The sequence below is a fragment of the Limanda limanda genome, chromosome 16 (genome assembly GCF_963576545.1).
Source record: "Limanda limanda chromosome 16, fLimLim1.1, whole genome shotgun sequence".
Classification (NCBI taxonomy): Eukaryota; Metazoa; Chordata; class Actinopteri; order Pleuronectiformes; family Pleuronectidae; genus Limanda; species Limanda limanda.
In genome coordinates, this window is record NC_083651.1 from 15,153,501 (window position 1) to 15,297,679 (window position 144,179).

At 40.4% G+C, this 144,179-nt stretch overlaps 3 protein-coding genes across 4 annotated transcripts; 1 reads left to right on the forward strand and 2 right to left on the reverse strand.

Annotated features, from left to right (window-relative positions):
* Window positions 1-25,236: 25,236 nt before the first annotated feature.
* LOC133021912 (glypican-6-like) lies at window positions 25,237-104,284 on the forward strand. The gene is made up of 9 exons (XM_061088918.1): window positions 25,237-25,387; window positions 44,968-45,126; window positions 54,867-55,258; window positions 60,735-60,900; window positions 76,681-76,811; window positions 77,472-77,615; window positions 101,719-101,855; window positions 102,890-103,065; window positions 104,076-104,284. The coding sequence occupies exons 1-9, from the start codon at window positions 25,237-25,239 to the stop codon at window positions 104,282-104,284; spliced, it is 1,665 nt and encodes a 554-aa protein (XP_060944901.1).
* Window positions 104,285-106,895: 2,611 nt separating this feature from the next.
* Window positions 106,896-110,965, reverse strand: dct (dopachrome tautomerase). 2 transcript variants are annotated; one of them, XM_061088684.1, is made up of 8 exons: window positions 110,677-110,965; window positions 110,279-110,578; window positions 109,807-109,907; window positions 108,937-109,103; window positions 108,623-108,802; window positions 108,397-108,532; window positions 107,879-108,077; window positions 106,896-107,065 (listed from the first exon to the last, which is right to left on the reverse strand). In XM_061088684.1, exons 1-8 carry the CDS (start codon window positions 110,963-110,965, stop codon window positions 106,896-106,898), a joined length of 1,542 nt encoding a protein of 513 aa, XP_060944667.1. The 2 variants fall into 2 exon arrangements, with proteins under 2 accessions (XP_060944667.1, XP_060944666.1); XM_061088683.1 differs by having other exon boundaries at window positions 106,896-107,071.
* Window positions 110,966-135,035: 24,070 nt separating this feature from the next.
* On the reverse strand, window positions 135,036-135,779 carry sox21b (SRY-box transcription factor 21b). The gene has a single exon (XM_061088809.1). It carries the CDS (start codon window positions 135,777-135,779, stop codon window positions 135,036-135,038), a length of 744 nt encoding a protein of 247 aa, XP_060944792.1.
* Window positions 135,780-144,179: the final 8,400 nt, after the last annotated feature.

Sequence of the window (144,179 nt, forward strand, 5' to 3'; positions counted from 1 at the left end):
GGGTTGGGGGGAAATATCTGAGTCGAAAATCAAACCTTATTGTTTCTTTTTAAACCAGTAATATGATATTTTCCTGTAAGTATTTTTAATAAGATAAGTTTTTGTTGCTAAGAGTCTTGCTAAACCACAGATTGTATTTAAAGATGGATGACATGCCAGCGTCTCAAAAAGTGGACCCAAAGCGTTTTGATCATTCCCTGCTGGCTGGCTGAAGTTCAGGTCATAAATCCTGAAAAAGTGGACAAGACAAGGACAAAACTAAAAAGTCAAAGTACGTGGCAAATAAAAACTTCTCAAAATATTTTAATATCATTTTAGGTATTTCTTATTACACGGTGGGCGATCATAATAATTTCATATGAATCCTTTTAAAGCCCCTACAAGGATTTTTTAACTTCTCATTAAACGGTCTTATTTTAATATTGCTGCTTCTTTATGACCTACAACAGTGCCTAATGAGACAATTATTGGTAGTCGGGACGGATTAGATGTGAGGTCAGAGCAAGGATTCACACAGTCAGGTTGGACATTTTTATGTTTAGGTGGAGGGAGAGGAAACAGAAGCAGGAGAAGCGAGCCGGGCTACACGCTAGGCTAAAGGCTAACCAGTACACCCCAGCGGCCCCGGGTCTGTTCATCGCTATGCGTATAATGGTGTGGTCTGATATTCCAGCCAGCTTTAAGCCCCTATACATTGAGTGACTTGGTATTGTCTCAGGAGGTACATCAGTTCTAATATTGTAAGAAGATTGTCCTTACTGGCCAGTGGGTTCATATTTTATGAGTCTTTACTTTTATGAATATTTTGACTGTTTTCATCTTTGGAAGCCAATAATAATAATATTATAGCCTAGTTTTTCATTAACAGTAGTATGACAATTGTATATATTTGTACATTAGTTATATAACCAATGTGAATATGTTAGATGAAGTCACCATATATATTGATCTCTCACATCATGAGACCAACAAAGAGCAGCACAGCTGGAGGTTCAACAGTCATATATCACGGCCGACATTGTGAAATCCAGCCCCTCAAACCCCTTGTTACCTCACTACAGCAGTGGTAAACATGCAAAGCATTGAATTTTAACTGCAAGGAAATGGCCATGCACAGCGTTTTTTTTATGGTATTTTGCCACCAGACTGGGTTTTGTGGGAGAAATCTGCTGGATCACTGTGTAATACAAAACAGGAAGTGGGCTGTTCCCAGAGCAAATACAGCAAATGTTTTCAGAAGGTTTCTGAACAGCAGATGGTGGATGAAGAGGAAGCCAACACAGAAATCATTTCAATGTATTTCCTCCTTAGAAAAAGAGAAATAGTACTTTGAAGTGAAGATCCTAATTAAAAAACGAACGGTTTCTCGTTGTAATAAACATACTTTTGTTTACATATTTCAATTACGAGAAAAGATTACACGTATCTCAAATGCTGTCTCTTATTTATACAGCTTTATTAACACAAGATCACTGCAGTATATTACATTCTCTGTTTGCTGAATGAGCTGAAAGCATATTCACACTTGATAACAATAGCCCCTAACACCTCCTCACAAGCGGTGTCACGCAATTGTCACCTCGCTCTTTATCCTCAGACACTAGTCGTGGCCGACGACAATATTATAATGTGAGATGAATGACAGGAGACTGTGGAACCGTATCTGCAACACATTTTAAGAGGAATGTGCAATTTATTTACAGACACAGAGAAGAAAAGATGGCAGTTAAATCTTTTCAGCTCAATCTCATGTGTTATAATGGCAACATGAAGCATTGGCTTAGCCTTATCTCACTTAAGGCATTTCTCCGGGAGAGTTAGGCAGGGCTTTCTTTTCACTTCTGAGAAAAACTCATATCCCCTCAAAGGACATATTCTCCCCTTTCTATGTCTTCCGCTTAAAGAAAATCCTCCATTTGATGTTAAATCTTTCACGTTGTGCATTCATTGACGATAATCTAAATTTCAGGATGTCACGGTGACAGCAGATCGACTCCAGGGATGCTCCATCGATTGTGTTGACTGTTGCGATAGTTGAATTGGCAGAACTCTACCCGCTCATAGAGGTTCCTTTATTCCAGTCTCTCCATGGCTCACCAGCGCTGAGCACCGCCTGACAAGGCTTTGGAGGAGAGCTGTGGCGTCATCTGTCATCTGAGGTAACACATATTGATGGTTGTTTTTTTTTGTTGCCGCATCATCAATTAGGGGTATTGCTGATTGGCCGCCTTAGTAAGCGTTGACAGGTTTCACCACATGCACAATGAATCCGGTTTACAAAAGGAGAGCAGAGAGCAATGACTATGGAAGCTGTGAAGTTTGGGCGAAAAAAAGTGGTGGCTGGCAAACGAAGAGAAGTTATTTTCTAAATACGTCTGTTTGGAAGATGCAGGTTGCAGCTTTGTTACCGGAACTGTAAAATGTACCTAAAGTAAGTAAGCCGCAGTCAGTCCACAGATCCCCGAAGCTTCTGCAGCAGACAGAGCTGTTCACCCGCTCATTCAAAGCTCAGTTTAGTTTGACTCAGAACCTCGTACTAGAGAATCAGTTGTAGGCACCCTTAGGTGCCGGTCGCCTGTTTAATAAAATATCAAGTATCACATATCCGAACGGCACAAATTCAACACTGCTCCTCCTTGGGCCCTTGACAATACGCAGATATCGAAACTTCAGACAATCATTGCAGAATTTCAACTTTGACTCCGTTCCATTTAGCCGTTGTATGGTAGCGATATTATTTTAAACAAGCATAAGAAGAGCTTGAGAGCCTTTTGAAACCTTTCTGCACACTAGATATGAAACCTCTCATGCACAAGTCTCTGGGAAAAGAAAACCCGGTGACGGGAGAGTTTTATTAACAGCTCGAATGACACATTGATTTTCTCTTGAGGAGGCCAACTGAGAAGAGAGGAGGACGTGAGCCTCCTAGCAGTGTCTCATTAATTAATGAATTGTCTCAAAGGGGGAAGGAAGAGGTCTTGTAACACTTCCTCCAATGTACGGTTGTGGGCAGTGTGGGTGAGAAGCAGAACACATCTATAAAACCGCTGCCTGTTTGTCAGATGCAGTCAAGTTACATTTTGATCATGTGCAACACTCAAGCCATTTGACTCTATATGTCAAACTATACATATATCTGGTTGTGGGATGTAACAAAGTAAACTTACTTGGTGCCTGTATTTAAGCATTATTTCATGAATATGTACTTTTTGCTTAAGTAGATTTTATTTTTAGGTACATTTCACTGTTACTCCACATATATCATCAAGTATCTGCACTTTCTACTAAGTAATACGTTTCTACAATGCATCGCTTTACCCCTAAAATGGATTCAATGAATGACAATGTAAATGTTTTCTGTAGCATCATCTGCCGCATTCTTTACTTATATGACAGAATGTTGTTCCTACAACATGGAATAAGCTGACTGGACGATATCACAAACAGTAGCATAGAACTGCCGAGTATTTAAAGGCACAAGTCTATGGTTCTGGGAGAAAAGCTGTTTTTGACATTGAATGATTTGGTGGATAAGGATCTGTAGCGCCCCTTAGAGGATGAGAGGTGATAAGCAGTAAGGGAGGGGTCAGAGAGTATTATTTTGTGCCCTTGTGATTGTGCGTTTGTGGCATCGTGATTCAACAGATGGAGGCGGCTGCCAAGGATCTATGGTAATTTGTTGACGATGCGTTGTAGTTTTTTTCAGGTGATTGACTGCTGAGGCTGCTGCACCAAACTCGCAAGGAACAGGTTGTTTCGGGAGAAACATTCTTTGATTGACTTTTTGGATAATGATGTCTGTGTTGAAGTTCCTTTCTTCCTTACTGTTCATTGATGGGAGAGCCTAATGTATTGGTTCTGGGTATTATTCTTGTATTACACAGAATATACTAGACACAGTTAAAAATGTAGTTGACCATTGCATTTGGAATAGACTACAATCTACAGGCAGTCTTACTTTTAATTCATATTTTTAGGGCCCGATCACTGACAGGCACTGACAGACAGTGAGGCCCTATCGAAATTGTAAGGATTTTTTTTTTTTTTCAGGCAAATTAATTGGCTTTTTGAGGGCTTTAATTTTAAAGTATATTTTTAAGAAATCCTACTTTTACTCAAGTAGAAAAGTAATCTGGTTCTTTCAGTTTTACCTGAAAAAAGTTTCCCCTGGGTGTATCTCATCCTCTCTGCCTGCAAATGTAAACTGGTTCATCCCATGTTGTAAAATGCAAAAACAATTATTTTCATGTATCAACCCTCCTATGATGAGCTCAAACTGTCACAGATGTTTGTGAGTTCTACACGTGAGCATTTGTAAGAATCCCCCTTCATAATTTGCGGTGGAAAGATGCATTTACAGTCCCTCTGTGGACAATGAATCATATAATTTGTCATCACAGAGTGATTCCCCACTGAGACGAGATTACTACGTCTCCTAATTACTCAGGACGAATTAGCATAATATTCCCGGCTCCATCCAAATTTACAACGTGATGCTGCGAGCAATTATCTGTCACCAACTTCAGTCGGGAGAATTGATGGTTTGACCTCAGTCGTCTGAAAATCACACTTGACACTCGTGCTCCTGCAGGCAATGTCAAATGAGACAGCTGGGGCTAACTCTGGATGACGCACGTCACCGACCGCTGCTAAAGATGTGCCATTTGTCAGAAATAAACTAATATTTCCTCGCAGCAGCAGCAGCAGCAGCAGCAGCAGCAGCAGCAGCCCTCTGTTCCGCTACATTTCATAATGACTGCGAGGCACTTCTGAACATATGCTCCACTGGAGAGGTGTCCTGTGGTACACGCACACACAACCGGGGCTCTGACATGCCCTTTGTCCGAAATGTGCCAAAAAAACAAAAAAAAAAATGTCTGTGTGCTAATGTGATCCAAGCACTTCTCATAAAGTGTCCTCAAGATTTACTTTATGTGGACAGTTTTGACATGAAACTTGGCAGAGCTGCCAGAGTGAATTGCGATAGGAATTAAGTGACTTGCCCCCCCCCCCCACCGGAGACGCAGCCATCGCAGTGAACAGGGCCTGTAAAGTTTATCATTCATGACCAGCCTCACCGGCTCAATCCTTCCCATTTTGTTTTATAACATAATGGAAAATACATTGCGCTCTTTACACAATGGACAACACCGCTTAATTGCCCGTCAGTGTTGAGTTGAATTGCTTTATTGCTGTATGCACGAACTCCGTTGTAAGAGAACAGAGGAAAATCAAAGAAGTCCCACTATAGAAGTGCGTGGGATTACAGCAGGCTCGAGGACTTTATTGATTAATTAGTGGGTGGTTTGAACTCATGGAATAAACCTGCATTGGTGCATCTGTAGCACTGTGTTCCAGGGTGACTCTTCTTCATTAGAAAACAAATAGATTTTATTAGAGTAAAGGAGATTTAATCATTTGATAAAAGCTGCTCGTTCAACAGATATGTATATTTAGCCCTTTGTAAGAACCGTACGCAGTTATTCAGCCAATCAGAAAGTTGTAACATCTCTTAGCAGTCTTGTCTGTTCTTTGACAAACCAAGACCTTAACCTCCGTCATGCCAGTATGAAAACACACGCTTTGAATTAATGAGCTGTATCCTCAGTGGCAGGGTCATCGTGGTGGTGAAGCAAGTTCACATCATCTCCCTGTAACTGAGCAATAGGCTCCATCAAGGCTGCGGGGGGGGGGGGGGGGGGGTTAAGGAACTTTATCGGACAAAAGAGAGAGGAAAAGTCTTAGAAACACACTGATGGATAAGCAGTGTAAGGGAAATGTAACCTTTTGATCATACACAATGTATTCATGGCCATTTCCCCTATGATTGATCATGATTGAATCTTATGCAATGTAACCTTGATCGTGCACACTGTTATCATGTTCATTTCCCCTAAGTATCGATCATGTTGGATCCTGTAGAATGTCAATGAATCTGGGCCTGATTGCCTAAACTGAGGCACTGTTGCCCACCTAGATCCTGACATTTGGCTTAAGACACAACCTCAACCAGAGGGGGGCGGGGGAGCGAGCCAAAGGTATAAAGAGAAAGAACAGCTTTCCATCGGTGTGCACATTACAAACCAACCTGTGTATGGTGCACCTTGCTCTGAGCATTAAAGTGTGACAACACTGTAAGAGATGTGTCTTGTTCCTCGTTGTCGGATTGCAAAAAAATTGCCACGACAGCAGACAAACGACACATGCAGGTAGGAAGCACACAGAGACACAATCAGATGATCTGACAGTGACAGGAGCAAGTGGATGGTGTAAGAACCAGGAGCTAGATGACAGACATGAGGAACATGTTGTGACGGCTCTGGAGACACCAGGTAGGTCTATAAATGTAGAGAGAAATGTGATTTTAGCCTATGGCAAATATATTGGTAATCCAAGCTATACAACAACAGCCTTATAACAAATAATAAAAAAAACATACTTTATAGTGCCTTTCAAAACCAGAGTTACAATGTTCTTGACATATATGTTCTTGACATATATGTGCAAGGATAGCAGATCATAGAGAAGCTCGCACTAGGTCCCTTCCAGCCAAACAACACATATTCTCATTTTTGTGCTATAATCTAGAAACAGTCATGAACACTCTGTAACAGTCATTCAACCACTCAACTTTCCTCAAAGTAAGGATATTATGGGTAAGGTTATTTCTGCCTTGTGGCACAAAATGACCTTAATAGATGCTGATCCCCAAAGCTTCAATCTCACTTTACATAACGGCCAAGCATGATAATGGTAGAATTTTTCATCAGGACATGGGCTACATGGCTTTCTCATTAGATCCCTGCTCCGCTGCATTGATTCTCTTCTTTAATTAGCTGGTTTACCGGCCCGACTTATTTATTTCAATTACAGGCCACTGTAAACTGCAAGAAGTCTGTCGATTGCTGACGCGATGCCTTGGCTACATACAGAGGTCGATTAATGCACCATTTGTTTTTTTTAATTCCATTATCTTCTTGCCCTTTTGTCTTTGATTGCACCAGAATTGATTTTACCTGCAGTATGAAATGATCCCACTCTTTCCCTTGCCGGTTGCGTCCAGGAACAACTCATTGGCAAAGGAATGGTTGCTGCTCGGATGATGTCAGCTTTTAAAAAGCGATACCACAGAACCTTGACCTTAAAGTTTTAATTACCTAAATGATTTGTTACAGTTGCCTAAAAAGCTATTTCAATCAGAGTTTTAAGCCATTTTCAGACCCAATTCATATGCACGCAAAATTGGGTCTTTTTGGGACCTTTTCAGGAGTTTGTCTTTCACATATGAAGAATGCAGCACGGGATTATCGGGTTAGACGCCTTCATATCAACATGAGGCAGGACATGATGTGTCATTTCTCCTACAGATATCCCAGGCCCTCAACACCGAAAGCTTGCGACTATCGCTGTCATTCCAAGTTCACAACTTTTTCGGCGTCTTCTACTTGTATAATACTTCGTTTTCGTCCTCGGATATTTGATTTGCGTGTGTAAGAAATGTGATCGGCACGGCTGTATTCTCTAATAGAGTCCCAAGACATTTCACTGGGGGGCTGATAGAAAAAGGTAAATGAAAATGTCCAGGGGAACTGACTCTGACATTTGTGTTCTCACACACAGCCCCTCTGATTTCAGGATAATACCCAGACTTCAGTGCATGTCTGAAAGCAGCTTTATAGAGAAACAGATGAGCAGGAGGAATAGATGTTGGCGCTCAGACTCCTGACAGGAAGTAGATCACCATGGAAGTGGTCCTTTGAATTAAGTCACTCAGAAACAAAGGAGACCCCCCCCCGCCCTGGAGCCTGGACACTAGTGGTGAAGACAAATGAAGCATAAAGTAGGGACGTCTCATGAAGGGCTTCTGGTTGGAGGGCTTGATGGGAGACGATCATGCATCTGGAGTTGAGGGGAGCGACGGTGGAGCTAGCACCAGGAGAGAGAGAGAGAGAGAGAGAGAGAGAGAGAGAGAGAGAGAGAGAGAGAGAGAGAGAGAGAGAGAGAGAGCATTTTGAACTCTGACAGAGTACAGGTGAATCTCTCAAAGCGTCAGGTTGTGGCTGGATGGAAATCAGAATGAGCTGGTGAAGCTTAGAGATCATATGTGATGAAATGTGCATGTGATTTGCTTGTGACTAAGGTGATTTGATCGTAATCACGGGCCAGAGTTGCCATTAATATCTCCTTTGCGTTTAAACTATAACACTGCGGCAATCGCTTTCAAGGGCTTTGCCGTTGCCACTTTCCAATCCCTGCTGACCCCAGCTCGGTGAATGGATATGGGGAGTGATGAGGTCAGAATCGATACAATCAATCACTCTGCACACAGATAAACTTGTTCCTTGTAATTTCTGAAATACTTAAATATACTATACATACTTTAGTTGCCAGCAGCTCAAGCTGTAGATGCAGATTTAAATATTTTAGCAAGAATTTATCACCATCGAACAAGTTCCTGATTCAGAAGTGAAACATCAGCCGAGTAAATTCATTTTCTGTGAAGACGGATAAATATTCCCTTCATTTTCTATGTAATTAGCGTATCGGACCATGAAGGAGCTCAGAGCGTTGAGGCCGACACTGTTTCAAACTAGTCAAGTGTATCAAGAATTCCTTAAGGTTCCCCTCCCCCCCACATCCAACTTTCAGTCATTCAAAGAGGTTGTTTTTTTCATTTTTGTTACGAGCAGTTTGATGTTTGAAATTGAATGTATTCTTGATGAGGGAATCTGGGAATTGGCCGCCTGTCAGATCAGCACTATTATCTGCCTTTTAGGTCTGAAGCAAATTAGACTCGGGGTCCCCAAGGTGCCTGGACCCTTGCATGCTGGCGTTTGGATTCTCAGATGTCATTTCCTTGATTGAAATTCACTTTAATCAGAAGGAGATTCGCATCCCCTCTGGACTCGTTCACAGCTTTTTGATTTGTTTTTTCGGGGTGTGTCAGATAACACATTTTGCACCTGTAACCAAGAGATGTTCAACTGTATCAGTTAAATACTCTACGACGTGTTATTAATTCAGTTATTAATCCGGTGCAGGAACACACACAAAATCAGATGATTATTTCGTTGTTGCACTCAACCTTGATACACTTCGAGCCCCGGGCTGATGCAGACGCACTTTGATGTTGCAACATGAAGAGATTATGACAGAAACATGAAACTGAGATCAAATATATGTGTAAAATATTAGTTAATTGATAGCCGCATTTGAAAAATAGATGTGCACAATTTAACAAGGCAACATTTTCTTCTATGAAATGGGAACACCACACAAAATGAATAAAATCCAGCTTGGATGCATACTTGGATAAACACTGGTCTTTGAAACAGGTTTGTGTTGACAGCGTTTATCTTGAGCACTGTGCCACAACAGTTTGGTGCAGTTCCCAGGTTAGAGCAATGTATGCAAAATCATATGTGAAATATGAGTAACTATCAATATTAAAATTTTCTGCAGAGGCCGTTGTTGAGCCACAGAAAGAAAGGTAATGATCTGTTTTTACATTTATAGCAGAGGAAGGGGAATAAGTCCTGCTGAGGATTTTCAAATCTCAACAGATTTCAAAGATCCTGGGAAACAACAAACATAATGATTGATGTAACTTCTTTTTTAAATTTTAATCGTCAGAAAACACACGAGAAGTAGGACAACACACTTTGTGTTTAAATGAGACTGGACTCTTGAATTAATCTGTGTGATCAAACACGACTTCTGAATAAAAACAAACATGGAAGTTGTCCGTCTAGTCATGCTTGTTTGTGTAATGGTTTTCACTGAAAAGTCTGATAAAAGAAAAAACCAGCTCTCATACTGTTTCCTGATTCTACAACTTGTCCGGTTGGTGACACTTTCCAGTCAGCTCGCTCTCACTCTGGCTTTTGTGGGTTTCTGCTCACAAGGCCAATGATTCATTTCATATCACACGAGCCTCCCTCTTTTCAAATCGAAATGTTAACATCAAAAATGTTTGATATATCAATTCAGTCTTTGACATTACGATTTTGTCTGTAAACTTTTCATGTTACAGGATTATTTGCTCAGATAATCTGTTTACATCAGTTCCAAATTGCCGGCGCCCCCATGATTGTTAGTAAAGGTTAATCAGACCCAAATCAGCCTGATTATCCCAAAGTGGGCAGACAACATCAATAATTATACGTCAGATGAGAAAACCTTCTGTTTTATTCGACGTAAACACTAAAAAAAGTGTCTTATCCTACTAGAATGTATCAAATTAAAACTACATATGATCAACAGACACAAACAGGTTTTAATGTGTTTGTTTACATCATTTAGTTTAATTCAAACAAGTCGTGGGAGTTTAATTGGTCATCAACACTATCAAGTGCCCAAAATGTCAATGTTTAACCTGGATTGTTGGTCTCTATCGGATTTATGTGATTTTTATTTTTGTTTTGAAAACTATCTCTTGGACCCCAGAGACCAAAATAACCTCCATCCCCTTCATGCACTCACACATGCGCTCGCCTAACAACACAAACACACTTTGTCCTGTCTCTTTTCTCAAAAACATGCCTGTGCACCGAGTGGCACCAGTGAAACGCTCAGACATTTCCATACGGCACAGTTTGCATCGTGGTGCTCCTTCTCTGTTCCCATCCATCTCGTCTCGTAACACGTCAGGTGTGTTGTGTCGTGCTGATTCCCACAGGAAATTTGACTTGCAGTATATTTTCTCAACATCTTGCTGGCGCCTGAATAGTCCAAATCATTATGGTTTCTGGCAGACTCGGAGCTGGGGAGGGGGGGGGGGGGGGTTTAGCCGCAGAGGAGGCGAGCGGTGTCGGGATTTGGTTTGTTTGTCCCAGCTGTGTTGTTTACAACCCCCCCCCCCACCCGTGCTCTGGTGTGCTCAGCCCAGCACAGCAGACCGCAGACAGCATGAAAGGCGTCGGACGTCTGGAGCTTTATCTCCTCTCTCGCTCATCTGCAGGCTCTGTGTGTCCAACCACTGGAGAGTGATTGACCACTAGCCTTAGATTGAAATTGATTGCTATAACAATGAGAGGGCAGTTGGTATTCTGGCAGGGGCGTTGGAACAGTGTCAAAGGAGGGGATACTGCTGTCACTGGAACAACTGGGCTCTATATGAACGCATTGTCTCGTAGTCAGATTCCTAAGACCGGAGAAGGCCTTTGATTCGAGAGATACTGTGTGTCTAATTGGGTTGTATTGATCCTTGCCGCTGCAGCTCATGACAGCACTGCCATGATGAATATCAGTCCACTGCACTGAATCAAAAACACTGCAGTAACCGCATTTTGTTGCTTGGAGTTAAGTTGAGTCGACTGTTTGGAGCCAACGTGGACACATCGAGAAATTGATGAAACTTCAGGGGAAGAAATAAAATGATTAACAGGCTGTTTTTGTTTCACAGTTTTTAGAAGATTTTCAACCAGTTCAGTTTGTTGTTTCAGCTAAATCCCAAATGAGGGGGAAAAAATCAATGCAATATATTTCTTTAATATTTTAATAAAAAAAACTGCAAAAAAGTATACTATATCAAAGAAAATAATTTAAAACTCCTTGATATGCCCTTTTCTATCATTAACATGACTTAACATGAAAAAATAAGTGCAATGTCTTTTTTATTTTGTTAAAATATTTTAAGAACTATTAAAAATAATATTTTCTCATGAAAAGCAATGATGAATGCAACAATGAGTGTATTTTCATGCAGATATAACTTAACATCATTTTTAGTCACTAAATTCAGAAACAATAATAATGTTAATAGGAAGGTTATGAACCAACTGTACCTGAATGTTATTGATCTGCACCTTCGAATCAACATGATCTGATCAGTGATCAAATTGTGTTATTGCATCAATCAGTTCATGTGGGGTACTTAAAGAAAAAGGAGGGGGTCTTTTAAAGTTTAACAGAGAGTTTTTTCAATTTAAAATATAATATGATATTTTTGTGAAATGCCATAACGGAAAAATAACAATAACTTTATGTTTAGTTTGAGTCTATGTTCCGTTTAACTAACATGTATCTTCTGTTTGTACGGATTTAAATCACTTGTTGTATACTTTAAACAAATATTGCAGGTGAAGGAGTATGAATGAAAAAAGATTCACAATCCTGATCCTGCCCTGAATCCTTAGTTTTCAGTTACCAGCCATCACTTTACTTTGTGTGGCTTTAATTGCTGCTGCTCTGAGCCTCTGACATTAACCAGCACGGAGCCCAGTGCACGCCTCAGAATATTCATCTGACATTTAGAACAAAGCGCCCGAGCGGTATACAAATGCATGACATGTTTTGGATCATTTATGAAAGTTTCATGGATCCATAGCATTGACGCTGACACAGGCTTTATCTAAGAGTATCTGCCACTGATTCATTAGACGCCCTGGGAGGAGGGAAGGGGCAGCGCTTGAAGGATTGTGCTGCATATTAAACCGGCCTCGCTGAACATCAGTAGAATGAAGAAATCCCATGAAGATTCAAATGCAGATAAAAAAAAAAGAAGAAAAGTCACTGGTTGAAAAGGACTGATTTTGAACTCGCTGCAATCACAGGGAATGGAGGGGAGCATGAATAGCAAGCAGGGATATAAATAAGGTACAATACACTGTATGGGTGGGGGATTTCATTCATGGATTTTTGTTGCTTTATCTGCAATATTTTGAAACACCTGTTCATGTCCTTCTGGATTCGGTTAGTGTCTGACTTAGTATCTTACATGTAAAAGTGATTATGGACTAATTATGAAGAATGAAGTCATTTACGCAGCGTTGAATTTAATTATTGACGCGTTTTATTCGCCAGGTGTCGTATTTTTGCTAAATCTACCGCAACATAATTGACAGTTCTTGATTACAGCCGGCTAAGTAATTGCACTTGAATTAAACACTATAAAAAAGTCCGGACTAGACTGTGGCCAGCCGAGGCCTTCAGACTCCAGATAAATCATTGAAATGGTCGGGTTTAATGACACCACACTTATCTTTATGTGCTAATCTACTGGGCTTTATTGCTTTACCAGGCCTGTTTGCTGGTGTTTGCAGGTTCCCTCAGGTGGGATTCCTCTGCTTGCGGTGGTCCACATTCAGATTAGACTGCAAGTCCACTGTTACCGTAGTTTTCCTAATTAATTTTCAGTGGGCCCGGGGGAGGCAGGAGCTCGGGGTTTGCTTTTGCACAAGGTCAGAAATGATCATGATTATAAGCTGTGAATTTTTAACTCCGCCAGCGAGGTTGGGGTTCCGCCCCCCCGTTTGTTTGTTTGTCAGCAGGATTCCGCGAAAACTACTGTATGTATTTCCACAAACTTAGTGGGAGGAATCAATATGGGCAAAGAAAGAACACATTCAATTTTTGCTATGAATGCAGACATAGGGGGGATCCAAGAGTTCTTTATACTTTTCTTGACATTGCAAGATGGGGCATTTTTGGAAATTTTTATAGATCTCTAAGATGGATCTTCATGAAGAAACTCACATTGAGGAGACTGATATCTGCCACTGTGTCCAATTTGGTGCAGTTTGATTGTATTTAAGGGAACTCTTGGTCCTTGATGAAGGCATTCGCTCAACTGACGCAACCTTTGGACTTTAAAGTTAAGTTCAGACTAAAATAGCAGGTGTGAAATGTATCTGGTACCATGGTCCAGACCAACGGACCAAAAGAGGTGGTCCTGGTCTGGATCAAACTGAACCTTGGTTTGGATCGTTTGCAGACTTTCAGACCAGTTGCAGGAAGTTGAGACAGCATTAAACAAGAGAAGAAGAAAAACAGCTGGAGGTGTCTCGCAGGATTTGTTGCAGTCTTCGCCTATGATGATGTAATGTTTCAGAGACGAGGAAGTTTTTTTGTCAAATTCAAACTAGTGTCTTGAGTACCTGGTAGTGATACTATAACAATATTACAGCAGGATTCACAAAATGGACCAGGTTCTTATTCTCCATTTACATTAAAAGACGACTACCTGCCGTATTCACAACACTTTGACGTTAGACGTCTGTGATGCCCGTTTTCAAACCAATCGATGTCAAATACAAATAGATGATGACAGGACGTATGTATGTCAAACACAGTCGGAAAAATTATAATGTGAAGCCAAAATAATCAAGTATAAATGACATGAAGATTGGTTCAGACTTTCCGGTGTGAAAAGGCCCCGAGTGCCTTTCTGGTTGTAACTGTGTTCCTTTCAATCGTTTCTGAGAAACCAGTAAACATTGTGGTTTGGCTGACACAGGGCTATACATGCTCCAGTCGACTGTGGCGCAGACAGGATTTATCATGCGGGAAATTTGTTTTGTTGTTTGCTGTATTTGCATACTGTAACTGTTGATCATTCTTCATTATATAATGGATTCATTTCTCATAGTCAGCCCAAGACGTGCCCCAAAGACGTGTTTGTTTCTAATGCAGTGAGCAATTGCTGAGATGATGATGAATGAGTAATGAAAATGTATTCAGTCTTCCCTTGCCTAAGGGCCTTGTGGAGCACGTGTGGGACCTCAGTGGCCGTACTTTACTGGATCCTCATTGGTGAAGCACAGCAAGAAAGGAGCTCTACTACATCACACAATGTTTTTATTCTGTACCTGCAGGTTATTGTTGTTACAAATTTAATGTTTAATTAGTGTCATGAGGAGTTTAAAGTATAAAATTATAAATGTCTTTACACTGCAAAATTATTATACATGTACCAATTTGTTCATGAAGTTAAATGAAGAAATATGCTATGCACTTAAAGTATCAAAATGGTGCCATTGAGGAAGTTCTTTCTAATTCCTGTCATGAAGTTGATGAAAGGTTTTGAGAGATGAATGAATCTGCATGATCGAAATACTTTAAACCTCTTATCAAAGAAAACATATACGCTAATACCAACATGTCCATATAACCCACACACTAGCTGTGTAGGCTAAGGGCCTTTTTAGCAAGATACTTGATTTTCAATGTAGTTTCCTCATAATGATCACAAGATGAAAGATTCACATTACCACAAAGCCCAGAAGGAATGAAGAATATACATCATCAAGGTTCATGTAACTTCAGATTTCTTCCACGTAAATAGGCTTTTCACGTTTTAATGAATGTATACGATAACAATCTTTATACAATAATCTGAACATTCTGGGAGTGAGCTCATAAACATCACAGTGTTGATGCATGATTATGGCAGATTATTGCTCTGCACGGTAAAATCTGCAATAAGGAAACCCTCAGTTCATTAAGCTGATTTAATTGGAATCTCTGGATCTGATTTCAGGTGACAGCAATAATGTCTGTTGCTTAATGTCATGTGTTTAATGTAACACAATTACAGAGTAAACTAATATAATATAATATAATTTTATATAATATGATATAATATAAATGTATATAATATAATATGATATAATATAATGTTTAATTATAATTATTTTAAACTTTATAATTAGCAGAGCACAATCATTTAGCGTTAAGATTGACAAGATACACATTCATTGCTTATGCTTTTTGTTTGTGGACATTTGGTCCTGCAATTAAATGTCATTACCAATTAAATATCACATTTTAACAGTTTATTCTGTATTTAAAATCATACAGTCAGAAAATATATCAAAAGGTAAAGTAATTCCCTAAAATTATAAGAAAAATGGCCCCAGTGACTCCTTTATGATTGTCCATGTTATTACATTGTTAATCCTAATGACTCCTACCAGATACTATCTAGTTATCATAGACTTTCTTGCCCTTTCGTCATTTACACCCTCTGAAAGTTTCACCTCTTACATGTCAGTGAACACTTGAGTTCATTTTCATTCTTGAGACTTTTACCAGCGACGCATGAACTGAAACCGCTTTCATCTTTAACTCCTCAGATGACAATTCAGCTGCTGTCGTCCCCCCCCTCTTCAAACGACACTTCCACTGCTTTCAGCCGTTCCACATTGACTACAGACATTTCCACTGTTTTCATTTCTCGCTCTTCAAGTGTTCAAACGTGTTCACAACTTCTCACAGCACTTACACATAAATCGACACATTTATACTGAAACGTGTTCATTTTTATTTTCATGCTGTTTGAGCTTTAAGCCTTTTTTTTTTAGCATTTTGATCGAACCTCTCTGACTGTTTCACTATTTGATCATTTTAAAATCTTTACACAGCAAAGTCTCAATATATTTCTAAACTGCATGTGTGATATAGATAGAGTGACACTTCCTAGAGTACCTACCTCCACCAAGGCCCAACAGTCCCCTTGTGAAACCAGATTGTTCTTCTTATCTGGATTCCTGGATCTGGCCGTTCATCTGGGATGCACCGAAATCTGTTCAGTTGTTTTTGTGTAAAATTTATTACAAACACACAAACCAATCAACAGACAAAAAATGTTGACTATTTTCAGAATTTTTTTCTTTTCTAGCTCAAGCTCCTCTTCCACTGGACAAAAAATCACCAATACCCACAATCATCTGGCTTTTGTCTGCAATGACATTCACTCACGGGTCAAATGACAACCAGGTGAATGTGATCATTTCTTTTTCTTTAGTTTAGCAGTCTAGAAGCTGACACTGCATCTTTCCAGACGCAATGTTGTAACGTGAGTTGAACTTCCAGGCGTTGGCCACTAGTTATTAATGTTGGTATTACATGGTAACATGTGTTATGGTGCAAGATGACAGACTCGCTAGACATGAGGTGAAAAAGCTTCTCAGTTTCCAGTGCGATCTTGACATTTAACATGACTCAAAATGGGGAAAAAAGAGAATAGAACAAAAAAATGCATATTGCAACAAATTTTGGTTTCAAAGAGTGTTTTGTTTGTTTTCTCCTTATAACGTGCCATGCGTTATTGATGTTGACAAGCTTCATTTTCTTCTATTTGGGACATGTGGGACGTTGAGAATAAGACGTGGTTGAACAGGTTCTTTCTTCATTCTCCTCCTGAAATTGCAGCCTTATTATGGTGAAAGGGTTTGTGAGACTCATGGCTCTGTAACCAAAGTCAAAGTGGTCTCAGGTGGAGGTCCACACAGAAAGCAATTCAAGAAGCCCCTCTCCAGGACTAAAAGACCCTTGTGTCCACTTCCAGGGCGGGCGCGGGCGCGGAGCACACAGTCAAGGGTTTGGTAACCCCTTTAGTTCAAGACCTGTCTAATTATTTTTGACTGATTATTTACCGCTGGAGTGTCTGTCTTTTCTTTTCTCCCTCGCAGCTCTGCTGAGTCACGGAGGCTAGTTTCACTGAGAGTGGATTAAGAGTTGCTGTCCTCTGAGCAGCTGTTCCGTGCAGCAGGAACTGTTATGTCTCCCCACAGCTCCAGACTGCTCAGGGAAATTCGAACGAGGACACATCTGCCGAAGCCACAGACTGATAGAGACTATGTGTCTCTCAGGACGGATTTCAATTTTTCAATGAACGACACAACCAACAACGCGACTAAAAATCTACACACATCAAATAGGCTGAAGGAATTTTCCAGAGAAAGGAAATGCAAACATAGAAACGTTTTTTTTGTTTTGTGTGTGTGTGCTTGATTCCCAGTTTCCACGGTTCTGATTCCCTCAGTGAGGGTGGAAGTGAGTTTTGAAGTTCACCACAAAAAACAATTGAAAGAAAATGATTTTCTAACAGACTGTTCTGACGAACTCGGTTTGAAGTTGGTTTGCGATGAGTTTTTTTCCACTGGTGGTTCAGAGTCAAACTGAAAAAGTAGATTTCTGCTTCTAAAATACTTCGTTGAAATTTGCTCTTTAATATACTGTGGATGAAGATTTAAGAGGTTGGTGGATTTCATTACAATATATTAAAACCTTTTGCTTGGAGATAATTAATGTTTTAACTTGTGATAACGTGTTTAATGTCAAGGTTTATTGCTCAGTTCTCTCCTCTCTCTCATCACTCATGAATCATCTCAGTGAAACCAAAATACCTCCTGAAAAACATTTATATCAAGAGAGACCTGAAGTTTGTTTTAAACTTTAACATTTGCATGAATCATTTTTTAAAAGAGGGACAAGTGGGAATCACAGCCGTTTCAAAATTGACCCAAGGCCAGGGAGCATGGTTTGCAAATGGTGATTCACCTGTGATCAGGACTGACTCTCTGGACGGTGAAGTTTATCAATGCAGATGATCTGATAAGAAAATTAGACGAGCAATTTAACAAGATAATGACATTGAAGGCAAAAGTATATGACTCATACATTGCTTCCAGTGACACATTCCTTTTAAGATTCTTGAGCTGCAGTAAATCATGAATTAACATTCAAAATATAATATAGAATGTCAATATAGCTTTATACAGGACCATATCACAATAGTCAGTGTTATTCATACATTTTATCAGCAAAAGCTAAATTTAACTATTGAAGGAATATATATCCCCTTCTATTAAAGTCAGTGTGATAAAGAAATAAACTGGACAAAGTGATGAGAGACCTTCAGGAAGATGAAACATTTCAGAATAAATCATATATTTTGTCTTTTTTCTGCAAAAGACAATTTTTTTTCTACATGTTCTATTCTGCTGCATCCATGAAATGTATAGCTAAAAAAGTGATTTATATGTAGAGTGGTTGGTCTGTATCTGTAGCTCTGTGAGATGAACATTAAAAACCGAACAGAAACTTTAAGTTTTAGAAATATAATTTAAAATGGGAGCCTTCAGACGTTTAGTCATACAATCCACATGACAGGAATCCAGGATTACCAATAAGTCACCATGCAAACATCTTAACTGGACTAATGCAGTGATTTCATTCCTTTCACTGATAGTTGTATGTGAACATTATCTTGAGGTAAATAACCAAAGGGGGGGGGGGGGGGGGTTAAGAGTTTGGCTGTTTACTTTGTTTATTAAATGGCTAAACTGTGGCGAGGATTAGAACACAGATTATAAAGAAAAGGATTTAAGAATAGAGTAATACTGAAGGCAATGAGTGACTTATATAGTAATAAAAATGTTCAACAGCTCCCTTGGCCATAGATACACCAAAGCCTTCAGCACTCAGTTGGACTTATAGTCAGTGAGTGAAGCGAGCCAGCTTTTGACCGCTGTGCCAAGTTGAGCACACACAGAGCGAATCTTGTAACTTTTTTGTGTTCTGATGGAAACAACTTGAATTGAGTCACCCCCTCTGAAGATTCATTTCGTGTCAGGCTCATTGCCAATACACAGACTGTAACAGTGGCGGGGATTGGGATTACTGGACAGAGAGAGGATCACAGCATCAGGAAGCTTTAATATTGTAGTATCATATGCATATTATTGGCTTGAACCATCGGGGGACACAAACACTGTGATTGGCAGTCGTTATATTAAGAGTGGAAAACAGAGACGGTATAGATTGTGTCCTTGGTAGAAACCATAGACTGTAGGTAAGGATAGAGAAAGTGACTGCTTCCCAAAATTGAAGCCAAAGCATTTCGGTTACCCCCTGGTGGCTGGCTGCAGTGTAACTCAGAATCCCCACCTCCTCTATGTTTGTAGATGGCACTAAAAATTCATAGTACACATCATAAACATTTTTCTCAAAGATGGTTGATAACACGGCTCCGTCCCCCCTGAGAGATACATAGACTCTGGCTACAAAGTCCCAAGATGACAGCGTTTGTATATATTTTGACTTCATATCTGCATACTGGGAAAAATGTTACAGTTAGTGTAAAGTTACATAATCAGCCATCACACCCAATGAACATCTCCCTAAATATTTGTTAATGTTACATAAACATAACACACATATACGTTTACTTAATGTGGTGTAGAAAACAACCCCTGCATTAGATGCAAAACACACACATGTTTAAACTATCCTCATGGTGAATGCTATAATTACCTCTATTTATTTAATTTAATCAGATCCGAGAGCATATTTATATCCTGTAAATGAACTATCAGCTGATCTGATGTTAAGATTTTGACTGTGTTCAAATACAAACCTGCAACATTGGACATTTTTATTCACAAGGCTTTGACCAACTGGTATATAGCATGACATTCGTATGTGACACACTGATCAAAATTTTGAGTTTAACCTGCCTCCTCTGTGGAGCAACTAGGGTTGCAAAATTCCGGGAATATTCAAAGTTGGAAACTTTCCATGGGAATTAACGGGAATTAACGGGAATATACGGGAATTAACGGGAATATACGGGAATTAACGGGAATAAACTGGAAATGTTGTGGGTAATTTATACTAACTGTATTTACCTTATGTACCATCATATACAGACATAAATATAAACATTTTGTTTTGTCATAGGCTGATTTGAGCCCTGAGGAAACTTTGGGCACTTGACTATATGCTTCTGCATCGTTGTGTCATTCTTAACATAGGTCTTTGCACAGTATTTGCTAATGTACACAGCCTTTCCTTCTACATTGGATGAGGTGAAATGTCTCCACACATGAGATAGTGCACGTGGCATTGTTCTGTAGAATAAGATGAGAAAAAGTTTGTAAAAAAACACTAATGCAATGCCAGAGATATAAATAGTTAGCCAAACTATTGCAATTGTCTGTAAACATATTTTACAACTGATGGATAAATTAATGGAAATAGGCTAGATGAACAGATGAACAATCCTCAATCAGCATGCTAATATATTTTCCCCAGTAATATCATTGAAACTTACCTGACTAGTCCTGCACACTACAGCAGGCCTCAATAGCCCTGCTGTAGAGTGCAGGATGCTGGGAATTATCTGTGCATGTGATGGAAGAATGCACAGTGGAGGGTTGAAATTCAACGTGCACCGTGTGCTGCATTCCATACATCTTTAAAATAGAGTTTTGAATGATGTTTTTATTGCTCAGCGTTTAATTTGCGTAGTGTTTTTTTATTTCAAAATTCCCAAAATTCCCGAGCTAAACTTCCCATGGAAAGTTTCCGGAAATTTACCGGAAACTTTCCGCCCCTTTGCAACCCTAGGAGCAACACAGGCAGAGCTGCACAGATACTACACAGCCAATATGAAAAACTCTATGCCAGACATGCATGGCAGGGGATCATGCTGCTGTTGAACCTTTGATTCAAGAGTAATATCACACTGCAGAACAACAAACAGTGTTTTCACTCCAGCAAAGACAATAATGGAGTCGAAGGGATTACATCTGATTATATCTACACGTATTGAGGATTTGTAGAATAAATACTTCACATGTATATCGTGTCAGGTACCATGAGTAAAGTTGTCCCCATACAATGAGAGAGATAGCCCTATTCAGATTCTTGGCATTAAGTCAAGCATGCTCTGTGCTTGCCATATATAAATATATATAACATGAGATCCATAAAAGCATGTGCTTTACACTGCTTCACTGTTTATCATATCCATGGACACTGTGGAACAACAACAGGAGTTTTGAGTCAGTGTTATTTGCAGATGATTCTGGTTTCATTAGATCATGGCATCAGCTCAGCGTGTCTCCACGCCTCCAATTCTAACACCTTGGTTGCTGCCTAGAATAAACATGGATTTTCTCAGCCATATGAGAAGTGAGCGGGAGCAGCTGCCCCAACTATAGACCCGCCGTAGGTATAGTATATAGGAGTGAAATCAAAGCCCATGAGTATGCCAGCCTGGGAGAACGCATTTACTCATATTCAAATATTCAGCAATTGTCTTGTTCTGTTGTCATGACTCCAGGGAAATTAGGCTTGAAAGTTTGTGAAGTTGTGAGAACTTTCTCGCTATCAATTTTTACCGCCAATCCTACACTCGATTTAATAATTTTCTTTTCCTCCACTTCAAAACCTTTCTTTTCCACTCTGAACTTAGAGATGATCGACCTCTGAATTAATTGATTGTGGTTCGTTTTATTATTCTTCTCCAGCCACTTGGATATGAGAAGTGAATTTAAATAAAATGTGTTCAATTCTATAATAATTGCAATTATAGTTCAGTTGACAAAACCACACAATGCTATTAAGCATGAGGTAAAAGGGCAGCTTTAACTTTATTGACTTGCCCTATCTCCTAAAATGAGAGAAAGTGGGGAGAAATCCTGGATGGAGTTATTCATCCTTTTCGTGGAAATCCCTCCAGTATTTTTGTGTTGCTAAAAAACAGACAAAATGCTCCTCGTGGGGGAAATTCAGCCTTTCATGAAAGTGTGCAAGTCAAATGCCAAAAATAAAACACTGTACATCAACATAACCTATAACCTGGTGCTTCTCCTCATCGTCATCAGTTGTCATAGTTTAAACAACAGCACCATTATCACTGTTGTTTTGGTGACGGACATCACCTATAAACACAAGATTTGACCGATAACCAAAAGAATGAGATTGTACCCGAGGAGAAGGAAGTCTTGCAGGTTGGTTGGTCTCATTCTGTGCTTTAATGAAAATGTCTGTTGCCTCAGAGGATCTCGATGCAGCGGTCACATTTTCCATATCCGAAGAAACCAGGTGAGGCGGCTCAGGTGCTCAGGACGCGGCGCTCTCCAGGGTGCTGATCACATAGCTGTCAGTTGCAAGTGAGCTGTTCCAGGTGCTCAGTGTGGTTCCTATGTCACAATGTCTGACGAGAAGTCACAAGAAAACGACTCAGCCCCTGAATTTGCCTGTTAATGTGGTTCTGGTATATGTTCTGTGTTACATCTCCTAGTTGCTGAGGAGCTTCGGTCCTTCAACTGATCCCAGGAAGAGCTGGAGGAAGCTGCTGAAGGAAAAAAATAACAAAACATATCACAAATGGAATGCACATATAGCACTGAAGGCAACGCATATACCCACACACACACACACATATACACAGAAACCATTCATGGAGTCCTTCACAGTCTTGTTACTCAACTTGACAGCGATCTTGGCCGCAGAATTTCCCATTAAATGCATTTTTCATTGTATTAACATTTTTCATTTGGCTGAAACTGTCCCTAGAGTTTCAGAGTTGGTTATACGTTAATTAACTGTGACATGTCCAGGTCAAGAAGTCTCCCTATATAAGTGGAGCTGAGGGATCCCTCAGACTAACCGCTGCTTCTGTCATCCTATAATTAGATGTCCTATTTTAGACACTACATTTGTTCTTCAGATTATGGCAACAATAGAGTTTTAGCAGGTTTTCTGTCTGTAAGTGCATCATGGACAAGAGCATAAAGCAGCAAGACATGACATCTGAGACATGAAGACACGTGTATATTTGTGTGTGTTCTCCATAGACTGCAGGCTATAAGAAGATGGTTATCATGAGAGCTCCCGAAAAGTGAAGCCAAAGTCTCTCATTTGCCCCCTGGTGGTAGGCTGCAATGTAGGCCACAAACCCTGCCTCCTCCATGTTAGTTGGAAGTGTCTGTTTAATACATGTCTCTTCAAGGATAGTTTCTGTCATTTAAGGTAGTTGTTAACACATACTATGTCCAAATGTAAATTTTTCAAGTAAGTTGGTTTTAATTAGTTATTTGAATCTATAATAGACCCTTAATCCAAACAACGTCATCAGTGCAAGATGACAGTGTTTGTATACGGGATAGTGGAAACTCTATTCATCATTCATCTATTACAGACAAGTCTAGTTCTGATTTAAAATAATAAAGACTAACAAGTTTTTTAATTTGTCATTACCAACCCAAGGGAGATAAAATCAGGGACATATTGAGCATTAAATCAATGTATTTTATATAATTTATCTCCTGAAATTATACATGTGACCCCATGAACTGGAAGTTGAGACTTTTTCACAACAGAAAAGTAGAATCTATCTCTTAACCTGATCTTGAGGATTTACACATCTAATCCAAAATCGTGCAGGGCAGCATCCTTCCTGCACTGAAGGAAGCTGTCACTTTAAAGTGCCTTTCGAAATGTGGCATCATACCAATAGGAATTCATTGCAGCCCATGTTAATCCACTGCTGATCTACCCGAGGATCAGGCTGTTCCAAAATCAATAAAACCATGAATGCTTGCCTTCTGGTCCTCGTCGAATCCTTTAGATCCTCGAGTTAATACTATTTGATTCTGTGCTTCTGGTGTTTTGCTTTGGTGACGCATGAATGTGAGAAAAAAAAACTGCCAACAGCTACATTGTCTGAATGCTAAAGAATCACCACCAATTGAACATTATCATAATAAAAGCCAAATAATGGTTGAAGAAGGTGATTCACAAATTAGAATGACACTCAGTAGAGCATATACCTCCACCAAGGCCCAGCAGTCCCCTCATGAAACTACATGTAAATTCACCAGACCTAGATTTGTATATGTATCTGCACCAAATTGCACACACCAATAGATATCTGTCCCATAAACAGGACTTTTTTCATCAAGATCCATGAATTATGGCCCCTGATTCAGACAAATTCTAGACTTGCACTACCATGAAATCAATAAATAAAACACAAAATACTAAAGAAAATTTAAAATGTAAATCCTGAAGCCACGTTATAAATCTACAATTTGTGTAAGCCTGATATAGCTAACAAACTGACAAATGCAGGTGGAAACATAACCTCTTAGGTAGCAATAAAACTGGCACTTTTTTAATATTATTAGAAAAATAGTAAATTACACCCATTGGGGTTTATAGTGAAAGGTATTTTGCTATATAACTGTTGTATATCCCCAAACACTCCAGCTTTCAAAGATTTACCGGGGAGTCTAAAGCAACACTGTCTGATGCTGTTTGTACCTTAACTGGTGAAACTTCCCAAACATCAGGAAACATCTTCTCTCCTCTCTTGATATTTTTATTACATCCCATGGTCCACGCTCCCCTGGACCCCTATATGATTTTTCGGGTTTGCTTCCCAACACATCCCCGGTGGTAGGTGCCGACTTGCAGCCCCCTCCCCACACCCCACCCACTTGAATGGACGAGGCTGGATTCCACTCCATATTTTGTATTCCGCCAGTGCATCTGATCCGAACGCACACTGGCTCTCCACAGCATTTCCACTCCAGCGCAGCAGAGACCAGGAGGCTCCGTGCGCTCCGCGAAGTTGGAGTCCACGCGTCCTGAGGGAGAATTGCGCAGCGCCTGGATTCATGTGGCTCCTCGACCCTCTCGGATCTCTAGTCTGCGGCGCCGGGGGGACTTGGATTCACCACTCTCGGCTGCAGTAGCTTTCTTGTTTGAGGAGAGGTGGGAAATGTTCTCACTCGTATAGTTTAGTTGGGGAAAGGCTTCATCAAGTGTATCCCCTGCGGATCTGCTGCTGCTGCTGCTGCATTTGGAGTTTCACCAGCAAGCGGGACCCTTGCTGCGGAGAACCGGACACATTGAGGGATCTGTTGCCCGAAGTGAACAATGCTCAGGCTGGAGACCATCCTGTGCACTTTCTCTGTGCTCTATGTGGCGGCGAGGGCAGATTTGAAAGCGCGGAATTGCAGCGAGGTGAGGGAGGCGTGCGTCGGGAAAGGCTTCAGCTTCGCACATGTTCCTCTCCAGGAGATCCCAGGTAAGGCTGCTCGGGTCAACACCTTCCTACTGCAGCGTTTCTGCATTTTTATTTGAAGTGTGCATGGAGGAGGTGCGATGCTTTTTGATCCCGCTGCAACTCATTGAAGATGCAAAAAAAAAGGAAAATGATAGAACCGCTTTTATGGTGCACGAGCGTCCTGAATCCACCACCTGTCACTCTCTGAAGTAGCCCTGAGTCACCGGGAGAAGTTTTTAAACCGCACACAAGGGATGAGCTCAGATGTCAAATTGTCCTAGTTGACCTGACAGGGTGGTGACCAACATCTGGAGCGGGCTCCTGCGCCCTACACTGACAGGACAGGACAGGACGCACAGCACTATAGTTAAAGGGATAGTTCACCTGAAAATGAAAATTCACTCGTTTTCTGCCAACCATAATGCCTATAAAGGGGTGGGTGAAATGTTTGAGTCCACAAATCACTTTTGGAGTTTTCAGGGGTAAACAGCGCTGCTGCCAAATCCGATAAAAGTGAAATAACGGGTGATCAATTCTTCAAATTTAAGAAAACTGGAAATGACTCCATCTAAGCCCCCGACATTCAAATCCGATTTGAAAGGGCATCATGTTTTTTCCCTGTTGCTTTTTTTGTCTGAAGAAGTGGTCACCATTTACTTCAATTGTATTGGATTTGGCTGCATTGCTGTTCACCCCTGGGACTCCAAAAGTATTTCTGGACTCAAACACTTTACCCAACCCTCTATCCCAGTAGGGGGGCACATAGATGAGGAGTTTATTTTCATTTTTGGGTGAACTATTACTTTAATGTTAGGCTTGGTGATTGCAGCCTATAATGAGGTCTGGATTGGTCGTAGCACATTGAGTCTGGTTCCTCTAGCGGTTTTGTCCTTTTCTCTCCACAATCAATGCTTGTTCGTTGTGGGAACCTTTGGATTCCTCTATATTATTGTAAATTGTCGACCCTACTGTGTAAAGTGCCTTGAGTTAATGCAGTTACTATTAGGTTCTATACTAGATAAAGTAGAATTTAATTAATACCAGCCAGCATCGACACTCCATGTGAAACCAGCTGTGTTGGGATGAGTGTCCAGCAGAGGTCCCTGACAGCACTAACCAAGCAGAGATAATGAAACGGTCAACTCGGCAGATTAACTCTGATTCCTGCGAGAATGAGGTGAGAAGGTGAAGTGGAACTGCTGGCTCCGGCAACGCTCCAGTCCATAACCATGAATCACCTGTTGTACTTAATTTCAGCCGCCGCCCTGTACTAGGCGGTTATCTCATTTCATTCCTAATTGACTAAATGACACATTCCAGCCTGTATGGACAGTCCCAGGTATCAAACAGACAGAGATCGTAAGAGGTTATAATTCAGATTGAATGATTTTAAATTGGATTCTCTGCTGAATGTAAGAACCTGGAAAATTAAGCAGCAGTCTTAGAAACACTATGTTCAAAAGTATACTTGATAATTCATATTGTATCACTTGTAACTATATGAATAGTAGTATACTGTGAACCCCAAATATATATCCCCAAATAAATTCTTATGGTACATGATATGAATTTATACATTTCTGTGATTTACAGGATGCTCTTTAGTGGCACTCTTAGCACAGTTGTTATTTATGTGAATATATGTCTTCACCCAAAGGACAGTCAAATGATTTTGTTTCCTATTAACCCAGGCAAGGTTTCATGGTCATCATTGTTAGGCTTCAGGGCCAAAGACCCTTTGTGTAGAATCACGGAATCTGGCACGAGTGGAAAAAAGCTGCGTATGTGACAATGGGCACACCTGCTCAGAGATGGGTTGAATAACATCCTGATTAAATCCTTTGGATCCGGATCCCTGACATCACAACTAATCTCCCAAATGAGTGAAACATGCAATCTCTTCTCATCTCCACATGATGTCACCCTGAATAGACGTCTTTTGATCCGCTCTTTGAATGAGTCCTAAAACCTTATGCACGTCTGCCGGAGAGACAACACATTAGCAGCACCTCAGCAAAATTCCAATGGTGATGGGCATGTCCTTCAGGCAGCAGACAGACTGCCTTTCACTCATGCAAACAACATCAGGGTTGAGCCAAGGCTTGACTGAAGTAAAAGTGGAAATGCTTAATTTTCTAATCAAAAATCTGACAATACGTGTTACAAGTAAAGGAGGGAGAAATGCACGACATGTTCTCTTTGGAGATCTTCATCCTTCACTTTGTAAACTGTTGAAATTCATAACATTTATCTCACTGATGGTACTTTGCTTTGGCATATTGACAAACTGGTAGTTTCTTGGTATTAATAGTTCATTTTTATGGAAAATCCAGCAAGTGTACTCCGCATTAAAAGTTTTAAAGTATTATTTTAATATTATTCTATGTAATTAATGTGTAGTTAAAGGCTCTATGAAGTACATTGAAGATTTGGGTGTTTTACTGACAGATTACCCAATATCATAACAAAAGTGCACACGTTTTCGTGACCTTCATTGTAATTTCATTTCATATCACTGGTGTGTAATATGAGCTATTAGGAGGTGGCACTGAATGGGTTAAGAGCCCCCCTGTGGCAGATGGTGAGCATGTTCATTCTTGACATTAGTTTGGAGATAATATTCCAGTACTTGTAGATTAGTGGGCTCTCATGGGACTCGGTGGAGAGCGGCTCTTAAAGCTTCCCGTATAGCTTATTGTTCCTGTCAGCCTTACAGCTGCCATCACACTCTATTAACTCACTAATGATTTGAGAAAAAATGTCAGCCTTGATGTAAGTGCTACACCTGCTGTATATAAATGATGCCTTCACTGACCCAGCATGACGTACTGTACATTTGACAGCTCTTTGCTGCTTGGTTTCTTGAAATCCGCATTAGCTGATATAGGCAGATCCTTCAACGTGAAGCTGTGGTGACAGATGTGTGAGCTCTGGCTTCTTTTGATGTGAGATTCAACATAGAGACCGTGCTTTATGTATGAAGTTTGAATCTTTATCATGTTTATGTTAATAAATACGTTTGTTTTCATTCCGCCTTTTTTCGATATGAGAACCTCATCTTGCCAAAATCAATTGTGTTTTTAAAGGTTCAATTATAGCGATTATGATGGTAGAATAACAGCAGGATATATTTTTTCACAGCACCACTTGAAATGCTCAGCCACAGCTACCGTGTGTTTTTGTGTGCGGATACAAGCAAAAAGCCTCAAATTGCACGTTTTTGGCTGCTGTTGGTGTTTGGTCAAACAGAAGGAACCAGGTCAGGTGGAATAACAGCAGTGGTTATTCAGTGTTAAGTCAGTGTTATTGACTGAAATGTTGCTATTATCTAAAGTCTAAAGGCTCGGATGATACAGAGGATTCCACAAGACTCGGCCTCTGCCTCTGCCTGCTGACCGGGGCAGACTGGAGGCTGTCAGCAGCAACACGGTGAAGGCATTTCTGAAACATGGGAGCATGAGCATCAGATTTCTCTAAAAGTCTTTGGAGTGATCACACATCTTTAAATGTCCAGAGTATCTCCCTCTCCACAGCACACTGTACTTTATTCTGATTTAATTACTGCCAAATTCGCACATTTTTTGCATTTTAAATCCTTAAAATGTTGCCTTTAGAAACCAATTTAAAAACCAGTACCTCATCGCTCTGGTTAAAAAACAAGACCTGCTCTCAGTCGTGCTCTCACCGTCTCAATTTCCAGTGGAATACCCAACGTCTGAGACAAGATGGGAAGATGTGGAAAGTGAGTCACACGGCTGACTGCAGGTTTCAGTGGAACTTCTTAACACGTCGTACTCTGTCACCTACTCATCTGGCGTCCGGCGCTGTTTACTCCCAGCCTGGAGATGGAGAGATGGGGGGAAAAGAAATAACGTTGCTGATATTTGATGTGATCCTTGGCTGCTTGCACAATGAGGCAAAACGGTCTCTGCCGAAGCGTGTAATGTGCACAGGTTCTCCGCTGTCGTGTAATGGGATGTAGGGGATTAAATGGGGCTAAATGGGAGTGCCTGTGTGAGGGAGCGGCCAGGTGACTTTGTTAGCCCCTGCAGCATACGTCAGTATTGCTGTGATGTATTGTCAGATTATTGTGACCTTCCTGTCAGTCACACATGGAGATACAGCAGGTCCGCACGGGACTAGAGTCCTGCAGGATCACAGCTGTTGCTTGTGGGTTTATGCTGTTACATTCCCCCCCTTTAAACATCCTACTATTCCTGATAAAACAGCAGATAATGGATCTTTTGGGATTGGAAGCCGTTGATTGAGTTTGTGTGAAGGAGCAGGATTTGAGGCTGCATTCTCCCACAGAAACAGTAACACAATGTGTATGTGTCCCACGGAGAAGCAGAGGGGGATACTATCAGAAAAGAAAGAAGCCAAACAACCGCATGTCTTGTCCCAGAGCAGAGGGGGATTTCTCAAACGCTGCCTCCATCGCCGTGTCATCAATCATGCTCATGAATGCCAAAATGGCCACATGATGGGCCGTCTCTGCGGGTGTTCCCTCTGAGAGCTGTAGGAAACATTTTGTCCTGCTTGTGTTTCCGCGTCGCAGCCTTTGGAAGCAGAGCGACGCAGCTCTCACAGCACATCAAGAAGCTCATGCAGAGGAACGTTTGATTAATCTCATTACATTCGTTCACTGTTGTCTTTCGTCGTAAGTTGATGAGATACAAATTTCCCCCGTTGTGGGACTTCTAAGGATTATGTAATCTTACAATTTGCTTTAGCACTGATTGAATTTGTGATGTCGTGTGGAAGGCAGAGATGCATTTAATAATACATCCAACTAGTCAAACATCCAGGACTTGAGAACTTTTTTTCTTAGTTAGTTGAATTATAAATTAAGGTTTTGCTTTACTTTTCTGTCTTATTTGAATTGGTCAGATCTTCACAGGATAACGGCATATATTTGTAATTAGAGAACATTGGAATCCAAATCTTAAAGAGGGTTTATTCAGTTTCTAGGCTATGGTCCATGATCTCAAACTACTGACATCACTCAAATTTATTGATTGTAAAATTAAGGATACTTCTTTCATTCTTTACTGGCGACCAGTCCAGGGTGTATCTCACCTTTTTGCCAAATGTCAACTGTTACACTCCAGCCTCTCCGCAACCCTCATATGATAAGAAGTGGAGATGGACGGATGTTGTTTTCTGGTTATGTTTTCATCATTTGTTTCTTTATTAGTTAGCAAGCTTACGTAAAGCCTACCCAGCCGATTTCCATGAAGTTTACTGGAGGGGTGGGACATGTCCGAGGGAAGAACACTTTATATTTCCGAGCGGATCCGAATAAAAGGGGCAGATCCATGAGTTTTCAGAACAGAAAAGGTTCTTGTGTGTGAGAGAGAACTGCATTGCATGCTTCTTGTGCCTTTGTGTAGAGCTGGAGCTGAAACAATGAGTTCTATCTGTCTGCGTGGATGGTAAAAACCTTATGGGCAATAGCGATGTTCACTGTTAGACAATGTATCAACAAAGCAAGTCTGATATCTCAAGTCTGATATCTCTAATGTTGTTATGAAAAGTGTTAATATTTTTGTTCTGTTCATTATAAAACATTGGCACAGATTTTGCATCATTAGCTTATATTCACAGTATCTTCATCACTATCAGGGACGCCACGATACATTTCCTAATATAAGCATTTTTATTTGAATGCAATACTGACACGCACCGCCCTTGTGTTTGCTCCTATGAAGCCATGCAAAGTTTTTCAGACAAAATTATTTTTACTCTACAACTCTGAAACCTCCAGTAAATGGAATATTATTCTTTTGCGGCTCCCAAGAGGAAGATATCCTCAGGTCGGTGAATTTTGAGTTTAGAAGGAGGAAAAAGACTTAAAGGTTACTGTCTTTTTCCAAACACCGAAATAACTTTCTGGATAATATTTCTAAATCCTAATCCTGTCTGTGACCTAAGTCTTCTGTTTATTTTGGTTGTGGCCTTCAGCGGAGTTCGTGTCCAACTTTCTGTTGCTCACAACCCTGGTCGCTGATATATGAATGCAGCCTACACATTTCAAAGCTTGAAGGGATTTGAGTTGTGAGCTGGGCAGTTGTTAACACGGCCACTAAACAGTGCATGTGATCTAAAATCAGTATTCAGATAGTTTCACATGAATTTCCCCTGTATAGTAACAAAGCTTATTTCTTCACTTGCAACATGTAATGTTTGAATATATTAAAATGTAAACGCATGCAAGAGAGTCTGGGCTATTAAAGATACTATAAGCCTAATGTGCCATGTTTATACTGTTGATAAGCAGCAGTTGTCATATAGATTACTGATGGAGAGATGGTGCGAACACAGCCTCGGAGAATGAATATGTGTCAAACTCATTCGAGATAAATCTACTGTGAAAAACAAGGAAATAGATTGAAGGTGTTCTCCCGAGACGCTGTGGCGGGAGCTGTTTAATGGTTTCAGAATCATTTGAAATGTGAAGGAATGAGCGCTCGTGCTGTCAACAAGAGCTTGAATGGATGTTATTTTGATCTTGTCAACAACTGCCCAATTAAACTTTCACCTGGAGCGTCTGAGAATTTATAAACACATTTCCACTATTCATTCATCCTATTTTTATGCCTCCGCGCCAGAGACAGCCGTGGCCGGAGGCATCGTGTGTTTTCATTTTTTTTTTCCGTTCGTACGTCCTGTTCTCGTTAACACAATATCTCAGGGACGCCTTGAGAGAATTTCCTCATCTATGGCGACTGAAGAATAAACTGATTTGAATTTAGTGGTTAAAGGTCAATGTCGTGGCAATCTCCAATATTCTTTTTTGCAATAACATAATAATGTGCTTAATATGTTACTTGCAATAGTTTAATGGGTTAAAATGATGAAGTTATATCATTTTGTATCCAAAAAGGTCAAAGGTCAACTTCACTTTGACATCATGACAACACTTTTCTCGTGTAACGTTATAACTCAGGAACAGAAGGAGAGATTTGGACCCTTTTTAAATCATTTGGTCAGATACTTAAATGGAGACACTAATCTTTTGTGCTCCTTCAAGAAATGCAGAGTGCTTTACATTCAATGTAGATGAAAATAAAGACTTATATAAATTATGTGCAACCCAGTAGAAAATGCTTGAGAATCATCCATGATTTCAGCCCCAGTTTTGCTTCCTATTCCTCATCAGTGTAGAATGAAGGCATATTTAGCTTCAGCTCCCTCTCATAGGTTACCTCTTACAGTAAAATAATCTATTCTAATCAAATTCCACTGATACAGTCGACGACAATACGCTCCCATACTCTCAGGCTCAAAATGTAATCTTCTCATTTTGAAGTGGAAGATAGTTGAGACGTGTTACCTCAGAATCCCAGATCATAAAATGCCAGCAGGTGTGTGAGTGTGTGACTATCAGACGACTGCAGTCATTGTTCAGACATTAGTGGCACATGTCTCTTACTTGTTATCTGACTACAAATAATTATTTCGATATATTATTTATTTGTTAGAATTGTCTACACTTCTTCCAGGAGTTGACATCTTTTCCATCCACGAATCATCAGTGACATTTCAGAAAACAATCCCCAGGTTCCGATGTGTGTCTCGTCATTGACGTGAGAATCAGATGTTAGGCTTCTGGCTGTGACATATAGCTGGTACTTTTCCCCAACACCTCATCTGCCTGTCAAAAACCTAGCCATCATGAAATAAAGCCCCCTCGAATGCCTTGTTGCCGGCGTTGGATCTATCTTTAGCCACACGTCTGCCACTCCCTGTCTTGTTGACAACGTCTGACTAGACCTGATGTGCAACTGGAGAGGATGTCTGCCTTCACACTGCTCCTGAGGATGATTCAGTGCGCTGCGTTCCGGCGAGCCGCCGTGGGGAGCTCTGCGTCGTGCAGTGGAGTCGAGTCCTCCTCCTCGCGGGGAAGCCGACGAGACGGCACTTGCGCGGTAACAAGGTATCAGAACTAATAAAGGCCGGTGTTGGCAAACTAAGCTGTAAGTGCTGAGTGAAAAGTAACGATCAGTGGGGGTTTAGAGGCTGCTCCCTCCAGGTCTCCAAACAGCCGCCAGCTGCTACCTGTAGTGTGGACCTCTGCCATGCTCTACTTAGCAAGGTGACGCAGGAGAGAGTGGCTTGCCTGCTCGGGTCCAATTCTCCGGGGGGGTCTAGGCATGCTGCCCGCGCGGATCGAATATCCACACTGATCTTCTCATGCGTTCACAAGGCTTTTTATTACATACTTCTGACTAAATATCAAAGCCACATAATGCTGATTATGCTGTGCCTGTCATCTGTAAATGTGCTGCACATGGTGTTAAGGAAATCCATACATTAATCTCTGCTGTAATGATTTTAGTGCAGGAGGGTATGACACATGAATATTCCATAGTTATTAGCTCCATACTCACAACAAGGTCACACATTATTGGACATTTTGGTTGTTTATTTGTGTTCTCTGTAAATAATTATGCAAGGTTAAATCGTTAAAACGAGTGTATTGTTTGAAGAAAAGTTCCGAATCATTACTAAATCATGTCATGCGAGAGAGCCAATAAAACCTAAGGGAATAGCCAAAGTTGTCCTATTGACATTATGGACATATTGACAAGTATATTAACCTTAACTCATGCGTCAAGAGACACACGCAAGAAAACATTCAACCTTAATAGTCCAAACTTTCAAAATAATCCGTTTATGATGATATAAAACAAAGAAAAGGACCAAATCCTCATATTCCACAAGCTGGAGGCAGAAAATCATTGTTCGCTTTTGCTTTTTGATTGAAATTGGCTGAAACTATTAATCAGTCATCAGAGTTGTTAATTTTTTTGTAGACCGAGGGGAATGATTAATTTAAGCTCCAGTGAATTGCCAACACCTTTAACTTGTATGGTCACCTCCTCTGCACTCGATTACCCAGCGTTTCCGTCTTCCAACCCGGAGGAGTCAGTATCCGTTGCAGAAACGTTTTTTTTATGTGAAGCTGAGTTTTGTGAACGACAACAATTTCTTCAAAAGCTGCTTTAAAATTCTTCCTCCGTATAGTCACAGAGGGCAGTTATGCATTTATATTACTTTCCTTCAAACAGTTTTTATTTCATGGTACTCTAAGAAATATTCCACTATGAAGTTCCATACCGTTGAGTCAACACTCGGCTGTTTTATCATGCACACAGCCCTGCATACGGCATGTTGCAGCGGAATATCTTGACATATCTACAGAAAAATACTGACACAGTTGCAGGGAGTATGAAACTGTTCCAACATCTTTATTCCTGTCCTTTTTTCCTTCACGCCGACTCTCCTGAGGATGAAACCATCATACCATTGTACTGTGCTGCTTTTATTGTCGACTGTTTTATGTCGGTGAGATTTCATTTCCTCTTGAACCTGTCCTCGTTCACCCAAGGACATACACTCCTCTGTATGTGCATCCTCCAGTTATTTAAAAACAGGAGCTTTCATTAGGACTTCTTACATGACCCAAAATGTGATAGGAATACTGTCATTCATTCGTGATTGATGCAGGTTATATAACCTGAGAGAGAAACCTGGCTAGTCTGTACACAAAGGCCTCCAGAGACATTATTAAAAAGTGTAAGGGCTGTGCAGACTATGCAGATTTATAGAATCATGCTATTGTTCACATGCTATGAATTTTATTATTGTATGGTTCCTGAGGATATGATCAGCCTTTTGCAGGAGGCATTCTCCAGAAAGTCTAATCATCCATCAGTCAGGGGGCGGAGTGTCACACACACTGAGCGGTGAAACAGAAATAGTGAATGTCCCCCATATAATCTATGTACATTAGCTGTGTTGAATGTCTGACAGCATATGGCATTTAACTGAATGTAATAAGTGTGTGTGAGCAACGCATGACGGCTGCGCTGATGATCTGCTGCGTGCTGTGGGCATCTGTTGTTCACACAGGAAGTGTCTCTACCTGAGTGGCTTCCTGGGGCTTCTGGTGTGACTACTGTGTTTCCTCAGATATAAATACTTAGCTATATACTCAACTAAATTCCTGGACACTACAGTATGAAGCTGTAATAATAATAAAGACCTTGTCAAAACAAATTAATGGATTCAGTCCTTTACATTGAAGCGGGTACAGGAAGTGTGTTGCAAATATTAATGTTGTTACAAATTGGACAGATAAACATTGAGAATGGTTAAAATGGTTTTACATGCATATGGGTTAATAAATAAGGACATTTCCAAAATTGGCATTAATAAACAATGATAAATGAAATCGATAATATAAACGAGAGCATTTGGTGGGAAAGAAGTGGGCGGATACTTGGACCCACTTTACTTCTCGGAGGAGAGAAAGGGTGCTGTGATGTAACACACTTTCAAGACAAACACTTTCTTCTGACTTTCTTATTGATCACTACGATACTGTTGACATGTACTGAGTTTTGGATTATTAAAATTGGCCCAAAATATGAAGGAATTGATACATTCTTACTAAAAACATGGTCCAATCGAGACTGTCCTGTAAATACAAATCAACAGGGTGCAGGAGCTACAGTAACATTTTACCATCAAACGATCTCTTTTGGTCATAGTAACAGTAGCAAAAGAGGAAGTCAGGTGATGTGATATAAAGAGTGACATAGTTTACATTATAGGATAACGTTCACACAGGAGAATGCTGTTTGTTTGCAGTGTGAAACCAATACCTTCTTTTATCCACCCAACCATAATCCTGTTTTTATTATCTGGACCGTGACAATGAAAGTCACCTCATCATAAGGAAGTATTTATTTTGATCCATACCACAGTCCTTGCCTCGTATGAAAGGGTTTAGGTCGTTCAGACTGGAGGACCTGTTGGGCTGTAAGATCAGAACTGGGAGCTGCTATCAAGCCCCTGATATTCAGAGCACTTTGCAGCTGTCTCATGCTGATGAAGTGACGAGACAGGGAAGATGAAACTCCACCGACATTAGTAATGCTGATCTCATTAGGACGGAATATGGCTTCAGGTCTGAATGCATAAAAAGTTTGTCGGGGGGAAGCACAGGGACACAGCAGATGGCAGAGCACATATGCTGCAGGTCTCTGACCAGGTGCACTGATGAATACTTCTGAGAGTTGGTCCCCCTTTGCTGGTAACCACAGGAACTCTGACTCTTTATTCTAGAAACTGAGGTATATGTCACAATGATGGCATAAATACTGTATCTTCATATGAGAACATATAAAGGAAATTGAACATTTATTAAGTTGTTTATTCATTTATTTAAAGGGATATGAAAGGGAAAGTATTTGTTTTTTGCCTCCACCTGATGTTGTCACTTTGCTTTACCCGTGCACCGCTGCAAGAATGAACCGAACACCATTGATGCACTGACATTTTGACTCTTAGGCAAGGAGAAGGCTGTGCAAGTGTGACATCGCTAAAAATGTAAATATTTTTATACTGCTATTAGCGAGTTATGGATGGGTCGGCAGGGTGGTGCAGTTGTTAGCACTGTCGCCTCGCAGCAGTTAGATTCTGGGTTATGGGTCCTGTGGGTCATTTCACGCCATGTAACTCCTCTAATGATTAACATTAGCCCCTGACTCAAAGTAAAATTAAATCACACGTGGGAGCAAATGACAAACGAAAGCTTATAATGCAGAGTCATGTCCAATAAAATGACCTGTAAAGTTGCACGCTATGCACATGCCCTATACTGTTTATCATGTAGGAACATCAAGAAACCTCATTTTGAAAACCATTTTCAAATTTTTCTCGTTGCAGATGAAATATTAAGCATTTAAAAACACTAAAAAATCTCATCTCAGCAGGCAGGAAGAAGAGAAGAGCTTCTGATAAGAGCGCTTCATTTGCCAGGATAATGACATATCTGAGTTGACTGACACTCCATTTGATTACAGACACGGGACTGACGTGAAGTGATTGCAATCTATTGTTATTATTAAATTGCAGCGTGTTTGGATGAATCTCTTTCATTACAACCCATATTTACAGGGTTAAATTTGGATTTTCTGCTTGCAAGTGTCGCTTGTTTCCTTGTTTGTGTATTAATATGAGGAGCATCTGCTGTTGTGAATCCATGTTTAACATGATCTGAGGCCCGTGAAGCGAAGTTATGCATCATCGTGTTAGTGCTGCACGAACGGAGGGACTGGGATTGTTCGGCGGACGAGTCTCCTTGTGTCACCTTCAGCGTGCTGGGGTTACTGAATAACTCCCTTTCAGCGTGAAGTGTAGCTTGCTCGGGATCACAGACAGTTCGGGAAAAAAACTAAAAAAAGCAAACAAAAACTCCATCCGCACAAGACTTGGCTTGGTGCAGACCAAACAAGTGAGGAAACATCCCAAAGCTCTGCTAAGACATTTACTTGAAGAATACTTTTGTTTTCACAAGTGCTTCCCGAAAAAAAAGAGAAAACATAGCAACTCTCAAGGGTCTCCGCTCACATCGACCTATTTTTCTGTTTGAAAGATGGGACAAGTGGTGATAGACAAGCCGATAAAAGCTTCAAGCTATGGGAAACTTCAACCTAGGGTACATATCTAAATCTGAAGTGCTGTGATGTTGCAGTAAAATAAGTGTATAATGATTTCATGATAAGCTTCTATGTGTGTGTGAAAGAAGGAGAGAAGCACTATTTAGAAACGTCAACAGGCTGTTTAATGTTTCACCTTTACAGCTCTGACGTAGAAAACTGTATTTGTCACAAAGTCTGGTGGGCTGCTGTATCTGTGCCAGTTCACAGCTTGTTTGTAGAAAGAGGCTGAGTTCCATAGAAATTATAATAATGGAATTGTATTCTGCCAATAATGTCTGGCGGGCGGACTTGAGTCCAACACCATCTTCTGCTCCTCGTACTACAGCAGATTTTATTTTCCTATCTTTTTTCCCAGGGCTGTGAAACCAGCAATCCAAATGCTCATTGTCTCCATTCTAAAAGTCTGACTTATGACTTAAAGCTATGTTTTTATTGCTGGAAACATTCTGTATGAATCAATGGCAGAGAACCAGATTGTGCTGCAGGACTGCTCTGAGAACTTTCCGATCTATATGCTCTATAAATACCTGCAGTGGGAAGGAAATCATATCTCCAACTCCAGGAATGTTGCACCAAAATATCATGTTAATTGATAAATTAAAAGTCTAAAAAGGACCAGATCCATGTTATTTATTTTGTTGACTTGTGTACCTGCATTATTCAGAGAAATCCTCTGTTTAATAGAAGGGAACAGGAAGTTCCATTTAGGTTACTTTGTCCGTTTCTGCTGTATCTTCCAGGGCAAACGACGTATGACGAAGGAAAACACACTACTAGTTAGTTAGGTGTGTTTTCCTTCCTTGTTTGTATTTGTCACTCATAAAGGATCATGATTATTCTTTGCAATTTGCTCGGTAGCATCAATACAGCTTTAATATGTTGCTTCATCTGTGGAGGTGAATTGCACCTGGGTCGAGTGAGGACAACTTTCATCTGCAGCTCCCGTGATCCCACGTTGCTTCACGATGACATCATACTTTTCCCCCAGTTATTGTTTTGATTGACACACAGTCTTAAGTCCTATATGTTGCTTCACCCACAATCTCTTCCAAGCAGGGGTTTTGTTGCTCTATATATTGCATCACCCACTTCCCTGCTAGCACAACACATGTTGCAGGTTGCATAACAATAAAATGTAACATGAGGTTGTAAGAGACATAGACGACCCATGGGCTTGTCTCAATGTAACATGGCATGTATAAGTGTTATAGGAAGATAAAAGAAGACTCAGTTGAAGTGTGTGTACTCAGAGGAACTGACGTGTAGGTGGAAGTATAATTAGTGAAAAGAGTTGACAGGTAATTGTGTTTTGTGTTTCGTGAGCTGCAGTCTAATGAGAGGAGTCTGCATCCATCGCATTGTGTTAACCAAGAAGAGCTGAGATCAGAAGTGTATTTGGTATAGTGGCTGAAGCAGGTTACTACAGCATCTGTGTTCATCCCACTGGCCCCTAAAGCATTTTTGTCTAGAAAAGGAACAGCAGTAAAATGCTGCCAAGTTTGATCCAATCTCTCCAATCACACACGGAAAGTCCAGAAAAGTTGTTTAACTGATCCATGTATGTGTGTGGGCAGGCAGCAGTGTGCCATTGTTGGTTTCAGTTTTGATGTTGTTGACAATGGATTATCGGAAATATCACCAAAATAATTTTTATTCTGTAAAAAAATAACAAAGAAAGATCTTGATGTGACACTAGCATGAGTGTTTCTGTTGAAAAACTAAGTCTGTTCCTGTCTGCTGCTAATGGTCTGTAGCTGTCTGTGCTGGTTTGACCTTGGCTCAGAAGGCCGTTGCTCTTTGCTTGGTGAAGTCCCTTGATATCCGTTTCCTCTATGTTGATGTACGACATGCTTATTTTTGAGTGATTTTTTTTGCTCTGTTGAGACGACTGGAGCCGGAGCAGGGCTGTTGTGTCAAGATGGATTATTTTTCTGTTCTTGATATATCTGATGAAAAGGCTGCACTCAACGTTTGGAGCCCGGGGACTTCCTAGTAACATCTGCTTCTGAAGACAGCTTGTGATGTTATGAAGTGCCCACATCCATATTTTTTACAATTTTGTAATTTTTTGTGTCTCAGTGCCAGCGACTGCAACTGGACAAGAGCATTTTGTTTCTGGGATGTTGGTCAGTCCTTATGTACGTGCATTGGTCCGCATGTCTGTCACATTGAGAGAATTTCTTCAAATTTGCTTCAAACATTCAGTTGCACACAAGGACGAACTCTGTTTTTACCTTGTGAACGTGATAGCTCAGGATCACCTCTGGGGAATCCTTTCAAATTTGATACAATTGCTTATTCAGACTTAGAGATGGTCACTGTGACCTATCCAAACATGTTTTTGGTTTTGTGAACACAACATCTCAGGAACAGCTGGAAAAATGTCTTCAAATTTGGTCCAAACCTTCAACTCAAAAATGCTATCTTATAAGGTTTTGGTGGTCAAAGGTCAAAGGTCATGGTCATAGTGACCCTACCACCTTGAGATAATTCTTTCAAATGTTTCCTTGGGCTCACAAATTAACTGAATGATCAAAGATATAGATCATGGGCACCTCATATTGGTCTGGAAAACAATGGATTCAGACTGAAACTGCACTGGTTGAAGGAGGCTTCCATCATTTGTTTAAATATGTGGTAAAAATATCAAATATATCACCTGCTTTTTAGATTCTGCAGGCCTGATGAGTTGTGCTGGAATTGTGAGTCTCATATGTCTTATTCAACAAAATATCTGCAATGGGAGGGGTCCATCTGAACGCTTCAGTGACATATTAACACTGAATTCCCTCCTCACTCCTCAAAGATCAAAGCCTTTTTATTGGTGCATACCCCAGATTATACTTTGTGTTAATGTTTCTATATTTTGACAGTAGCTGTTCTGTTTTCTCTCTGTTTTCACACAATGTTCCTGTTCACCAGAACCATGAAAATGCACATTTTCACAGAAATTAACCATAAACCCTAATAAATTAATTGAATTTACTCATAACGAAGTAAAAGAACCTTGTCTAAGGATTTGTAGTTTGTGTGCTGTTTATTTGATTGATTTTTAATGGAAATAATGACCCATGGTAAAAATACTGATACATTTCAAATTTCAAATTTCATACTTCATAAGATGGGTATTTGAAATAGATGCTTTGTCTTTACAGCCCTCACACACAAAGATGTTCCCTCGCAAAACGCTATTTTTACAGAGTTAATCTGCTGCTGAGAAATAAGATTAATGTTCAGTTCATGGAGGGAAAGAAAACATTAGCTGCACTGCTTTTTATTTTACAGCACCTGTTCTATAGCCACCAAAAGCATTTATGATATAAATTTCGAACCTAATTGAAATGAAATTATCATTACTACACAATGGGTTTCCATTCTGTTTTAATAATCAATATTAAGCATGATAAAGGGCAAACATAAATCACCTGATTCTCTTTTATAGTAAGATCATTTCCTGCTAAACAAAATAGTGTTTTTTCAAAAAGTACCATACCTCTAATTTAATTAAATTAGAGGTACTGGGATTACCAGCGTAACAAAATAATCTCATCTCAAGGCTTTCAACCACATCTCCCAGTCTTCATCAGTGAATGGGACACATTTTATCTATAGGTCATGTGATGATGTAACGAGCGGAGGCCCTTTCATTCCCTGACGATGACTCTGGGATGCACTGGAGAGGAGACATGTAGTTGATAATACTTTGTCACACGCTGTCGTCACCATCCTGTGTGTGTTTCTTGATCTGCTTTGATCTGCAGACTCCAGGCGGCACATGCTCCCTTCGTTCTCTAAAGTCACCAGAAGTGCAACAGACTGCGACTGTTAATGATGAATTTGTAAACAGTTGGGAGCTTAGTCATACCCAAAGAAGTAGGCTGATAATTCATATCTGCCTTTTTGAGTATGCATATTTATCTCAAGCTCCTTTCACATGTTTTCCTGTGATTGAATTGACCATTCACATTAAAGGGACTCTTACCTTTGTTGCATTTTTACACTTTTTTTGGATAAGGTTAAATTGGTATTAATAAGGTAATGACACTCTAAAATGCAAGACAGACCCACCAGGAGTAAAAACAAACAATTATTTCACTCTCATAATATTTAGTGAAAACTTCAACCAATAAAATTCTTCGGACCGAAGGACCTTATTGGCCGACAGACCTGTCTGTTTGCTGCATGGACATGCAGGTTTTCTGTCTGCTTCTTGTGGCGCATTCGGGCCCGCGTCATCAAGGCATGTGAATGTAAATGTAAATAACTTACCGAATCCATTGCTTTGGTAAACAAAAACTCACGTGCGTGCGCGGAGGCAGTAGGTTTAAAGTCTGCTTGTAAATAAAGTTTCTTCAAAAAAACACCGCGGATTGGAACGAGGGGGTGGGGCATTGGAGGAAGGCGGGTTGATTTGAATGTGCTGTAATTCTCAAATGCAACAAAGGTAAGAGTCCCTTTAAGGCAACAACAGCGGCATTCAGACGAGGTCACAGCATACATTTATGGGTATATTGAGTAAAGAGACCTACAGTTCTGCCTTTTTATAACGCAAACCCAATCTTCATTTCTTTGGACTGTGGGCGGAAGCCTTAGTACCTGGAGAAAACCCACACAGACTAGTGGAGAACATGCAACTCCACACACCAACACACAGGAAGTGGTTGAGATGTGCTTGTTCCCCAGAAAGCTGTTGAATCCTGTTTATTGAAAATTCCCTCCGGCTACATCCAATTCCTACGTTTCTCGAAAAATGGCTTAATCAAACTAAAACAATCTCTGTCCACACGAGCGTTTTTTGGCTTTGTATCCATTTGAATCCTGATCCATACACGTGCACATGCCGGTAGAAACAGGAAGCATTTAGTTGTTAGTTTCAAAATTGTCGCAGATTGCTTGAATAATAGCTCATCTCCCATGCAAGCAGCTAATCATAAAATGCAGAATTTAACGGCACAGCAGCTGTTAACTGTCAACAGGGTCAACTAGGCTTGTAATTGATTGTCCATATTCTTCACTGGTTGCTGAGGCTGATGCCCGTTGTTTTCTTACGGAAGGGTGTGTGCTGATGAATCAGCGAAAGCTTCGTTATGACTGAAAAGACTCAATCAGGAAGCGGTTGTCAGTGACTACGTCCAGAATAAAATACTGCAGAGTTTTACTGGCTCTAAATCTCAGGAGTAGCGTGGACACCAGACAAATCCAGAGCTTAGTTGATGTATTTTTAAAATGAAAGGTCGTATGGATGTAACCTCAGCCATTTTTGTATATTTTAGTTTGTAAAGAAGTTCCTATTTATTAATATTTACACTTATTTTGAATTATTTGTGTGTTGGACTTATTTCTTCAAATCTTTCAACATTTCCTTATTTTTTTTCACATTTATCTGCAAATCTGATCTTGTGCTATTGTTCCCTCCCTCAGTGAACTAGGCTGTTATTGTTTACTGCTGCATCGGTCTGGTGCTGCATGCGGTGAGGATTTTACAGCTGCCACCTGCATGCAGCTGTTTTCCTGATTGGAAACTCATGCTCATCATTGATGATGTACATCAAATTTGCATTTGGGAAACTGAAATCTGATTCGAGAGTACAATGTGCGTGTGGGAGACACAACTGAAAAGTGGACGAAATGCACTGACACAGTTTAAATACGTGTTTCAAAGGTGATTTCTGAAAATCCGTCAGTTAATGCTGAATACTGTTTGATGTCTTCACTGTCTTGACGACGTGATAATCATTTCTACGCTGCGATTGTTTTTCCATTTCATTTCTTGTTTTGCTCGCCCTCCCACAGTGATGTTGGGTGTAAGACATAAATCCTGCTGCAGAATGAGTCTGCGTCATCTGTGGGGCTTTTAAAAAAAGACTGCTCGGCAAGATGGAACGATGAAGATCATTAAGTTTTGATTCACTGAAATATTTTCCCAGTGTCATCAATAATGTAATAAGCAAGAGAATTTGTTTCAAGAATATGCTGTGTGTTTTTCTTTATCAATTTGAAAACTGAGGCTGATTATTGTCAGACCAAATTAGAAAGACAACCATAGTTTGATGCATGATGTGATGAAAACTGTGTCAGATGTGATACCCTTATCAAGTCCCCTCGATATTATCCCTCAAAACACAGTGGAGATTCTGTTTTCTCATCATTAATAGTTCTCTATCTTCAAATATGATCTTTTCTAAGGCTGCACCTGTTCCACTGTTGCAGAGGAGACCTGAGCTAGAGTTCGCAGACTTAAAACAATCAATTTCTAAATTTAGAAATCCTTTAAAAAAAAGGTAGTGCTATGGATTAACTTCTACAAAAGCAACAATATTTATTTGGGGTTTGTAAACTTCATAGCATTGATGCGGCTCTGCTCAGAATGACCTATGATAGGTACATGTTCTGTGTTATTATTGCAGTTACTTGATATTCTATGTAGCTTTGTGTCTGATCGACCTCAGTGTGACCCTTCAATGCGATCGACTGCCTCATTGAACGATTTGGGCTAAAATATGCATTTTTTTGCACATCACACCACTGTTGGCTTCCTGACTCTGACTTCAAGTCTCCTCAGAGTTCAATTAAAAACACTAAGGCTTTGTTTGTACCACACATCTGCTTGTTTGAGTCTAACTGTTCCACACTGGAGGTTCAAATAAAGGAATTTTGTTTGGGTTATATTAGATTTTTTTCTGAGGAGCCTTCCACTTATAGCTCAGGTCTGCTGACAACTTTAAATCTGATTTTCATACTCACCTATACAGCGGTTTCATCCTCTATACTTTTAAAATGTACTTATTTCAACATGGATCATGGGAAAACAGATCAATAATGATCAATCAACTCAGATGATCGAATCAGTAGTTTTAAGCATCTAACCTGCTGTAGTGAGAGGTTTTAGTTCGACTTTGAATTTCTGAACATTTAATATTGATGGAAGTAACTTAATCCAACTTTAACTATTGATTTAGTGAAGTGGTGTACTAATTTGGGAAGTTATTGGAATTTATATAAATAGATACATATGTTAATATGTTAAATATATTTAGAATGAGTACGTTCAAACAGTTTAAAACCTTTTCGTTTTTTCCTTTGCAGGTGAACATCTTCGTGTATGTCGTCAAGGAAACACGTGTTGCACCCAGGAGATGGAGGACACGTTTGGCCAACAGAGTAAACAGGACTTTGAAAATCTGACCGATGAAACGAGTCATGAATTGAGGAGCACCTTTGTTTCCAGACACAAGAGATTTGACGGTAAGTCTCAAGTCTATTTTTCTTTTACGCTTGTACATTTTCCCATTTTTGTGTAATCTATGTTTTAGTGGCCATTCACAGTAGAATACTTTTCCACAAAAAGGTAAATCCAGGGATTGAGACTGTGTGTGTTAATTTGAAAGGATTCTCCGTTTGGGCGTTCGTAGCTGTCCTCCCTCCAGAGGAGATGAGATGTGAAAATCTCATTAACATGCCTTGGAGTGGAGAGCCCTCTTGTTGGATTAGACAAACATGGCTTCCTGCACAGCAGACTGACAGCCGGAACAGCGGCACACTGTCAAACTCTGCATTATTAAGGTTGTTTGGGGTTTTTTGTGCAGAGTGTGATCTTGTCTCGAGCCCCACGGTGACCACCGCACATCCACTGAGCCTCAGCCACGGGAGCGGCCGAGTGTGCCCATTACCGAACCAGGCTCATTCTACCTCTGCACCTCTCCCGGTTCGGTATCCTTCCCCATAGAGTGCAGCTCCTTGTAGATACAGTTTAATGAGAAATAATAATCCCTCCTGCCCCAGCTCTCAACATTAGACCGTGTGGAGGAGAGGCAGCTTATCACCGTGGACGACAGTGAAGGGTGGTGGAGGTGAAAATTGTCAACCACGGCCACTTGCCATCATTGTCAAAAAATGTATTAGGTATCTAGCATGAAACCTTTTAATGAGATACAACTGAAAACCCTTTTTTAAGATAACTGAGAATGAAATGTGTTTTTCTCCAAATTAATGGCAGAACAAAACTCATCTATTCTTCACAATACCACCTAATGTTCGGTTAATAATCTGATTATACTCAGGTCACAGACAGAATACAAATAAAATGCAATGGATTATCATTATTATTAGTATTTAATCCCTGGCAGGTATATGAGACAAACCATTCTATTTAAAACCACGGCTTGAAATTTTCAATCTGTCATTGATAAATGTTTTAGTTTTAGTTTTACACTTTAGTTTCAGTGTAATTTCTGACTGTAATTGTGAATAATCAGGAAAGCTGCCTGTAACTGTGAAACTTTGGCAACCTTTACCAAACTAATGGTCAAGCATCAGTGTCAGAGTGAGCAAAATCTCATTTATTGATGCGCTCGCCAACACAAAGTTTCTCACAGGAGAAAGAAACGAGGAATTCTGAAACAATACAATATAAAGTTATAAAATCTAGAATAGCCAAAGGGCAGAGGGAGTTGAAAGTTTAAAGAGCTTTGCACAAGTGAGCTGAGACAATTCCACAGGTTATGAGCAAAAACAGAAAAACGCAGAATCGCCTCAATAAAAGGATATTGTATAAGATAAGATAAAATAAACCTTTATAAGTCCCACTACAGGGGAATGTGCCCAGCAACAAGAGGGACAGTAAAATGTATGAACACAAAGAAACTTAACGGTACTAAAAAATACATTTGCAAACAGAATATTTACAATGTACATAGCACAGATAAGATATTGAAGTTGCATTGACATAAAAAGAGAATTGCACAGTTAATCCAATGTCAACATGTTGCCATCTGCACGTGTAACCTATAAAGAAGAGGCTAATTCACTCCACATTACTGTATACAGATCTCATTTATATACAGGAATTATACCTAGTGTTGTCTGATGCCTGAGAAATGCATGTGTTGCATATACAGCAGCGGAAAAAACAGCTTTCTCCTGTCATCTAGTAACTCATGCACATAAACAACAGGGCTGCGAGTGGATTTTTGAGCATTATTAGCAAATATATCATCTCGAAGCTGAACTTTCGCTGACATTTTTTCTGCTCTTTTGTCACAGATCTATTTTCTCACCCGTCATCCATAGAATTTGAATTGCAAAACAGCAATCTCTTAAAAAATAGGAGAAGTCTTACGGCAATGAATCTTGAACTGAATTCAAAATTGGTGCAGAGTCGCGTAGTCGCTCGCACGACCAGTGGAGATGAGTCGAGATGACTGAGCTTATGGAGCTTTACAGCTGCTTCTATTCAGGGTTTTTAACAGGTGCACAAGCAACAGGAGCCACTCAGACTAAGAGACACACAAGTGTCAATACGGTCTTTATACAACACAACTAACACATTATAATACATGTCAAGCGACAATAAAAGATCCCACAGTTTTTGGATATTCTTAGTATCACTGAACATCGCCATCTTTGACTTTAGGGATAACGCCCGGTAATCATATCCTGACAGACGTTATCTTAGATCCACATAATGACACATGTGTTTACTCTTGACTCCAACTTTGTCTTGACTGTGCAAATTGGGGCCGTGTCTCTGCAGATGCTAAGTCGCAGTGGCAGCTGTTCTCTCCTTCCACCTTTGTGAGTTTTTACCATATGTTGTGCTGCAGGCGAAAGCCTTTTGTAACGTCTGGGGTTTGTTTTGAGCACTTGACTGTACTTTAGAAGCTCTCTTCCGTAGACTCTCTCTCTCCGTACCGTTTGATATGATTGTGGCGTGGGTGATTAAAAAGGTAAGTGTGTTTGAAGTGGTCCTTTTCAGACTTCTGATGCTAAAACTACATCCACGCAATAATAGTTGTTGGTAGTCCTTCCCCTGTTTGGAATTACCCCATGAAGTGTCAGGTTCACGCTCCTGTTTGTTTGTTTGTGTTTCATTAATGCTGATTTCATCCCTGTATCCACGTGGATGAACGCAAAGCATTGACCAACTGAAAGGAAAACAGTGTTGCACATCAAGATAAATGAATAACAAGAAACGATAAAGATATTGTCATACTGAATAGGCCTGATTTGAATTCAGGTTTATATGGACATATTGTTGCATCTTTTTTGAGTCTAGCCCATTTTAATATATTCTTTTTTTAAGTCCTGAGGCTCAGTAGCTAACCAATGTTATTAATAATGCTCATTGAAGTGGGTTGGCCTCAATACAGTAAATAGTAAATGGTCTGTATTTAAAAAGCACTTTTCTAGTCTTGATAACCATTCAAAGGGCTTTACAATACATTTTTTTTGCCATTCACCCATTCACACACACATTCATACAGTGCATCTATGGGCAGCACTTTTTTCTTTTTGTCTATAAGGGGCCATTCGGTGTTCAGTTTCTTGCCCAAGGACACTTCGGCATGCAGATGGGGATCTGCCGACCTTCTGGTTGGAGGACAGACGCTCTACCCCTCAGCCACAGCCGTCCAAGGACACTACCTGTTGTATGATCTGTTAACATCTTGTAATTTAAATAGATATATAAATCACGTAAAAATATAATATTCTAACGCAAATATAACCTCTCCCTTAGATCCACATCTTAGGGTTGAGCAGCAACACCCCCAAAAGATTCAGCTGATCCAAAAGTAACTCTAATCTTTGTCCTAAACCAGAAAGCATAGATTTTCATGTTGGGCCATCTAAATATATCCAGTGCCACTATGAAATAACGTTTGAGTGATTAATAGAGCAATTTAATACTCAACAGTCAATGTCTCGTCTTTCTATGGCCATTCCTTTCAAACTGTGTAAACATATTGTATGAAACAAATACTATTGAGTTACAGTATGCAACTCTCAGATGATTGCACTTTGCCCAGAAGCTCAATGTCACAACGACTGGGAGATGTCTGTCTGTTTTTTTTTTTATTTATTATTTTTTTTCCAGGAACATAGACTTCTGCAGCCAGCATGTGATTCCTGGAAGCGTGCATAAATAAATAAGTGATATTTTGATCAGCTGCTGTCAGGATGGTGAATGTCATGAGGAGGACTCCTGTGAGGGAGGAAATGGGGTTTGTCCAGCAGCACTTAGACGCATGACTCCAGGCACGCTTCCTCCTTTTGGGGCTTGCTGCCACTCTCCATATTTTCCTTCGTGTCAGAGCAGGTTCTGCGTGCAGGTTTCAGCTCCTCTGCTGTCTGGAGACTCTGTGTCTGCTCAGGGGTCCTGACTGACCACCCGCTATACAGAAATTTATAGGCTTTTGATTTGAAATTCGATTTTCACCTCAATATTTATTCCTCATTAAGTGTTTGAAGTGGTTGCGGTGAATAGTTTTCTGCAGGAGGCATCCCCTAAGATTCAATTCACCTCTGCTGTTAGAAAATGAAATACACAGCTTTGTATTTCAGGTATAATTTCAAATGTAAAGAAATAGTTGGGGGCTTTGAGAGTGAGCCAGAGCAGTCAAGATTCAAACAACACAGTGTTGTTGCTTCAGTGAGATGTTCTTTACTATCTGTTTAGCACCTGGCTGTGAAGTCTCGCCCACGCAGAGTCAGTGAGTGTATGTGTATATTTCCTTCTCTTTATGCAGAGTTTGTGATGAGTGTTACTCTAGCTGACAGAAGCTGGCCAGCCCACGCACACCTGACACGGCAGCCTATGTGTCACAGAGAGAGGAAACAGTCTCGACTGTGCCAAGACCGTTTGAGCAGCGATACAGGAATATCCACAACAACCCCCGAATGCACAGCTGTATGAGTCTTGCAGAGAAACGGCATCATATGAAAAATCAATGTCAAACACGCCGCAATCTATCACTTAATGTGCTAATTTATGTATCGAGCCGCACGTCTGAATATTGTTGTCATCGTAATACACAGCCTAAAACCACAGGAAACTCAAGAATTATTTTTCTGCTTTGCTTATTAAAGACTAAATCATTCGTCTTAATTGTAAATCAATTGTTGGCCCCGACCACGAACACCATGGTGCTGGGCGGCCAAACAGAATATTAATGCGGTCCACCCTCCAGGATTGATCTTTCAAGAAGTTACCAACCTCGCACACAAGGATGTTGGAGTTTGTATACTTATACAAGAATAAAGAAAGTGAATTCCCCTCTCCCCTCAGCAGCCGCATATAGTCCATGTGCCCTTGAGCAAAGAATCTAACTCAGAAATGACTCCAAAGAGGCTGCCCCAAACATACACGCTGCCGCGTGGGGATGTATGTGACTAGATGAATGTGGAGCCGGACAATTCTGAAAAGGGCATGCTTGCTCAGCAAAGCCATTCTTTATCTAAGAAATCCTATTGGGCCATCCAGTAAGAGATTGTAGGATCCAGGTAGGAATTCCACAGTGCACTTCTCTCTACAGGGTTTTTAGGAGGATTTTTACACGGACATGTCTGCGACTGAATCAATCCTCAGTGGGGTCTCTGACTGACAGGCCTATCTGTTGTATATGAGTTTTCACAGCATTCTATTTGGAAGAGGGCATAATGTCAAATTCCAAACAAAACCCTTTCTCTATTTCTGAATAGGGTAACTTTCTATTTCGATGAGGCATCATTAGATTAGATGACTTTACAATGGATTAGACCTTTTTGTCGAATATCTTTGACATGCCAGCTTATCATTTACATTTTTTTGTCAGCAGCTGGGTTTATTGGAAGCCTTTGCTTTTAACTGTCACGGTGCGGTGGGTGTGCCGGCACTCAAAGCAGCCCTGCGCAGACCAGTTCTTCCTGACAGACCAATCAATGACCCAGCTCCTGACTGACATGTGACGTTCAAAGTGCTCCTTTTGGCAGCCAAATTGCCAGCTCAACCTCCAGCTCCAAGGGGCTGGAGACCTATAGCTGCATCCTTTCCATAATGCGGATTAAAAAAACACAAAGTCGGCTCCCTTTTTGACGAGCTGTGGTCCTGTATGAAAAGAGACTGAGAGGTTCTGGTTGAGATAACAAGCTGTTTACTCGGGTGCCTGAGGGCGAACAAACCATTTCAGATTAGCAGTTTGCTCCGGGTAGACTTATAAATTACACATAGTTCTGATAATGTGTTTACAAGAATTTGTTTTGCAAAGCAGCCATCTGACAAATTACCAGAAAAGAATTGTGGATTGAACTGACTTGTGTATTTGTCTCTTTTTGTACCTTTCATTGGTGTTTGGCCTTGAAATTCAAAAATAGTGTTGAATTTCAATATTGATTCTGGTTTTATATTCACAAGAATTCAAATCGATTCAATAAGTTCCTCGCTATTGTCAGCGAAAGGTGCAGGTTTTACAACCGCCAGTCACACAAACTCCATCCTGGTCCTCAACTGACCAAAAAAGTGACCTTGCAAATCTTGACCTTGCCCCCAAAATGTTTTGTTGAATCACCATTACCCTACAACCTCACGAATTTTTAACATCCTCCATTTAAAAAATGTTATACATCATTGAGGACCTAGTTTGGGCAAATGAAGATGAACAAATTATCTTCTGACTCAGTGTATGGATTCTTAATTTGCACTTTGCTCTAAGGCGCAGGTCACATCTATGGAAGCTTGCATCCTTGCATGCATTCTATTTATCTGCAATTTGTCTGGGTTAAGTTGACACAGACCTGGATTTACTGCACGCTTTTGACTACTGTGTTTGTGCACAAAAATCCAACCCAACCAAGCCCTTGAGATAATCCCTGATTACAAGCACGTACAGTAAAATAATATCAAGTATATAAACCAGCCAACTTGACCAAACTTAATTCCAATATTTTTGTTGGAAATTCGTCCCAACGGGTCCCGATGGGTCCATACGGGTATCGAGGGGTCCAGACGGGTCCTGTCGGGTCCAGACGGGTATCGAGGGGTCCAGAAGGGTCCTGTCGGGTCCAGACGGGTCCCAGGGGTTCCAATCAGGTGTCAACTCTCTATCAGAATATAGTCCGGAAGATAAATTCCAGCTTCCTTACCCCTCTGTCTGAGTGTATTGTGCTGTTTAACCAACCATTTGCATTCTCCTTTATGAAGCAGACCTACCTATTATTACATCTGGCAATTTTCCCTTGAGTGTCATCACAGCTACAGTCTGTCCACAGATGCCTCCACAGATTTTGTTCCTCAAACCAAATCATGTTTCAGGCCAAACTATCTATTGTGTCCAAAAGTTGTGGTTTATTTCTAAGGGAAAAGAACGCAGCTTGCCTTTTTTCATCATCTCCCTCTGAGATTGGTCTGTCTGAAGATACACGTCTGCAATGAAGCTGATCATCCATCAGTAGACACACAGATTCCCTCTTCACCACAGAGAAAGGCTGTGTGAAACCCTCTGCACAGCTCTGTGCACATGGGGGAACTGGAGTCAAACTGGACTAGATCAGCAAAATGTTTCTGCAAGTTGGGTGCATTAGAATCACCTCTGTCCAGCATATCAGCATTGTTATCCCATTGTTGCAGCTTTTCCAGCTTTTCATTTGAACAGACGTCTTAATTACTACAACGTTTAAATGATTTATGTGAACTCTCCTGTTCATTTCTATTCTCATAGATTTCCCTGAATTTGCAATTATAGAAAATGATCCCTCTCATGAATTTCCACTAATTAGATTTAAATATCTATTTTAACTTAACAGTTTTGTCGCTGACTCATACCGAGTTCATCCATAATGTGATTATTAATAGTAATCACTCCAAAACAAAGCTTAGAATTATATTAAATATACTTTCTGCATTACGCAGACATTTTGTCTTAATCACATTAGATTTTTATCTCAGCTGACACTTTTGACTGATGTATCTAAAATAAAGTTTTTTTAATTTAAATGAAATTAGTTTTGAAAGTGCCATTAATCAGTGTACACATCGCCCAGCGCCACTGACAGTTTTCATTTCCAAAAACCAGTCACTGAGGCACAAATCATGTTTGGAGATTTGCATATTTAACAAGCTGCTTACTGTCATCTGTCAATCCCAATGGCGTCCAGAGAATACTCACAGTAACCATACTGGCCAACACCACGAGTCCTGGATACAGTGGAGGTCACTTTCTGTACGAAGAAAGAAGAAACACGTGTGAATGTAACATATCCACAGAATGTGTTAATCACGTTGCTGGTGTGCCACAACAAATCACCTGTGTTTTGTATCATGGAGAGTCGCAGCATTTTGTCCCCCCGATTCTGTGCTCTGTCATTTCACCTGAATCGCTGTGCACTAATGACCACTTGAGAACCATTACAGCTTTGTCGGGGCCAGTCTGATAAGTGACTGTAATGTGCACAGGGAGGGAGGAGGCACATGGATCTGTTCTAAGTATTAAATGTGACCTAGACCATCAACTGTTACAGGAAACAACTGACCTGTAACAGCTGGAGACATTATGGCCGTGGCAAAAGGTTGAAGTTGGGTAACATGGTGGATTGATGGATGGATGTACTTTCATACATAATGCCACCATTTCTGTACCTTATAAAACCATTAGTAATTAGTGTTGTCTTTATCCTCAGTCGTTATTGTTACCATGACGACAAAGGTCTGGTGTCGTAAATCTGAGGGTAGGAATAAATTACCTCTCTCGTCATTGAGGTTGAAGGACTAGTTTGTTGAGATGGACAGAGCTACTGTTAAATGCTCCAACCATACTAAAGCATCAGTATAGTCCACATCTCTGATGAGGACAATTGTAGGAACAGGGTTAACGGTATTAATAACCAACGTGCTTTTACACGGACAACCCACGCAGCTCATTATTTTTAATTGTCCTAGCATTTGAATGTTTTGCAGCTGGCTGTGTCCACACATTTGCTGCTCTTACCACATCCCCATACCAGTGAGAAGCTGGAGGCTTTAAATCTTCACCAATCACTATTTATTTATTAACGAATAATTCATGATTATGAGTAAGCAATGCTGCATTAAAGTACCATAACTTTTTTTTTTTACGAATGGGCTCGTGGAAATTCCACAGGCCAGAAATGGGAACACTACAAGTTATTCATTGGGCAATGTATGATTGCCCAATGTCTAGAGAGCCAGGATGAATAATAAGAAATATTAGAGATTATATAGCACTTAAATTTATATTGTGTCCAGAAGTATGGCTCCAATTAACGGCTAATCCGTCTGATGTCTGGGTGAATAATATGTATAAGATATTAACACGTGAATATTTCGTTTACAGCTCTTTCCAACACCATTGAGTGGCCCAAAAAAATCAATACATGCCGCTTTAATGCTTTGGGTTCAGCATATTGCCCTATAAAGAACAGAAATTTAGGAATATAAAAGCTTTTTTGTAATCCCCACCCTCCTTTATAGGATTGGAGACTCATACTAGACTTAAACCCATTTTGCAGTTAAATGTTTAAATATTAATCATGGTCCTTGAAAGCAGCACTTTCATTACAGAAATTTCATCATCTCATCTCTGTTTCTGGTGAATCACATGAAATCATGAGAAAAACAACAAGGCTGCAAACCCTATTGACAGACTATCATATAGGAGGATGTTTTATTGCACATAAAGCTTTACTTCAGTCAGAATCTCTATTAAGGATTCATCCACCAAAACCTGTGCTGTCCATCAAGGTACATTAATATATTGGGGGTTTAAAGGTGCAATATTGACAATTTGGTCTTCATGCACTGCAAACACAGAACTTATTGCTTTGCAGAAATATATGAGGAAGGCTCCTATTGCAAAGTCAAACGGAGTTTATTGGAGATAAAAAAGATCTTTTCAAAATGAAATGAACATCACAACTTCACGAAGTTTCCTCTTTAGGCAACATTCTATCTTAAATGAAAAGATACACTGCAATTTTGCAGGAATTCCAATGACTAACCAACTTAGCAGTAGTTGGTCTTTACTTGCTAAATTACTGCAGGTCATTTTTACAGTCTCAGAAAGCAAAAAGGCACTGAACTAGTAGGGAGAGTTTGCACAGGTACCGAGGCATATCTACTTTATTTGTGCAAGGTACAATCATCATACCAACACATCCACTTTTGAAAGAAGATCAGACAATAAATTAACCCTTTTTTCCCTTTCTTCCTAATTCAGAATTCTTCCTGGAGCTGCTGGAGAACACGGAGCGGTCCCTGAACGAGATGTTTGTGAGGACATACGGGAAACCCTACATGCAGAACTCGGAGGTCTTTGAGAACCTGTTTGCTGAGCTGAAACGCTATTACACCGGAGGGAATGTTAACCTGGAGGAAATGCTTAATGACTTTTGGTCGCGGCTACTGGAGCGTATGTTCACGCTGCTCAACTCCCAGTATGTCATCACTGAGGACTATCTGGAGTGTATCAGTAAGTACACCGACCAGCTCAAGCCCTTTGGAGACGTGCCCAGGAAGCTCAAGGCTCAGGTTACGCGGGCATTCATCGCCGCTCGCACATTCGTCCAGGGGCTCTCTGTCGGCCGGGAGGTGGCACAGAGAGTGTCAAAGGTAAATGGTGTCACTCTTTGGGTAACGGATGGTAAAGCACCCTATCAACTGCGAAATAATCAGCATTTGACCTCAGATGGAATTAAGACTTAAAATAAATTTGAACAGGCAAGGTTTTGTTTTGTGTTTATGCGCCGTGCACACATTTCCCCTCGGTTGTACGCCTGAACACAGCTGCTGCCAGATACTTCTCTGACTAATGTGGGGTCTCCTGGTGCATGTCCTCAGGAAGTTCGGGGCTCACGGCGGCTTGTTCAGGTGCAGTCTGGAAAACAGTGCTGAGGAGAAATACCCCGAGACACTGAAAACAGAGAAACAAAGAAAATTCTTGCCCATCACTGTTTATTGCTGTCTTGCCTAGTATTTGCTTTGCCCACTACGCAGCAGCCATTAATCGTGCTGTAGGCTTAGTATTCTGTTTGATGCAATGTAATCTTAATGTTGCTCTTGCAGTATATCCTGCTATCCTGGGAGTGTGTGTGGTTTTGATCATGTACAAAGAAAGATTAAAGGGAGAGCAGGAAGGCTAAGGTTTGGATTTATTCACCCTCGACAACAACAGCCTCATTCTGGGTAAAGGGAAGCGCTGATAAGCACTACACTGCAAATCCCCAGCCACCCTGCTTTTCCTTTTCACTACTGTATTAATATGAGTCGGATTGGATAATCAACATGATGATAAAAATGTATAGGTTCGGCTGTAAAGTACAGACACGGACACCAATGAAACCAACCCTCAATCATCAGAGAGGGAGAGAAAAGACACTCAGGAGAGAAGATCCTCTTCCAATGTTCTTTTTCAGCCGGTCCCACCACAGTGCACTTGTTGAACCTTGGATGCGTTCCCCTCTCCGTCTGTGTCACCCCCCCCCCCCCCTCCCTCCCTCCTCTCTTCCCAGTAGTAGTGGGGGAGGCTCATTTAGACACGTCCACAGAGGATGTGTTCTTAGTACGCGTTTACTGAGTTACACCCCGCGTTTCGTACATGCCAGCATGTCCCAGCGTCACCTTTTGACATTTCAGTGGGACCTGAGATCCAGGTCATGTGTCTGGGACCGCAACCCTTTGATCCCCAGGGTATAAACTCGTCATGAGGGATTGGGTGTAAGCATAATGGAATAAGACACCCTGCTAGAGGGGGTTTGTTGCACTGCGTCACTTAGATGTGACATCCATGCTTATTGCTGCTGGGATATACGAGTGTATATTGAATACAGGCAGAGGATATATTACTTTATTTCTCTTTGCAGCTTAAGAGACAAAACACAAAAACCGGGCAGAGTTTTGTGTGAGCAGATTTTTGTATCAGGAGTTTGTGTCTCACAAACAAAGCTGGAAGTTATTCTGGATCATTTCCCAAACAGTGCATCTGCCTCTGTTTATCCAAAGTGATTAAAATCTTATCATTATTTGTCTAGTTTTTGAATGGTAGAATTGTAATCTCTTATTGGTTACTAAATAGATACATTTATTATCTGTATACACTCACTGTAGGAAGATAGCAAGGTATCCAATGGATGCATAGACAGTGTTTTATCGAAAAAAATTAAATTGTTAATTAGTTCCTTCCCCTCGTTGCTGCTGTTGTTAATCATTATTTATAGTGCATGATAATTTAATTATTATAATGGCTTATGCTTTATTGTTTAAAGTGTCATTGCATTCTTAATTAATTTGTAACTTTTGTTATTTATACTTTGAGAAGTGTTTTATAAAAAGTGTAATCTCACATCCCAGGAGTTAACTGACATAATAATACTGCTGGGACTAGGGTTGCAAAGGGGTGGAAAGTTTCCGGTAAATTTCCGAAAACTTTCCGGAAACTTTCCACGGGAATATTAAGCTCGGGAATTTTGGGAATTTTGAAAAAAATAAAACTATGCAAATTAAGCGCTGAGCAATAAAAACATCATTCAAAACTCTATTTTAAAGATGTATGGAATGCAGCACACGCTGCACGTTGAGTTTCAACCCTCCACTGTGCATTCTTCCATCACATGCACAGATAACTCCCAGCATCCTTCCCTCTACAGCAGGGCTATTGAGGCCTGCTGTAGTGTGCAGGACTAGTCAGGTAAGTTTCCATGATATTACTGAGGAAAATATATTAGCATGCTGATTGAGGATTGTTCATCTGTTCATCTAGCCTATTTCCATTAATTTATCCATCAATTGTAAAATATTTTTACAGACTATTCCAATTGTTTGGCTAACTATTTATATCTCTGGCATTGCATTAGTGTTTTTTTACAAACTTTTTTCTCATCTTATTCTACAGAACAATGCCACGTGCACTCTCTCATGTGTGGAGACATTTCTCCCCATCCAATGTAGAAGGAAAGGCTGTGTTCATTTGCAAATACTGTGCAAAGACCTATGTTAAGAATGACACAACGATGCAGAAGCATATAGTCAAGTGCACAAAGTTTCCTCAGGGCTCAAATCAGCCTATGACACAACAAAATGTTTATATTTATGTCTGTATAAGACAAGGTAAATACAGTTAGTATAAATTACCCACAACTTTTCCAGTTTATTCCCATTAATTCCCGTTAACTCCCGTTAATTCCCGTATATTCCCGTTAATTCCCGGTAATTCCCGTTAATTCCCATGGAAAGTTTCCAACTTTGAATATTCCCGGAACTTTGCAACCCTAGCTGGGACAACACATTACAATACAGACCAATCATAATAATTAAACCAATATCCAATAAAGGTGTTTTTAAATCACTTGTTTGTATGACCAGCAGATTGTTGTAAATCACACTAAAGCCTTTGAGATGTAAATCCAGGTCCAAAAAATGTTGCAGGACGATTTCCAAGAAACATGTTTTGCAGCAGGATACACAAGTTTAAAAAGTATGTTTCAGCAGGAAAACCATCCTTAGCTCGTAAGAAAGAGCAAAACTTCTCCGGGAAGAATCAGACATTTGAAAGCAGCATCTGATAAAAACCTTCAATTACTGCCAAAGAAGGCAGGAAAGACTATCATTTCAACAAGAACTTACTTTGTCTCATATAAAAACTTAGCTGGAATATGCAAGAAAAAGTTGCATTGTTGTTGGAGTTGAACCGAACTGCAACTGTTTGGATCAGCACTTTGTTTGGATAGAGCATTTGCCAAAACAAGACCTGACCTGAAGAACATCCCAGAAGTCCAGCATGAACACACAAGGTCCATCCTGTTATGGGGGTGATTTTTGTTTCGCTCCAGGAAGTGGTTTAAACTTTGACTGTGTCACTGGCATCATGGATTCTTAGAAATAGAAAGACATTTTGAAGAAGATTATGGTGCTCTTAGTTTGAAATAGAAGCTTTGTAATCACTGGAGGTGTAAGACAGTAAGTTCCGGGAATTGTTTCTGGAATGTCCTTGATTTGCCGCCTCAGTCCCTGAATTTAAACCCACGGAAAACCTTTGGTGGGAAAACTGGAGCAGCATGTGAAACATAGATTGGAAGTCATAAAGGTCGAATGATGCATGACAAAATATTATGAGAAGAATCATTTTGCATTTGGGCCTTTTGGAGAAAAAATGTAAACAGCCTTCCTCTAAAAAAACAACCTTACAGGTCGCCTGCAGCTTGTTACGACCAAAGGTTTTATTATTAGTCAACCTCTAGGTAGAAATAATCGTGGTAGCAATGGATAAGGGTAGTGTATGTAGCACATAGAGCATTAAAGTTCTGATTTAATAAAACTAAGACAGCAACCCTAACTCCCTGTCAATGTGACCATGATGACAAAGGTCTGGAACCCCTGCTTCTCAGACATGGACAGATATTCTAGGCTAATTTCCCAGAGGGGCTGTATGTGAGAATATGTCTGAAATTGTCTGAGTTTTTCCCGCCAGTTGTCTGGAAAATATCTGACTTTTACCAAAGTTCTTATACATATCTGTGGTTATAGGGCCAAACTGCCTATGATCATTAAGGTGGAAGGACTTGTACTTATTCTTCTCCAAACTGACCCATGCAAACGTTCCTCCCAAGACTGACTGACTCAAACCTGGATAACCAGTCTTGTTAAAGCAGATAAGAGGAAAAAGCTTCTTCATCCTTGATACAACACCTTGTTTTTTTAAAGAGATTCACAAATTGCTATAATTCTCTTTAGTAAGATGTCACCAAAAATTTATGGTGCATTTTTTCCCTTAACACCACAGTGTTATTGCACCGGTTTTAGATTTTATTGTCTTGAGGAAATGAGACATTAAGAAGTGTCAGGGCGACGCTTTTAAAGGTTTGATAAAATGCTTGTTGGTGCTTCATGGAACACAGAAAGAAAAACTTTCCAAACCTTTTGACAGGTCTTCGAGGGTGCAAGTACTCAAGTGTTTACAGTGGGACTGTTGAGTGCTGCTCTTTGGAAATCATGTAATAAAGTCTGTTTTAGTGGGTCACACAGTCAAGTTTGAGTTTGCTGTCTAAAAATACCACTGTACTGGCTCACACAACACTAATAAGATCGTCGGCCTCTGGTCTAGTCTGTGGTTATTTCTTCGATCTCACAGTGTGTCCTGAATGAAGCTCCAATCAAACATTGATCTAACAGGATTTTTACAATATCTCCAACATTCTTCAACACTTGATCCTTACTCACTCTTAGCAAGTAGAGAACCTGAACGAGGGGACAAGTCATTCCTCTGCATGTTTATGGTTTCCCCTGTGTCGTTTCAAGCTATTTAGTCTCCACAGACTGACTCTTCAGTCTCCAGCTGTCACACAATAACGTCATGTGGTTTTTTGTTTGTGAAATTAGGGGGGAATGAAAAATTAAATATAGAAAGATGAATATTTGAAGAGCAAAATGTTTGACAGCTAATTCTGGCAGGAGAGGCAGCGAATAAATATTTATTTTATAATTCAGGGCAAATTCACTGACAATAATCTCACAGGCTGTGATTGACAGTGACTGCATGCAACGTGTTTTGGACGGATGGAACTCACTCTTTTCTTTCTGAATGTGTAGAATAAACAACAGCAGTTTTCTGATAAATTAAGTGATGTTCCAATTCCATTTTCCATTTCCTGTAACCAATTCTGTTTCCTGGACTATACGTAAAAAAAAAGGCGTGCCGATACCAGTGCATTTTCAAAGGTAACAAGATTCATGACGTACTTAAGCAGCTCTTCAGAAGCTGTACCAGTGTACATAGGCAATCGGACTTGTTTGTGTTTCTTGAAGAGTTTCTTCCCTCATCCAAGAGGCTTCTTCAGGTATTCTGCCTCTGTGGGTCTGTACCTGAAATCTCCGACAGGTCAGTCGGAACTGATGACTGGCGTTGGTATTGGAACATCTCCAGATAAAACTTTAGAAAAGTTTACATACTGTATTTGACTTCTCTGAACAAATGGCTCATTCGAAATTCAAATTCCGTTTAACGAAAAATGACATAAGATGGTTAAAATGATGATGTGTTTCATTGGAGCTGCCCAGATGCTAATGAGCGCTGTCCCACTCTGTGTCCCTGCAGGTCAGCAGCACCCCAGCTTGTATGCGAGCGCTGACAAAGATGCTTTACTGCCCTTTTTGTCAGGGCATGCCAGCAGTTAAACCCTGTAAGAACTACTGCCTGAATGTCATGAAGGGCTGCCTGGCCAATCAGGCGGACCTGGATCCAGAGTGGAACCAGTACATTGGTGAGTCTTATCGATGTTTCTTTTTCTGTGTGTTTATCTCGGGTTGTGTGGCTTTATAACACATGTGTTTGATTAGGGAAAGAAGCGCAGAATATCACATTGTATGAGCACTCACAATAATGAGGCATATTCATAGATTAAGTTCGTTCACCTTCACCATCCGAGCATTTGCTGATTTCCAGTGTTGCATTTTTTAATTGCTGGCCGAGTCCAGAAAATAAAATTAATTACTTTAAAACTGTACCAATAAAAGCATGAGTTGAATAAGCTGCATGTTTTGAGCCGACACAGTACAACATTGAAGGCAGTTCATAGCACGAGTAACTGAATTCGAATGAAATCCTTCATAAAGACTGTAATAATTTGAAATTGAATTCAACATTTGTATTTTAATACCATAGATTATAAAGCATTTCAGTACTTTTTACTTCATGAATGATAGTTATTAGTTTAAGTGGTTTCAGTTTAACTAACTGACTTTGCGAATAATTCAAGTTTCAAAATTCGGTATGAACGCTCCAAATTATTGTCTTTGTTAAGCCCCACTGTTTTATCAGTTGGTCAGTAGCAATCTTATTTTAAAGAATAAACAATGCAGTAATACATGAGTTTTTCCTTCTCAATTTAAGCTTAATTATTGATATGATAAATAAAATGTAAAAAGTGGTTTAAATTGTTTCTTAAACCTTATAAGTTGTCAGGATAAGTCTCAATATATTATAGAGCGTATTAGAGCGTTACCATCTGTATTTAGTTTACAGCTAAAGCTGTGTCGTTATCATATTTTAACAGTTTCATTGACACATGGGCCCTCGGCGAAGCTTCTTTATTTTTGTTCTTGTATCAACATTTTCCTGCATGAAATGATTCCATTCATGTGATCTTCTCTCCTGCTGGGCCAAACGGGGACATGTAATAGGGCAGAAGAGCACCGCAGGGAGTGTCTAGTTCTGTAAAGAGACGTTCATTGGGAACTTGTTCGGCTCAGAGACAAAGACTACAAACGTGAATGGAATATTTATATATTTGTTTAATATTTAATAAAAGTGTGTCACACAGATGTTTTCTGCTGTCAGCCGAATAAGCTCATCCTCCAGGATTGAACTGGAGCAGTGACAGAGAGAAAGTGATTATAGACTGATGAGGGAAACATAAATGTGAGCTGTGGCTGCTGCTTAAAAAATAGGTGGGAAAGAATACACTGAAATCTCATATGGACTGTTGATGAGGAAATTTTGATTTAATTCAATACATCAATCATAATATACATTGTCTCAAGGCACTTTACAAAACTCCCTCATTAGCTGGAAGAAACCTCCAGTAGAACCAGACTCAGTGTGGGCGGCGATCCTCGACCGGCGGGGGTGAGCAAAGAAGAATGGGCAGGAGAGGAGAGATTTAGAGGTTTTAACTAAGAAGTGCTGATGTTTTAAAGTACAATTAAAGAGACAAAGTTAAGTATAAAAAGCTGCAAAGAGCCTCGGGTTGGATTTGCAGCACCAACTTTTTTAATGTTGTAAGGAGTGATTTGATTTGTTTTTATTATAATAAATGTATCTTAATGACTCTTAAAAGATACAAAAGTACCTAATTAATGTAAACATGTAGACTTTGAAGTAGACAGTAAGAGTAGAATCAGCAACAGGGAGGTCTAAAAATGAGCAATTACATGAAGGAAAATATAAGGGAATTTCTTCAGTATAAGAAAGTCCCTTCATTGATTGATTGCACATTAAATCTCAGTATAAGAAAATCCTTCATACTTTTTTCTTTTATATATATTTTTTATGTTTATAGGCGCAGATCACTTTACAACACACTATGTATTTGTAATAATTTATTAGGTCAGTGGCAGGTTTGCAAAACAAACGAAAAAGCCCAGCCTTAACAGATTACTACGATTATATAATGCAATACTGTTTATACTATGCATTATATCTGACAGTTCATTTGTGTGATCGTTCATTGCGTGTCAGGCAGCAAAGAAAACAACATTAGCAGGCCTGTCCACGCTGTGCGTCGTGAAGCAGATCTGTTTTACGTATTTTCCACGGTGGCCCGAACGGTTCAGCGTGATCGGCGAGCGCCGGGCCGAGCAGCTGCAGTGCGGCAGGAGAAACGTCAAGACTGACAGATGCCGGCTCGGGTTGTGTCGTGGAAGCCACATTAATCAACCCGTCAATACCTGAACGGCCACACAGCGTATGTAAATCCCACCATGCTCTCTCAGACTTTTTCTTTTTTTATACTCAGTCTTCCAGTGGATCATTGTATTCTCACAAGTGGAAACAAAAGTGAAGACTTATCGGAGCTAAGCCCAGTAGAATCCGCTGGTGCAGATTGTCAGGGCTGGACATGTGTTATTTGAACGATGCATAGGTAGTTTGTTAAATAAAAATAGAATCCCAAAGTGGCTTCCAGTATTTTTTGTGCTCAAAAAGTGGTGTGGTTAAACATTATAAACCCAACTGACGAATGTGAAATAACAGCTTGATGCTTGTTTGTCTTTAAAACCGACACTTTATCCCAGGATGTTTTGTGAAATTATCATTTTGATTTGTGAGGATTTGTTGTTTTGTTCATCCAGGCAAACACATGACAAGCTGCCTCAATAGATCTTTCCAGATTTGAGTTTTTCCTGAATTTATTGTGTTATTTGTGGCATCGTATCACAACACAGATTTGCTTTATCTATTAACAGTCACATCACATCCGTCGGAAAATGATCAAATTATATGTTCAACCATCTCACCATTCCACATGAAGATCTCAATGGTTTTACTTTGTACTTCTATTTTATTTCTACATTATTCCATATATTATACAGATAAATAGAAAATATTTCGGAGATTTTAAATTAAGTTCATCCTATTTAAATTAATTGAATTTAAGTTAATTGTAATCCAAAGCTCATAACAACCACAAGCGTAAGACTATGGCTACATAAAATGCTGCATGGCGACTATTGCCTCTTAAAGTCCCACTAGTGTACAACATTGGTTGCTAAGAAACACCTGTCAGAGCTTACATTCAACAATCCACAAAGTAAACATGGCTCCATCCCAAGCCGTAACGGCACGTCCGTTAAGTACAGATTCAACAGGCAAAGCAGCATCCGTCTGTTCTAATGTTTGTCTGAATAAATATTACAAAAACAATCTCTTTTCGATCTCAAAGCCAGTTATCGTGTGACAGTCATTTCACCTTGATTACATGTCTTTGGACTGCATGAGAAAACTGTGTCTCTACTAGAATTTATATAAATTCATTGTACAATCCCTCTTTCTGTATAAAATAAATATTCAATAAATTGTTGGACCAACATAAAAAAAACCTTCACAAATGAATTAAATTTGTTCAAATCATAGTTGACAAGTTATGAAAACATAATTGACGACTTAATTTGAAAAAAATTTATTTATGTTTTACCAATTGAAGTATTAGTTTCAAGTTGGTCCAACCATGTGTCTAAATTGACCCCACTAACAAACCAATTAATAATTAAAATGTGGACACAGCTCCTCTTCGGTGTGACATCTTCTCATGTCTGCCATCCATCCCGGGGCGACGTTCGTTCTGTCTTTATCAGAGCTCTTGTCAATTGGATTATTGTTCCTCTGTGAGAAATGCCAGCTCTATATCTTTTGGCGCTGACATTTCATGCTCATTATGGGATGAAAGATTTTCCAACTAGCTTAAGGTCTAACCACAAAAGAGGTATTGACTCGGCCATGGGAGTTAAATTGTCAGGAACGATCTTTCACAGAGAGTCCGATCAGTGTAATGTGTAATAAGCCATATGCATCAGGAGTATGTTAGTATGAATCCTGATTTACAAATTAAATGTTATATTTCAGACGTGCCTTTTATTCATCTTGACCACGTTTTTTGTGCGGTGGTCAAATAAAGCAGGATATATTACATTATTAGCCTTCCTCCACCAAGGAGGTTATGTTTTCACCTCAGACCTTGTGTTCATTGATTTGTTTTTTTGCTGGTAAGCAAAATTACGTAAAAACTGTTGGACAGATTACTACGGAACTTGGTGGAAGGACGTGGTATATGTCAGGGAAGAACCCATTAAATGTAGGGTCAGATCTGCAGCAGGGGTCAGAATAATTTCATTACATTTCTATTACATTTCATTTAGCTGGCGCTTTTATCCAAAGCGACTTACAATAAGTCAACCATCAATCAAATTTGATCTGTATAGCCCATATTCACAAATCACAATTTGTCTCATAGGTGTGACATCCTCTGCCCTTAATCTTCAACAAGAGTAAGGAAAAACTATGATATCAATATTTTACAGGGGATACAGAACGTAGAAATCTTCGAGAGCCACATGTGAGGGCTCCCTCTCCCAGGATGGACAGAAGTGCAATAGAGCTCCTTCACAATAAGTGCATTCAACTATGAGGGAACAACAGAAATGATGACGGTTATTAGACATCATCTTTGACATTTTTTGACAATTTTACTGTTTTCCCAGAAAAGGATTCATGGATCTTGATGTAAATAATAATAAACTAGGCATATTTAGGGGACTGATTTCTTAGGGTCTGTGCAATTTGATGTTTGCCATAGTGTAGGTAAGTGGCATAGTTACTTAAAGAGAGTACATATTTGGCTTGATGAAGATTGGTGGAAACATCTGAGGGTCCTGCATTGCTGAAACAGACTTTAATTCTGTGGCATCCATTCACACCGACATCATATACTTGCTCCACTGACCAGAGATGACCAGATATTGGAGAGGTGGAGATTTATCCAGCCAAAGACTAATAAACCCCTTAAATCTGGAGGCTGTGCCCCTGATAGCAATGATTTTTTTTCCTCATTGCTTCTCATTGCATGACTTCCACTGGAAACAACACCCTTTGAGTAAATAGATTGAAACCTGCGACTGAACTTGAATAAAAAGTACTGACACCACTTCACAATAACTAAGTTCTCACCCTCATGTATCCATTATATGAGTGTGAAAGGAACCCGGAGTGTTGTGGCACTGCCAGAGAAACTTAACTAGACATGTGGGTTAAGAACAGCTGCACGGCTAACAGATGTGGGAAAGTGAAGTGTCTCGAAAATGTCCCTGAATTTCTTTTTCTTTCTTTTTGTTTTGCCTGTAGAAGAAAATCAGTGATGGTTCAACAGTCTGCTGTAATGTTCCAGTTTTCTCAGAAATTAATTGTTTGTTGTTGAGACCAGTGAAGCATAAATGACGGAGAAATTGCCCCCCCAAATCACATCATCCCTCTGCATTTGTATTCATGTGATACATACAGTGCATCTTTTTGTTCCCGCAGCAGCTAAAACGGGAATAATGTAACGTAAACATAAGCTAAATGGAGCCATAGAGTAGATTAAATGTGCTCTGCTGAGTAGCCACTCTCTAATCCATTCGTTCCCACTGGAGAACAAATCCTCCCTGACCTCTCTCCCCATTCTGCTCCTAATCACTAGACTGGCTCGGCGCATTAATTATGAAAACAGATGCTTATAAAAAACATTTTTAAGCTGTGTGTTTTATTAATTATTGCAATAAAATGACTGCATATACCATAATTTGATTTAGAAGTGAATTTGTATTATTCTTTTGATGCACTCCATAACGTTGCATTTCCATATGTGCAATTTGATGAGATGAAGAGTGCGCTTAGATTTTTTACTACGAGAATTATCTTTAGCACGGAGCTGCTGATGAACAGCTGTCAGTCTGTTCCCTGCACCTGAGAAATCGGCACTAAACATAATTAGGCCCCACACAGCAAACCCTGGGAGATAAACGGAGCATCACTCTCTCTGCATAAATCACCGCGTGTCTGCTTGGAGATGATCGCCTTGACGGTCTGTTTTGATTTGTGTCGTTGTTGAAAAGAAACCTGCTCCTGGTCCTCTGTTCTTTTTTGTAATGTTCTGACGCAGACTGTTATTAACCGTTTTCAATGTTGTTTATCAAGCTGTCGGCAAAAATCCATTTCCTCTTCCTCTCTGGTAATTCGAGTATCAGTCACACGACGAGGTGGTAAATATTGTCCGCTGTAGTTTACACCCCGATGTATTTTCTTATTTTCTTTGTTCTGAAACATACTTGACATCAGTGGATCACAATATTCAGACCTGCTGTTGGCTCCATTTTTTAAGTGTGACGCAGCGTTATTTGTACTCTTGTCGGATTGGTGTTTACAGGCTGTTACCGCTCTCTCCGGAGAGACGTGTCACCACAATGCAAGTGATCTGCATCGATTATATCTGCTCATTCCTTTTTAATTAGGTGATTTGTTTCACTCGGCAACCGGAGCCAGCAACAACCTCACTGTTTATGAAAATTGAAGCCAGCGAAACGTATTCTTCCCTGTGTGAAAAATTCCTCATGAATAAAATATCGCCTGGAAAATAACCTTCCCTAACACACAGGGAGTGGACAGTCGGACCACACACAGACCAAAGAATTTGCCTGCTCACGAGAGTGAGGAAGAGTTTTGAATTTTGTGCTTTTACCAGCATCGATCACACACTAATATTCTGTTTCTCACACATTTGAACTTCACTATAATTAAGGGAATCTAGTGACTTGATATTTGAAACATTTGCTTAATGTTGAATGTGGTTCTAACAACACATATCCTTTATCGACAGACATTACTGCAACCAGAATAGAATAGAAAATGAATTGAGTTGAGTTTTATTAATGATTTAAATACATTTAATCCACTCTGCAACTGATCTGAGAGAGAGAGAGAGAGAGAGAGAGAGAGAGAGAGAGAGAGAGAGAGAGAGAGAGAGAGTCCATTGAATCAATTGGTACTTATGAGATGTAACTGTGAAAGGAGACCTGAGTCACTGTGAATGGTGAGAGCCATGATTAACCTGCGACATGAAATAATCACTGATTAATTAAGAATTCAGATCCTTTACTTAACACTCGAGATGTTCCGTTATCATTTCTCACTTCTTGATAAAGGCTTTGCATATTTTCTATTATTAGCTACACTATTGCCACCCCTTCAAACCCTTGACTTCCCACTGAGAAATATTAATAAATTCAATTGCAGTTAGCACTGGCGAATGCAAGCTTCACTAGCGGGAATCACTCCTTCTTCTTGCTCTGAAAACGGCACTTGCCAGTGGCAGTACTGTGCAACTGCTGTTTTGTTTTCAAGTGATTACTGTGAAAAGAAAATCACAGTTTGATTTGGGTGAAACTTTTATGGTTTAAAGACGTGGTAGCTGATTGGTACATATAGATTGGTGAACTTACCAAAGCCATTTTCAGCCCAATGCATGTTTAATGCTTGTATTGGAACCTCAGTTGAATAAAAATTTGTCAAATATTGTTGATGAAGGAAAACTATGAAGAAGCATGAAAACAAAATGTTCAAATACTTTCATCTCATCTTTGTCATTAGGTACAACACATTTTGTTACTTAACGACAATACCTAAGTAAATGTCCTAACTACATTCCAGCACAGGAAATAATACATTTTAGTGATAATATAACAGGCGAAGACAGAGAAGAAATTAATCATTAATCAGCTCTAAGCTTCTTGACCCTTAAGCCACTTTTAATCAGCATTATATTCCAGTGCAGCTTTTAACCCTAACACATTGTCATGACATTTCTATGATTGTCGACAGATCTCTTGATGAACCTTCAAGCTTTGCTTCTTCTGTATAATTGCCTCTGAGGAAAGAAAACACAGATCTGATATTTGTGTAATAAATATCATCACATTGACATCAGAGCTACAGTGGATTTAAAACATTAGAGCTTCAACTCTCGTACTAAGCTATGGGCGATTATATTTAGTTTGCATGTCAGGCTCCAAGACTTGAAACACCCACATGTAAAAGAATTTTACTGAATATCTCAGATGACTCCGATCACTGTCTTCACCTTCTCTCCGGTATAAATCGAAATTTGCATCAAGTATGTCTGCAAAATAGCTTGTGAATTTCTGAATTTCCGTCGGTCCAGAGGATATATGTTTTTGAAGATCAATGATTTAGAACAGCGGTGCCCAAAAGCCATTTCACCCACACCTAAAGTTAAATGGATTTTTAATAGTTGTTTGCACTGTCTAATCTTTTCAGCTTGTTTCACCACCCGTGGGCAATAGGTTAAGTAAATACAAAGCACCACAGTAAAAGAAAATATCCCGTCTGCCAGCACTGAAAATATCCTGTAAAATACAAAGAGGTGCTTGTTTAAAACATTTAATGTGATAACAGAGCAACTACAAATGACCTGATAACTTATTGGAATAAGCAGAAAAACTTTATATTTAGTTTAAAAAAACAGACTTTAATATGCTTCCACTGAACCTGCTAAAATGTTGATGATTTTTCTTTCACTCAGAAGCCAGGCGCTCTTAAAATATGGCTCACTTGTTTAACAGTATTCCATGAGTACGTTGACGTTTTTTTAATACGAGTGCAGCAGTCTGCCTATGATTTTTATGAGAAGTTAGTTATTACATGCTCCCGATGTACTGACCATGAAATGATACCGTATACATTGTTAAAGATTGGGTCAAATCCACAGTCTTCTGTGGGCAGTTACTTTACGGAGTTCCTGCCAGTTTCCTGGCAACCTGCACTCCAGCTTATAGACACCTGCAAAACATGTATTGCCATTTATACACTTTCTTTTTATATGGATTAAAGTAAAAATATATGATGTGTGGGTTAGTGAACTTGTTGAACAGGGCTGTTCTTTCGGGTCCCAGTCTTTATGCTAAGCTTACTACCTGTGAATAAGGGTATTTCTCAAAATGATGAATTATTCCTTAAAGTTCAGTTAAAGCCAACGTCAGGCTTCAGCTGTCTGAATTATTCAGATCAATATAGGATCTCTATCCTGGCAGTCGCATTTAAGTTTTTTATTGTCAGTCTACTAAAACTGGACCTTTGGGAGCTTTTAACGTAATGAAGTAATTTAAATCTGATGAATTATTAAGATGACTTGAAAAAACTGATCTCTTCATTTGTATTTTTTAAAGTACCCTGCTCATTTTGTAATAAGTTTCAGTCAGTGAAGGGAGCGGTTTAGAAAAAAAAATTGTCCAATAAATTGGTCTTACTTTTGGAATAAGTTGAGCCGTCTACTTTTGTAACTAGATGTTCTATCCATCCATCCATCAGTCAAATATCCCTCCATCCATTATTTATACTGCTCATCCTTCGAGGGTCATGTGGGAGGGGGCTACAATCCCTCCTGACATTGGGGCGAGAGGCGGGCTACACCCTGGACAGGCCGAGCTTCAGGATGTATGTGAAAATTATGCAAAACACACTTTTCTGCTCATGCTGAAAAATGGTCGATGAAAATAGCTTGAGAAAGTGCCTGACAAGCTAAATGCTTGTGAATGGGAATAAGATTATATCTAGTAAATCTAATACATAAAATAATACACATGTTTTTTTCATTGGTCTATTGGCGATGAATTTAGATGGGAGATTAATGGTGCCAGCTGCAAGAAAACTGTAGACTTGAAAACGTGAAGTTATCACTGGAACATTATAGACCCAGTCGACATCGCCCGTTTACAGACAGACAAATATAGAACACACTGTGCTCCTTTACACGACCGCACCAGGTGAAGCGTTGCTCCCTCTCTCTGTTTCACACGCAAACGCATCTGTATCTACAACGTTCATTTCCTCTTTGTCTCGTAGTTCCTCGCTCCGTCTAATTGCTCTCAGTCAGTTGAGCGGATCTAATTACAGATTCTCTTCCCACCTGTGCAGTTATGAATCTGCAGAGAGAGGGAAACTTGGCGAAGAGAGAGAGGAACGATTCTCTCCAGAGTGTTTACGAGCAGCGAGGCCCCTCGTTGGGTTTGCCCGGAGCTGCTCGCCTGTTCAGCTGGTACGGATCACGGTGAAGTGCTCCGCTGACACTCGGGTTTCAAAGTGCAAGCGAGGAAGGCTACTGGAGGCCTGGGGGTCGATTTCTTTAAATTACGTGACACCTCAAGCTCCATTAATAACACCATGTGATGACGGCGTGCTTGTGAACGGCTCATTATTGGATTTTGCTGCTCAGTTTCATTAGCAGTGCAGTGCAGCAGCAGTGTTGCTCTAGCATGGGTTTAGCATTAAGTTCCACGCTTACTGTGCAGCTGTCTGTCAGTGTGTGTGTGTTATCATCACGTCTCTGTTCAGGAGTAATGGAAAAAGAACGGTGATGCATGAGTCATGTTTTATTTTTAAACAGAACAGAGAGTCTCCGGCCGGTGTCCAGTTAAATGCCAACATGGTCATAAATTACCTGCAAAAGCCGCTGATTTTTAGCAGGTAAAATTTACTTTGTTCCTTATTTGTGCTTCAACAGTTAGCATTCTAATCCGATCAGGACTCACCAAAGTTACTCAAATTAAACGTAAAATATGGCACTTCGGATGCTAGGGGTCTCTTACTCAAAACAATGGCAAAATAACAAGTTTGATGAAGTAGCGAGGGATCTTGGGAGTTGTAGTTTTCACCTCTATAGTCAATGAAAATACTCTACTCATGTGCATATCATATTCACGGATAATGATAAATTCAAGTTTTATGTACTTTAAGTGGAAAACGGCATTGAATGATCGTGACCAATACAAACAGTGACAGCTGTAGCAGCAACAGGCAAAGTGAAGATGACGCAATTAAAAGGCGTGCAAAATGAAACGTCCTATTACCTTTAGTAAAATTGTGGATTTCTCTGGGTCTAAATGTTGTTGGAAACATTTTTAAAAATGTTAGTACACATGTCAACAGAATGTTTTACACAGGTCTGTTGATCCTAAAACCTAAAGGGGGCTTAAAATTATGTCTCAAATTTTCATGAAAATCTGACTTTCACTCAAAACACCAAATTGAACCCTTGTTGTGGCGGTAGGGGGGAAATCAGGAGACTGAAAACTGAGAATAGATTGTTTGGAAACCAGAGAAGCTGTAAGAAACCGCTAGTAAATGTTTAGAAAGTCAATGTTGTAGAAGAGGAGATATTTATTTTGATAATTAAATGAGATAAAATGCCTCTAAAAGGTTTGAGAAATGAATGAATAAATTGATCTTATACTCTCTGACAGTAAGAGTCATCCTCTGAGAATATTTTAATATTGTTCAAAACTTTCACATCCATTTATTTAACAGTTGGCCAGAAATTGCTTCTGAAACAAACATTTCTAACTCAAAGAAGAGCTAGAGTCAATGAATAATTAAAAACATTGAGATTCATCTTCTGGGAATAATGAATCCAATAGATTTTGAGATATTTCACTTTGGTTACAAAGTAATTGACAGACCTGTGAATACTGCAAATGTGGCTGCAATCTTTTTAAAAGCAGTTTGTTGCAAGAGCCAAATACATCTCAAAAATCGTATGTTTGTTTTTTATATATTTATACTCGATTGAAATTGATATCAAATATTGATAGAAAATATGCAGTTTGTCTTTGACTGGCCTAAAAAATACGCTGAAGGTCGACAAGATAGTCAACATGATCACCAGCTCTTCTGTAGCAGCCTTGCAGGAATTTAGCTTCTATTTATTATATGAGATGGACTCTTTTCATGAGAAAACTATTTTCAAAATGCTTTCAACGCTCGACGAGAAAATGTTCTTCTTTGTGGTATATGTGTCTCATCTGTATTATTGTCGTTAATACTTTAAAGTTTCAATCTTTTTCATTGTACGTGTATGTGTGTCTCTTTGTGTGCCTGTGCACATATAAAGCACACACGTATTATGTACAAAGTGCGGCCAAATGACAACATGCCTTTTCTCCCGTTCCATTTTCACACCATTCCACACGGCACCATTAGCTGGTTGACTGAGCCACAGATGAGCTATGCTTTACAGAATCCAAATTACACCAGAGCCATTTTTCATCCTGCGCAGCTCTTCACAGGCAAAGAGTCATAGATGGGCTTTCTCACTTTCCTTATTTGTCCTTGTCTGCTGGAGGCCTGCCGCCGGCTGACATAGCCTGAATTTAAGTGGACATCAATCTCGATAAAGAGGCAGAGCCCAGAGTAATATTACCTCTGCAGATTTCTTTTCTCTTTTTTTGTTTTGTTCGCCGTTTAGCCAGACAGCACAAATAAGCATGTTTCATATCACAAAGTGAAACATTGACCTCCAGTATGAAACACAATATGTGAATAACACACATGGCATGGGGGGGGTTCAGCCTCTAAATGTCTCTATCCAGTCCACTGAGAGGCAATCTCAGTTGTGTTAAATTTTTTAAAACCTCGGCTCGGAATGGGACGAGATGGGTCTATTTGCATGGCTGTGACATGGTGATAACAAGATTTCCTCCGGCTGGCCAGTGGCCTATCGCAGTGCTGCGAAAGTGATGCTGGGAACATTTGGCTCAGAGTAGCAGCGTGGCCACTGCGGACTGGACTTCTGCACTTTTGGTAAATGAGAGTCATTAATTCTGCATTTCTTCACACGTGGTGCAGGAGCCCCTCTTCCTCATGGGGCGAGTCCGTACCCTAGCCCTACTGATCCCAGTCAGGACCACTTCTCTTTCCCCTCTCTCTCTCTCTCTCTTCTGTCTTCATTCTCTCTGCTCCTGTCTCTCCCTTGTCTGTCTCTGTTAGGTATAAAGCTCCCTCTGTTTGTCGAGCCCATCTGATAAGTTGCAGATAAGTCACCATTGTTTGGGGAAAGATTTTCATCGCCTCTGATGCTGCAGGCGCTCTTCTTTTTCTCTTATTATGAAATATGAGCTGTTCCCACTTGGCTCCCTTGACCTAAATTTTCAGTATTTGCACTTGACAGTTTTTTGAGCTTTTTTTCTCATGTGTTTGTGTTTGTTATAAAGTAAGCAGACGTACCTGAGGCAGCTGCATGCATTTACATCATAATGAGATTCAAAAGAAGCCTGCGTGGCTATACCACATTCAAATTTATGTTTTTAAGGAGCTACAAAAGGCAAGGAGGAAAAGTTCAGCCTAAATTGCAGTTCAGAGTCAAGAGGAACATGATGACAGCTGATATGCATCAATGATAATAGACAAAAGCAACTGTTTCCTCCGCTGGGGCATCTACACCTCACAGCACGGTTGCAGTGCTGCGATGGAACGGCGACAGTAGAAAACCATTTGGCACGGACATACTGTAGTCCGTCACCTATATTAAAATCTAAGTGAGCATCACAGGCCATTTGCAATCCACGGTGTAAACAAACAGAAGAGCTCTTCAAAGGCTAGGACTTCAACATAATTGGAAAGGAAATGGAGCCAGAGCTGAGCTAATGTTTCTCGGCTCTTTTCCTCCGCCATTAGCGATCGCAGGTCCCAGAAGAATAAAAATCTGGACAGGTCTGCTGTCAAAGAACAGCCGAGTAATTAGGATTTTTTTTCTTCTTCTAAAGTATTTATCTCCCATTTCTTCTTTAACTCTTTGGCTGCCTTACACGCTCAAGTATGCTTTAGTTTCACGTCCCTTGTCTTTTTATATTGGTCTTTGGTCTGTTCTCTGAAATATCAGCATGTGTCATTCTCTCGTGATGAAAGCAGCAAGCAACATTATATAAACTGGTGCGGTGCCCGTTCTAAACCTGCCTGTGTGGAATGGGCTGTTTGCTTGTTCCCTGGTGATGCTGGTTGCAGCTGTCTTTCTGAAAGTGTAAAAGTGAACTGCTGTAATTGAGCTGCAGCGAATAAAGACTGAGCACGCAGAACCTTGAAGCTGCACAAAGAGCTGTTCAGAGGTTTTGTCAAAGTCCAGTGAAGCTCGACTCAGTACGTAAAACCCTGAACTGGAGATTCAGTTGTTGTCACCGCTGTCGTTAACTTGCCTGTTGTCGTGAACGTGCTGTCGTCTTGATCGACAATGTCACTATCGTTGATGAGTTATTACCAGGGCGTGTTTATTGATTTTGTTTGTATCGCGTGTCCAAATAGCACCAAAGTCCATCCTGAACTTCCTTGGACTCTTGACAATACACGTGGCAAGTTTAAGGCCGATACCACGAAAAGTTCCCGGGATTTTCGAGCCACACACAGTCACAAAATTAGAATATATTAGGTGCTCAAAAGACAACAAGCTGTTTATTGTGTTTTAGTGACGATCAAACGAGCAGTCACTCGTGGGCATGCTATTGTTTCTGTGTAGTCTCCCAACGACAGGATGATCTAATTTACTGAGGAGGCAATTGTAGAGTCATTATGACAGCCTGCTGGTGAGGTCTGATGCTGGGAGGTCTGTGGATGGAGAGACCTCTCCTGACAGACTGTCTACCGGCTGTCTCCGGGTCTGAAACTCACACAGTGATCAGCTGGTGGTTTGGTGATGTCCAACTCCCCGTGGCATCCCCATTAAATCACAGAACAAAGACTTTGTCATATTAACAAAGAACCTGTGGGGTTTACAGCACAGAAGCACTGGTGCGTGGCGATATCAATCAAACACACACGGCCGGTAAATGTTTGACTAGCTGGGTTTGGCTGCTGTGCAAGTCCATCACAGTTATAAACATTATATATTTAGAAGATTCTGAAGCGATCACAGGTGCTAATTGAAAGTGTTCAAAACAAACGGACTAAGTGGAGATGATAATGGAATGTGTTTTATGTTCAACAAGGCCTTCTGGCTTGTGTTCACACAGGGGGATAATAATGAGCCGTTGACCTTTTAGTTTCCGTTGCCCACAGCCGATTTAAGTAAGCGCTCTGCTTTCGGAAGTTCTATTAAATCTGTGAGTCATCGGCACCACTCGCTACATGCAGCCTCACAACATTCTGTTGACTTTGTTAAATTGATCTACATAAAAATTGAATTTGCCCCAAGAAGGACTGGAACCACATAATTGTGTGCTTGTGGACTGTGATGTGAAGGCAGAGGTAATTGAATTTACTGTGTAGTCATCAGAAGACACAACAGTTGAGTGTTAGGAAATGTGACGTCCAGTGAAAGGTTGCAATAAATAATCTTTACTATTTACATTATTGTTTGCACCAACTGATCATTTGTTTGTCAGGAGGATGAGGCGAAAATCCCTGAATGTATTTTCATGAAAGTTGAGGGATGCGACATGAGAGAACTACTTCAATCTGTCCGGAATCTGTACAAAGCAGCAGATTTCTTTCAATTTTCTTTAACTTTTTCACATTTTCACTGATTTCTCAGGGAATAGTAAATGGCTCTTGATGAAAACAATCAGGCACATTAAGGGAACTGATGTCAACGAGTGTGTGTAATTTAGTGTGGGGGCTTGATTTTATTTAATGGGATTGTTGTCCCTTGCCAGTGGTAGGTGCTCTAGCTGAATCTTTTAAATTTCAGAAAATTGTAAAAAAATATATATCAGAAAATGGAAAACCATCTCTCAGAGCCCAGAATGATGTCTTTTATTTTATGCAAAGATGAGTCCAGACCCTGTCCTATTTAATTTGGAACAGGGGGAAAAAAAGTGTAGAATCAAAGAATCACAATAGAAAAGTATTATCTGTGGGCATGATTGGAATAATTTTTGTCTTTCTTTAATCATTTTCCACATTTTCAGTTAATTTCTAAACGTGAAATCCTTAACAAGGGAATGTGGTTTTACCTTTTAATTGTATGTTCATAAGTTGTAGTGCACTGTGTTCTCTCTTGTGTAACTAATTTTGGAATACTTTTGAAGTAGATTAAAATCAGTGCACCGGCTGTTACAAAAAAGCAAGAAGTGACATATAACAGGTTATTTTGTATGTAAGTGTCTGTTTCCTAACTGGATGCATGTCCTCCTCCACTTTTCAACACCCCACCTCTTTTTTACCACTGTTATGACAGATGCCATGCTGCTGGTGGCGCAGAGGCTGGAGGGACCTTTCAACATTGAATCCGTCATGGAGCCTATTGATGTCAAGATTTCCGAGGCCATCATGAATATGCAAGAGAACAGTGCCCAGGTCTCCTACAGGGTATGTCACTTAGGTTTATTCCCCCCGGAGAACAAAAGTAACACCTCCGACAGATTCAGGAAGTCCAACTCCTCACATGCGGAACAGTGAGGAAGTGTGCTGTAAGCCACCCTGAGCCCTGTCTAAGGTGTGCAGTACAACACGTTCTAATTATGTCCAAGTTTAGGTCTTGTGTTTGAATTATATGTTTCAGTTTGGTCAGGAAATCTGAGTTCAACTAACAGTAGTTAATGTGTTTCCTGTGTTTTACTGCATTTTTCTGAGCCCACAAAATGGGAGTCAGGAAGAAAAAAAAAAATCTAGGTGGTCGTGAAGAATTTTTTTTTCTTCTGCCCACACAGTTTTGGATGCCAGTTTTCATTCAAAGTTAAATGCTCCCTTGGTTTTCCCATGCAACAGATGCAGTTTATGTTTATGGTTTAAGTATACGTGGTGTTTTCCCAAAGGCCTGTAAAAACTAAACTCTGTCATCTTAAATAGCACTGGTCACAGCTCCTAGTCGAGTCACCTATCAACGTGGTTGCCTCAACTTGACGTAGAGCCCTTCAGTGGGGTGCTTCACAGGACCTTAACAAAACAGCATTTCCCCCCCGATTTTTTCCGCATCCAAAGCAATTTAAACCTCTGACAATTGGGTGCCCATGTTTTTTGTAATTGCAGGTTTTTCAAGGTTGTGGCCAGCCGAAGCCCGCAGGAATGACTAGGTCTACCCGTGGTGTTTCGGATGTGTTCAACGCCCGCTTCAGGCCGTACAGCCCGGAGGAGCGGCCTACCACTGCAGCTGGCACAAGCCTAGACAGACTGGTAAGGAGACAGAGCCCATGCTGCTATTTTCAGGCAAGACACCGCTTCAGTGTAAACATCATTTGTCTTTCTGACTTGACACTGTTGATTAAAGCTGGTGATTTTCCGCCGTAAGCCCCCTGGAGCCGGAAATTAATTCTTTGTACCTGTCCTCCGTTCAGGCCCCTCTATTGATTTGTGTTTGTTAACGAATCAACAGCCTTGCCCCATGAGGGCAGTGGAAGGGTGCGGTGCACTGCATTCAGTGCCCGTCTCATCTCTGTGTACTCGGACAACAGAAGAGAAGGGGATGAAAGCGGATAGACGGATAGATTTTGCGTGGCTGACCATATCAATTGTTTGCTGTAAAGCGCGCCTTTATTTTCTATCAGATTAGTTGTATGTTTGCTGGATTGGATCTTGATACATGGATTTTCATCTCAAACAACCTTGAAGCCTGAAATGCTGCATCAGGGGTAAAGGTCAACGTGGAGCTGACAGCTCAATTCAGGTGAGAGACAGTTCTCATCATGGATTACCTCTGCAGCCACGGTGCCCTTCCTTTCTCCCCTCTAGCCCCTTTCAAAAGGAATCGTTTCAAGCCACGTCTCAGTTATGTTGGTATTTAGAGCTACTTTTATCAGAAACCCTCGTAAAATATTTTCCATTATTGACCCTTGAAAAGAACCAGATGTATTAAATCAGTGGAGCAGAATGGTCGTCTCTCCCTCAGTGCTTCAAACACACTTAATTAAATGCCGCAGCACCATCTTGCAGGTTAATAACATGTTATTTATTTAATGAATACATAATTAGCAAACCAGCAGCTTTGTTTCCATCTGGCTCTTGCAATCCCTCAACAATAAAGGAGTTATTTGTGTTTTTTTTTCCAATACTAATTATGTTTTTACACAACCTAAGTCATTCTCCACATATTTCTGATGTTTTATATAGAGCCCTTGCCTTTGTAGCTCTGTATGTCCATCAACGATTGCTTCCACCTACACTGAATTAATTAAGGCTTTCTGTTTCCCTGCCTCTATGCTGCAAACCAGAGGATTGTTTGGAATGCGATGCAACACAGTGTAAGGTTCATAATTTTATACTCATTTCAGCTGTTGTTTTGTCTTGTGTTGTTTAATGTATCATGGAAGTTAAAAAATTCAAAAAACCAGCCTTGTGACCTGTTACTCCCAGCGGTAAGTGTCAGTTATAGTCAAATTTCCATCTCTCACGGGATTCAGTGTCACACGCTGTCTCTGAATTTGCCATGAAGGAGCATTTTCCATTAATTTATCCGGGGCTCTCAAGCGGGAACTGTCCAGAGGTTGATAACGGCCACTGTGGTGTATTAAGGCATCAGAGTATCAGCTGTTAAACACCGTAAGTCAAGCTGCAAACTCCGAAGGGATAATTGAACACGTGCCATGGTGTCCTTGGCTAGTGAGAATTTCTCCCTGGAGATCGAGCATGAACCTTGGTTCGACCACTATATCTATTCCATTCGCATTCCAGTCTCAGACCCTCATTGCCATATAGCTAATAGAGTCAGCTCCTCAAGGAAGGCAACCAATCGACATGTGACCTGCGTGAGAGCAGGCAGAGGGGAGAGCAGTGAAGAGCTTGTGTGGGAGCGATGCAACCAGCACCTGTGCTAATGCAGCGATGTAGGGGCTCCAGACTACTCAGGAATAACTGGGCAATTAGCCTGCTTGGAGAGGCCCGCAAAATGGAGGTCGGTGACAGGGGCTTATTTTCGACTTTCCATAACTGCATTACTCGGTGTACCAGAGCAGGATATACCATTATATACGTGTCCCCGACAAATCCAGGCTGGTGTTGCCACAGGAAGCTGCAAATTGTGACATGTCTGTTAATGTGTTTAGAAACTTTTTACATTGATAGAGGACTAAGGTTTTCAGAGTTTAAATGTTTCAAGAAAATAGCAACAAAATGCATATTAAGTTGCACTAACATTAGAGCATCACTTGAAACCGTCCATAAATCTTCACTGACATTTAAATAAGTATAACTTATCATAATTTATTGATCCCCTGGATGTTTATCTCATTTAAGCTCAGATTTTTGTCTCCACTATCTCTTTCCCTGTTTTCATTAAAAATATGTGTTTTTCGCAGCTAATTGCTTCACAATGTCCATCGGCTTTCTATTCCATATCAGGAAGTGTTTTTTGGCTTTATCAGAGCATTTTACTGAGTAGTGCTGTCTACTGCAGCCAAAAAAATGAACAGAAAAAAGTTAGATGAAAGATGTTCTGAGGGGAAATGCAGAGTCAGGTGATTAATCCCCTGTGGTTCATCCCTCTGAGAACACCTTTCCGATATGAACACTTCATATTGTTAATATGAATGTGTTGATTACAGTAGTTATAGATATACTGATATATGAAATGAATGTGTGGGTATATATAAACAACAGCGATGTTTTCCTTGTTTGCTGTACCTCTGGATGATATTTCCGATAATGAGCTGTCAAAAAGATGTGTTAAATACTGAAAATATTGCCACTAAGAAAGAACAACACCTGAGACAGGTAACGTTACTGAGTTCGGACTTCATGATGAAATAATAAGCACAGCAGGGCCGGGTCTAGACAGGCATGTATGAGGGGGCAGCAACAAATCTTGAGGGGGCATTGTGCTTTATTATATTATTATTATTATAAATTGGGATTTAGTTTGAGGGGGCACAACATTTATTTGAGGGGGCCAGGCCCCCTCTTGCCCCTGCCTAGACCCGGCCCTGAAGCACAGGAGTGTACTGGTGGTTGTGCGGTTATGTTATTAATGGCAATGTTAGTTAGATTTCAGCTGTGAACTTTTTTACAATATCATCGTCTCCTCTCCTACGTCTCTGTTCCAACCAAAGAAGGTAATAATACAATCATATAACACAGAGTAATTTTTTTATCAATTCACTTAAAGACTTGCTGACAGGTCTTGATAACTGGAGAACCTCATCATACACAGTAGAAAGATAAAGTGTGGGGCAATATATTCTTAATTTTTCTACCGTTTTCATTATCTCCTAAATCCTTTAGTGTCCCATCTAGGTTTAAATTTTTACAATAATCCTACGTTCTTCACTTTAACTTGTACCTTGGTTTAGATTCTGGTGAGTCTCTGGAAAGGAAGGAGGGGAAAGCAGGGCTTGGTGCAGACTGTGTTCAGTCCGGGAGAAGAGCTGCTGACCGAGACTGGAGGTGTTCTCGGTTGCCTGGGTTACTGAAGGGCCCTTTGAGGCTCTCTGAACATGTCTTCTGTGGCAGAGGTGACATGTCAGGTCAAGAAGCTCTTTGGTGGCATGGTGCCTATGTCTGGATGAGCTTCTCCCTTGAGTTACTGAAAACCTGGACATTGTTGGGCATTAATGGCTGATATGCCTCTTCATTGGTTGGAGACAGTCGCTGTAGAAATAGAACAGAAAGGTTTTTTTCTTTTTAGATCCAATGGGTGTTGTGGAATCACACAACCCATCCCTTTGGGAAAGTCTACTCTAGGGTACTGGAAAGGATCAATTGTTGAACTCCAGATTCAAAGGGAGCAATCTACGGATTCTGTCCTGATTGTGTAACAGTTCCTTGTTGGTTGAGGTCATGCGTTTTGGAAGTCACACATTGGTTTGTCCTGCTGCAGTCTACCTCAAGCTGTCACACAGCGAACAGTATAACGTTGGCAGTTAACACACATAAGCATGCAAAGGCGTGGTAAGGACATACATCAAACTGCCATGAAAATGCATAGCTGCCCTAGTTATAACCTTCAATTTCAAACTTTTGAAACATTTAAATGAGTTTCCATTGAGGTGCTGCAGCAGCTGAGACCGCGGCCTTCAGCGGCCACCACACTGACAGCGAGTGCAATTCTGAATGCAGAATATTGATGTGTCAGAACCCACTGCTGAAGCTGCTCGATCACAAGAGATGAACTAATCATCACAAAAAGATGGAGTACCTATAAAGTAGTCATCTAAAAAATAATCATTTATGTTAGGTCTTTACTTTTGATGGACCCAGTGAAGGAGGGACAAGCAGTAAATGGTCCGGCCCAGTAGGAGTCTAATGCATACATTGTCCCTGTAGGTTATGTAGAACTCAGAGGTCATTCAGACTGCAGGCCCACCCACTTGTGTTTCTGAAGCAGTTTTACCTTGGGGCACCTCGAGTGTTTAATCGATAACGGCAAATTAAAGTGTTTCAGCAAACGCACTTAAATAGCCTGAGGTTATGATGCATAAAGTATACACGTAATTGATCTTACATTCCATATGCATTTGAATTGGCAAAAAATACATGAGGTTTAATATGATTCAAGGAGTAGCAATGTGGTTCTGACATATCTTACCAAAGTTTTGTGTCTATTAATAATATTATTATAAAAAATGTGAAACTACTGAGCACTGGTCTTGGTGCCGCTCTGTGGTATTAGCCCAGTTCTCCCTGTGCCAATGTGGGTTTTCTCTGGCTTCCTCCCACAGTCCAAAGACATGCAGCTCAAATTCATTACGTACTCTAAACTGCTCGAGGTGTGAAAATGAGTATGAATGGTTATTTGTCAGCCCGGTGATGGACTGCAGACCTTCCCATGATGCACCCCGCCTCCCGCCTAATGTCAGCTGCGATTGGCTCCAGCCTCCCCATGACCCCTACAGTATGATAGCATAGTAAATGGATGGATAGATGGATGCACACTCGTCCTGTCGTCTTGTGGACATCACTGATGCACACTGGCTTTTAGCTTTTCGGGTATATTCAATAAGAAAACACAACTAATAATGTCAAGATTAATACAGACAGGAACATGCTTATGTTATTCTGAGTACAAGGGACATTCAAAGTTCAATACTAGTTTTCTTATTTTTTATTTTTTTTAATGGCTCAAAATGAAATTACATATCTTAGCACAAAAGAAATCAGGAAATCAAGATGTAGAAGGCCTTTGAGGAGAAGATGGTAAAATATGAAGGGGCTGGCAAGCAAATGTTGAAGCGGGGGGGGGTGGATCCAATGCAACCCTTCGTTGGGTCGGCTGCGGAGGCTTTGCAGTTCCGTTTGCTCCACAGGGCACAGAGGACCTTGGCAATCAAGGGACTGCACAACAGGAGAGCCTTTAAGAAAATCACTGGTGCCGCAGAGAAGGCATCAAGATCCCTGAGCTACACGAGCGACACAAGCGGCGGGCTGATCGCCACCTGCTGGGTCGCCTGGGCGAGGGCGGCTCACCCAGAACACCCAAAGACCCAGGGTTACATCATGGATATTTCACCAGGCCCTTTCACCTTTGGGAGCCACCATTAGGCAGAGGTTGAATAAGGATACATGTTTTTTTGTTTGACATGTGAACAGCAGAGTATTGGAAGTAGCCATCCCCTTGCTGTGGTTCCTCAGAGCGGAGATGAGACAGGTGTTCTGGGGGAGGAAACCACTCGATTGTGGTAACTGATTTATGAACAGCAATTAATTAGCCACCGTTATTCATGAATCAGCCTCTCCCCTTCAATATGGCAACACTGCAGCGCCTCAATAGTTTTTCTGGTAATGTTTTCCGAAAGAGGTTCTTGGATGTCAAACAAATACTTTGTTCAATATTTTGCAGATAGAGATGCGTGTGTGCAGCCGTTGTGACTTGAAAGTTTAATCAGAGGTTTTCTTTTTTTTTTTTTTTTATCCAGCACGAACAAAAACGCAGGATCTGACCAGTCACAGCTCACTGGAGGCTTAGGGAGAAATATAAAAAATATAGAAACAGAGTGAGTTTAATTTGACCTGAAACTCAGTTTGTCTTCATGGAAACGGCTCCTTGTTATTTATGTTTCATACCTGTGTTCTGTACATTAGGAGTTTTTGTAAAGGTGCCAGTCTTTTCTTGCAGCTGCCTCCTCTTCACCATTAATGTGAAATTATTTATGCGTTAATCCTCTAATAGGGACATGACTGGGGTCCCCCCCTCCTCAGTGAGAGCACCTCTTCGTTGTCCCACCCACTGTCCTCGTTTCCATTCTGACACGGCATAATTACCCATGACAGTGACACTGCTCCGCCTTGTGAAAGTTGACAATAGTTGAAAGTGTCCTTTGATAAGAACTCCTTGCCTGTGCGATAGGCAGGGAGAGGCAGGGAGTGCATTCATTTCTTCTGTTGCCTATAGAGGAGCCTGGAGGAGCGGGCCCACCTCCAGCTCAATGAGCCATGACTGTTTAATTGCCTGACATTCTGTCAGAGCACACACACCCTCAAAGCTCCGAGAGAAATGGAGATTTCAAAGTCCAAAGAGGGGATAAAGGCACAACAGACTGTCAGGCTTAGAGGCACATTAAAGATAAGAGGGGCTGCTTTTAATTTGACACTTGTAACAAGTTTTCTGTGGTTCAATTTGGAGCAGTTTTATTGGTCCTCTTTGTCGCCCCTGTGTAATACACGGTTCATATTTTATCGGTATGGCAGTGGAAACAATGAGAGCCAAACACAAACAAGACCAGACTGTAGAAGGCGACTGTAGGGAGCAATATTTGACAAATTGCAATCCTCTGATCCGTGGCTTTGTGTTTCTGTGAATAGTATTGGACCTTGCTTCGTAGCTTATAGAAGATATGGAATTGAAATTTCAATGAGATGTGTCCGATAATATATTTGTAGTTAAATCTTTTCTAGACATCATTACAGACTTCAAACATTCAAGCCAACCGAAAAAATGAGACTAGAGGCAGAATGTGTCCGTTCATATTTGATCGATATGGAAAGCTCACTTATCTGTTTATTCTTACTTATTTTTATTGAATTATTTTGGTGAGTAATATCTTTAATTTCTTAATAATGATTCTCACTGGTTTTGCCCACTTTCAAATTTCACTCAATCTTCTTGCAACAAGTTCCAAAGAAGATGCCCCCAATAATTGAAGGGCGGTGATAATACAGTTGAGGTTGTAATTGTTAGTTGATGGATTGTATTTTGTCGAATTAAATTCTCAGCTCTTCTGTAATATTGATGTTTTGGTTATCCTGTGCACACAAAACTGATAGAAGATTTAATATTGTGACAAAGAGCATAGAATGGAACAGCTATAATTGTAAAGAAATTAGGGCTGCCGTTCATCTGTGCAGACATAATTTACTCCTGACCTTCTCCGTCTCTCCCTCTCTGCTTCTCTCTGCCGATCTCACCCTGTCAAACTTTACTTTTCTACAGTTGAATACATTTTTTATCAAAAACCCAATGTCAATCAATAGTGGTATACCCAGCATGCATTTAGGCATACATTCCAAGGGTTTTAGTCATAAACTTGCCACATTAATTCCTGACTTCTGCTCGGAACAGACAAAAAAAACACTTGTGCAAAACATTGTGGAAAATGTTAATAAAGCAAACTTCTGGACAAACACTCCATATTGGTTTCTAACCCCGGGGCACAAGATAAATATGAGGGATTTACAGGAGGATTAACGAGGTGAACAAAATAGATGTGTTTACTTTGGTGCCTCTTCAGGGCCTCTGATATGTATTTATTCAAATTAAATCATCTGAAAAAATTGTTTTAGGACAGCGTGGAATAATGTTTTGTTTTCTACAAAAAATTCAATTCAATTGGCTCAAATCTCAAAATGACATCTACTCAATCTCCCTCAGTAAAAATCTATACATAAAGATGCACATATTTTTTTCCTTTCACAAGTTAAACTACCGGACACAAGATGTTCCCTGACCAGGTCTATTCTCAGTGTTTGTGCTTAGATAGTTTCTACATCACTCTAAGCTTAATATTGTCTAGCGGTGTCGGCTGAGACTCATCAACATAAATGACATAGATGATAACAGCAACCCGTTCACGACAACAATGGCCACGACCACTGATTCCCTAGTTTGGGGTTCTGCTTACCGAGTTGAGTTTCTGTGACTTTAGAATGATCAGGTAACCAGCTCTTTGTGCAGCAGCGGTGGTTTAGCTTTAGGGTTCTGTGGACTGCAATCGGTCTTAACTTTCGGCAGCTCAATTACTGCAGGTCTCTTTTATAGTTTTCAGAAAGAAAGCAGCCACCGGCAACACCACAGAACAAACAAAGAGCCTATTAGATTAGGTAAGAGACGGGCACTGCACCAGTTTCATTAACTCAGATTAAAGGCGAGCACAGACAAACTTCCATCCATCAGCAGATGAAGGTAAGAACAACCTTCTAGTGTCCAACTCTCAAGGTTTCATACATGTACATCATTCTGCACAGTGAAGGTCAAACCTCCAAGATCAGTAGCAATAAGCAAAACAAATTATTTTAAGTCGAAGTGGACTATCAAGAAAAACCAAACCCCCTCACTCTCCCGTGACATGAGATCAAGTACAATTCATTGTGTGCTGTGTCCTCAGGTCTGTTTTATTCTTCATCTTGCTTGTGTCCATCTCAGCAGCTGGAACAGAGTCAAGTTAAAAACAGGCGGCCACTGTTTTTCTCTTGACTTGCCCTCTTGATAAGAAAAGGTGGCAGCGCAGCGGATCAATGCTCAGAATTGCTGCCTCGCAGCAAGAAAGTTTTTTGCGCCAGAGTGTTGGTTTTCCTTTTCCTTGTGTTTGTGAGTTCTCTTTTTCTCTAGTTCTTACAGTTTCCAACCACCGTGGCATGCCAGGTCAATACATTTCTATTAGGTGTGACTGTGTGATTGTCTGTGTTTGTTAACTTTGCAACAGACCAGTGATCTGTCAGGGGTTTTTCTTTGTTCTCAGGAAATACTTGAGCTCAGGCTTTCATGACATAGGAATGAACGTGTGAAGAGTACATACTGTATGTTCGCTATGTGGTGTAAACTGGGATATCATTCCAATTCTCTGCTCGACCTTCATGGTAGGGGGAATTATTTATCCATACTGTTAGAACATGGACATCGTGTAACATTAAGTAAAAATAAATACGCCTGCACACAATCTTTTTTGCTCTCATTCTTTGCCGCGTTCGGTAGGAAACATTGAGTAAAACATCCGCGTGTGGTTTGTAAAGTCAGTTGTCAGAGGCGCAACCAAAACCCTTTCCCAAAATCCTGACCCTGGCATTATGTCTGTGCAGTCCAGGAACATGTCAAGCCACTGAAACATTCTTGTTTTGGATACAGCTTAGTGGAAGTAAAGTGGGCCTATCCACAGCACCGTTCTCTGGGCTGTTGCAATGTATGCGCCGACTCTTACCCGAGGTATGCAATTATGGAGATTCCACGGATTCTAACATAACTCATACTTCTTCTCACACCGCACAAAAATAAATAGTGTAGAAGTGCACATGTGGCATGAGACTTCAGGGCATTGTTTGAGGTTAAGTTTAACAATACCCCGGGTTAGAGGTGGATTCATGTTAGACCATGAAAATTGAAGCCTGACAAACTCTAAATATACCTTTAAATCACACTTTCTGCTGCACTTAACGGGTTTAAAGGTTAAATAGGGAACCATTCTTCATTTTATATGGCTGAAATGACTATGTTGTGTATTTTTGCTGACTTGCGCTTTTAGACTATAAAAAAACAATCCCGCCAAGGTTAAAAACCCAGAAAAGTCCTAGATTTTCTTCACGATAACAGGTAATTGTAATTCAGTTGCCTCTTAATTGCCTCATATCTGCTTTACCTGTGGTTTAGTCCATCTTTGCTGTATCTTCTGGGGCAAATGACGGGTTTTGCCGTGTTTGTGTTGGTCATTTGAAAGGGATCATGATTATTTCCTGCATTTACCTGAATACAAATTTGATAAATCACCTCATCTATCAGGTAGATTTTCATCTGGAAATATGGTGAAGACAACAACTCCCATGATCCAACACTGTTTCACAATGTCATCAAACTAGGTTTTTAGTTATGTTTTGATTGAGAGAACCCTATCAGTATCGCGTAAGCTTAAGTGAGTAGTTTTGTGTGCAACCTAAAAACTTCATGGATTTACTTGGAAAACTCAGATGCAGAATCAGAGATGTTTTTTAGAGGTTGAAATCACGATCACTTACATTTTTCAAATGAACCACCTTTCTAAAAGTAACATCCATTTTAAGTATGATATTCTGGTGTGCTAACAAGGCTGTGGCAGGACAACACATGCAGATGTTCTCCATTCAACAAAGGACTGAAGACACTCGTATATTTACAGCTGCACTGTTCCTTCCCTCACAGCAGTGGTATGTTCTGCTTTTTTCCCCCCAAGCATTGAACATTGTGTCTCAAAAGACCAACATGCTGAGGGTTTGTTGCCTGTCAGGGAAATGAGGGAGCTTGGGTGGAGCTGATATACGGGACAGAGACGGTTGCCAGGAATTGAGATCCTGTGACTTCCTATGATTTCTCTCTCTCAAATCTGCTACAGTATTCTGGAAAAAAGAAACCTGCAGGTACAAGAGATTTTATTAGTTTTTTACGCACGTGGTACAGGGATTAATGTTCTATGATTCTCAGTTAAATTAGTTTCTAACATTGAATCAATACTCAGAAAGAGCCCTGAGCTCAATCAACGCTTTATTTTCCAGCAGAAGATCAGTGTTCAGGTCCAGTGAAATGCAGTTAGGCTCTTTCAAGCTTTCCATCAAGCTTGGTCTCTGTCACGATTCGGTGCTTCTACACTAGATAAAGCATTTTCTTGGTAGAACTCTGTATCCCTCGCTTTCTACTACAATAGATGGCGTCAGGTTGGTTGCAATGATGTTGCCAAAAGGAGCAGGAAGAGGATATAAACTGCTTTCTGCAGTGTTGTTTGATCACGTTGCAGTTTTACCAATGTGGCCTTTTCCTTTGTCGTGTCATGGTAGCGGTGGCGATGACTTCTTGTTCACGTTGGCTGTGTTTTCAGTTGTGTCGAGCATTGTTGTCTACCACAACTAACAGATGGTCTTTTTCTGTCTTCTCAGCAACTCTTTCATTGAAATACTGCCACACCTATAAGTCCAGGGTTTATCTATCTCATTATATAGCATCACCTCCCGCTGGTACAATTTTTAACAAGTGCAGGAGACAGTTTTGTATAATAAAGTGGTGGCTGCACATTCTGAAGTACAAATTATTGAAAAAGTGGAAAAGAGAGACAATGGAAGGCTGTTTTTTATTTTGTGCTGTTATCATAATGGTAAAAATATAGGGGATCTGATACAACAAGTCCACATACTGATGATTTTATGATAAATTTACATTATAATATATTACATTTCAATGCATTTCCCATCCTTCCTTTAGAAGAGCTGCTGCATACAGCACTTCTACACTTGTTATCTAAACAGAACAGTTATAGAGAGATTATACTCCCTGAATACTAATTATAACAAGAGACGGCAGCGATCAGTAGTATACCTTCAAATCCCAAGTCAGAGGAAGCTCCTGCATTATTTATGCGGTTAATAAATGATCTGAATTTAGATTAGTGTTTGGTCTGTCTTCCTCACGTCAGTGCAATTAGTGTAACTTTAAATTAATTATTATTTATATCAAATCAAAAGGTATCCTAGCAGACCTGCATAATAGTATTAAGCTGTAGCTTTATATATTACATTATTGCTGTTAATGGAGTAGTTAGTGTAACTGACAGGCAGACACGTGTTTGTGTTTGTGCTGCACAGGAATGTAGAGGGATGATGAAAGTACGCACAAAGTCATGTGCACATCTGCATTTGAAATTCAGATGTGGAGAAATGCAGGATTTTATTCTCTTGGAGTGGGCTTGTTGAGGCTAGTAGCAGTATTAGATTTTGACGATCACGATAAGCTGTAGAGTCATCTTTCTCAAAAACTGAGTCTTTTCACGTTTGTTTTCAACTGAAACAACTCGCTCTCTCTCAATCATCTGTTAGATTCTCCGACAGATGTGTGTTGCTCTGGATGGTGAAGGGGGAGAGGTGAGACACTCCTGCGGTTAAATCAGGGGACTGGGATCTGTACAAGCACGTTACTACAATCCAAAGTTTTGATGTGAGATGACTTTGAAAGGTTTGAGGACTTATGATGAGAGGGCAGTAGGAAGTCATGTGACGTGGTGTATCTGTGCTGGGAGGAGATAGGTGGGTGGATGCAATGGTCAACAAAAAGGAGAGTGCCGCTTGTTTCCCATGAGAAACTGATAAGTCATCATTGTCCCTCTTTATCCACGACCAACCCGCAACCTTGACCACATGTTTATTATTGTAACCATGACGACAGATGTCCTCTCAACCTAAGGATGGGCTCTTTTTACAACCCGAACCGCATTTGTTTCCTAAACCGTACCAAGTAGGTTTGGTGCCTAATCCTTACTAAACTGTAGACTTTCCACAACCTCAACCACATGTTTATTATTGTTTCCATGGTCAGGAACTCCCTGGACACACCTGATGTTGGGACTCTCCCAGAGTTCATATTATTTGTACCATAACAACAAAGGTCTGATATGCCCGCTGCTATATTAGGGTATAGAGACAAGCCCTCTATGGTTAGAAGATGGTCAGGATTATTGTGCTGGTTTCCTTGAGCTACTGGCAGATACTAATGGTACACAGTTAATTCCCCAGTGTAAAATATGCAGTGTTGAAGTTTGTGGACTTTTACAGAGATAATTCAACAACAGCCAGAGTAAGATGCCCCATTAGCCCCCAAGAAAATATAAAATGATATATTTTTTAAAGCGTATACAAAATTACTCTCTTGGTGTAAACTATGCCATTACAAAGTAAGAGGTATTTGTGCTTTTTCCAAATTGTGATGGGACATAATTAGTAAGCACCACTGACTAGCTCTGGCGTAAATGCTTCTTAAAATCAGCACTTTATTGGGTTTCATTATCTGGTATTGAAGAACTGAGTTTCTAAATGTGCATTTTTAATTTGTGATCACACACTTATACACACCTAGGCTACAGCCACCAATGCAAAGCGGCTCTCAGTCACTCGCTGTCCACATCTTACAAAGCCTCGCTGCATCACAGGGCAGGTACAAGTCCAACGTGCGCTGGAAAGCAATGTGATGCTGGAGAGCGGGAGATGGAACCTGTATTTTACCTCACCTGAGTCGGGACACACAGTGATAGAGCATGAATACTGAACACGATGGGAACAGCACCGGGGCAATAATGTCTGTTCGGCATCTGGCACAGAATTTACAGGTTACATTTATGTCAGAAAGGCAGTTTATGAAGAGTGAAAAGTCTCAACTACTGAGAGACAGAAACAAACTGTGCATGTAAAATAATGGTGAGAGATCCCCCTCTTCATCACACATCCATCACCGTGTGTCAGGAGGCATAATTCAATAATGCATCTGACGAACATGAAGAGAGACGTAGCTTAGAGAGACACATCTCAATCTTGTATGTTGGCTAAGATAACTCAATATAAATAATATATTTTGTATCACAGCTATAAAGTGCAGCATAGCTCCATCGCATTGGTCCCATTGTGAAATTAAGACGTCAAGCTAAAAGGTGCAAAACACAGAACACTCTGAATACTTAATCCGCTGTTCACTGTTTTCATTCTCCAGTTAACACTTAATAATGTTATCAAGAAGACGGCCAGAGCAGGCACACTTCTGCTAAAGGCTAATTTATGCTGTCTTTACTTACAAAAATAAATATACCCCTTTTAAATGATGTCGCCTTAACTGACATCATGTAATTCTGGGCTTCCTTCACATTTCCGTACACGTATCTAACATTGAGCTGAACTTGAGCCTTAACAGGGTTAAAGAAAGAGAAGTAAATTTATACAAAGTCATTGATGCTCTGAGACAAATATTTAATGCATGTGTGTGTCAAAATCATTCACACATTTGACATCTTTAACATTGCCAGATCCTACACTCCAAGATGGAGTCCGCTTCACAAAGTGAGTTGTGGGTCATATTTGTCCAATGGGTCTAAGAACTACATTTAAGAAAGCTCTCAGGGGTCGAGTTAGGAAAAACGTGTTCCAAAGCAAAAGTGAAAAATAAGACCAAACTATAAATCGTCTCAAATTTTGCCTAAAGCAAAGATTCATCTTTAAAAGTAGCTTTTTTGATGGCCAGGTGCAATGATTTACCACAAACTGTCCATTATTAAAAAAAATCATTACATGTAATCAGTATATTGTATTCTTTGATGCTGCCAACAGTGGATGAAGTTAAATTACTGTGGAATCTGGGCATGTAAATCTGTGCTGCAGCATCAGAGAAAGCATATGGTGAGTACAGTCACCTATTGATAATTGCAAGGAAAAAGATGCAAGGAATATATAAACAAACTTTTGTGGCAGATAATAAATCATTTTTAAATAAAAAATGTCCATGAGTATCTCAAAGCTGTATTCAAGCCTCTTTCATTGTTCTACTCTTTGATAAATATAGGAGCTGGGTCTCTGTGGGTTTTGCTCAGTTGTCAGTTCCTAAAGTCATAACATATTTCATCTCCATGTTAAAGCTGCAAATGCTATTCATACTCAATCCATATGATTTACTATGCACGGTCAACTATGATCTGCTGTTTGGTGGATGTCCTTTCTTTTGATGATGAATGATGAGAAACTGGGTCATATGTTTCTATTGAATGTGTGCAAGTAGAATGCAGTCAGCTTTAATTTGTGTTCTGTTATTTTGTTATTCTTAAAATCTCTTTTGAATCAACATTAGTATGGATACAGACACTCTGGGTAATCAATATTAGATACAGCAGTTTCTCAAAACCTTTTAAATTATTCCTGTGAGATGTTTGTAGGTGCACCCACACGGGCTGCTGAATTTATTTTAACACGTTGATCAATGTTATAGCAGAAAATGGGAAAAGTCAGCAATGCACTATTAAAGGATTAAGTTTTATTTGAAGCTAAGTTTGTTGAATTTACACATTAATGTTGAAGCTGCTTCTAATATCCATTAAAGTTAGGAGCCATTATCATAACTGTATATTTATTCTGGATAAGAAATGGATACACTGTATATAAAAACTTTGTAGTCTCTCAAATGACTGAGAGAATACAAGTTTATGAAAAAATGACTCTATTTTTAACATCAGTAAACCTCTTCATTTAGAGTTTATGTTACACTCTATATATGATGGTCCCATTTAAAGTTGAATAGACAATAAAGCATTGTGTGCATTGGGTTCTCGATAAAGTCTCCTCATTAAAAACCAAAATGGCGCTGTTTGGTCTTCAAGACTTCAAAACGTCTGTTCACAAACCAGTGGGTTGACTGCAAGCCCACATACAGGCCTCCGAGATGTAAAGACCAGCTGATTGGAATTAATCAGCCTCATGTTGTGGTCAGATCTCATTAAAAGGTTAACGCACGGTTTAAAGCAAACCTGGCAAAAAGCCACAGACAACCCACTCTCTGGAATGTAGTAAAGCTTACCTTAATTCACGTATACTCCAAGAAATGCACAAATACAGCTTTCACATCTACCCTACAAGTACGTTTATGTGTTAACAGTGTTTCAGGAGTTGTAGACAAACAAATTAAGTGCAGACACAACGACAAATCGGAAAACCCTACAAATCAAAACAACTACTTATTTGCTGTTAGGGTTAGGGTTTCTTTTCTTTCTGTTTCTTTGTTGTTGAACTTTTTGATTCATTATATTTTATGTCATTTACTTTTAGGTTTTGTGCTTCTGGGCCACCATAGATTTTGTAGTTGATACATGTTAATAAACTCTAAAGGTTTGTTAAACTGAGGCAAATAAAGATGGAGGAGAGCGAATTTGAACGTGGTGTATTTAAAAAAAGGTATTTTGTAATAGCTCAGATAAAGAATTTCAGTTTTTTCATCCACGATCATCATGACAATAAACTCAACTAGTTCATTTCATTTATCAAAGGCCAACAGCAGCCACAGCGCTAATACCTCGGCCCTTCCACACGTCGTCCCTTCTTCCTCAGCGACTCACGCCGGTGCCATAAAGGCACTGCTACTTTTCATATCTGTCAATGCATTAATGAGGCACATTGGCCCCATTACACTCTAGGCTGCCTGCCTCTCGGGGGAACGAGGGCAGCAGGGAGAGCCTGGGCCTGCCAATGATTGCTCTGTTCTCCACAGAGCATAGCTTCCCTTTAATCATCTCCCCTTTTCAAACTTCTGCTGTTGTAGCCTCGGGCAAATCACAAGCGCACACTCACCACGGTTTCATCAATATTCTGTCACTTTTTCCTCACAGTGCGATCATTGTGTGATAAATTTTACTCACCATGATAAACCACATCACCTAAACTTGTAGTTACCATGGGACTGGGGGAAATGGTTTGTGGCCCACTAGGGTCCACTGGATATGACCTACAGTGCTGTACACAGATGGTATATGTAAATGCATCATGAGATACACAACATACAGGGATTTATTAAAAGACTTGATCATGTTGTGTGAAATATAGATACAAACTTTAGTTGTTAGAGGCGCGGTTTGGCTGAATGACTTCTGAGTCACATGTATGATGAATCATATTTTTATAGTTAAGATAGATATCATATTCAGTTTGATGTTTCTATTTATTCATTCTTATCAACACCAAATCTTTTGGTTGGTAATGTCTTCTATCGACGCCATTTCTGCTATTTTTGGAATAAGCGTTTTCTTTTCTTTCTTTTTTTTTGTTTTTCAAGATACATAGAGATCCACCGTCACAGTAAATTAACGATTATGAAGACTGTTGAGAAGTTGACAGTAAAGTTACGTCTCCCGGGTGTCACAGAAGTGAACGATTCAACCCAGTATTCAACTTTCTCTCACTGAAGTGCGGAATCAAAGATAAAACATATTCCGACAGTGTGGCAGCAAATCAAATATAATGCGTTGTGCAATTACATCAACACACTGTACAGTGTTTTTTAACAGGAGCAGTTGGTTCTTAAATGGGACATATTATGAAAATTCCACTTTTGTAGTGCTTCTACACGTTCATTTGGGTATCTAGCATGTCTACCGTCCCAAAAACTCTGGAAAAAAACAACTCCCGCGATTTGTTGTGGTTCCTCTATGTCAGAAACGATACGCTAGACGGCGTAGAATGGGATTACGACCCGATCCGACGTCAGACTCTCGCAACACGGCCCGGCTCCACCAGAGCCAAGCTTCGGCCCACTTGACTCTGGTTCAAAACGATATGGTTGCAAGATTGTATCTTCGTCTCCACTAGCCATATTTTCTACAGAGGTAATGGATAGCTAAAAATCTGGGCGCTTGTATCACATGAAGGAGGGAGGGAGGGGGGGGGCTGCTTTAGACAGGGTAAAAAGGGTGCTGTTTTAAATGATCCTTGTGGTATTTCGACCAAAATATGTTTCAGACATTTCATTAAGACCCCAATGAACCATATCAACTGCGGTAAAATGGGAATAATATGTCTCCTTTAAAGTATATGTAGCATTAAAAAGTGATTAGTGATTTTTTTTTTAATTGTTTCTCAGTTTCTGTTCTGCTTTTGAAACCCAAGCTGCAATATCAAAAAAAAAATGTAAAAAACTGCCAATTTTGAACAACAATAAAAATTCACTCTATGTCAAGTATCTACTCCCAGATAGCAGCGTAATAACAATCTCAGTGTTGTCACTGACAGCGCTGTCACCGGGAGATGTTCGAAAGATTTATGCGCCGCTCCGGCTGAGGTCTTTGTCGCGATGTCCACAGTAAATCACGCTGTAATATTCTGCAGTGGCAGATTTATGCTGCGACATAATCAGTCGTAATCAAGGGAAACAAGGAGGGTGGCTTCAGCCGAGAGTGTTCGAGAGTTCAATGGCCCACAAAGCGATGCCAAAAATGGCTTTATAATGAACGCATGGCGTGTGGCCCCGGCTGCGGAGGACAAAAAAACAGCACTGCAACTGTCCCAGCAAACCATGTGCAGTTTGCAAGTGGTTAGTGAGCTGGTTTCTGACCATGATTTGCTTTTGGTGTGTCCCTTTCCCGTCTGTGTGTGAGAGCTGCAGCACAAAAATGTCTTCCCAGTCTCATCTATTGTGAAGGCGCAGAGGGGAAACATTTGCTCTCGCCCTCTGTTGATGGATATTGATTGGATGAGAACACACCACATCTATATGCACTCTGCTAGTCACCTGCTCTGAGCAACAACTGCCAGTCACCTTTACAGACAAGGTCAGAGGGAGACGTGACAAAGTGGAGACAAGTGCCATTCAAAACATTAGCACTGATGTGATTCACTGGGTTTGCTTAGGGCTAGCCAATATAATTTTCAATTTCTTTTATACGCCAGACGGCAGGTCTCGGTTGAGAGAATCTGCCATTTATGGACAGACCTGAACCAATGAGGAGTGCTTTATGACGTGTTAGACACCGGATTAAGTAGCTGTGTCCGAGGGATCTACACCCGCCGGGCCTCTGCCCCCTGATACTCGACACTGCGGCAGTTGAGCTTTTGGCTACGTTAGCGCTCCCACACTTGGACGGGGGAGCGCATTAGTTTTTAGGACTGGCTCGCTCAACAATATAACTCGGAACGAGAATGTGATGAAGAGGCAGAGTTATTCTGACTGCGGCCTTCCTGCTTGTGAGAAAGTATTCGGTCTGTCCCCAAAGTGGTCACTGGTCAGGGGAGAGACTCTCGGCACGGCCAAGGCTGACTCCCTGACCTCTGTAATTGAGATGCAGGAAGAACACTGCATTCGTATCAAATGAAAAACTATTTTAACGCAGACTGGGGGCAGCAGTTGCCAGGGAAAATAAGTCGATCGAGGAGTTGTCTGCTCCTTGTGGTTTGGTGGTAAGACCTGCTGCCGAGTCTATGATTAGCCCCAACATGCACTAATTTAGCAGAGACTTCCACCAGAGGGATAAGAGCAGCCATTACAGGCCCCAGATAGGAGCTGGAAATATGATAATTGTTGTTTTACAGGATAGAGGTGTTTTAACTATCAGAGACAGAATCCCCAATATTTTCTTTTCTGGTTTTTGAGAGGGAAAGGGAGATTTAGCAGCTGACAGAGGAGCCGGGGGGAGAGACTGAGCGCTGTAGCTCAGCTCTGGCAGCGCTGCAAGCATGATTTGTGTGTTTTTCTCACAGCAAAACTTAGATAGAAAGTCTGGCCACACACACACGATTTCCATTTCTTTATTTTTTATGACTGAAAGGCAGATAGAACACGGGGGCATCCTCCCACAGGCGGATAAGAGCTCAGGCCCCTCGCATCACGCTGTTGCCAGGAGAGCGACTGCAGCTTCAAAGCCAGCGACACGTCAGCTTTTGATCTGAGATATAGGCGTGGGCATCTGCGAACCACTGGTCAAAGTACAGCTTGCAACGCAAAATATCCAGAGCGGAAAGGTGGCCCGCACGCAGCTGCCACCCCTGTTAACATGCATGAAGAAGAAAAGAGAAAAAAGTCATGACCCGGAGCTGCCTGTGTTTGTCCTCTGCTACACACGCACACAGAAACATGACGGAGGGTAAACAGTGTAAGAAATACTTTGAGTGTCTGCAAACACGCAGGTTTTAAGCCTGCGAGCACCGTTGTAGTTCGGGGTTTTTTGGGGGCATAATTATTCCATGTCAACATACATGTTTGTTCATTCAAATAAGCCTTTTAACAGTGAGTAAACACTGTCTTTTTTTTATAGGTGGGTTTCATTTGCGGTGAAAACGAGAACAAAGACAAGATTATAACTGAGCCATGTGAGCTGTAATACATCAGAGGCTACTTCACCGTGCTGAATTAATCTCCTGTATTGTGTTTTACGTCCTGTTTCCCTGTTCCCGACGAGAGATGTGTGGAGGAATTAGGAGCAACTGTGCCCTGCAATTCATTTAGATCGTGATTCTCAGGATGTTTAAAGTGAAGACGTGGCGAAAGGGTGGAGGAGTCCCGAGATGACTAAGCGTATATATATCACAGAGCGCCGAGAGAGACCAGAGGCTTTATTCACAGAGCTCATCCGAGTCCAGTCCGAGATCGCGGGGGTCGGCTGTGGCCATGAAACCTTCACTTTCACTTAGGACTGAGGTAAGGGAGAGAAAGGCCAAAGAGGGAGGAGAGGAGAGGAGGCAGAGAGAGAAAGAAACACAATGAGGTAAAATATGGTTCGTTAGGACAAGCAGGGACACAAAGGACAAAAGAGAAAAGAACATGGCTCAAGAGGAAAAAGAGAGAGAAGGCCCAAGTTCACCTCATACTGCAGGTTTCTCTCGCCAAGGTTTCGATGAATAATCTATCTGCCTAAACTCGAGCGTCTTTAACGCCTGGTTGGTGAAACTTCCTGATCGATATTGTCATGCAATCCCATGTAAAATCCAGCAATGTATCGATTCTATACTAAAAACTGTTGTTTGTGCAGCTAAAGCCTGACACAGCTCATTACCTCCGACATGCAAGGAGGATATGTTTTCCCCTGCGTTTGTTTGTTTGCCGGATTACGCAAAAAAACACCGAGCGGATCAGCACAAGACTTGGTAGAAGGATGTGGAAGGATCAGGAAAGAACCCATACATTTAGATGCAGGGCATTTTTCAGCATTATACTTCATGGATCTTGATGAAAAGAAATCAGACTTGTTTAAGGGACTGATATCTTTGACTGTGTGCAATTCAAAATAAAGATCCAAATGAAATATGGATCTATAGTGAATTAAAATGTGGTTTGATATGCGGACTGTTCTGCCTTGGCAGATTAATGCTGGTGCCATTCTAGTTTCAAATGCAGTTCTACAAACCCACTGTACATTTCCTACCCAGCACCAGGCATAGTTAGCAACTAGTATATTTTTCTCAAGAGTTGGTGGTGACATAAAATGGAGCAAAAAGTTTAGTGTCTAAATTAAGTAGATACATATATATATTAGTGTTGACGTACAAGGTGCTTGCTACTGAGTTCAGTTTTAGTTCTTATATGCCGCAGATCAGTATAGAACCTCATTGTTGCCATGTTCTCCTTCACCACTATAAACTTGGCCAATTTATAATGGATTATTTTGAAAAAAGCCCACATACAGCACCCTGCTGCTTTAAATACCTATTAGAGCGTTAAATGTGGAATAATTCCCTAGTGAAAATAGTACCCGACAATTACACACGTTACTTCTGTTTGTGTCCAACATTTTTACTCTATACTTTGAAGCCATTTGTTTGAGACAAATATATAAAATCTGAATCAACTTTTGTCATGAGTCTACCCCGGCTTCTCCTATGAACTATTTTCCGGTCCCAATTATCGGCTCATGGACTTTTAGCTTAGCTCTCCTTTGTGTTTGGTTGTTCTTTTATTCAGTGTTCTCCGCTTCCTGTTTCTTTTGAAATGTTGGCTCATGTGTTTGGGTCCTCCTGCTGTCCACATCTTTACATTCACGAGCATTTGCAATGTGTTTATTCCTTAATGTGAATATCTAACGGTACTTTGTCTGTTTTTATAAATAGATAAAACCACTTATTTAGATACCCTACTGCCTGGGAGACTGTGAACCGTCATAACCTTGAATGTAAAGCAGAATATTCTGGTTCTTTCTTAGGCATATGTAAGCACACGTTTTCAATAAAGTGTAAGGTCATTATCAACATTATGCCTTTAAGAAACATAGAATATGGATGATGTGATGCATAAAACAGGACAGAGATCAACGCCACACACTCCCCTGTAGGATGAGCCCCCATCATCACACATAGCCTACACAACAATGAACCCTGATGTGACAGGAAAATTGATAATACAATTACAATATAATACAATGAAAATATCATCAATTACAGAGTAATGTCAGTGTAATTAGATGGAAAGAAAGAAAAAGGGAAATCATGTTTTATAAAAGACACATTAAAAGTTGAATTGAGGGTAATGATCTAATTATATCCAATTTGACAACCTAAAATGAGGTGTTTTTTCTGCAAGGCTTTAAATTCCCTATTTAACTATAAATGTTTCATAAATGGATATAATCTATTAAATGTTAATATATAAAGGCAAAGTAAGAAGGCGGGCTTGTAACGAGTTTTTGGTATCATTTTATCAACAAATAATTGTGTGTGTGTTTATGTGTGTGTGTGTGGGGGTGTCTGTGTGTGTGTGTGTGTGTGTGTGTGTGTGTGTGTGAGCGTGTTTGTGAGTGTGTGTGTGAGCGTGTGTGAGAGAGAGAAAGGCAAAGAAAGTAAAATTTATCTGTCAGATTTAAAACATCAGTTCTCGTCAGTGACAGTGTGCGGTGAGAACAAATACATGTCTGTCTTTTTGAAACCTTGTTTTGTAATCTTTTCTATTTTGTTTGTTGGAGTTATTGAATTCCTTTAAATGAAAAAATAATCAGATAGTAATGATCATGGTTTCAACACCCAGTGAGAAAATGCCTCTGTCAGCGGCCGTGCATCACAAGCTAATAACTTTAATGCCACTGGGAATCAGGCAGAATGACATCCTGATGTGAGGTGACGGGGGGGCTGTGATCTTCCTCTTGATTTATAATGAGAATATCTACATTGGCAGTGATGAAGATCTTTGCTCTCTGCTTTATTGCTCTTAGTCTTGTGTCTTTCATTCATCTGTTTCCATGGCAAGTCCTCCCCTCTCTGTGAGACCACATGAAGGCACCACGATGTGAAAGAAGCATTAATAGCAAAACATAATTGGTCTCTATTTGAAATGTTGGTTCTCTCTTTTATTTGCTTTCTGCATTTTCTCTCCAGTTGCTGTCAGCGGCTCTCTTTCTCGAAGACATAGTGCCATCTAGTGTGCGTTGTGGCAGGTTGCATGCTGGGGTGGCTTGTTGCAGTCATATTATTTATTCATAGGCAATGCGCAACAAAGTGAGAGGTCGAGTTTTCCCAGAAGCAAATTCATTATCGTGTGAAAGGGTTTATCCTTTTTTCTTTTTTTACTCTTGTAAGCATCGGACATTTAAGGTATTAGAATCACAATGTACTTTTAATGTGTTTAATGAGTTTTATGCATCTGCCAATACTTGTTTGTTGAGGCTCTTTGGGTCAATACATCTCATTGAGAAAATAACCTGAGAATGTGAACTGTTTACATATTTTCTTCTACATGAAACTACATGGTGGCAGCATGTTTAATATAGGTGACAATATGAAAATGTGAGTTTGTCATTCCAGGTGTAATTCACTCATTCTCACTGGCCTGTTTTTTTTGGCTGGCAGACCCCACGAAAAACTGTGAATCCCTCACTTGATAAACTAAACTTAATGTGTGAGCTTTAGTCAAACATTGCCAGTCAATCTCTGGCATTGAGCGCAGACCTGACCCTCTGGGCAGTATCAGAGCTGCTGAAGTGCTTTGGCATCAGTGTGACAGGATTAACACATCAAAAGCACTGTCGGGGCCTACAGCAGCGTCACACACTCACTACAGCACCTTTCATGTTCTGCTCAGGTTCACCACAATTTCACGTAAGCCAACAGCAAGTCAGACGGAAAAAATAATGGGTCAACCCGCCGTTATCAGGCTTCCCCCTCAGCTCCAGTGAAATATGTCAAATTCTGTGTGTTTGATGAAAGATTGGAGTTCAACAGGCTCTAGTCGGGAAGCGATATCTGCCTGTGTCACATGGCCGGGATGCAAAGGCTCGTTTAAGTCTGACATTCAGGCTGAAATCGCTGCTGCTGTACTTTGGTCCCGGACTTTTCTCAATGCAAAGCTTCACAGTCATCACGGAGAGGAAAATTCTATCCAGTGAAAGTCAGGGGTTAAGATGTGTCAGAGTTAACTCCCATGATTTAAAACCTTTTTGATAATATAAGTTAAGAAGTGAGAGTGGGGAGAAGAAATAATGAATTTACACATAATTCATTTTATGAGTAAAGAAAATGAAATCTGGTAAATTCAAACCTTTCATATACTTTCTTTCATTGCCTGTAATTTCTTTCATATTCTTTTACAAGGGTAAATCGTAATGAGGAATAGCTGTAAGGGCATCGAGGTTTCAAGCGTAAATAAAGTCAAGTGTGTGTGGGAGGTTTTTATCTCATTTTAAAAGAAAATGCATTGATCGGAAATGTGTGTTATGTTTTGTAATTTATTGCATTACTCAATAAAAATAACATCTTATTAAACATGCATCCAATTCATATTTCACTTTAAGACAATATTATAAATATGAGCTTAAACACAACTTCAAAATAGTTTCTCTCTGTGCCTGTAGACTTGTTTATACAATGAGTCATCTCTTCTCTTTCCCATGTAATGACCCCGGTCTTTGCCTAGGTGGTTGACATAAAAGAGAAGTTGAAGCTGTCCAAGAAATTTTGGTCCGACCTGCCCGAGGCGATGTGCGTGGAGGACAGAGTGACCGCCGGAAATGCCAGCGATGAGGAGTGCTGGAATGGACACGCCAAGGGCAGGTGAGGGCACCGGGGCTCTGGGGGCTGACGCAGGCTTGAACAAAAGGTTGTTAAGAAGCCCAAAGTCTGCTCAGCCCGCCCATTGTTAATCAGTCTAATCCTAGAATTAGGGAAACCAGATTATTTACTTTCTCTGTCTTAAACTCAGCCCAGCAAGTGCTTTGCATAACTGTGATTCTGAAAAAGTAGAGCGTTGATCATTTCAGTCCTATTTTGCTTTAACGCTATTAGGATTTTTTTGCTGGAGTCATTCTGTCGAACAGTTTTTTCATTCTTCCTTAAAATGTGCTACCAGCGTGGTGTTTCCTCAATTAATCTGATTAATTTTCAAGGCAAATATTTGCCCAAGTAAATGCCTAAAGCCATAAAGTGATGTGAGCTACTTGTATGTGTTGTTTCAACCGTGTGATTCCAAGCTGTTCAGCATTCAAATTCTTAAAATAACCCCTATTACTAATACTTTACTGTTGTTTATTGGTGTTCTATCTGTCAACTGCTTTAATTGGCTGTGATCAAACAGACAAATCCCTCATGGAAATGAAACAAGACCTCTTCAAAGATTTCAGAGGTCTATATTTTCCGGAGTGGCTTGGGCTTATAGGGAAAACAAATGTTGTTGTGTCAGACGGTTTGTGGAATGCCCTCACGTGACGACCTGCTGCTTATATATCAAACAAGAATGCAGGCAGCTGACATGTTTTCCCTGGAGAAACAGCTCGCAACTATGTCGGAAAACATTGCCCAACATGATCAGGTCAAATGTTCATCAGGCCCGAACTGCTTCTCCTCAAAGAGCACTTGTCAAGTGCGGCATTAGAATGAAACCTACATCTCATAGCAACACGCAAATGTTAGTGTGTTATCCTCTCTGTCATAGTTCTTCTTAGACGTAAGAGAACTCATATGATGAGGTTGTGTAGTGTTGTACATTTTTACTCACAAACAACGTCTTTCTTTTGCCTTTCCCAAGAACCTTGTAAAAAAATAGTGAAATCACTCTATTTATTGAATTCACTGTCTTTTCAAACTATCAGGTACTTCCCTGAAGTCCAAAAGGACGGACTGACCAACCAGGTGAATAACCCGGAGGTGGGCGTGGACATCACCCGCCCAGACACCTTCATCCGCCAGCAGATCATGGCTCTGAGGGTGATGACCAACAAACTGAGAAACGCCTACAACGGCAATGATATCTACTTTCAAGACTCGAGTAAGCTATTGCCATAGAGACCCATGTGACAGCGTGCACTTGTTTTTCTTTCTCTCTTTAGGCAGGAAATGTATTTTTAGTGTCGCCATCCCTGCCCTACTTGGTCAAGTAAATGCAACAGCTTGTCACTCATGTTGATAAGCTGTCCCTCTGAAATACCAACTGACCTTGACACAGCGGTAATTAGCACAAAAGTCATGAGAAAAACAAGGGCATCTTCAAGGATGTATTCTCTTATACATATTAAAATAACCATCCACATTAATCCACATTAAATAAGGTTTGGTTTAAATGTCAAATTGGGGTTTACAGAAATTGGTGTCTCATGGAGATGGCGGCTGGTGTTGTGAGTTATATTTTTTATAAAACACTGATTTGATATCACCACATACAGCCCCCTTATGAAACCACATTTAAATTCACCATATGTGTTAGGTTAGTATCTACACCAAATTGCACACAGTCATTAATATCGGTCCCGTAAACATGTCAAATTCTTTTCAACTCGAGATTCATGAATTATACTCTGAGAAATTTAGGGAAAATGTTACAAAACACCCTATTTGGAAATATTAGAGATGGTGAAAAAAGGTTCTGCCCCCTGACCTGGATTCACACAACCTTTAAATGGGTTCTTTTCTTGATCCATATCACAACATTAAAATTCGTAGTAATTTGTCCATCAGTGGACAATAAAAACGCAGACAAAAACATAACCTCTTTGGTGGACGGAGCAATGCTGACGACAGAAGTGAAATGAACCAAAGAGATTGATACTAAATAACTAACTCAATAGATTTATTGACATAAAAGATATAATCATTTGAGCCACTGTTAATATTAATATGAAAAACATTATTGTAGCTTTGCTTGTACTGTCAGATACATGTGAGCTCTCTAGCTTTGAGGTGACAGTTTCGTATTGTTGAGATCTGCTTGAATTATTGACTAATGTTACTTTGCTGTTTCATTGATGCGTGTCTGGCCTGTGTTTTGTCATGGTGCTACAGGTGATGAGGGCAGTGGCTCAGGCAGTGGCAGCGGCTGCACAGAAGTCTGCCCCACGGACATGGACGGCGCTGCCACCGAAGCCCCCCCAGTGGTGAAAGCCGACCGAAGCGGGCCCGTGGGTGACTCCGGCCCGCCTCACGCACCCTCTGTAGCCTTGCCAACCATGCTGGCCTTGTCAGCCCTGGCACTCCACCGACAATGGAGATAATGCTGGAGGAATGGGCCAAACATGAACAGCAGGGTCTTTTTTCTTTCCTTTTCTTTTTTTTGCATTTTTTTTGTATTCAAGCAGATTGGAGCTACAGTCAAGCAGACAGTATTCAGGCTGCCAGCCTCGAGGCTCGAGGAGTCTGCTCTGAAAACCAGAGCAGTCATGCATCATGATTTCCCTCTTTCCCAAAGATCATGCAGTGCCATCCTTAGACTTGATTTCATGGCATCACTTCACCATCTAACACCGATGCTGCCCCCAACTCAACAAACTCTGCTACAGAGATTGAACAAAAAAGATAAGGTGTTTCTTGCACATATGGCAGGTATTTAGTAGGTTATGTGGAAAAATGTAACACGCACTTTTGATTGTTTAGATTTTTTTAAATGCAAAAACTGTTTGTGTGTTGAAATGTGTTGAGAATGTGGTTAGTTGCTGCACCTAAAAGAGGCACAAAAGGTTTCATATATGTTTAATATACAACAAAAACAAAGGGTTTATCCAAATGACATCAAGTTCAGGAACATTTGGTTTCCACCTTAATTTTTAACTGAATCTTTGTTCTACTGTCATTAACTCGTGTGCCAATTATGTTTTTTTGAGAGGAGTCATGTTTTCATGTCGCTTCATCCTGTGTTTTGCAATAACCTTGTGACATTTTGCAAGATGTGTAGGTTCAGTTAGTCATGGGTTGATCATGTGTCTGCTCTGATCCATGAGACTGTTCAACAGCCGCCTCGTGCTACATCTCACGTTCTGTTAAAGGGAAACAACGGACATTATTTATGTACTCATTAGCCTTGCAACAGATTTCTCATCTGCAAAAAAAATATTCTCATGTTATGCTGGTTTGTCAGGCTCGGCTTCAGGGGTAAGTTATTGTCACACAGAGAAAGTGCCACCAGTGTGATAGGGATTCATGACATAACTGGGCAAAACCAATTCTTACCCTTACTAATGTACTTCTTATGATTTTAATGTATTTTTTTATTAGTAGGGGTTTATATCCTTTTTAATTCACAGTTCACACAGTGTGCGTCCACCTAACCACTGTAAAGAATGAGTGACCTGGAAATCACAGCCACTTAGTGAGCAAATACACTTATAATTTGTTTTTAAAAGATCTTTAAATAGTGTTCAAAATAATATTATAATGCCTTATAAAGGAAGTCCCACAAAGTAAAAGGAAAGTCATGAAAATCACATAAATTCAATAGAATCTCTGTATTAATGTACAGTAATTTAAGCCTGAACGTTTTGATGTTTAAAATATTTGATAAATACTAAAATTACAAGTATTTGAAAAATACTATTGCCAAAGCTTATTCTGTTACCGTTGTAACAGTTTGGATAAAGTACTAATTAAATTGTGCATCGTGGAAACAAAACCTTGTCATACAGTTTTAAAAGTCAAGTTGTGGAATCAAACTATTTTCCACAGTTATGCAAAAGAAGAGGGAATTATTAGGAGAAGAAGTTGAAAACAGCACACAGTGGGCACTAGAAATGCAAAGAAAGGGTCCCTAAATTTATCTGCAAAGCTCGAATGGTTATGTCTGCAGCACAGACAGGCTTGAAGCCGACCACAGTCACCTGTGAAATGAGAATATGTGGAGACCGGACAGGGCTGAATGCTCCGCTGAAGCTCCTCAGTAGAGCGTTCTTACAGAGAATGTGAGAGGCCTGGCACTGCTGAGGGGGGCGGACAAAACCAGCCTGTATGTACGTCCACTGTTCTCTGAGAGCCCGTCAGCTCCATCACCGGCGGGCCAGCTAAGCTTACATATCCTGCCTACATAGCCCTTGTTATAGCCTCTGCAGTATATCCATGAATATTTGTCAAGCTTTATTTTGTATTCAGCATTTGCATCCACATTGCAGGAACAAAAAATACGGAGGAAATGTGTGAAATACGTCATTTGAAAGGACTCTTTGGTATGAACTTGGACCGTACAGGAGGCCCTTTTTATGTTTTGTATCATTGAACTTTTAATGGTAATATTTTTGCAATAAAAACGTTGAAAATGGTTGTCTGGTCAGACAAGTTATCTGAAAAATAGAATTAGCAGGAAAACGCTACGAGTCAGCATTTTTTTTACTAACGGTGCGTTGCAGTATGAATTCAAGTCATGACGACGTTAAAGTGTGTTTGGAGTTTGAACATAATTTCAAACTGAGGAGAGATGAGGAGCTAGATGAACAAATATGCCTTACTGTTTTTCAGTGCAATTAAGATTAATGCATTTGTGTTTTGTTACTGTTCTTGAGAATAAATATTTATTAAAAACATTCCAATAGATTTTTATTTTTGGCGAGGGTTAAAAAAAAGCACATATACAAATTCTTTACATTTTGCTACGTCGGCTGAAAAGATTGTACTCAGTGATCAGTTCAGGTATATGTTTATTTTTGATTGGTTTCATTTTAAATGTGCATAGTTTTTCAGTGGATCGTACAATTCACATTATTATTGTTTGAAATTAGCCTTAATATCTACAAAGTACAAGTGGCACTCATTTTAAATTTAATATTCATGTCTTGCTTCAGTGCTGGCGTTGTGCAGAACATTGCACAGTGGCTGCTCCATCTCTCCGGCAGCAGGTGAAATCTAGGCTTCGTCTGTGTACTTCCTATTTGTGAAGTCTGCTTTTATTAAAGGTTCAAAGCCTCTGTTTCTCCGCTGACGCAGGTAGAGCACGAAGATAAGGAGAAGCGCCAGGAGACCGATGAAGACTCCCCCAAGAGTGGAGCCCAGCACAAACGCAGTCGTTCCGGGATCTATGTCTGTGAACATGAAGCACGTGGTGATTAACATAGAAACCTCGTTTTTTTTACTGCAGAAAATAAAAAATGTAAATATCATTTATGTTATTAAAGCTGGATGTTTAGAAGTGTAGCGCCACATGACATAGAGAGATTTGATTGATTTAATGTCTGTGAACCAGTATCTATGATTTAAAAACTAAATGCACAGCCGAATTCTGTGGTTTAGAACCAAAATGTCCAATTTGTCCATTTCAAGACACTGAACTGCACAACAACAGAGGACAGTGACATTAGCATGTGTTTGCTTTAAAATAAATGCAAAAGAAGGATGATTACAGTATGTATCTTATCTATTTGAGAATTAGGTCATAATCGTACAAAAATGTAGTCGTATTATAAGGAGAATAAAGTCTTAATATTTTGAGAATTATGTCATAATATTACAATTATGATTTAGTAAATTTAGGCTGAATCTCGGGATAGAGTAGTTTCAGAGTTTTTCATTTTCTCAAAGAATTTTGATTCTTTTTTTAATTAAATCACGACTTTATTCTTTTAACATTGTGTCAAAATTTAGTTACTTGAATAGAAAGAGAGAGAGAAGACCTGTGCTTTAATCTGAGATCTGAAGGAAGTTAAATTGTGGACAGAGCTAGATTAGATGATACCTCCTCTCTCCTGTCTTTATGATAGCCTATGATAACTGACAAGCTGTAGCATGAGAGTGGTATAAATTTTACCATCGAACTCTTAACAATACTATAAAAATGTTCAGAATTCCCCAAAATGTCAAGCTATTCCTTCAAACCCGTCCTTTAAACTCACCAAGGGCGATGGCGTAGGAATATCCCAGCTGTTCAGAGGTGACGTAGATCTCCTCGTTGGTGATCGGAGGAAAGAAGGGAACCATGTTGAAGTCTCTGTTGTGACCGATGGGCGCCATCTCATCCGGGTAGGTGGAGTTAGTGGGAACAATCCTCTTCATCCACTCGTCGAAAATGGCATCGGTGAAAGTGTGGAGCACCTGCGAGGTCAAATAAACATCACAGGGTTATTTTTATTACTAACAACAACTCCACTGTGGAATTTCACCGTGAAACCATTAAATGTACAGTGTGTACGATTTAGGTGAAAGGGATCTATTGGCAGAAATTGATTTTAAAATAATCCTAGTGATGTTTTCACTAGTGTGTTTCATCTAAACTGTCTGAATTTGTTTTTCTTTACCCTAGAATGAGCCCTTTATAGTTAAATACTTAATATTTTTATTATTCAGCTGCAACATGTTTCACCACTAGATGTCACTAAATTCTACACACTGAACCTTTAAGGCAAATTCTGACCAGAAAGATGGGGTCGTTGGCTGCGGAGTGGGACAAAGAGCTGGTTCCATTGAGCATGGAGTGGACGAGGTTGTGAAGGTTGTTGACCGAGTCGTCCAGTTCTCCGTCGGGTTTTTCGTACCCTTCAAGTGCATTTCTGTGGGTTGCAAGGCACAGCGTGTCGTCAGGGTGAAGGAGCAGGTATGAATTTTAAAATGATCATTGATGCCCAACAGCGGAATCATACCTGAAACTAAAGGAGGAGTTGGTGAAATATGGAGGGCTGTCGAAGTCTCTGATTCCAAGGCAGCTTCTGACGTCACTCATGGTGGGCAGAGACATGTTGCTCTGCTCCATGACCCCTCTCTGGATGAAGCCCTCGCCGGTGCCGTTACACAGAGTCACCAGTTGATTGTATTCATCCAGACTTCAATGGGAAAACAATTGAAAAACATTGAAATGCTTGACGATATAAAAACATGTCTATTTGCATTCATTCCCCATGATCTTATCAACAGTTCTGGTGTTTTCCCTAATGTTCCTGTGGTATTTTGTTCTGACCTGTTGCACACAACCCCCCATTTAGAGAATCTGGACTGGTCACTGATGAGAGAGGGGTTGTCCGGGTGTCGGCCGCCGAGCAGCGAGTCGGTGCACACGTCACAGTCACTCTGCCCTGTGGCAAAGTTCCAGTAAGGGATCGCAAAGTTCTCATTGCCCGTCAGCCTCTGCAAGGAACAGACACATGATCATTTACATTATCAGAGGATCCTTGTGTGATCTCTCCTGTTTTTTCTATTTCCTATGCATGCGGTCTGTCATCTATCATTCCCTCTTTTTCAAAGATTTTTAGATCAGAATCAGCTAAAAGTAAGCATTTTAGTAATGATCATTGCAGAATCCTAAAACATTTCATCCTCATTTATTTTTTCTTGAAAAGGATATAGAATTAATTTAAGCATGCATCTGTTGCTTAAGGCAGTAATTACCTTATTAAGTTTAGTGTGGGAGTCTCTGTGATGTATTTGTGTCTGTGACACATTAACAATAATAGATACGCTGCACAGTAAAGTAATTTGTTTAGAGCTTTAACGTATTTTTACATGCTTTTATGGAGAAACCAGCATCATACCTCTCATACATCAGACACTGATTAAACAATACAACATGCAGTGTTTAACAACAGCCCGATTTAGGATTTTAAATCAAGCGCAAAGTCAAATACTAGAGATAACACAATAAAAATGGGACAAACCCAAAGTGGGTGATTTTATAAAAATCGTAAATATACATTTTAAACAAAGATGGAAGATGTACTTTACATTTCAAACCAACTGTTTCAATAATCTTTGTCATCCCAAACATAATTGAATACGATAAACACAAATAAAGCACTGGAATAGCCTGTTTTTCTGTGAATATTTGTCGTACCTGTAGCTCTCTCTCCAAGCTTAGAAGGTGATACCTGTGCCAGGTGATAAATGCTGGACCTTTGTGGGAGAAGTCGATGGCTTTGAACGGGCGACCGGGACCTGCAGGAAGATGAAGTGTTTGATGAGCTCGGCTTTGTTTGATTCAGAGGAAACGAATGAGTCATTACTCCTCGTGTTAAAACGACAACAACACATTTTCTCTATTTTCAGTTATTTGTTAACCAATTTAACGTTCATAAATACAGAGAAATAGATCCATATTTCATTTAGAAGAAGAAATGGGACAATATGTAAAGATTCAACTGTTCAATAAAACATTTAAATAAAATGGTTTTAAATTGAAAGAAAAATATCAGTTTCCCTACTTGCATCTGGACCTAATTTATATTGTTAATATGCCTGATATTATCAAGTTGTCATTTAAAAAATTTAAACGTTTTTAATCGAGAAATTTGAGCACGATCATTTACCAAGAAGAGTGTCCCGCACTGAGTAGTAATGTTGCCACACAAAGAAGTCGTAGATGGAGATGTTGGAAACCTGTGGATCGGTTCCGTTTGGTCCCAGGAGTCCCAGCCAGTGTTGGGTGGCAATAACAAAGTCTGGCTGGATGGTGGTCTTGGCCAGTTCCAGGGCGTTGAGGAACTCCTCCACCTCCTCGGGGGTCAGGTCATGGAGGTTCTTGCGCACCACTGGAGCTTTCCTCTGGTCACAGCTTGGACCAGTCCAGCCAAACTTACACAGGCCACAGTCATGACCAGCAAAGTTACCTGCAAAACAGAAGGGAGTTTCATGTTTCAGATGATCTAGTTCAATCCACTTTTACTCACTGTTTTAGAATCTGGATAAAACTGAAGAGCAAACCCACCGGTACATCTGCAGGTCTGGTTGAAGAATTTGGTGGGCCACCTCTCTCTGTCGTCCACGTTTCTCAGTCGGTACGGTCCTCCCCAGGGTTTGCTGTCGACTCGGACCGCGGCGCATCCCCCTCTCCCCGACAGAGAGCCGCACACGTTGGCAGGATCAGATCCCAGAGCAGGGCAGCACTGCTTGGACTGGATCCCCTCCACTGTGCAGCACACTCGTGGAAACTGGGCCTCTGCCGGCTCAGGCCAGAGGAGTAAACAAAGAAAACCAAGACCCAGGACGCTCTTCATATTGCACCTGCTTGTTTCCTCCAGTCGACGGTGACGGATCGGTTGTTAGATCAACTTTGCAGAGAATTCGTTTCCCCAGATGAGCGTAGAATCGCACTCGGCTATGGAGTGTGTTTTCGAATTAGACTCAGTGGTACAGCGGTGGAAAAAAACACTTAGACCCGGATCATGTTGTGTTCCAGTCGGTTACATACACATTAAGAAAGCCTGTAATTTTTCCTCTTGCTTTTGTAGAACTGGGGGGGATTAAGTCATTAGTCTTGTGATGATCACCTGACAGTCGAGCTGTGAGCTGGACTAAAGAGCTGGCTGCCTGCCTCCGCGCCCTGGAGGCACCACTGGCTGGCTGCATGGCTACTTTGTAGCAAAAGACTAAATTATACCTAGTCGTAAATTAGAAGCTTCGCAAGCTTCCATTGACCCAAACGTCTCATCCGCTCCTCAGCTGACACCCTCTGCTGCAGAGCGTGTCAGGCGAGGAAAGGACAAAGTAGGACTTGTGGGACTTGACATCCTAGTTTAAAACATCACCAACTTATCTCTCACACACCGTGTAAAACAAAATGTACATTCAATAACCTCATATAAAAAGTGTTCGAACATAAGTTTAAAGAAACTGATTAAAAGATGTTGCTTTGTCTGATATATTAAACACACATGACATTGTGTAGAAATACTCTGCAGCACGTTACAATTCTTCATACAAGAGTTGTCATGTAGTTAAAAGTAGTAGTAGTAAAGTATTTGCATCAATTTTAATTAATATAATGCCGTGTGGTGTGTAGCCGTTCCCTATACCCTAGTAATGTTAACTTCTTAACCTATAATACTACATCATAAATAATACTGTCACGTTATGTAAGGTTAATCTCATTTTTTTTAAATATAACTATTGTAACTCAAATACATACAGCAAAGTACAATGTTTATCTCTATCTATCATTTAAGTGAAGTAAAGTAGTAGTAAACTGAAATACTACTAGAATTACAAGTATCTCTGTATTAAACTACAGAGTGGTACTTGAGTTAATGTACTTTGTTTTAATTCTGTCACTACTCTTGATCCAAACAAAGAAACTAAAAATAAAAACTTCCCTTTGAAAACAGTGAGTTTAAAGAATCTTAATTCTAGTAACTCCCCTAAGGCAGAATAACTGATTAACTGATAGTGATGTTACATAACTGACCATGTTGGGACAGAATGACTCTTTCATCACAGACAGTATTAGAGCTTTTCAGGGATTTAGACATGAAGGACACGCACAGATTTCCTACATTGCCTCTGTTGGGTTATTATCTGTGTGCATTTCCAATCAGTAAAACATTAAGTTCTGTTGATAAAAATGTTTTTAAATTGGAATAAACCGGGACGAGACATTTGTAATTGTCTTCCTAAAAATCTCTGGGTGCCAATAAAAAGCAAATGAATAAACCAGCTGATTTCTTTCTGTGTTCCTGATTTACTTTTTGACAATCACACCATATAGAGAAAGAAATATCTGCCCACGCATTCACACTCGAGCATCCATGAGGTTTGCACTTTATGACGTAAGAACCCAGAAAATCACTTGCTCTTTTGTTTCCCCTCCTCAGTTCCCTGTAGAAAGGACACAGTCAGATGCAGACTGTTTCTCAGAAGCAGAAAACTTTAAACCACATTGTATATCCTGAGGATGCTTGGCCTGGTCTGTTTAACCCGCACTCCTGATACATTCCAGCTGCTCGGCATGTGACCACTGTCGGTTTAACTACATGAAGATTTTAAGATTAAAGGGGAGGGGGCACTCTGTACTCTTTGCTTTACCTTTTAATGCTTTACAAGTATAGCATTAGGTTACCGACACAAAATCAAGAGTAAATGAAGAGGTATGTTTTCTCTATGGTCCAAACATCACCTATTGAATGCTACAACACATCTCTGCTTGGTTAATATTATCTTTAAGTCATATTCTTCAATATCAACAAATACTTATTTCTGAGGTGATTACGTTTGGAGAGAAGTTACAGATTCAGGTCCAATGTATCTTTAAAGAGGTAAAGTATCAGACAAACTAAAGTATGTATCTGGAGCAGACGTAAACACGGCCCTGTGAGAAAATTCATGTGTGACCACCGAGTCTTTTACACAACGGGTCCTGTGTGGTTCACTGCACTCAACAGGATTAGCAAGCAGAATTCCTGGAAGTCAACTGGAATGTCTCTGTAAAAACAATTTCACATTTATTTCATTAAATGAGTCTGCGGGCGTGTCAAGCAAGAGAGAGATAAATGCAAACCTTCTAATTTCATTGTTGTTCATCGCGGTCATGGCTCGTCATCCGGAAGGAAATTGTGATGTTCTGCGTTGGAAAAGTAACGTTATCCTTTTCGAGGCAGTGTGTGAACTTAAAACGAATCGGAGACGAGATCAAAATCAAAAAGCACCAAGAGAAAAAACAAACTCACTTAAAGACAGATTTAGATGAAAACGTACACCTTCAAACAGAGTGCATGTTTTATTGCGTTACTGTGATGGGAATTTTGTATTTAGACATGTTCAAATGTAACAGATTACATTTATATAGAAAGAAGTTTACTGAAAGATGTATTTCTGTGTTTAAGACTCATAGTCAGAGTTTAGCTCAAGTTAACACTATGCATAATGCTCTTGAAGGCCTATAGACGTGGCCTTCTCAGTCTAGTGTGAACAAAAGGTTTCTCAACAAGGGCCAATTAAGTCTTCTGCAGCAGGGAGCTTCAAAGGCTAATAGGTGTGACCTGCAGAGACAGGAGATCTCTGAGAAACTCACAGGGTCTGGAACAAGATGCGTTTAGCATCTTGTTCAAACTTCAAAGAGACCGCCAGAGACCAATGTCTGGTTTTCCTGTAACGACATGGAGAGAAGCTGATTGGACAAATGTATTTTACTGTGGAGAGGAGGGATCTGATTGTATAAATGGAGTGTACTTTTGAGAGCTCATCGCCATTGCCCTCATATCTGTCACCGTGATGTTTGAGCTCTGTGCCATTGAGGTCAAGTCTGTTGTCGTGACTTGACCTTTGTAAACCGTCCGCAGACGGTTTGAATTAAACATCCAGAATTGATAATTGCTTGTTGTGTCATGATATGTAATAATTTTCCCATTACATTTGGCTGTTGTTGGCAGTGACATCCACGTGAGCGACTCTGGCTCTCGGTGCTGAGGGTAGGTAATTGCGCCGGGGCAGTACGTTTGGAACTAAACCTTTATTATTTCAGTGGGCCTGATGTTCTGAGAATCCGGAGTGCTCACTGAGGTGGGCTAAAGAACCGACTGGGACAGGCAAGCAGTTTCATTCTGGTAAAGTATAATTCTTGTTTTTAGATCTTTTAAGGAAAAAGGTCCAAAGAAATTCACTCATTCAGGGAAGTGAGTTACAGACGTGTATATACTAAGGAGGTCTTAGAGACCGGTGTAGGATTCACAATAAGCTTAATAGGTTAAGATTCTTTTCAAAAAAAGATCAAAATGTTAAACAGGGTTTAGCGAAAGAGTTTAATGCTAAATTACTTTAATATTGGGCGCTGCGGCATGCTCATAGTTATTGTAAACAAGCAGAAGAGTAGAATATAAATATATAATAGTATTATTATTTTGAAATGGAGGAAAAGCTGTGACAGAGAGACCTAGGCCAGGTCTGTATCGTCTCAGCATAATAATCTGTTTGAAAATCTGATAAATTCCCATACATTTTATACCTACATGTGTCTTGTTTAAGAGAAATGTGAAATGAAGTTTTCTCTAAGGCGATTTGATTCATGCAGAGTTTTAGAATTGTATTAGAGGAATTAAAATTAAAACTTAGTAATTACAAGAGGTGATTACAGTGGCAATATTATAACTGAAGGGGTTTTTCTCATTGTCTCTTAAAAAGTGTTTTGAAGGTGAAAGGTTACTATCAACGTTACACAAATGTTGATGATTTGATACAAGTAACATGCATGATTTGATGAGACTAATCTGAGAATTACAGCTGAAAAAGAAAAAGTGAGGAGTGAGTGAGAGAGGATTTCCTGGAATTCTCAACACTGGAATAAGGTGAGTATAATTTCAATCATATTTGGGATATATGTGTAAGTTTTAAAGGCTTATATCAAAAGAAAAAGAAAAAGATTCAGATCAATCTTAAAACGAATTTGAAAATAGACGGTTTTAAGAATTAGGAAATAATTGGCTTTAGAAATTAATTCTGAAACATTAGGGTCTTTTCCATATCAGCAGAACTTAAATTCCCAAAAGATTCGTATTCTACTGAATAAATCAGAGTTTAAATTGATAAACAACCATTACAGAGATGAATTTACCACAGATTTCTTCTCCTACAGTTCAAGATATGGTTCTGAAGTATGGTCATTATAGTGTTACACAGTTTGGCTTGTGGGTAAAAAACTATGATTTTCCAAACACAGGGAACATAACTTTAAATCAGTTGAAGCAACTTAAGATCAAATTGCTCATTGAACAAGAACGAAGCAAAGAAGCAACAAGAGGGAGAGATGTGGAGCTATTTGTGCCAGACTGGAGAGCATTTGAGTGTTGGTTGACTGAAGTCAACATAAGAGACAGTATACAGAAGGAAGTAACCGAAATAATCTCCAGGTATCAGTCTCTCCAAATAGGTTCTGATCTGGATACATTTCCACTGAGAGGGAGATCGTTGCAGACAGAGCAGGCGTCGGCCTCAAACGTCCCAATCGACACTTCCAGAATTCAGCTTTGTTGTGGAGGTGAAGGTGAGCAGGCTTTCAGTTTCCACCATTTTGCATGTGGAAGATGTGCTAATTTTACAGGGACGCTGAAAGCTGCCCAGCCAAATGCTTGGAAAAGCCAAGCCCGCGGACGTGGGAGAGAGAGAGGACGTGGGAGAGATGGAACTTGTTTCATATGCGCTGAAGCAGGACACTGGGCAAGAAATTGCCCTGAGAATCCACACAACAGTGTTACTGACCAGCAGTTGAGCTGGGAACAGTAGAAAATGCCATCAAGAGCAGACCATGATGGAGAGAGAGAAGTTCAACAAAACTTCATATAAGTAAGAACACAGCTGCAGACACCATGTGAATTAATGTTACACATAAAGCATATGGTTAACATTATTATAGTTAAATTAGAAATCAATAAAACTAATTGCTAAAAACACACAAATTAAATCTATTTTTAGGTTCAGGAACTAAAAGCACCAGTAAATATGTGTGAATAGTGTGATATTACTCTTAGAATGAATGTTATATAGCTCATAATGATAGAAAAACATATGCAAAGGTTGTAGATAGATCCATTTTTATCATTGGGGTTTAATAATGTGGTTAGAGGCTAAATGCAAGACAAACATTTATCTCTGTTGTCACTTTACTGCTGGGTAAAATTTAGGGGGAAGATAGAATAGTATGCTAAATTTTGAAACAGCAGGGCAGTAGTGGAAGACAGAGTTGAATAACATCTGCATTTATTTAAACGAGAAAGGGGGATCTGACACAAGCGTATCAATGGATGATCCGAGACAAATTTCTCACCTCTAAATTAACATCCTCTTGCAAAGAGCAAGGGGAGAGATCAAATTAGAGCACAAATGGTATTTACTTAGATTTATCTAAACACTTGGTAAGACAAATTTAGTTTAAAAGGTTATATAGTAAGTAAATTAAGGATAAAATAAGTTTGGTTGCATTTACAATAGTAAATACGGTGTTGTCTCAGTAGTTTTTGATAGATACATTGGCTATAAGAAAAGAAAATACATTTAATCAAATTAAAAGATTTTAAAAGGAAGGTTTAAAGTTAATCGCAAACGATTTTCTTTCATGCTAAATCACATTGGGGTTTCTGAACACATTTCTGCATGAAAATGTATTTCTTTGATGTAATTGATTGACATTTTTAGTTTGTTGTAAACATTATTGATTTTTCTGAGTTGATAACAGGTACTATCATGTTTGTGAAACGGACACATATATGATTTTGGTCTGATCAGAAGAGCAGACGCAATAGAAAAGAATATCTGAAATCTTCTTGTGGAATATGAGTAATCTTTTGTTTAAACAGAAAAACTTTTTCCTTTAGGGGAAAAGCAACAGATGCAAAGTTTCAAGCAAGTCTCAGAGCAATGGCAGCTTCTGAGAGAACAGAATAATGTGATATGTGTGATACTTTGAAATAAGACTTTACTAGTGTCATATGCTGTAACAATGATATTTGCTTGAGAAAATAACATTCACTTTTCAACAGCTAGGAGGTTCAGCTATGATACAGTATTGTTTTGGATGATAGACATTACTATTTACAAATAGAAAGTTTTTAACTAGGAAACTCTTAACTTTATCAGTAGAGCAGATTTAAATGGTTAACAGCTGATTACTGTGAAACTGAAGTGTTTGATGACAGGTTTTCAGCATCACAGTGTGATAACGAATGACAGAGGGGTTTTACGACTCTGTTTGAAACAAAGGAAAACCGTCCCCATCATTACATGCATGGACCAAAGAGATGCAAATATGCTAGTGGCGAGAGTGTCAAGATTTACACTGATAGCTTGTTTGCATGGGGGTTCTGCATGTGATTTGGGCTGAAGAAGAAATTCATGAGATTGACTTCACACCATTGTCTTGCCTTGACTGTGTTACTGGTTGCAAACAGTATGCAGTCTGTAGAGGACATGGAAGGCATTTGAATGATTCTTAACACTGACATTTAATGTGGGTTACAGGAGCGGTTAGCAAGACTACATCGAACTAAATTTTTTTTAGAATGCAGATTTGGGTTTATTAGTTTAGGAATTAAGTAGTCTTGATAGACTGTGTTTTGTTTGGTGGTCGATGGACTTTTTGATGTGGGATATGGATGATTTTGTTCAACCTGTGTATGTTTCTCATTAGGTTGGATTGACACATGACTGGAGTCAGTGTGTCAAGAGAGAGGAGTAACATATGCTGGATATAGATGAATTGGGTTATTGGGTGTACACAAGAAACACTCTAAATAATATTCAATAAAACTTTTTTAACAGAGTTATGTAATTTGAGTTACAAATAAAATAGAGACATCCAGATTCTACAAGATTGACATCCACCTCAAAACAAACGGTTTAATCATTTATAGAGAGGTTTAATAAAGATTAAGTTAAATAAAGTAGGTTAGGGAAATAAATAAATACTGTTTTGTTTTATGACATGATTTCTATGCAAGCAGAAGTGTTTCCCAAACATCTAAACAGGATTCTCCAGCGGTGAAACAGATACTGTTCGGAGAACTCATTCCATGATGGAAGATTTCAAAAGGATGTCCGCTGACAAGGGTAACATATTCATAAGTATAGCTTTATGGATACTGGTGAGTATGAGTATCAACACAAGGCAACATCATGCCACATCCCGCCAGGGATGGGACAGTGGAGAGAGAAGGAAGTAAAAAACAAACATAACAAACACATTGAAAAACACATTGAAAAACAAACTGGTAGATATTGTTTTAAACTGTTTCCTGTACTCTTTAAAATCCACAGGCAGACGAGGAGATTCTATCTAAATCCATGGAGAGAGGACTGCGTGACCTGAAACCAGGAGACTGGATTGTGCTTAAGGACGTGCGGATGGAAGAAGAAGACGACGTCGATGGAACGAGTGCAAGCCAAATGCCTCTCAACACAGATGACAGGAAGGTCGCAGAGGTCAACCTGGAGATGAGGGCCAACGCAGGAGGATTTCCAGAGCCAGGGGTGGATCTACAGGACGGGAAGTGCTTTGTGCCAGTGTGTGAGCTTCAGTCTGAAATTTTTAGGTGTTGCAAGGAGAGTCAACACATTTGAAGAGCTACACGCTGAACACAACCGCACCAACAGGAGATCAGCAACACATGATTATACGACTGAGAAGCATTCAAGGGAAAAGAGGTGGTTTCCCTGCTCACGAATGCTTGGCAGGAACAACATCAAATTTCTGATCATCAAAGTCAGAGCATACAAGATGTCTCTGAAACAAGATGTTCTTCAACAAGGAGGTGTTCGACACACGATCAGGACGAAGTGTGGCACCAATACAGTGAACATTTTGATAATATGATGATCATCATGTTAATAATTGTAAAATACGTTATTGAAGTTTGTAGAAACTGATCATTTTCAATTGTGTAACTCTGTTGTATTGTTTTTGCACTAAGACTAGTGTTACTTCTTTAATTCACATATCCTGGAAAATTCCCAATCTAAATGATGAGATGTTATAAAGATGTTGATCCCAGATTGATAAAAAGGGAGGAATTGTGATGGGAATTTTGTATTTAGACATGTTCAAATGTAACAGATTACATTTATATAGAAAGAAGTTTACTGAAAGATGTATTTCTGTGTTTAAGACTCATAGTCAGAGTTTAGCTCAAGTTAACACTATGCATAATGCTCTTGAAGGCCTATAGACGTGGCCTTCTCAGTCTAGTGTGAACAAAAGGTTTCTCAACAAGGGCCAATTAAGTCTTCTGCAGCAGGGAGCTTCAAAGGCTAATAGGTGTGACCTGCAGAGACAGGAGATCTCTGAGAAACTCACAGGGTCTGGAACAAGATGCGTTTAGCATCTTGTTCAAACTTCAAAGAGACCGCCAGAGACCAATGTCTGGTTTTCCTGTAACGACATGGAGAGAAGCTGATTGGACAAATGTATTTTACTGTGGAGAGGAGGGATCTGATTGTATAAATGGAGTGTACTTTTGAGAGCTCATCGCCATTGCCCTCATATCTGTCACCGTGATGTTTGAGCTCTGTGCCATTGAGGTCAAGTCTGTTGTCGTGACTTGACCTTTGTAAACCGTCCGCAGACGGTTTGAATTAAACATCCAGAATTGATAATTGCTTGTTGTGTCATGATATGTAATAATTTTCCATTACAGTTACACATATCAGTGACTTTTGTCCTTTAACAGTCATGTCTTTGGAGATGTGCTCGATAAGTTCAAACAGTTTTTTATTCCAAACAAAACAGAATTTGTAGATAAGTAGATTACTTAAAAGTGGATTAAAGTGGCAGTTTTGGATTTTGTAATGTACAGAAGAAAAATGTCAATATCACAGAGCGTGCAACAAACATAGGTGACTCATCCGACCCAGTTCAGCATCTTTTCACATCGCTGCCATGTGCAATACCATTCTAACTCTGGAATATCATCATGTGCAGTACCTGACATTTCAGTCTCTTCATTTGTTTTTTATATGTATTTATTAGACTGAAATGTGTCCACTTTGTCTATATGTTATTATCTGTACCACTGATGCACCTTATTTGATATTACACTGTGTATTGACAATGAAGGCACTGATATTTTTTATTTCTGTTATTTGAACGACCCAGAACTGACGTCTACAACATGTGCAGATGAACAGAATCCATCTTTCCTAAAGAAACACAGGATGGTGCCAGAGAGCCATGCAGAAATAAGCCATTCTGTTTAATGGTACGCAAGACGCTCTCTGTTCTGAGTGAAAAATGTGTCTTATAAAAAGATATTAGAAGTGGAAATAAAAAATACTAACTGGAAGCTTCTTGTGAGCTGTTTCAGAAAATCTGAGTCAGAATCATCTTATTGCTGATATAATTTATTATATATTTCTACTGTCATTACAAGGACGATTATGGAAAGAGATCATGGAAAACTTATATATTGCAGGACTGAATTTGATTTGCATTTCACTCATTCATTATAGAGCTTTCAATTTTATTTCTTTTCAAATTGAGTTAATGTTCTCAGCTTCAACCTAAGGATGAGCAGGATGTTCCTAATGCATCTTTCAAGTAGGACAGATGTAAATACTCTTTCAGCGCAGATGGAGGCGTAATCTACTTGTTACCATGTACCTGAAGAAATTAATCAAAAATTGCACTCAACCCCTTTCTCACTCTGTATACGATTTATAGGAGTATCTGTTGGCTAAATAATAGGAGGCCTTTTAAATTTTTTAATTCAGACCACTTCAGCTGCATCTGCAGAGAGCACAGCCCTGTGTCCTAGAAACTGGTGAAAACCGACCACTTTAAATTTTTTTCTTGTTTTGTATTTTACGTTTTATCAATGGCATGTAATGTGAGGAGCCACTTACAAACTCCTCCAGGGCTTCGGGGGTTTTCTCTCCATATTCATCTATTGGCCCATGTACCAGTTCTTAAGTATGCACATCTTCTTCAAAACTGAAAGAAAAATGGAGAACAGGTTATGTATTCCTGGTTATAGATCAGTCAAATACAAATTATATCATAATTATTATAGTGTTGATTGTGATTAATGATTTTCACTGTTTTAGATTAAAATGAAAAGCTCCTATAGTCTAAAACTGTAGCACAGATCAAATGACAAACCTGTACATAATTTGTATGTAACTGTTAAATGACATATATTTAACAAATTCATTTACAAAATACCCTATAATTGTAATTATTCTAATATTGAGAACATTTTTGAAATATTTTAAGACCTCCTAACAGTTCTCAAGAACATATTCAAATCCACAGCTTCCTCACCACTGAGTATTATTCTATTAGCCAAATGTATTTGCTTATTCATATTTGTTTATTTACATTATATCTATTTAAAAATAACGTTTTTTCCTAAATAACCTTGTTATGTAACAGACTTTCTCTCTACACATTACCAAACATTGCAGTGTCTAACAATAGCCACATATGTGTTTCCAGTGTCTCATTTATATTTTCTCCAGTTTTTCCTGATAAAATGTTGATATTTCTAGCTCTGGAAGTTTTAAATCATCCCTTATTATCCATTTTGTGCCCATGAAAACATGAATAGTGTGTACAAAGGCAAACATGAGCAATGGTTGCAGTTGTGTTTCTCCTTTTTTGTTCAGTTTGACAGCATTGAACACGTCTAAGAGAAAGTGCCACGGTGTGAGGGAGCTGCAGTATCCGCAGACAGTAGCAGGGGGCAGTCTTGCTGTTCCTGGTTGCCTGTGGTTCAGTGGGATGACTGGCCTGAACGTTTGCATTTCCTTGAGGATGCTCCACCAAATATGCCATGAAATAGTGTCGGATTGGCCATTTTTGTACTTTAACTGTCACCATTTCGAATCTCAACCATGCCGAGCGGTGACTGACAGTATATGCCGTGGACTGGGTGGTATGTGGTCTTGTGAAATGAGCAGCCTTTATGGAGTTTTAATCCTCTTTAAGACTCCTATCCATCTCCAAATTAATATCTAGGGGCCACGTATCCCGCTGCACTAGTTTGTGCTTGTGTAACCCACTTCTCCAGCAAACTGATCAAATTATTCACTGGAAAATAAGATTAATAGGCCTAGTTATGCCGTAAAACACGCTGCAGGTCAATTATTTGGGAGATTCCGAGGATAAACTCATTACGCTATTTAAAGCCAATTCAAGGACATGCAGCATGAAGAGCTGTGTTGTAGATTAATCGCCATTAAAGGTCAACATCCGTTCAAATTGACGGAGATGCTATCCGTTCTCCATCGGTATGAAGTGCAAAGTATATGTCGAACCTATAATGCTCATTACATGCAATTAAATGGGTCTGTCCTAATTACTAATCAGTCTCTTGTACCATTAGAGATGGAAATTAGAAATACAAAACAGACCCCTGGGCGTCATTTACTCGGAATATATCGCACTCTCCTGTTATACTAGTGTTGGCATTTTGAAAGTGACGACCCACAACTCCGGAGACTTTTAATACTTTAATATTCCGACGGCAGGAGTCTGACTTTTTATCGCTCGAGCTAAAATCTCAGGACACTAAAAAGAACAATTGTTTTGCGAAATATAACAGACCAGTGTGATACATTTTTGTTCAGCCGGCTTCCGAAAACAACACACAAACAACAACAAAAAAACTATACTGTTTATATTGCTATGCCCCAATCAGAATATTGGCTAGACCCTTCAGTGATTCTTTCTTCAGTGATTCCCGCCCACCTCTCTGGCAGCTTACCGATTTACATTTGAGCATAATGCAAGCATTAGAGGAGGCACAAGGCAGCCCTGATAAGTTACAAAGTGCTCCAGGGGTAAACCTCGTAAGAGAGGGTTTGGAGTTATTTACAGCTTCAAATCCTTCAAAAAATTCATGTCTGGAGGATGAGATTGGTTTTGCAGTTGATGCTTTGCACACAAAGCAAACACAATACACACGGAGGGTGTTTAGCCGTAAATGACCAGATGACATTAATTCTAATTGACTGATCTCATCCCATGCTCAGGACCAGTGTGTGTGATGCTGCTCAGGACACAAGGGTCCTGTCAAGGCATAATGTTTGCTTGTATACACAAAGCCACAAAACAGAAACACACAAGACTGGCTTAGGCAATGAGGCACACAGGCGACTAAAAATGATTTTTAAATGCAATTTAATTTTCAATGAAGCAATACTTAAGTTGTATGGCATTTTGTATTCACAGATATGTTTTGATTGTGCAAGGCCCATAATGAGAGTGCTCCAAAATTGCAAAGCCATTACAAAGGAGGTTAAAGGCAATGGAATTCCTCCTTATCACAAATGCTTTCTGTACAGTTGTTCCATTTGAAATGCATTTAATTGCAAATAGAAAAGAAGAGAGAGAAAGCCAACAATGCGAGGGGCTGAAGCATTTTCCTCGTCTGCTTTGAGTGAGCGTATTCAAATCTAAGCGGGCAGACAATGAGGGAAAGGAATCGTGCTCTGAATAGCCTCTCTCTCTCCTTTTCATTCCCAGGCCAATCCACAGCTTTCCTCTTCTCTGCTGTTAGGGGCGGGCTCTCCACTCGCAGCTCCAACTTCCTCGCCACTCTAGAACAACACATCCACCTGATCGCAGATGAGGGGCACACATATAGGCACCATTCATCACGTACCTGTGAGAGACCAGTGTGGGAGGCCAGGGTCTGTAAATATATGACGATCATCAAACACTTACTCAAAGTCAGTGTTGTGCTCTCACACAGCTTTTCACCCACTTGTTTGACAAGGATGCAGCTCCTCACTTGAATCAGGCCCTTCCTCGAAAAGCCATGGCCAAGCCTTGACCCGGGGATCCCGCTCCCCAGTGGTTCCACCGAGGGGAGGAGTATCTGGGCATCGCGGGGTACAAAGTGCTTGAAGCCTGCGCCTTTGTTGAGGGCAAGCTGGGGGAGAACACCCCCAACAGATATGCTGACAGTCTCATGGGAGCGCGAGACGAAGTTGAAGCAAGAAAAGTGCACCCTTCAAACTTTCCAGTGCAGAGCTAGGAATTCTATTTCTTCTCAACAAAGATTTATACATATTTATACAAGCCCAAATACTGATAGGAAGGTGGCAGGGGAAAAAAATCTTGGAATTGCAGAGGTAAACTATATGTAAATGCCATAAAGTAATAGACTTGTAGTGCAAATCACACCATTTTATCTTTAATTTTGCTTTCGTACCCTCCCCACTCCCCCCATCCTCTTTCCTCTGGCTTAAAGGTGCATCAGAGATATGCATTTAAGCATATTCAGAACACGGGGCGTGAAATTAAATGTGTGGCAGAGTGAGAAAAATATACAGACGCTGGAGATGCCTTAAAAATAGTCATTTATGCAGATGGAGAGGAGTGAAATCATTTGCAATGGGATGACCCTCTCTCCAAGCATTTCTCCCCTCACTGTTCTTCCCTAATCTTGCACTGTATCTTCATTTTTCATTGAACTCGCCAGTTTGCTGCTAAGCAGCCTTGTAGATAAGGCAAAGTGCTAAAAGGAGACGACAGAAGGAGCTCAGTGGGCCCGTTTCTATTGCACTTTCACCCAAGGCAATGGGCAGAATTTAACGGATTCCTTCCAACATATGTTTTTGCCAGATAAGTAAACAGTGTGTGTCGGAAATGAAAAAAAAAAGCATTTGCAATTTAATGACATTACAGCTCCCAGCTTAGCCCGCCGTGCTGCGAGGCGAGGAGCAGAGAAAGGGGAGAGCGGAAGAATGGAACCGGGTGTCATCAATGTTTTTTTTTTCTTTTGCCTTGCAAGAAGCAGCACTGAATTCTTCTTATTCTTTTCAAACCCCTTCCCTTCTCCATCCCTTCCTGCTATTTTGTTCTCTTGCCCATAGTTTCCTCGCCTTTGTCGAAATGAAATTATCTATTATTTTATTCGGAAAAATTGCTATCCCCGCCATTCTACCCTCTCCAACATCTGATTCTGCCAGATTTTCTGAGCTAAAACACATCCACCCCGGCCACGGTACCTTCACTCTCTCTCTTTCTCTCATACTCTCTGCCTCTCTCTCCCTCGCCCTCCTCCCTTTCCCTCCTTTGTCTGGCTTCATCAAAGTGCAATAGATGCTTGGCACAATAAAGAGGAGCAAGTCTCCATGTTGTCATAACATTCAGGACCTAATATGAGGACCAGGAGAAGGTGATGAGTTGGAGAGAGAATCACCTCCGGGTCTATAATTCAGCGGCAGCAAGCGATCCATCCATCTTATGTGAAACCCAGTGGTTTTCCTCTTTTCTCCCTGGCGGCTCTCAGGCAGCTGCCTTATTATGGGAGGCTAATTGTGCAGGAAAGCAGATTATGAGAGTGGTAGGATGTACTCCTTGACCATGTACTAATGTGATGACAAGTTTGGGGGACCCTCTAAGCAAAAGGCGTCGCACGCCAGGGCACTTTTGGCACTGGCTATAATCTGCCTTTGGTATTAACCCAGCAAACCGGCTTGTTTGAGTATGGATCAATCGCTCGCTCATTATTTTTACAAGAAAGCTTTATATTCAAGGCGCTTTGCTGGTGTTGATCTCTCATTAACCATGCTATGTAAATGCACTGGCAATCCCTGTGTAAGGGATACGTCACCCCAGGGCCCGGGCTTGCAGAAGCATGTTAAGGAAAAGAAGGGGCAGGAAATTTGGGTCAGTCGCCGTCGCCAAAAGTTGAATTTCAGGTTTCGCTCAAAGCCCCCTGCTCAGCTTTTCTCTTTTAATGTGTTTTTGTTTGGTGATGTTGTGTTTTAAATGTCAGCCCCGGAGCTGTCCAGCAATTTAGGAGGCACAAAAAGCCCCGTCTCAGTGTTGCTTCCAAGTGTTCATGTTACCTCTGTTATCGCTGCTGGCTGCAACATTACACACACTTCATTCTCCCCTGGTCTTTTATCACCTCCGAGTGTATTGACTGCACAGGTAAAAGGTTAGATAGGGTCAAAACCCAGTGATAATATTACAGGACAAATAGAAGACGCCTGATCCCTCCGCGTGGAGTGGCGATGTCGTGTTATTAGCCGGCTGCCGCTGAGCTAACGTACTTATCTGAGCAGAAAGGACCTGACATGTGACACCGGCTCTTGAATCTGCATGAATTGAATTAGCTGTCAAGATGCATTGTGCGTCAAATTAAGGGGGTGAATATTTCAACTTGTTTACTCATTTCTCATATGCATATACAAACATCCGACAATTCATGGCGCTCAGACGTCTCTTTGCCTGACAAGAGCTCGGGAGCCACGTGGTACGAGGAAAAACAGAGGATGCTGCCATATTTGGCTCCGTCGTGCACGGGCACGGTGAATGACGCAACAGGAAAGTGAGCCTGACAGCAGCAGGCGTCGCTTGGCGTTTTCTTTTTTTGCGCCCCACATACAGAAATCTCGTATTATTGCTCTGTGTTAGCGATGTATATTTTTACACCTGTCTGAACTAATATCAAAGTGCAGGGGGTTTCTTTTGGAAATTCAAGTTCATTTGTGTCTCCTGGAAGAGTTTGTATTGGTTCCATCTCTTTGAGGAAGGGGGGTGGAAAAAAAACATGGTGCTATTCCCAGGTTTCATTCCATTTTGAAAGGGACTGTCAAAGGGCACTGTTCCACTTGACCCATTTTAGTTCTCAGACAAACAACTCCAGTGAGCTTGAATTTACATATTGAAAGTTCCAGACTTTGCTCCATGGATTGTGTCATACGTGGCAGCAGCAGCAGCAGCAGCAGAAGAAGAAGAGGAAGCAGCAGCAGCAGCAGCGGCAGCAGACAGTTCAATGTGATGTGCTTCTATTCTTTGTTTGCGCCACACTTTTAATTGCTAGTGATAACTAAGACAGCCTGAATAAAAACCATGTCTCTTACATGTGGAATAATTATGGAAAACATTTAGAGATGAGAAGCTCTCAGTGGCTCAGAGGGAGGACACAGAGGGAGAGAGAGAGAGAGTAAAGGGACAGAGATGTCTCTGTGTCTGCAGGTACTTCAGCGGCTCCTAGCCTTGTAACATTTTTGTTTGCAGCACAGTGAGAGTGAAGGCCAGACTTTTGATTGCTTTCCTCGTCTCACATCTTTTCATAGATCCCCTTTCTTCCTGCACAGAGGCAAACAAAGCGAGAATAAATGCTCTGTTCAAAAGCCATTACCTTCAGTGTAGCCCACATTTGTGGTAACAAAGAAGATGGAAAATTTCCCTCGACACAATATGACTATAGGCAAAGTGCGATGGTGTGGCTAAAGAGTATGGCATGTCTGAAGGACCCCTGCATGTGATATCTCGTGGGACCATTCATAATAGATTTGTTCTGAAGACCTTCACATTGCCTCCCAATTAAGGTATGAAGTCATGCTCCTTCATCAGTATAACTAATGGCACGATTCACGAGGCGGCCATGTTTTCAGATTAAAGACGTGTTGTGCAAGTTTTGGATTTTCTGCTGAATATGATAAGGCGGTCATACGAATTATTGCTTTGCTGTCATACAGCTACATGCGTTTACGGTTCTTTATGTGTTGTTATTATTAAGGCGTCTATATGGTTGTTCCAGTGCATTACACCGTGGCTAGAAAAGTGTGTGGGGAGGAAAAAAATAATCTGACAGACACGAGATCAGTGTCAGCTCTACTAGAACAGGCACATTACACTTTAAAACTCAATAACAGCTATGAGGAAATCACCCTGTGCCGTTTGGACCGGAGTCCCTTCAGCAGGAGAGCACGGCGAGCTGAGCGACAAGCCGTCCACCAAATCCCAGTTTCCATCCACCAAACGCCTTCTCCAGCACTCCAGCATTTCGGTACACAAAGATTAGTTCTGGAGCGACATATCATTTGGCAATGATCTATTTTGCCACTGTTAATTACAACAAGTCTGCCGAAATTTGACTGCTAAAACCCCCGATATCACAATGCAGGGTGTGAATCCCAAATCAAGCTTTGCACGCCGTAATCCTGTTAAAATGTAATAAATAATCCCTGTGAGTTAATGTTGGCAATATTTCATTTTAATAAGTTCTTGTAAAATGGAGGGGAGAGGGGGGGAGAATTGATGGCATTACAGCTCACTCATTTCAAGTGGGGTTGTGAGTGTGCATGAGGAAATCATTCCTTCTCATTAAAGGTGCAATCTCCGAGCCCCCAAGATCTTTGTTGTAATAACTGGGGAAAATAATCTCTTTTATTGATAGGCACATGTAGCAGAGAGTATGCCAACTGACAGGTACTTATCTTTTCGCCTGTGTCCTGTGTTATAGAAAGATATAATTCTTTGTGACTTCTCCCCGGGGCATCAGCTCTTCAACTTCATTATTTCTACTTATGATAGATATATATTTTTTTTTTTTTTCTCCTTGAAAACCTGAGAATTAATACGAGAGCAGCAATCTCTGCCAGCGGTCATTTGGAAATGGAACAAAAAATGTCATGTCAGTTTAAAGAACATATTTTAAGGCTGCTCACTGGCATTATTCTAATTTATTGATGGATTCATAAAATAATCCGGTGCCTCATGTTTCGGGTTATTAACTTAATGATTTGCAGCTAACAGCTAAAGGATATATTTTTTTAAGCAGATCTAAAACATTGCCAAACATTTGATTGTGTCCCCGCACAACATATTGACTCCAAAGTTTCCGTATGTATGTTTGTACATAGTGTTCTCATTTTGTATATTTTCAAACCAGCCTTTGTAACGTCTGAACACGGCTTGTAAAATAATAATCCCATTGAATAACACTGGATATGAATGTGGAGTTATTAGTGCAATGAGTTCCTTTAGACAGCAGTGGGAGCTTTAGAGTTCCACAGCCTCTCTCTTTGCAAATTCCCTCCTGCTTTTAAACTGACTTGGAACAGACATCCTCAGGTTGGTCTTTAGAACAACTCTCAACACTGCTTCCATTTAGGTTTTCAGAAAAACTTTATTAAAAAATTATTCAGAGGCGAAGGTTAAAACCAACGGAAATTTTTGGAATTTGGGAGGTCATGGATATCAGCTTTTTTTGTTTTTCTTTGAAAAGGAGAAAATGTAACTTCTGTGTTTTGTTGACATTGGCTTTACTTCCTCTTTGTTTGCAGACCCTTAAATCCCAATGTCATATGTGCAAGAAAAATAACACTAAAAAAGCGCAAAAAATCAATTCCCCTTTTTATCTCTTTTAATATTTTCTTTTCTTCTGACCTTGAGCGTGCGGAGATTGACTGAAGCGGTAACCCTTCCCTTTAACCTACATTTAGAAACAAGGTAATAAACATAAAACACTCTTATTATATACATATTTTCTGCTTTATAAATTTTCTGGGTCTATAGAAAGATATTTCATTTATTTGCCAAAAGTCATTATTTAGGGTCAAGCCTTTTTTTATGAACAAACCCTGAATCTCTCAAAGCAAAAATAAAACAGACTTTTTATTTTTGTGATGGATTTTTGTAGTACGCTGTGTCAATAATCCATTCCCTACAATTTTAAGAGTTGTTATTCATGAAGTATTAAACTGAATGTATTTTTTGAACTACTCAAAAAAAACACAATAATGGTTGAGCCAGACACAGAAAATCTTGTATTCTCCCATCAATGGTGACATCCGTAAAAATGTTTCAACACACAGAGTACGATTTCATCATCTTCAGCCAGGGTGTGAATATAAAATATGTTTGTTCCTCTAATATAAGAAATGCTTTAACATGTGTATTAACACATAAAAATAATAATAAACAATTGTATTGTTGCTGTAACAATGGACGTGTTAATGCCAGACATCCTGGCAGACACCCTGAGTGCAGTTCCCTCGTCTCACCTGCAAAACTCATGATTACCTCAACTCCCCCCTCGGCTCATCACCACCGCCCAGCTGCCCCCAACCTAATTCAAGCGTTCCCTCTCTGAACTCCAGCAGGGGTCCATCCACTTATTGCATTATGTACTATTAAACAAACTTGCACTTCTTAACAGCAGAGTCAGACTTCAGAGGCTGTGTGGCATGTTTATGGGGATGGACTTGTACAGTACACAGAGATTTCTCATTTCTTTTGGTGACCTTGGGCACAGTGACAAGTACGGTTTTTTTCCAGGCTTTGATTTGCCACGTTGAGGTGTTGTGGAAAAGGTGCAATGCAAGATAATTTTGGCTTTTTTTTTTTTTTTTACCCCTCCTGGGAGCATAGAGGAGTAAGAAATACAGCAGCTCCCACTCTGGAGATTACAGGTAATATGGCACACAGCCTTCATAAACATTCTTGACCCAGCCTGATCATACAGATATTGCTCGGGGAGAGACTTTTCACACTTTGATTTGCCTAAAATGAGATGGTGAAGTCAGTGATCAGACTCTTTGAGGTTCCTCACTGAGGGGCCAGCACTGGCTCTGTATCTCGCAGCGTTGGACACATGCACACACATGCCATGACAACCGGGGCGAGCGAGAAACAGACTCCTGCAAACAAACTGCGGAAAATATCCTCAAAGAAGAGGTGATATTGATGTATAATTCATGTCAGAGTGAGAGAAAAAAATACTGAAATGATCCATCTCAAGCCATTGAAGCCAGGTGATAATCCACATGCTTGTGGGGCAGCCCAGGGCGAATTAGGGATGAGGAAACCATTGTACATCCCTCTAAGGTCAACATGAGTTGAACCGGTGATACATATGTATGTTAATTTGCCTAATCTCACTTCTACAAATGTCTTACAGGCACATAAAGGGTTTAACACTAAGACATAATGATATCAGGGCATCAGACGGGGGGAGCTTATGAAAACATGAGGCAACCTGGGCTGTGAATCTGAAACCTTTGTATATGAACTGTCAATATAACTAAATAAAATGCATATGTAAAAAAAGGGAAATAGTGCTATGGAATTATTTTCTTTAAAAATAATAGATTTAATTCATTCTTAACTCGTAAACTATCTATAGTAAACGATGAATGTTTTCTGTTTTAATCACATCTTTGAGTTTTAAATACCGCAACATTTTCTGTGCTTTTTTGCATATTGTAATATTTTTACCATATGAATAAAGTCTTTATTAAAACTCTCATTATCACTTCAGAACTTCACTCCCTTTTTTTCTGAATTAAAGACACATACATGTAATATGTAGCTAAATTATAAATACGCTGGTTCTGCAGGAGGAGACTTTATCACTCATAATCACTTATTAAATCTATTTCTTCCATCCCTGATCATCCTGGTGACAAGAGAAAGGGTAATTGATACAGGACTGCTGCTATATAGGTTTTTTTATGAGTTATAATTGTTTAATATTAAATTTAAATCTTTATTTAATTTAAACAACACATTTTTGTGTTTTCCAAGAGTTGCTAAGCACCTTCACAACATTTGTTTTGTACACCAAGGCCAGATGCTTATCACTATGCAACCATTTATAGTCACTCATCATCTAGTCATTAATAAAACTGATTCTGATTAGAGCAAATGTGGTGTTATGAGAATATTTAGATTATAGACCCATGTGCAAGTGCATATGAAAAAGTAAACCTGCAAAACGTATTTGTGAAATGAGATGAAGGAATTCAAGAAAAGCCAAAGTGAAGGCTGACAACCGAAAGACATGACTTCTGTTCAGGGTCTTTATTTGGTTTTGGTTTAAATAAACTTTTATACAAGAATTACAAAATGATTTCAACTTTCAGTCTTAACCTGGGATTCTGATTTACACCCCCCACCCCCCCCTGTTGTGTTGAGTATATAGGAATTAAAGGAGAGAAATATTTCATCAGAAAAAGTTTCCTCCCCACTCATCTCCATAGTTGCATGTCCACCTTTCCCACTCAGCTCCCATCTTGGAAGGAAAAAAAAAACAAAAAAACATAGGCTATATCTATTCAAAAGGCATTTAGTCCATTTCTTTCTTGGCCGGTAAACCCATTCATCAATTGTTCTGGCTTGTAGATTGCATTCTAATGCTAATCTGGCGTGTTAAATATCTTTTTGTTCCCCTTTCACCGTTTTGTCATTCAGTTTATCCAGTTCTGGCCACCCATTTTATTTATTTATGCGCCTGCTTCCATTCATGCGCTCATGTATTTTTTATTATGTTGTTTCACTGTCATGCAGTGTCAACTCACTCTATTCACTGTGGGCTACTTGAAGGGCTCGCAGGGACAAAGCGTGTACACATTGCAGTGCTATTCACTCCGGCCAGCTGGATCGGCTGAGAAAAAAAAAAAAAACCTTGTGAAAAGAAATCCTCCACAATGGACACAGAAGAAGTGCACAATGCTAACAGTTTTCCAAATACCACTGATTGCTTTCATCACAATGAGGGAAAGCAGCCGCTTTTGCTGAGCTCCACTTCAACAAACAACACTCTCACAAAACCTCCCAACCCACGTTTTGTTCCCAGACAAAAACTCCTCGACCGTCTAAACGCTCCCAGAGTTGAAAAAAAGTTCTTTCAGCTTCAACCCCCCCCCCACCCCCCCACCTCCTTTCTCTCCTTTTTCCTTTCTCCTCAAGGAAAAAGAAAAATATAATAAAAACAAAAAAAGAAAGGGCCAAAAGAAAGAGAAAGAAATGGCCACTGAACTCATAATGCAAGTTCTTTTATGCGGAGCTCTATGTTTTAATCAGCCACATGCTGGATTCACCCCCTCTCATGACACCTAGAATTCATTTCAACAACCTGGATTTTTGTTTTTTGTTTTTTTTTAATTTAACACAAATCCATTTCATTTTCTGGCTCAACAAAAAAAATAAAAAATACACCAAGGATTTGAATGAACGCTAAACACAAATTATTGAAAGAAAAATAACCTTAACATTTTTTGAATATTAGAAAATGAAGTGTAAATACCACCAGTTTTTTTTGTGTTTTGTTTTTTTTGGTACTTCCATGAGGCTGTAAATAAATCGCACTAAAGGTCACTTGCGCGTGATTTTCGGGGTCCAATAAGAAGGAAGTTCCGTGGAGAGAAGTGATCGGGGCGACACAATGGAGAACATAGCGGTGAAAGGGTGTAATTAACCGTGACGGAGATAATTATCCCTGGACTGTCCAAATTAGTTTTGCATAATCGCTCTGATCCTTATGAATTAATCTCTCAGTGTAATCTAGGAGGGAGGAGGGAGGGAGGAGAGGGGGGAGCGTTTGCTTAAATAACGCGCATTACGCGAGAGATCTAATGGTGGTGAAAGTCAACGTGCACGCAGCAACACACACACACACACACACACACACACCATGCACCTGTCGTGCAAGTGAGGGCGTGCACCCCCTCAGGACAGGTGAGCATTTTAATTATAGGCCTAGTAAATGCGCTTCTTTTTTTTATTACTTGTGCCGACTTGGGGGCGCACAGGTTGTTTTTTAAAGCCCCGAAGACGAGTGTGTTCTGCAGCAGAAGCATCCCTCTCTCCATCCCCCTCTCTCTCTCTCTCTCTCTTCGTGCTCCCTCTTTCTTCCTCTCCTTTTTTTTCCTGGGAAACGAAAGCTCAAGAGTTTTATCTTCCCCCATTCACGATTAAAATTGTGATAAATAAGGGGTTTTCTTTTTTGTTGGCTCTTGATTACAATGGTCTGATTTAGATTTCCCCCCCCCCCCCCCCCTCCACCACCCACCCACCCACCACCACAAGTGATGCCATTCACAGCGCATACAAAAGCGGCCTTTGGAGGATACCTTACACTTCACCTGGACCGAGGAGCAGAAAAAGAGAAAAGATAACAATCTTGTTCATCTCACCAAGAACTACAGCCTGCGATCGCCTTCCGTTTTTTGTTTTTTTTATCAATCCGAAGACGCTTTATTGTGTAGTCCTTTTTTTGCTCAACAAGTGAACAGTAGCAATAGGTTTGAAGTACAGAACGGAGGGTAAAGAAAACACAAAAAAACATACAAATTCCATAAGAGTTAGATAAAAATGTTTTTCTTCTTCTTCTTCTTCTTCTTTTTCTTCTTCTCCTCCTCCTGCACACGATACCAGGAGTTGTAGAGTGAGGGATCAAGAAAAAAAGAATTGAGAAGGCTAAACTCCCATTTGCATTTTTAAAATGTTTGTACTTTTCTTTAAACCCGAAAGTTTGCAATGCACTGGAAATTGAATACCACCTTCAAAATAAATTACATCCGTCTCATGTGCAAATATTACAGAACTGGTTTCGTCCTCTTTAGAAAAAAAAAGGAAAAAGAAAAGGTCTGGGTTCACCATAGATTCCACTAAACAATAAATATTACAGACATCTATAAAACGGTTTAAAAACTCAAAATATACACCGGATTTCTAGGTTTCCTGGCCCTATGTCTCAAACACTAAGCCTATAACGGCAAATAAACTAGAGTCATTTTTATCTGTACACATTTACAGTCACTCAAGAGGGAGGATGGAGTGGTGGTGTTGTGACAATCCTCCTTGATCCATGAATTAGACCCCGACAACATGACATCTGAGAGGGAACGCGGTGGTCCCGTGATTGCCACTGTCATTGGAGGCTGCAGGCTGCAGCCCTCGGATCCACCGGGCTCAAGCAGGTGCAACTTGCAAAAAAACAAAAAGAAAAAAACGGTAGAAATCGACCACCTTTCAAAATGAGTTTTCACAAATTGTTCTGATGCCCCTTCCTCTCCAGCGTGTGCCGTGTGTGTGTGTGCCATCCTTCAGTCCTTCCTCTGCGCGCACACAGGGGACGACTGCGTAATAATAGATTAGAGAGTTCTCTAAATAAGCATTACCTTATAGATAAAGGCGTTAATCAATGTACATACACATGTGATATCTGAGACGACGAGCACTTCATCACATGTACAAGTTTGTGCATGCATAATAAAACTCTTGCATGGATAACTTTTTTTTGTTTTGAATGAATTTTCTTAGAGAAGTCCAAACCGGGCCTATCATAACGCCGCAGCGTACGCAGAGTACGGTTCAAGTTGAGGTTTCCCCATCCCGGGGAGCAGAATGTACGCTAGGGGCGGCTGGAGTCCCGCTGAGGGCCAGGCCGAACAGTTACAGGGGATCATGTAGCCCGGGTTCCCAGGGGACGGGTGCGAGTGGGTGTGTGCGTGCGTCCCGCCGCCTACACTCCCGGCGAACGCAGCGGCGCTTCCCGGCGGGTAGCCCAGATGGGAGCCGTACGGAAAGGAAGATTGGTGGGAAAGCTCTGACATCTTGGATCCCAGGTCGAAAAAGGAGTAGGGGTTCGCGGACATGGACGGGTTGAAGAAGACCCGGGCCGCCGCGGCCGCAGCAGCCGCCGCCGCCTTGTCCGCGTGTCCCATGACGGAGTCGGACAGCGCTCCCATGGACAGCCCGCTGACTTTGAGCGCGTCGTGCTCCCCCAGGTTGTAGGGCATGGGGAAGGAGAACTTATCTTTCTTCATCAGAGTCTTGGGCTTCCGTCTCGGTCTGTATTTGTAGTCTGGGTGCTCCTTCATGTGCATGGCTCGCAGCCGCTTGGCTTCGTCGATGAACGGCCTCTTCTCGGACTCGGTGAGAAGTTTCCACTCCGCTCCCAGCCGCTTGCTGATCTCGGAGTTGTGCATCTTGGGGTTCTCCTGGGCCATCTTCCTGCGCTGGGCTCTGGACCAGACCATGAAGGCGTTCATCGGACGTTTGACGTGATCCATTGGTTTAGACATGTTGGCACAAAAGCGATTCTAGAAAAAAAAAAAATAAGACAAAAACGCAGTTTAAAATCAAATTAAACCCAAAGACTAAACAACTTTACGCACAACAAATCCCACACAAAAGTGCCGAACGCTCATTCAAATATCACTCCACGATCCACAACAACCACAGCTCGCGTTTCGCCTATACTTACTTAAAGAGTTCAGTTCTTCATCCCTCCGTTGTACGATCTGCTGAAAAGTACAAGTGGCTGCGTCCTGGCGTGCGCTCAGCTTATGTTTTCTGCTCCATGGTGGCATCCATCAGCGAGAGCCTGTGCGCCTTGAGCAAAGCTGGGTGGAGGGAGGGTGCAAACACACGGTCCTGTCGCCTGAGACTGTCAACAGCAGCAGCGTTTACGCAAGTGGATGACAACTCCCGCTCGCCCCATGTGAAATACGAGGATTTGTGTGGCAGGTAGTGAAAGTGCAAGTGGCGCATGCGCAACAGCAGCAGCAGCAGGACGCGCATCCCAGTGTGGAGCGATTTTTTTCTCTCTCTCTCTCTCTCTCTCTCTCTCTCTCTCTCTCTCTCCCTCAAATCCCACCCTGAGATCGAAAAGAAAAGGCACCTCTTCATTATTATTATTATATATCTTTATTAAGGGCGTTTGAACCCAGAGTGGTGACCTCGTCTGCCGCCTGAGCTCATAGGTCTAATTTTCTGGATTATTGTTTATTCTAATGAGGAACGTGTCAAAATGGAATTAGGCCTTTTTCTGATTTTTAAAAAAATGTCTCCTCTTCACATGGATGAAGGAGGGAATGAGACTCTTTAACACACACATATTATGAAGGTGGCTGCGGCACAGTCAGGTGCATGGATGACATCTGAGTCATCTAACTCTTAAAAAGAAGTTGCCCCCTCTTTCTTTTCCCGCCCTCTTATTATTAAAAACCACTTGTCATTACACGCCTAATCACCACTTCCTCTCTGTTCCATTTGTTTAATTGACAATCTCACAGGCTTGAATCGGCTGTCACTTCTGTCCCTTCCCTTCCCCATGGGTGGCACTGCCATTGGGAAAAAGTGGAGTGTATGTGTGTTTTTGTGTGTGTGTGTGTGTGTGTGTGTGTGTTCGTGTGTGTGTGTGTGTGTGTGTGTGTGTGTGTGTGTGAAAGAGAGAGACAAGAAAAAGTAAAGGAACGTCTTCTTTAATTTTCTAGATATTGTGGCATTTTGGCGTAAATACTAAAATGCTGAGGAGGTCTGAAGTGTTTCTAATCGCGCGCGGTGGAAATTAATTACTTTCCTGAAATCCCCCCTTTTCACTTTCACTTCAAAGGACCTTCCCAAGGGCAGCGAATCGACAACTGGAATTAGGTTGTCGAATATTCAACTAAGCAATTACAGCTATCTGCAGGACTTGTTGAGTAAATTGTAGGTTTAAGTGGTTTGTTCTCGCACCTTCCCCGTTGTACATAATTATATACAGTGCATGTGTGTGGGACAAAAAAAGAAAGAAAGAAATAAGAGAGGAGGCTGCATGGAACAATATCATAAATGAGGAATTAGGCTGTAGGTCGATATAAATGGATGTCAAATTCAATTCATGCACTGTTGTTCTTTTTATTTAACAGTTCAGCCTATTTAGGGAGAGTTTACACAACATCGAATTATTATTATTATTATTATGAATAGTAATAAACGTCGGATAAATAATAGTCCCGATAACATGGGTATGTGAGTTGAGTGAGGACCAATTCCACTAAAATTGTGCGTAATTTCCAGCAGTGCCCTTAATTCCTGCTGGGCGTAAATGTCCCGTTTAATGTGGAATTTTTTTTCTCCCTCTCTGTAAGGAACTTAAAAATAAAGCTGTCTGAGTGAGGCACCATTCTTTTGTCTCAAGTACCTGACAAGGTGAGGATGATCCACGCCACAGAGAGAAGCAGACAGACGTGCTGTATAAACTCTGCAGCCGCAGCATCTCTCAGCACCGTGCGCGCCTCTTTGTCGGCTTGTCATTCCCTTCGATAACATTCCTGCAATGACGCGCTCCGTGCTCTCACTCCGCAGGAGCATCTACCTCTCATGACACAAACCTGGGGGGAGAGAAAATATATAGATATGTGTGCCGTGAATTATGTGAATAAGTTACGGTGAAAAAGTTCATATCTGGAGGTGACCGTCACAAGGTGCGTAATTTTGCGCACATGCCAGAATTTGAACTGGTCTATTTGGGGTATTTGGTGATTTAATATCACTTTCCCTATTCTATTGATTTTATTGTGTACAATTTTTTAATCACATCTTCTCACTGTCTCACCTTCTGCGTCGGTGTGTTTTTTATTAACATGTGTTTGAGGCTGTTACATGATGATGATGCCTGGGCCTGTAACAGGAGGTGAATCCACCCAGTGCATTTCCTACCCATAAAAAAATGTCAAGATTTGTTATATCAATTGTAAAAATAAATTTGCAGGGCGAGAAAACATTAATTTATCCAATTTATTAATTTAGCTGAGATAAGACTCAAGTAATATTAATGTAATAATAATAATAGTAACACCTCCTGTCTGTGTTGCCCCCCCTCTTTTTCTTTTTTTTTTTACAGATGCCTGGGTGTTGAAAATAACACTTAAATAATTCAAGATGAGTTAGTGAGAGTGGGAGAATTACCTGCCGATAAAACCTGAGTCCAGCCTCTGAGACGGAGCCAGCACTCCCACCTCACAGCACACGGTTGATAAGACTGAATAGAAAAATATCATGCAAATAGAAGGCAGACAGCAGCAACAACAAGCCCACGGGGACATTTTCCTATACCCCGGCAGAGATCGCACACAGTTCACTCCAAAGTGCTAAAGCCATCACTCTGAAATAGGAGCCCCTGGAGGTGCAAGAATCTTCATGATAGCAGCACCAAACAGTTTATTCGCTCCCCAACACTCCACATAACTCTGGGATAAAGCAGAAGCAAATTATGGAGAGGGTTGATGAGGATCCCTGGATAATCCCAGTTTGTATAAAGAGGCCTCGTCTATAAAGAATATTGCAGGATGTCTACTTCACCTCCTCTTTCTTTATGAGGTGTTGGGCGTTATTCTCCCGTTGGAAGTGGTGGGAGGGGAGTCAAGTTTGAAAGTAAATTGATTTCAAGGGAACACAAGTTGACCTCCTGCTATCAGATGGCTTTTCCTGGTGAGCATGGGTAAACAACAATATCTGCTGTTTGCCACTTCAAACCCCACAGAGTGGAGAGTATTTACTGCCACATGAAAGTTTGCTCATTACCGAGGAGGTCTGAAGAAAGGGAGAGGGAGGGGTCCTGATTGTGTACCTGATGTGGTTTCCTTTTCAGCTTGTCTGATCACAGCTCTGCCAGGATCTTCCTCCCTTCTTAGTCGTTTTTTTTCTTCCCCTCTTTCAGCTCGGCTGCTCTCACGCACGGAGGCCGGGGCCCAATAAGGCAGATGCACCTCCACAGTTGAAAGTCCCCTCGGTTTCCATCTGGTAATTTCCACTAATGCTCGTGCCAATTGCTCCACTTTTTCCAGATGATCTCCTGATTAGGGATTTATTCCGCAGATAAGCAGCACAAATGTGGGACAAAATATTTCATTAATTTAGCCGAAACCCTATTTAAAAGCATGACTGATGTAACGCTGGAGATGTAAGGGGGAATAAATATAATGTACTTTCATTGACAATCACTGTACATTTTCTGTTAACTCTCTTTCATCACGTTGCCTAGTTATATAAATAAACTCTAGTCGCGGATGATGAGGACAAAGAAATTCATTTTATAAAGAGATTTTTCAATAAGGAAATAAAAATAAAATAGATGTGAATGAATCTTCCAGCAGAGCAAACATGTAACATAAGCTGAAGGACACAAGTGTTCAGTGCATGATGTGAAGGGTATATTGAAAGTCAATGTGTCACTATCACACACCATGAGCTGCAGGATCTTATCTTAAGTGAGCCTTTGATAAAGTGCTAATGACAAACAGTTTAGCGTTGCAAGGGATCCAATTGATTACTATTTAAAGATGATTGCATTTAGATTAGAAGTCATTTTGTCTAATGAGGTTTCTTTACAGCGCCCACAATATGTAGAAAATATGCTTAATTGCAAGGCAATGTAATGATCGGATTGGTGAGGAGACAATGCCCGACTTCAGCGCCACTTCAAATGAGTCACACAGAATGCCTGAATAAATGCATAATTAATGTGAATAAAGTTAATATTTGTTTTTGTGGTTCAGAGAGGTGACCTATTTTGAACGTTGTGTTCTGAAAATATATTCAATAAGTGCCAAATGAGTTGTGCAGTTCTTTAATCGCTCTAATTATACAGTCTTTATTGCTCCTTAGGGCAGACTTTCACGTCTTTGTCTCAGTGGGAATTATTTTGGTGAAGAACCAAAATATTTACTCAACCACAACCTAAATATTACGCATATCAAGAGGAATTGAGAAATAATCCCCTCATAGAGCGCAGTATTAACTTAATCACATTAGTCAAAATACTATTGATAGTGGTCATGATCCCTACTGAGGGAATCTGTGATTCACAATAAAACAGCCATACAAGATAGAACACACTGGAGTGTGTATTAAAGACTGGGGACTGGAACAGGCAAATGGCCCTGAGGAATGTGAGAGTGAGTGAGTGAGTGAGTGTGTGTGTTTGTTTGTGTGTTTGTGTGTTTGTGTGTACGTGCGTGTATGCTTGAATGATGGTAAAGAGGGAGGAAATAGGAGTGATTGTCAGTTGGATCTTGAAGGACCTGAACTGACAGATACAACAAACTTTGAAAGAACATTATGGAGGGAGAATGGCGACACAGAAGGATGTGGAGTCCGTGAGGTTGATAAGACCTTCATCTTTAAACCGCCGCTTGTCAAAGTATTATGTGTAATCTCACACTGCAGAATATCTCCAGACCCCGAGGGGCAAACAAAATAGCAGCTGCAATCACACGACTCCCTGGATCATTAAAGAAAAGAAGAGGGAAAAAAACGACCTAGCCTACCCCGTGCAGAAGTCGGATTTTTAAACTCTGACTGCCGCTGCCCCCCGCGGGGCGCATGTGTTTAGCTTAAACCTGCCGCATCTTCTCCGGTGCACGAGTCCTGTGGTTCAAATCCACAGATACTTGTTTACCTCCAGGCGCTGAGATGACTTTTCCCATGATAGACTATTTTGAACCATTTAGCAGATACATTATCGCCTGCCTTTCTTCCTCATTATATTCCCCTTATCGCCGCAGCATCGCTGCAAAGCCCCCAAATAGAGAGTTGTAATTACCCGGACTGCCACCTGATAGCGGCCCTTCTATCAGCTTTATCACTCCAGGTCCTGCTAACTCATCACAGGGACAGAGGGAAGAAAAGGCCTGCTTGTGGCACAGCCTGCAACAGATAGCTCATCTCAGATACATTTATAGTTGCAGTTGGGATCAGAGAAAAGTGATGCACCAAGGCAATTTTTTTATCCACCCCTTCCCTTCAACCCCCACAAAGACTGCTCTCTCTCAGTCCTCTCCCAGTCTCTCGCTCTTTATGTGGCAGCTGAATTGAGGCCGCTCCACAAACAAAAAGTGATCCAATCTCCTTGAACCCGTGGCAGTGCAGTAACATGCTATTTGGGCTTTTCATAGTGTGCCATCGTCCTTGAGAGAAAGACAGGGGGGGGTAAAAATCCAGAGGGTGACTTGTTCATCTTTAACACTGCACAACAGGAAAGACACTTGCATAAAAGTTGACAGTATAGTGCTTCCAGCTTATTAACCACCTTTAACCCTTCTCGCAAGTTTCCGCGGCGTTATGAATAGGAAATGAAGCAGTGAATCTATGGATTTGTGTTCATCGGGGCTGAATGAACGCTGGTGAATGCGCTGAAAAGTTGAGATGAAAGGTCAAGATTTATTCAGATTCAGTCCTTTGTAGACACACGTCTGCAAAAATGACAAGTGAAAGTTAAATATGATAAAAATCTACCTCAAGTTATTCACAGCTCTGCTCTTAAAGGTGACCTTTGTGATTTCTTTTTTTTCTCCTCTGCAGAAATCGTCGCCCATTGTCACATGTAACAGCCAAGGCGAAAGCATAAATAAAATGACTTCTTTCTTTCAGAAAACTTAACTTTAAATGTTTGTATGTATGTCCGATTGCAACAAGTGAAATGAGCTCTATGGAGTCGATATTAATTAATTTTCATAGACTTTTCCCGAAAAACCTTTGAAATTAAGGGAAATAAATAAAATGTTGACGTTCTTTGACTTGCTGGCAGGACAAAAGTCCTTGAAAGAATGATTGCACCTCTCCTGCCACTTGGTTTCTTCTTTTCCGAGCGTATAATTGTCTGACAATACAGAGTGTGCGTTTGCATTTGTATGTCACAATCGCCATCCTGCATCTTTTCCTGTCATGCATTGTGCGTGCGGCCCCTGCTCTTCTCCATCACTTGAAACAATGAAAGGGCCTTTGTGCCTCTTCTCATCAGTATGTCAAAGAAACAGCCTTATAGTGACTGTGACCTCCATCAAATGGGAAAATTGTGAGGATGCATTGGAGCTCTATGGTTCCCATGGCCTGGGCTCATTCTGACAGAGGCACTCCAACGCAGCCTGAAAAGAGAAATCAATCTTATGTGAGGAGATTAACTGACCAGGATAATAACCATGTAATTGAGAGAGGACAAAAAAGAAAGAAAAAAGTCCTACGATCCTGAAAAGAGTGAAATGACTGAGTTCCTGCAGATGGCTCGTCGCTGCAGTGTTGTCTTACACACCTCGGGGGAAACAAGACATGTGGCCATTCCAACCACTGGATGAGTTCATTTTGCCGACTCGCCACACGGAGAAGGTCTGGTGATGGTCGCACTGCATTGTGGGCCGTGCTGCGCTCGTCCGTGGATGTGTCCTCCTATAAGCGCCGGTTTGAATGACAATATGATCAATGGGAGGGCAAGTGTCCTGTCAGCACGTCCTGTTCGCTGAGGTGGAGGTGGTGGACGTGGGGGGGGGGTCTGACGGTGGCTGTCTCAGGTGATCTCATTATTTGATGGACACCGCGGTGGAGAGGCCGCGCTCACACTATCCTCTCTCTCGTGTCGCTCACTTAATCAGGCCATTACTCATGCAGAGCGGCGAAAGGCACTTATAGGAAATATTGATCATATTTTGACAGAGTATCTCCCCCCCCCCCCTCCATAGTCAGCAATGCTCTACACACCCGCCGCGTTGATACCTGCGCTAAGCATCATTAGATGCCATTGCAGAAGGGTTACACTTATCAGCATTCCAAAGCAGACAGCTTGTGTGTGGAGATGTTTGCCGAACAATTTCTCTGCTAATCTGTTTACTTGCAGTTGTTTATCTAAACAGCCTGAGAGGGGAGGGATAGTAAAGCAAGGGAACACGGCTTTTCAAAAATTAAACACTTCAAAGCACTAATCGCCCGCGTGAAGATTAATGAATTACTCTTAACGAACGCTCGGCTCCAGTTTTTTCACTTGTGCAGTTTGGCTCAAATCGATGCCTACGCAGAGCTGCACACTAGAGAGATAGATAGCTATAACCCAAAGGCCAGGACCCTGCGCGAGTCAGATCACCGTCCCATGGGACATTTGCTAAAGACGCTGTGACACGCCTAGAGAGCCCAGCTCCAGCAGGGGCCCCGGGGGCTGTTTGCGTTTGGCAGCACAAGCCAAAAGTATCTCCTCTGTCCAAATTAAGCCTCCGCCAAGGGTCAAGTGAAATCAATATGTTAATCCATAAATTGTCCCGTGTGATAATTACAGAGAGGAACAGTAATTACAAAAGACATTAATTTACTTCTTAGATTCTGTGCCAGGGGGAGAGGGTTTCACCCGCAGCCCCTAATTCATCTGGAGGCAAACAATTCACAGAGGAAGCGTCCTCTTTTTTTTCAGAGCAGCAGTCGATTCTTTTAAGGAACAGTAGGTGCACACAAGCCCCCGGTCTAAGCACTTTTGGATATATGCTAAAGGTTTTGTTTGAAGGTTCCCGTGTAGTCAACTCCAGGGTTCTTACACCGGTCAATGATCACAAAGGTTTCGCAGAATATGCACTTTTGTTCCCTGTGACAATGTAGGGCATTAGCATAATAATAATATAAAAAACCTATAAGGGCTATTAAGGGATAAAACCTTGATGTCCTCAGCTAAGGACACATGGAGCGCCACACAAACACCACGCTGCTTTAATAGGGCGACAACCTGTATACATTTTGATCTTTTTTCTCCCCGGCCTTTTTGAGGCATGGCACAAACATGGTGCAGGCATTCTTCTCTAAACCCCAGGATGCAGCTGGTCTGCCACTCGCTGTGCACTGTCAAGTGCAAGAAATGAGTCTCTTTTATCAGGACGGAGCAAATCTGGGCTAATGTGTCTGGTAGA

Bases quoted from the DNA above. Each gene is read 5' to 3' on its own strand.
- dct (XM_061088683.1), bottom strand. From the start codon at position 110,965: ATGAAGAGCGTCCTGGGTCTTGGTTTTCTTTGTTTACTCCTCTGGCCT. The intron at 108,533-108,622 runs GTATGATTCCGC...TGCAACCCACAG, and splicing joins AACTCCTCCTTTAGTTTCAG to AAATGCACTTGAAGGGTACG. The intron at 107,072-107,878 runs GTGAGTTTAAAG...TCATGTTCACAG, and splicing joins TTCCTACGCCATCGCCCTTG to ACATAGATCCCGGAACGACT.
- LOC133021912 (XM_061088918.1), top strand. From the start codon at position 25,237: ATGCTCAGGCTGGAGACCATCCTGTGCACTTTCTCTGTGCTCTATGTG. The intron at 77,616-101,718 runs GTAAGGAGACAG...GTCTTTGCCTAG, and splicing joins GCACAAGCCTAGACAGACTG to GTGGTTGACATAAAAGAGAA. The intron at 101,856-102,889 runs GTGAGGGCACCG...TCAAACTATCAG, and splicing joins AATGGACACGCCAAGGGCAG to GTACTTCCCTGAAGTCCAAA.
- sox21b (XM_061088809.1), bottom strand. From the start codon at position 135,779: ATGTCTAAACCAATGGATCACGTCAAACGTCCGATGAACGCCTTCATG.